We start from the raw sequence: 142917 nt of genomic DNA on the forward strand, positions 1-142917 counted from the left end.
CCCGGTCTCGCTGTCCCCCCGCTCTCTGTGTCCCCCTGGTCCCGCTGTCCGCCCGCACTCTGCCCCGGTCTCGCTGTCCCCGGTCCCGCTGTCACCCTGCTCTCCGTGTCCCTGGTCCCGCTGTCCCCTCGGTCTCTGTCCCCCCGGTACCGGTGTCCCCCCGTTTCTGTGTCCCCGTCCCGCCCGGCCCCGCCGGGGCCTCCCTGCTGCCTGCGGCGCCCCCTGGCGGCGGCCGCGCCTCCCTCAGCGCCATCCTCCCGCTCTGCCCTATTGTTCTCCCGCCTGTCGCTCGCTCCCTCCCTGCGCCGGGGCTCGCGTCCTCCCTGCGCTCTCCTCCATCCCTCCCTCCATCCCTTCCTCCTCCTTCTCGCCGCCGCTCCCGCCCCGCTCCCCGGAGCTGATGTCACGCACCCGCTGAAGGCGCGGGCGATCATGGCTGCTGCGGCCGCGGCCGTGCCGCCGGCCTCCAGCTAATGCCCGCGATGGAGCCGGCCAGCCTGCTGCGGTTCCTGCGGAAGCTCAAGGAGGTTTTCGATGTGTGCGATGAGGATGCGGACGGCTTCATTCGCGTGGAGCACTTCGTGGCCCTGGGGCTGCAGTTCGGCCAGGGGGATGAGGTGAGTGCGGCGACTCCCGGCCCCCGCGCAACTTTCACCTGCTGTGTGTGGCCAGACCCCGCCCGGGCCGCCCGTCACCCGCCTGCCCTCACCGCGCTCCCCGTCCCTTTGGGAGCCCCAGGTTCGTGCCTCGGGGCAGCCCGGTCCCGGTCCCGCTCCTTTCGGGGTGCCTCGGGCTCCCTCCGTTCCTCGGGGGTGCCAGAGCCTCCCCTTGGCGGCCTGGAGCCCTCAGGGCCATCAGCCGCCTTCCTCCCTTCCCGTGGAGCCCTCCCCGAAACCAGCCCGACCCCCCCTTTCCCCAGGAGCATCCCCCATCCCTCGGGGCAGCCTTGGACCCCTCGCGTACAGGGGCCGGTCGCGGCTCCTTTCGAGGGCTGTTTTTATTCCGGGTTTTGTCCGTCCTGGCTGGGCTGAGCTCGGTGGGGCACTGGGAGCGGAGCCGGTGCGGTGCCGGCAGTGTCTGGGTAGTCAGGGAAGCACCTGTGCAGGAACCCCAAACCGCCCGGGCATGGGCTGGGAGCGAGGGCTCCCTGCCTGCCCCAGCCCTTCATCCCTGCCTGCCCTCAGCCCTTCATCCCCGCTCCCTCCAGCCCTTCATCCCTGCTCCCTCCAGCCCTTCTTCCCTGCCTGCCCCCAGCCCTTCATCCCTGCCTGCCCCCAGCCCTTCATCCCTGCCTGTCCCCAGCCCTTCATCCCCGCTCCCTCCAGCCCTTCATCCCTTCATCCCTGCTATCCCCAGCCCTTCTTCCCTGCCTGCCCCAGCCCTTCATCCCCGCTCCCCCCAGCTCTTCATCCCTGCCTGCCCCCAGCCCTTCATCCCAGCCTCCCCAGCCCTTCGGTGACACAGCGTAAATCTGGAGTCGCGCCACCGGTCTCGGCGGAGCGTTGCGTCAGTGGGGCCGGTGTAAATCGTGACATCAGTGGAGATGGGAGTGGGATTCGGGCCAGAGGCAGTGAGGGCAACGCCGTGCGCTGGATGGAAACAGTTCCCTTCAGTGATTCCGTCAAGGGCTGCAGCTCCAGCGAAATGAACCAGCAGGAAACGCTTTCCTAGCAGAGCTCTTGGGATGTTGCACTTTACTGTTCAATTTCATCCTTTTGGGATGTTGCACTTTACTGTTCAATTTCATCCTCTTGGGATGTTGCACTTTCCTGTTCAATTTCATCCTTTTGAGATGTTGCACTTTACTGTTCAATTTCATCCTTTTGGGATGTTACACTTTACTGTTCAATGCTTCACGATGCACCCCAGCAATTTTGGGTGCCCAGGAGGAGGAGTGAAGTTGGGACTATGATGAGGTTCAGAAAACCAGTGTCAAACAACCTTTTAGAGTGCAAAAAATAATGTGAGGAGCTAATAAAACAGTGATTTATAAAGGCATGCCAAAGAGGAAGCAAAGCCAGAGTGAATTCAAGTAATTGTTGGAGCAAATTGCGTATTTCTAGCTTGCCACTTGTAATGGAACACAGCTTGTGAATTAAATCAGGAAATCAGGAGACAGAAGGCTTATTACTTACAGATAGTCACAGGTCTTAAACATTTTCTTAATGAGAAGCTGCAATTTGTGGTTTTAACAAGCAAAATAAGGAGAAATGAGTAATTGTAACATGTTTTATTGATTTTGGGTTTATTTTTCTCTTGTATAATTTTATATAAACTAATAGAAGTATTTTAAAATCCTTTTTGCCAGATAAACTGCATCCAAATTGCTTTTTGCACTACTGTGTTTATTTGGAGGCAGATCAGGGGCTTTCTTGTGCAGCACTGAGGAAGGCTGACAAAAATTCCACTGGCTGTTCTGCAGCAGGATGGCACTGAGGTCACAACAATTCTTTTTGGTTTTAGGAATCTTTCAGGTTGCGAGAGTGGAGTGGGTTCTGTAAGATGCAACAGAGGGTTCAGGTGGTGATCTCATAAGCTCAGAGTGAACTGGAGTTATTAGTAGAAAAATATTAAAATGGAGAGAAAGAGAAAACTGGAAATCCCAGTAAATACAGGGCTAGAAAAGTACCAGTTGTCAGTGATAGTTTCAGGAGGGGCTGCCTTGGTGGCCAGGCACAGGAGAGAGTGCCAGTGCTGAGAAATGCTTGCTTTGTATTTCTTTCAGTTGTAACTGGCAGTGTTTGATAAGATATTTGTGAAACTGGGACAGAGAAGTCTTATCTGTATATCCTATTTCTTTATCTATCAGTGTTATAATATAACTTGTTCTGGTTTACTTCCCTGTCCTGGTGTAGTTGGTGTTGGAAGTCCCTTGACTTCAAAGGAGCAGCTGAGTAAATGGGATTTGTAAATCACCCAAAGAGGTTTGCTACTGAAATACAGAATCAATTTTCCAAGTGCAGATTTACTCCAGAGCAACCACTGTAGGTGAGCAACTCTAGTTTAAAGGCTTGTTAAAAGTGAACTTTTCTTGTGATGAATCACAGTTGATGTTTGGAGATGGTGAGAATCTGCTCTCCCAAGGAACACAGCGCTTTCTACCTTGCAGGAACATCCCATGTTCTGTGTGGAAATGCATCTCATGAAATTAAACTGAGGAGACACTGTTAGGGAGCAGTTCCCTTTAACAAATTAGAACATATTTACTGTCAATGAAAATTAATTGTATTTTTGATTATGCTAAACTTCTTGGGCCTCATCCATCCGGGCTCCCTTTACATTCAAAAGAAATCTTTCCATGAGCATCAGTGAAAGATGGATTTGCCCTCATGTGCAATGAAATACAAACAGAATATTATTTTATTCAAAATAGGGTCTTATTTTGTAGCACTGTGTACTGAGTAATTCTAGTACTTACCAACAGTAGCCTGGGGTCATGTCTATGAAATGAGAGAGTATCTATGAAGGGCACACAGATTTCCATCTCTTCTCTACCTCCTCAGAGCCACCACCATCCAAAGTTTGGAGTCTACACATTCTTAATACTAACTTTAGTGGGGTTTGTAGGGCATTTAGCCTTTTGTGGGTTTTTTTTCTTCTTCTTTCTGTTTTCTTTTTCTTTCTTGTGTGTGGTGTGTAGTCAACATGCTGAATTTTATTATTCCTGAAAGATAACAACTCTCTGAAAACTGCCCCAAGGCAAAATCGTTGCAGCAAGGCAGCAGCTTTCCCTGCAAGCAAAGCACTCCTTACCTGCACAGTCAAAATAATAAACTGTAATGTTTCTGGTTAACTTTTTCTATTTTGTTTTAATGGGCTTTTGAAATCTCTGCTTTTAATAGGTTCTAGCAAGTTTGCTTGCAAGCTTTTACTTTGCCCTGCAAAGCGTGTGATTCAGCTAGAGGAAAAAACGATTTGATGTATTGATTTGGCAGAGCCAGGAACAGAACCAGGTCTCCAAATTCCTGAATTTACAGCAGACCTGACTGGCTGTCGAGCACTGCCTGCATATACACTCAGTTGTGGAACTTGTACTTAGTTGTGCATTCTGGCCTCTGCTGTGGGCATTTAACAGAGTCTCCATCAATCTTTCTCCGTGGACACTGATGAGCAGTTGAACACTCAGGGGCTGTAGCAGGACCAAAGGATGAAATAAATCCCTCAGAGATGCTTCTTTGTCTCCAGGACAACACAAACTCCTGGCTGAGGCTTTTGGTTCCGGGCTTGGGTCTGACTTTCCTCGTGAATGGGGCGTTTGCCGTTTGTGTAGAAATCTGAAGAAAGGCACCAAGGGCTGTTTCCACAGTGACTTGACTGGATGGCATGTGCTCACTAGCTAAAGAAACACTTCACATAACACTGAGAAATGCCAAGAGTCGCTCACCATCTGGTTCCCTTTCACTGGGGAAGAGTTGCAGTACAGCCAAGTGTCTGGGAGCATTGTGAGTGACACATTCAGCAAGCCCCAGTTCTGGCAGGGGATTGTGTGAATGTGGATTTCAGGGTAGTGCCAGTTGATGTTTCATTATGCCAGATTCTGCTTAAACTCCACACTCAGTTTTCAGCAACAAGTGAAGTAAGCTGAGCGTGTTGACAGCTTCTTTCTGAGGCAGGTAAACGCCTTTTGGAGGTGCAAACCATGCAGGTGCTCACACAGTCATCTTTGTCAGGGTGAGATCTGCTCATCGACTTGAGCAGTGTCACAACTGAAAGGGAGCTTCAGCAGCTAATAAAATGTATAGGCCAATATCAATTACTCACATGAGTGGACAGTAATTCACTTAAAGCCAATGGTTTACTAGTGGTATAGAACAGAAATAGCTAAGAATGAGTTCACGTATTTCTTATGAAGAGATGAAAATTTCTGGCCAAAAAAAATGGCAGTAGGAAAATGTTTGTTGCTAATTTCAGTCATCAGCCCCACCCAGTCAGGGCTGAAGTTAAAGGCACCAACCTCAAGTGCTGCCCCAGCAGTGGGTTGTGGCTGTGGCTGAGTTTAATGGCACTCCTGGATCTTCCCTTGCTGTCAGATGTGTCCCAGGAGCTGAGGCTGTGGTACTGCAAACAGCCCTTGTGCTGTACCCACTCCAGAAGCTGCTTCTCCTCTAATTCAGGACTGTGATTTCACTGCCTGGCAATCCAGAGTCTTGCTGAGGAGTCTGGGTGAATTTCAGTAGTGAATTCACTACTCCTGGCTGCAGCTCAGAGTTGCACCCAGAAATTGAAGGAACCAAAGTTCCTGTCAGTGTGCACAATGACAGAATAGCTCATATCTTCTTGGTAACATGAGTCTGCAGCCATGAGAAAAAGAGAAAAAAGAGACTTTGGCACTGAAACATGGAAACAAAAGGGTGTTATCAAGTGATACTGCCATTCTTATAAGGGCATGCTTTTTCTTTGCTTTTCCTGGAAATAATTATTGAAAGAAAAAATAAAATATTTGCCTAGACAGTATCAAGGATACAAAGAGCAGTCCCACGTGACAGTGTTTTCTAGGCAGCAGCAAGGCTGCTATGCATTCAGATTCCTTAAAACTCTATTTGCTAATGACCCAGATGTTAAATGTGATTTACAATGACTGGAAAAAATAGAGTTCTGAAGTGGAACAGTGGGTGCTCAGTTTATGGATTAGTAAAGGTACAGCCACTGTAGCCTCCCTAATTCAGTACGAACTAGCAGTGAATATGTTTAAAATAGCCTTTTGAAAAATGCTGAAACCAAGCATGTATTTCTAAAGAGCTGACATAAAGCAAGCTTGGTATTTAGTGTTAATGAAAGGTTTGCCAAAGCACTGTGGTGGAGAGAGGAGCTGTGGGTTTGCTGTGCACTCATGAGTTTAATTCGTTATGTAATGTTTGCATTTCAAAGGTGAGAGCTCTGAGGGGTACAGCTGAGAATTGATGTATGTACAGCTAGGAATTGATTATTGCTGTGTTTTGCAACACAAGTCAGTGATCTGAAACAGTAAATTCTGAATGCCTGAAGGAAAGGAAATCAATTTTGATAGCAATTCTTGATATTTAAATGAATTAAACTATTAAACTACCACAGTGTTTGCATTTAGCACAGGTACAGTGATATTGTGTTGACATATCATTAAATGCAAAAGTAAAAAATGCATGAATGAAGCATAGAAGACAGTGCAGTGTAGAAAGTAACATATGTAAGTGGTGTGTTAAAACATTTAGCTGCCAGGCAGGGCCATGTATTTTCTATGCAAATTTTTCTTCCTCCATCCTGATTCAGTCCATGCTGTTAAGTTGTAAAATTGGTGTTCTTTGTCTGTGATGTGCCTGCATGTTCTCCAGAAATTTGCTTTTGCAAATCCTATGAAGGATTTTGGATTTCTCACATGTATTGATTTTATTCCTCTAATATGATTAAGCTCTGAAAAGCAAATTAAACAAAATTGCTGGAAGGGAGGGTAAGTCTTGGAGGGAGAAAAAGCCACTGCCATCTAGTATTGGTGGTGGTGATCCCCAACACAGAAATTTTTTTGTTTCTAAATTGCATTGTTACCTGCAATTTAGCACAATTGACTCATGCTCAGCAGCAGTGCTTTTGTAGCAATGAAGTGGAAACAAGTAAAAGGCCTTATAATGTTTAATGTTTTTATTCTCTGTGCAGTTGACATTATAGTTTCCTATTAATTTTATCATATTTCAATGCTGATATTCACAAACATTTTAAAATCCTTGATCTGATTTTTGCATCAGACTGTCTGCTCAGGAGTTCTAGCAGTTCTTAAAATATTCAGGATTTGGGAGCACACGTGATCTCAGACCTAGATCCTGGCACAGGCTGCTGAGTAAACCCATCCCTGAGCGTGGTTAACTCAGTGCAGGCTGTGATTAAGCACATGAATGATAAAAGAGTGTGTCAGACACAATCACTACTACTCCAACATATGGTTTTACAACAGCAGAGTGAGTGTAAACCAAGCACTGTATGATACCCTTTTACTCAAGATACGATTGAAGGGCCTCACTTGGAGAGATTGCAGGTGTTTCTGTAGTTGTGTGTGCTGGTTTCAGGTTTTGTGTGCAGTTAAATCAGAAATAATAGCCGGGCTCCTTCCTAAGCCTTGAATCCGTTTCAGTGCTGAAGGATGTTCAGCCCCAGAATGAGAGACAGGGCTGAACTGTGGGGTCAAAATACAACAGGGGAAACAGGGTCAATGCACAGGGCACAAAATGCAGGCACTGGAAAAATTGCGGTGGATTTTAAAGCTGCTTTGGCAGTTTAGTTTGGGTGAAGCATTATGGTTTTAGGGGGTCAAGTGAAAAGCCTAGAAACAGATGAGAATTTTCTCTGTTAGGATTCCTGAAATTAGAGGGAATGGTACTGGGATGGTGTGTTCTGGAATACAGAGGATATTGGGCTGGTGAAATGAGGGGTGGTTTAGAATGATTACATTTCAGAACTTATATATGTGTTTTTTCAAGTATTCCATAACATCACATATACATCTGCATTGTCAAACTTGGTTTTTTCCCCTTTGGGGGACATTCTGGTGGCTCCATCACCTCCAGATGAGCTGACTCTCCCTGATGGGATCCAGATGGCTTCTGGAACATGGGATATTATTTTCCAGTGGCACTTCTGTTGTTATGATAAAATATCCAAGCAAACATGCAAACAGCTTTGTCCATGTGTTTGCATGGTATTAACAGATTTGAGAAACTATCCTAAAATATTGGTGACTGCTAGTTTGGTAGTAAGTGACTATATGGGCAGTTTTGAGCCTAATATAGGATGTGTATGTTGGGATGTGTTCTAAGGCCACTTTCTCAGTGTTGTAACCTACAGGAGAATTTTCTAGGAGAATTTTGCTGCACACTTTACACAGATTCTTTAACAATTGCTTTATCAGTCTGGCACATTATTTTTGCCTTAAAGAGGTAGGAATGTAATTAACTTCACCTTTTGAGGTTTCTTAAAAGTATGATATCTTGATGGATTTCATTTGAAGCTATCTTTTTATTGACACAATTTAAATTGGAATATTTGGCAAACAAGTGAAAATGCTCCAAAACATAACATTTTGCTCAACACAAAGCATTTTTCTCTTTTCTTCTGAGAAACATGAAAAAGAATAAATGGGTTTGATTTCCTTTGCTTGGTAAGAAAGCTGAAAAATCAATTTTTTACCAAGTTATGTATTGAGCAAGTGCAAAGACTTTGTGGATGTTGGAGGAAGGAAAAATATGTTGTTCAGTTCTCTGCCTAATGGAGTTGTGTTTGTTGCAGTTATCCAGAGCTGTGGGGAAAATAAAGCAGCAGGTAAAGCAAAACCATGAATAATGCCAAGCCATGTAAGAGACTAGACAATGTAATCTGCATGACAAGAAAATCAGTGAGTTCGTGCAGGAAGTAGGAACAGATTTAAAGTGTGGTACAAGAGAATGTAGGATTATGGTCCATTAATGTTTGCTTGGCTATGATTCATTTATTGCAGCCAGATATGGGGGAAACTTGTGAATTTTAGCCTCCAGCCTGAAGAGTGAATTGTGTCTTTCATTCCTCAGTTCTCTCTGGGATTGCTTGAAAATAAAGAATTGAGGAGTGCTTTGGGACACATCTTCAAAGGAGCTTTGATAATGTCAGTTTTGCTTTTCCTGCTGAGCAATTACAAGGCCTGGAAGTTTCCACTGAGGAAAACTGCATCTTGCCTCCTCACCTGGGAATTGATGCTCTTTGCCAAACACAAACTGCTCTGCACGCTCGGCTGCATTTCCCTGGGATGTGCTGTGATATTTGCTTCCAATCAGACAGTCAAATGTGGCTTCTTTAGAGAGAGAGTGAGTGAAATTGGTTTGGGCAGTCTGCTGTGGACAGCTGTCATTTGGGAAGGTCTAAATTTGAAGGTCAGTGCATCTGTAACTGCCAGTGTGGCTTTGGGGGTGGCAGATTATGATCTTCATCAATAATCTACCACCTCTCCTGTGTCCTGTAGTCACCTTGACTGGTGACACTGCTGGTGCTGGAGAGGATTTCTGGACATCTTTCAGCAGGATTGCAAGCTTGGGCCCTAACCAAGCTCACAATGTCTTTCCAATGGGTGAAAAGACAATTTGCTATGTACAGGGAATTTGGCACAGGTCAAGTTACTGTTGTTGTGTAAATGCTGGCAGATGCAGATCATTTGTTTCTTGATTTAGATAGTCACCCAGATAACCTCTGGGAAAGGTCAAATATTCCCAAATTTCTTGCATTTTGCCAAAGGTTGTGGCACAGATTGCTTTTTTCTGTGTGTGTAAGCCCATGTGATTTCTCTTACTATATTTTTCTTGTACTCTTGGCCTCACTACTGCCAACTGCACTTCTTTTCTGAGAAATAACTTTTTTCCCCTGTGGCATTCTAAATATGTTTTCAGAAGCCTGACAACCCTGGTGTGTGGCAGCATCCTCATGGTACTCCTGCCTTGTTCTCCCTGAGTGGGTGGTGGGGGCTGGTGATGCTCTGTATCAGGGATTTCTTTGGGGTGGGCACTGAATATTCGGTGCATTGGCACAGCAGGGCCAAACTGCTGCTCTAGTCTGCTGCCTGGGGCCACAGAATGGTTGGAGGAGGAGGAGGAGGGCACCAGGCAGCAGGGAAATTCAATGCAGGAGGATGGATGGTGCCTCAAGGGAGGCATCATGAACAGACTGCAATCCCCACCGTCACTCTGCAGCATCACAGCCCTGCTGGGCACTGCTTCTGCTGGAGACTCTCTAAAGCAATGTGTGATGTTCTGGCCTCACTGTGTTATTCTCTGGATTTATTCCTTCCATCTTCAGGGACAGCCTCAGTTCTGGACTCACCATGGCTTTTTGGTGGGTGCTCCTGTTTGAGTGAGGGTCATTGTTAAGCTCTGGTTGTGTTACAGCAAAATGGCTCCTGTTTGGAAGGGAAGGGAGCTTTGGAGGGATTGGTCTAAGTGGTCATAAACACAAATGATTTACACAACACTTCAGGTGAAAAGCTTGCTTGATTGAGTTGGTGGCATAATGTGGCTATAAATTACCTTTGGGTTTATTGCAGTTGGCTGCTGCAGCAGGTGTTTAACAATACATTCTGTTTGGTGGCACTGCTCCCAGTTCAGTGCCTGACACTGCTTGCATTTTGTAGATGTTGCACTATTCTGTAGAGCTGCTTCCCTGTGTTTGTGGCACAGGGTGAAGAGAGTAGGAGAATAGACTCCTCCCATGGCAGGAAATTGCTGATGTCTCTATTTTAGGGAAGAAGTGTAAAGAGGCACATTTGAAATACCTTTTACAGGGGGAAGGGTTGCCATGGATAACAGCTGTGAAACATTAACATCACACCACAGCTGCCACCCCCTGCCCTGTTTGACTGTGTTCTGGAAGGACCATGAGCATCAGATTTGTCCTCCAGACCTCTGGATGGCAGAGGATGGCTGAAGAGACACAGACAGTTACTCCTGTTGGCTTCCAGAGGTGTTTCCTGAGCCCACGGGGACACCAGGCTGAGCTCCCTCTGCAGAGCAAAGCTGCAGAATTGGCCTTTGGGAGCGGGGATTTTGGATAAAGAGGCGTGTCCTCAGTCCTTTGAAGTGCCAGTGAAGTGGAACCTCGCTGAGCTGGTACCTGCCTTCCCTTTTCACACTGTGTAACTGCCTTACAGCTCCCAGTGCCTTAGAAGGTTCATTCATTGAATAACACGTGTGCCAGTCACAGAAGGTACTTCTTTAATTAACCAAATACTATTTCGACTTTAATTTCTCTTCTTTTTCCCCTGTGTTCTCTCTCCCACTCTTGCTGCTGATAGAAACATTCCCATTTTACAATCAGTCTTTTAGTCATCACTCCTGCTTAGCTTTGGTGAACCTGCTGTCTGTAGCCCTGTGCCACCATCAGCTCCACCCTGTGGTTTCCCTAAATCTGCTGGACAGAAGGATCTCCTTGGGAAGGGGGAAGGAGGATGTTCCCTTCTAAAGGATTGCAAACTTATGGTCAGCAGTGAATGAATGCAAAGGAAATAAGTGGTGAAGTGCACCCTGTGAAACAGGGAGTCACTGTTTGAGGGAGTACCTGTGTGTATCTTAATCCCCACAAGCAGGAATTGATTTCTAGGAGTAAACTGCCAGCCTGCAATGGAAATGGATTTTAAGACCCAAAGCATGTGTTCAGTGCACACTGTAATTAGATTGTGATTGCAATTTCAGCACAGCACTGAACTTCAACCTTTTAAAAACTCCATCTTTCTTCAGAAGCTTATGGGGTTATCTATGATATCAGCAATGGACTCAAGGAATATCACAGCTATCAAATGGGGAGGAAAGGAGAGGCTGTCAAAAGATTAAATTTTGACAGCATTTTAAATGTTACCCCTTACACTGTATTTAATGATTCTCTAGTTCTTCTAAAAATCAGTGGCTCTAAAATACTCCAGTCATTTTTGAAAATGTGATTTTATTTCCCCAAGTACAACACAGACTTAGTGAAATTTTGCTTTGGCCCTAGGAAAAGACTCAGGAGGTGCTAGACACAATAACTCATTGCTCTCCACAGAGCAATTTTCCCCTCTGTCAGAACTGGCTGCTGTGCTTTCTGTTATTAATGAGGGAGTTACAGTTCTCTTTAGGAGAGGTTTCCATGTTATCTGCTGCTTGGCACTTCAGAGACTCTTACTAAAGAGCTGATGTGATTCCCATGAAGATTTTGTGCACTCTCTGTTAAATGGGTCACTCCATGCCAGATAACATGAGCAGTGTCTGCACCACTTCTTGGGACCAGCAAGGAAAGCAGCTCAGTACAGGCTGTGTCTCAGCACTGCTTGAAAGGAAAACCCCCCATGATTTTAAAATATTCATCTTTGCTCAACTAATAGGACCAAAATAAAATAATAAAATAAATTGGGTTTTTTTGGTGCCAGATTAATAGATTTAGGTCACAGACTGTAAATGAGTGTGACTCAGCTGTGTGAATAAATCAGTTCACTTGATTGTGGGATGAATTTACACTTTCAAAGCTTTTAATAGGTAATGAATATTCAGGGTCTACCACATGGTAGGAGATCTGAAAAAAAAGGCTTAGGTTCCAGCAGGCCTGGCTCTCAGTGAGCCAGTGTTACAAAAAGAGTGTCTTGGGGTGGCAGAGAGAGAGCAGTGCTGCTCTCATCCCTGCTTTTTTTCCTCTTTGCTGTTGCTGATAGGAATGCGACAGTGTGATACACCAAATGTGCAACTGGTGGCTTCAGAAGACAGGTGTGACCATGCTGTATTGATGCTCAGAGCTTGTTGTTCTGTTCTCACCGTTTGTGGACATCAGATGGAGCTGAACGGGTGTTGCTGGGGGTCTGAGATCTCCCGGTAGCTGCAGAGCCCTCGGGGCAGTTGCTCACCCCAGCCCTGCAGGCAGGGAGGCAGCGCCAGGCTCTGTTTTAGTTTGCGGTAAAAGGGTCAGATCTGAGCAGTTACAGGAGGTGTTTGATGGAGCATTTACCAAGTTCATGCTGAAGAAGGTGGCTCCCCTGGGTTCTTAGGAACCAACACGAGGTTTGAGGTGGTAAATCCTGTTTCAGTGAGAGTCATGGCTTTGATTTGCACTGCAGAGCCCGTGCTTATGTAGGAACAGACAAGAAATGCATGACTTTCCTGGGCCCTCTTGAGAAACTCAGCATCCTGTAATAACTCCTGTTTTCTTAGTTTTTTAAATACTATTCACAAGAGTGGTGGGGAAGGGAAATAAAGCTGCTGGTGCAAAGTTACCCAAGTTAAGAATAGCCTACAACATGACTATCAAGTGTTTTATGTTCGATATTTTTGCTTGCAGTAGAGATTTCTTGCCAGAGCTCTCTGTGGAATTAGTTTGAAAATCTGAGTTCGAGGTAGCTGGATAAGAAAAAAGGATTTGGCAGTTCTGTGGAAATCTTTAATCAAAAAGGGTCCATCCAGCACCTCAGCAAAGTTCTCCTGGGCACAGCCTTTCAGTGCTTTGCATGTGCCAAGACTGAATCACAGCTGATGACGAAGCAGGAGAGGTGACAGGGCTGATCTGGAACGTGTCTGTGTAGGTGTGGTGTGTGTCAGCCTGCACAGGAACTTGGTGTGTGGACAGCCCTGGGGATGGCCAACACCTCCTGAAGTGGGGAAAAAGGAGGAACACGTTTCTTACCAACGCTGAGCTTATGATCCATGTACTGGTATTTCACTGAAATTACAGCATGCAGTTCCAGAGCTTGTGATGCTGACAAGCTTGATAAACTTCTTGAAAACAAGCTTGAAAAACAGAGAACGTTTTTCATATAGGTGCTCTCCATCTATACTTTGTAATTGTATCTGACCTTTTAAAATAACCCAGGTGCAGAAAACGTGCTGGAATACATCACACCTAAGGTGATCTTCAAATACACTTCCTGGCTTCCAGAGAGCCCTGCTGTTTGCAGTGAAGAGCAATCAGGTTAGTCAGAATAACTCAGAAACAGGAAATTATATGCAGGAAAATCTCCAGGTGTGCAGATTGTGTGCACTACCTGTGTAGCAAAGTCTGCATCCTGGGTAAGCTGTGCATTGGGAACAGAAGGATTTGTGCCAGTCCATGAAGCCGATTTACAGTAGGAGGATTAACAATAAATAAACAGGTTCCTCTTCACTAGGGAAGGTCTGTCAACACATTGTGACAGTTTGGTGCATTAGTCAGCACAGCAGACATCATGTGAAAGTGTCACATCTGTCAGGAAATTGGCCAAATCACTCATAATTCTCAGGACTCTTGTTCTCTCTAAATGGCTTTTTCCTTATATTAATTTTCCCCATCCCATCTTCTTCCTAAATCAAAGGTGGGGTATTGTCAGAAGCTACCACCTGAAATGTGGTATCTCACTTTCTCCTGGTGTAAAAAGACTGAATGTGCATTGATGAAGTTGACAAAAGTCGCTTTTCCATTTCACTCTCTGCCATCAGTGTTCATGCCCAGAGCTTGACCAAGTGCCTGGAAAACAATCTGTAAAGTTAAAGATGCTGTGGTCATCTGCCCCAGTCTTGTGGAGCTCCTCTGGCTTTAGGAGGGTTCCCTGTGTCCACAGAGGGTGGCCAGAGCAGAGAGGAATCTGTTTGTCACAAATACCTTGAAGAGAATGGGAAGAGGATCAGCTGCGCATTTAGAAGAGCATCCATTACCCAGGACCATGGTGGTTAGGACAGAGCTAAAAATAGATGCAAGGAAAATGAAAAAGTGTCAGAATCATTGAGACAGAGTGGAAGAGAATAAGGTGCAGCTCCTGGTGCCTGTTCAGTGTGTTTAGATTGTGCTTGGATTTTAAAATTATGGGACAGACTCAGCAAACAATCAGTCCTGGCACTTTCAAATCAACTAAAGGGCACTCAGCAGAAATGTTAATGGATGAGCTGTAGTGAATGCAGAAGGGAGAAGGATGGAAATAGTCTCAAAGGGTATCAGCAGATTTCTCTGCATTGCTAAATGCAAAAGGTTAAAGAGCAGTGGCTGAACACTGTGACCACTACACTTGCTGTACATCCTTCTGCAGTGTTTACTTTTTCTTCCCAGTGACAGCTCTGATCTGGAACCTCTGCTGACTGCTCAAAGACACATCTTGTTCTTGCTCAGGAAGAACAAAAACTTACACCTAGCTCAAGTCTGCATCTTTACAGACAGGGTTGCTGTGTCTGTGGCAGGGAAGGAAGGTACAGTTCTGATTGTATGCAAGATTCATAATTTTGCCTGAACTGGGCTTAGCCAAACCTGGACCTTTGAATTAAAAGTTTTCAATGCAAGCAGAACAGTTGTTTAAGTGTTTTCCATGTCTTTGTCCTTGTGGTAAGATTGATCTTTTCAAACAGAAACAAAGGTGTTTCATCCTAAACTGACTATCTTTGGTCTTTGCTGCTGGAAACCCCAGAAGTCTCATACTCTGTTTTTACTGGCATGAAAGAAATAACAAGAGGGAGAACCTGTGTGTCCTCTGTCGCTCTTAAAAACACTGGAACACGAACAAAGGAAAATAGAGTCTTTAGTGACCTAGTGGAAAACCACCTAGAAAAAACCAAGAATTACTTCTTTCCTGTTAATAGATGAGTGAAATCTCTTTAGGAATTTTATTCCTTTGATTGAAGGACATTTCAAGGGTCTAACTCTGTTCTCCATTCCTTCAGCATTGATGTAACTGAGCATTAATCAAATGCTGATTGATGGAACAGACCTGTAATGGTTCTCCTCCAGAAAGAGCAGCTGTTCCAGTCTATACTTTAAACTCAGGAGCCCAATTCCCAAAGCAGTTGAGCAGCATTTATACAGAAGAAACAAGGAAGTTATTAATAAATGCTATTTTAATATTTATAGGTCTCAGTCTTGCTTCTTAGAGATGTGGTATGAACAGTTGTTGTGGAAAAACTGCCCAATCTCTCTTCCTCTGCCCAGTCTCTCTGCCTGACCAGGATTTTCCCTATTTTTGTGCACAGGATGCAGTCACAGGGGTAGATCCCTGACTGCAGGAGTCCTTTACCATCCAGCTCCAGCCCCACAGCCCTGCACAAAGCTGTGTCTGTGTCAGTCATCCTTTGGAGACCTGCAGTGATCCCTTTTGGTCACATCCTGGCCTGCCTCCTCCCTAACTGGGAGCTTTCCTCCACTCACACTCTGGCTTTTCTGGCTGCACATGAAAACAGCAGCTCCTGGGAATTTCCTCCCAGCTGTGGGCAGAGTGGCTCCTGCCATTGTTTGTGATCTGCACCCCTTGCTGCTGCCCAGGTGGGGAGGCTGATGGACTCCCATCACTCCTGACAGACCTTTCCCATGCACATTGCAGCTCCCTGGCTGCTCAGGGGCTTCTAGGCTTGAATATTATGGTGTGTTCTCAGCCCTGCAGTGGGGACTGGGGTGCTGGTGGGATCAGCTCTTGTGGTGGATGGGCAGGAGCAGAAACATCTCAATAAGGGACAGAGGCAGGCAGGTGTTCAGTGCTCGCTCAGTATTCAGCCTGCATCAGCAATCCAGTGCTTTAGAAATACACAGCACTTTCAAAGCTCTATTTGTAAGATTTTTCCACTTCTGAGAGTAAATACTTTAGATTAGTTCCATGATTTTAGTGTCACTGATCCCTGTTTGTGATTGACTTCAGCAGCTCATCCTTAAAGTGTTTTCCCTCATTCCAAATCTTTATTGGTGAGTTATTTGCACAGGGTTTGCTGCTGCCTTTTTTCTGCTGTTGGAATTTGAGCTCACTGGCTGTGTGCTGGATGGTGATTTCTTTGGCATATTTTCTTTTCTTCTTTTGGCAGGTCCTAAGTTTATTCCATTATCTTTATGAAGTGAACAACGCCAAGCAGAATTTCCAGTGACTTTCACTTTTATTTAATTAATGCTTTATCTTGACATTGTCTAGTGTGTAAATCTTGCCCTTTTGAAGACCAGGAGCAGTTGATGTGTGGTGGTTTTGGCCCTGGCTGCAGACACCTCTCTGCTCAGCAATTGGTGTGTGACACAAGCTCATTTCTGGGGTGGGCAGGTGGAACCACTGTTGTAGTTTACTGAGAGTATCTGATAAAGTGTTCTGTTCAATAGTAATGGAGAATGTGATGTTTTATTGCTGCCACATGACAGCATGTGCATATTCACACACATCCAGCACTCTGAATCCTCCATTCTCCTCGGTTTCTTGCACTGCACCCCTCATTACTTGCTCTAAACAGGCCACGGGTTTGCAATATCCTGTGCCTCTGCTTCCCTCTCTTAATTCCAAAAGCTGTAAAGGACAAAATCCACACATATGAGCTCAGTGCTGAGCCCAAATTCAGGGCTTGCACTGGGCAGCCCAGACACTGCCTATGGATGTTGGTCTAATGTTTTGGATAAATATGGAGCATTAATCTGCCATGCAGTGTGATACTCTGGAGAGCACTAAGTGACATCTAAGCCCAAGGGGACTTTTTAGGAGCCCATGAAATGACAGCATAGATCTGATCAGCTGCAGCAGCAGAGCTTGTGTTTGTTATATCAAATAAGCCAAATTATGCTCATTGTACATTGTAGTGAGGTGAGGTTAATTGAAATTCTGTCATGCCAGCATGTCTGACTGCAGGATTCCAAGCTTTTCTGTGTGCTTGAAAGTGTTTCTTGTTGTGAATGGGATGCTGCAGTGCTGTGAGTCTGACTGGACCAGGCACACATTGGATGTGGGAGAAGCAGTTCACCTGCCAGGCTTGGGCTGCAGTGTGTGCAAATGATATCCACAGAGCAGGACACAGAGCTGCAGCACCAACCACAGTCTGAGGCTGTGGGAAAACAACTGATTTTCCATCCAAATCAATGACAGTTCAGTGAAGGACTGATAGTTAAAATGGCTGGGGCCATTTCCAGGCTTGAACTGAGAGCAGAGTTTTGTCCTGTGTTTGCTGGGAGAAAGAGGAGCCTCCAAACCCTCTCACTCATGCAGTGCCCTTGCTAGAGCAGAACAAGTTAATTGTACATCTGACACAGCAGGAGCTTACTGGGTGTCTTTCAGATGAGTTGACAACTGATAATTATATGAGAGCTACAGGCTGTCTGTCCTCTCTTCCTTTCACTGGGGGATAGCAGCACAAGGAATGCAAGAAAACCTTTGATTATAGGGAAGGAAGTAGGATTTGTTCTTGTTGTTGCTTGCTCGTGTCATCTCCAGCCAATCTTAAATCTCACAGCTGGGATAGCTGCACAGTGTTGGGCGTGTTGCTGTTGTGTTTCAGATCTGACTCTAGTGGGTGGCTGGGAAAGATCTGCACATCCAGGCAGACTTCTGTCTCTGGTTTTAGCTCCCAGGACACACTTCCAGTTTGCAAGAGCAGAATTTGGGATGCAGCACATCCCAAATGTGCCATCTTTAGTGGGATCTCATGCCTGATCTCCTGCTCTCACCATATCTGGCAATCTCTCAGCAGTAACCCAAAGTCAATGTCAGGGATAAAATTAAAGTTGTTGAAAGTGTTAGATGAAATCTGTTATGTCTCCTTGCAATTGTTCCCAGGTACTGCATAAGCTTAGCTCTGTGACTGAATGAAATGGGCTGTGTGTGCTGGGACATTGACCTGCATAAACAATTACAGCTCTTTCACTGCTTTTCCCAGCACCAGCTATGCAGCCCCAGTTGTGCAAGAATTGGAACATGCTGTGGTCAAATGAAAATGGGATTGGGAAGAGGGGAAGAACAATATTTCTTGCAGCTTGCCATAGACTTGTGATGGGATGCTGTGACTCAAATCTGAGCCCTGGAATAGTCCTGCAGAGGAGGAAACCTTACATACAAGAACAGGATTTTGGATTGGCTTGGTCTGTTCTGGGGAACCAGAGGATTTTTGAGTTTAATTGTTCCAATTTTACAGCTCATATAAGAGAGCTGAAACCACCCAGGCTGGGGATTAAATCCCTGTTACTGAATTAGAGCTCTGTGTGTTTGATTTAGCATTAGGGTGATGTCCTACATCAGTTCACTGACAACTAAATTTTGTCTTACATCAGAGCTCTCTTTTAGCTGATTTGAGAATTTGACAATTTCTGGCTTATCCTCAGACTTTAAAAATCCCTTCTTGCATGCCTTATGTATGTATTTGGGCCATGTTTAGATTCCAGAAATGGTGTGCCACTGGGATATTAGGGAGTGCAGGGCTGCTCACAGAGCAGGACTGGAACCAGGTGTTCCTTGGGCACTGGGAGCTGCTGCCCAATCTGTCTGCCATGCCAAAGAAACATTTTCCTCCTCATGTTCCTGTCCCTCTCCCTGCACTGGTTGTTTTTAGAGTCTCTCCACCTCTGCATGTCAGTGTGGAGCTGTGTTGCAGTAGATGAGAGCAGAGGCCAAGTAGGTTCAAGCCAGCTGGGCTTGGTGTTTCTAATGGTTTTTATATATTATATAACACTGGGTGTATACATGGTTTTTATATAGATGTTTGCATCTTTTCACATGTCCATGCTCTATGCCAGCTCCCCACTGGAGCATAGGGAGCCTGAGGTAGAATAACATTCTATTTTTCAGTAATGAGATTCCTTCATGTAAGACTTATTTCAAGAAGAAATCTATGGATACAGAAGCATTCTCTTGGCCTCTTAAAGTTCTTGGAGTGCTGTAATTGCCACAAGTACTTGCTTTAATGTATACAAAGCTGTGTATGCACACAGCTTTGGGGTCATTGCTGTGTGTCTCAGTGTGTACTCACTGTCACTGTTCTGGGCTTTGGGAGTGGACACAAAAAGGAACTGATGACCTGTCCATGTCCAAAACACTGAATCTCTGGCTAAGTTGGTGATTTAACCCAGGTCTGCTCAAAGCTGAGCTACTCTTTCAAGAGCTGAGACTTATTTTGTATGGAAGGTGGTGCTGGGGTGAGTTTTGCATACCATCCAGCAGAGAATTAGCCTTACTAATTACTTGCCCTCCTTCCTTAATTGAGTATTTACTTAATATCCGACCTCTTTTAACATACTCAAACAGTCTGAAATGGTTTTCCCAAGGAATTCAGTCTTCAGCTCTTTATTCAGGCAGAATTATTTTATACCAGTTATGCTCATTCTGGAGCAGGGCCAGCAGCTCCTGCCCAGGCTAAACCATGGTCTTTCACACAAGGCACAGGTTTTTTTCATATTTGCCATTAGATGCTTTAAAAGCACTTGGAAGTTTGCTTTCAGTGAGGACAAGAGCAGAATCCAGGAAAAAGATAAAAAATCTGTTTCTGTAAAAGATGGAGGTTGGTTGTAAGTTCAGCAGGGACTAGAGAAAACCACGTAAAAGCTGTGTAGAAAACACTTCTTGTCTGGAGATATTTTTCCAGTGCATATCTGGAGATATTATTCCAGGCTGAATAATCTTGGAGCACTCTGCTGCATGGACACTTGCTTGGTGCAGAGTGCAGATGAGATCTGACTGCACTTTGTGTCACTGTGGCTTTTAGAACAGGAAATCCCTCTCCTCTTCCCACTTTTATTTTCCATCCATTTGCTCTTAAAGCTTCAGAGTCTCACCTTCTCTCCAGAGGCAGCTTTGTGACATTAGGGCTTGAGTCATGCTTGCCTCTGGTGTGAGAAGGTGCTGGTGTTTGGAGGATAAAGAAGGAGGACCCTGGGGCAGTAAATGCCTCAGCTGTGCTTGCAGACTTCCACAGCTGAGCAGTCAGTGGATGTAGCTTAAAGTACCAAGGAAGTACCAAGAAAAATAGTGATTTTTTTGAGAATAGCATTGTATTACATTCTTCTTTGAGCAGATAATTTATTCAGGGGGTGACAGATTGTCTTGTCTGTCTGAGACACTAGCCTGCAACCCAGATTTAGCTGTGGTTTCCACAGATTCCCTTTGCTGTCAATATGCAGTGTATCCAAGCATAAAATGAGCCATCAGACCACAGCTCAGGTTCTGTCTAAAGTTTGAATGGCCAGGGTGAGAAACCTTGAAAAGCTGTTGGCTGCACCTGATTCACAGGTCCTCTTAAAGGCTTTATTTCAGCACTGAGTGTTAGCACTGAGTTTATATCTTTATTAAATGTTCAGCAGGATATTAATAGCCTGCATAGCAAGTGTCTTTTGGAGCAAGTGGAGGGTTTGAATTTTCCTGTTTGAATCAGCCAAGAAGTTGATCCTGGAGTACAAGCACAGGAAAATGCTTCAGAACCAGATGAGAAAGGCTAGAGATAACTCTGAAAGATCAAGAATGAAAAACTTACTTAGAGATGTAGTGCAGAAAGGAAATGTCCTAGAGAAAGAGTATTCCATGTTATATGGAAAGTTTTTTCCTCTGCCAAGAGAAACAACAGAAAATGGTGAACAGAGAAAAGATTTTCCAGGAGTCTGACACTTGCAATTTGCAGCTTTTCCCTGATACACATCTGACAGAGCTCCAAAAAGCTGCTGATCTCTGTCAAATCCCAGGGTAAGTCTCACTTCTCCTCTGAGTGCTGCTGCTTGTGAGAAGTTTGGCCAGGGCTGAGAAGGCCTTGCAGTAATTGTCTTCTGCTCAGTGCCAGTTCTGCACCCTGACCAGGAGGAGTTGGGGTCAGTGGAAAGGATGCTGTGCACCTCTCTGAGCTTTGGCCCCACCCCACAGCTGGCTCAGGGTTACACCTGTGGTACAGGGATCTGTCCTGGCTGTTGGCCTCTCTTCATGTCCCAGGGCTGTCCCTGGAACATGTCCTGTCTGCTGTGGAACCCCTCAGCCAGGTGGGCAAGGCTCGCTGGGGATCTCAGCCCACAGGAGGTTTGGCCTCCTGACGCCCAAACACCCAAACACCGCTGAGGTGGGCAGCACCTGCTTTGTTACAGCAGTGCCAACCTCCCCAGTGAGCTCCTGTGCAGCTTTAGGCTGAGCTCTGTTGCTGGAAGGCTCTGAAGGCATTAGAGTAAACTCTGCAGCTTCCCCTGAGCTCAGCACTTGCTGTTCATCTTCCCAAGCCCTTTGTACACCCACATTCCATAAAATTGACAGCAACAAGGACAGAAACATCACCTCCTGATATTTCATCCCTTTGTATGAGTGTTGCCTTCTGTTTCCTTGGCAGACTGACCTCTGGCTGGAGCTGATGCTGCCATTCCCTGGTGCACCATTCAATGGGCACTATGCTCTTAGATTCTTTTGTTTAATTATTATTATTTATTCATTTTCATCCCAGACAAAGCATGCACAGCCTTTATAAGGCCTTGCCATTGTTATCTGCAAGTGCAGCAGTAATTCAGTTATTGTACCTTTCCCTAATTCTCACCAGTGCAGCAGCATAAATACACAGCGAGCGGAGAGACACATGGTGAGAGCCAGAAGCAATTTAGCCACAAGAGTTTATCATCAAGAGGCAAAGCACCCTGGAGCAGGGAAATTGCCTCCTTTGCCAGCTGATGGCCTGACTGTTGGTCAAATACATGATGCCCTTTTTTTTTTCTGACAAAATATTCCTTTTCGTGGAGCCTTGGTGCTTTCCCTGATCCCACTGCTGGATGCAGACTACATGAAAGAGCTGTTCTGTGCTGTTCAGAGAGACATGGAGCCTCCCTGCAGGCTCCATTCAATAAGAGACCAAGGGTATCTTCACAGAGCCCTGTTGGGCAGGCTCGTGTTTGGTCTTGAGAGGCATTTGCAAGGCTGGTGGTCCCTGGTGGTCTTGAAAGGGGCCACCTATTCCTATTTCCTATTACAGTGAAGAGAAAAACCATTTTGTAAACTGTGGGCAAGAAGTAATGTATTCTGTTCTGTGGCTCTTCAGCACATCAAAGTCTGCAAAGCAATGGAAGTGATGAATTCCTGTGATGAGTTCCCCACATGAGACGTGTGGAAAGTCACTCTTTGTATGCAAGTTTGGAATAAGAGCTGTACCAGCATTTCTGAACTGTATCATGATAGACAGCCCAAACCCAAGAGTGCACTGGCCAAAACCCCACAGCTGCTGAGACCAGCAGGGGTATAGGTTCAAAGCTCTTCTTGTTTGTAATCCTCAAGGCTTCACATTTGCACTGATCTGGCCTAATGAGGCTTTACAGACCTGGCTATGAAGAGATTTGTTCTGGACCAGTGAAGGTGGAGGATGTGCTGTGCTACAGGGAGTCCTTACTGCTGGACCTTTTCTGAGTTATAGTGGCTGCTGGGAAGTGACATCCACCTGGATAAAGTCAGTCTTGGTCTGAGATGAATCTGATTTGAGTCCACATCATAATGATGCCTTCCAGCATCTCTGAAATAAGGGGTAAGTGTTGTTTGCCAAGGTTTAGAAATTTATTGCAAAAGCACTTTTTAGAGTTAAAAATCTCCCAGTGGTTTTGGTGATTTACAGATTTTATGGCCATTAAGTTCTTCTAGCATGACTTTCATTGTATAATACATACAAGTGGTTCCTGTGTCAGGTTCTTGCTTCTGGCTTTGCTCAAGGTCAGGTTTAGAGTGGTGCTAAGGGAATTGTTTCCCCCTCCTGTCTATTCCCCTGCCTTGTGAGCCCTGTCCTGTGAGCTTTTGATGATGTGATGGTTCTTTGGCTGCCTCACTACCTCAATACCCACCTCACTGCCTCTCTATCTGGGCAGGGCTTGGTCGTTTAATAAAACTGCATCGACCTTTATTTGTGAGAAATGTGAATGCACACCTGGAAGGAGCAGCAAGGACAAGCTGCCATCAGGTGTAACATTTCTCTGTAACTCAGCTTAGGTGTGTGCATTGGAATGGCAATTGCCCTGTTCCAGGTCACATTCATCCAGGTGGCTCCCAGAGCGTGACAAAGCATCTTCAGGACCACTTCCACCTTCTCCATCCTTGGCAGGCTGTGCAGGCACACAGGGACCTGCAGGGAGCTGTCCAGCTCAGGGGGACATGGTGCCACCCAGGCAGGACATTGTGTTTGTCTCTGGTCCATCCCAGAGTCGCTGCTGGCAGGGTGCCCATCTCACAATAGCTGTAACCTTGCCCACGAGGTTGTTAGTCCTAATTGTACAGGAAGTGCATGGATCCTGTCCAAACCAGGAGGATTAAGAGGTATGGGAGCTGCTGGCTCTTCAGGGTGTGGTTTGCAGTGGGGAAGGAACATCTCTGCTCTCCCTAAACAGTGCCTGTTTGTTTTTACACTGAAAGGTTGGTTGGTTTTGCTTTCCAAGCAATTCATTTTCACTCTCTGTGACCCTGTGGTGACATGTTGTCATAATAACTACAGGGAACTTACATTCACTGCAAAAATCAAAATGACAATTTTTTTGGTCAGGCTGTTTGGTTTGATTTTAATGTGGGAAAAAATGAATTCACATACTGATACACAGAGCATCAACAGATATCAAAAATAAATTAGCATATACCACTGGGAGATGATAAATATACACATGTTGACAGAGAGGGCAAGCTACATCCCTACTAAAAGGCAGTTGGGAAAGGCAGCTGTAGAAATGAGCAAGATCAAAACAGTAACTTCTTAAAAGGCTTTAGAAGGAAGCAATTTCACAGAACAGGAACAGCCCTGTGGTCCTCTGTGCTGTACATACAGGCATGAACAGTCCAGTCCCACACACCTGGACAGAAATGCCTCTCCAGTGACTCTTATCGTGAGTGACAGCTGGATGGGAACAGTGACCTGCTTACCTGAGCCTGAGAGATGTGATTTTCCAGCTGATGGAAGTCACCACATCATTACCTAAATCTCTTTTTCAAAATCTGCCTTTTCCTACTTAGTCCCCAGGCCCAGCACACTTTGCAGTCCATCTGTTTCTGGATAAGAAGAGAAGGTGAAATCACATGTCAGTTGAGAAAATTACCTTTGTGCCAGATACTATCTTTCCAATAGTGTGTGCAGTGAGCCAGGAATGCTGGGTCCAGTCCCTCATGGAGCTTCTTACAATACCAGGACTAATTGATAGCAGATTCATTGGGCACACTGCTGAAACACAAAAGTACAGTCCCATTGTAGCTGTTCACTTTCATCTCTTTTTGGGATTTTTCTATTGCATTTTGGATCTTTCTTCCATTCAGCCTTGTAACCATTTAGAGGTACTAATGTTGACCAGGCTGTGATGGTTAATGAGGATGCTCAGTGCAGGCACTCCTGTAACGTGAGGCACCCTTGTTCAGCTTCTAGGGCTGTAAGGAGCATTCCTTTTCTGTGCATTCAGGCTTTGTATTTCTGACCCTTTCCACACAAAAATGCTGGCTGATTATCATTCCCTCTAATGGCTTTCCCCGGTGTAGATCAAAGAGCAGCGTGGATTTCTTTGTGTGATTTTATACAAAGTTTGCTCCGCTGCAGTTGCAGTGACACATTTCTGTACGGGGGGATCGCTCATGGCAGGGGAACTGAGGGCTGTGCTGGCTCCTGGGCTGTGGCATTGCCGGAGCTGGCAGCTGCAGCAAGGCACGGGGGAAATCAGAGAAGATTAACAGGGTGAGAGTGCCCTGCTCAGGGCTCTGGCTGCCTGTGGGAGGGAGGCAGGAAGGGCTCCCTGCTCCCCTCAGCCCCTCGGTAGTTTTGCTGTTGGTTGGGGGGGTTCCTTGTTACCCCCTGTCACCACTGACAGCCCAGACTGTGCTCATCCCTGCTTATCCTGCTTCCCTGGGATTAACGTCACAGGAGTCAGCTGCTGCTCAAACCTGTCACCCTCATTCCAACTTGGTAATTATCCCACCCTAATGAGTGGCACTTACTGCTCATTTCCTTCTCTGGTCCTTGGGGAAGGAGAGAAGGATGTTATCTCCCAGCCACACTTTTCTAAAGGTTAAGATCTTTCCCTTCAGCTAAGTGGAATATTGTTCCTTTAATCATACCTTTCTGCCTGATGTTTGTCATCTTAACTAATGTGTGTCTCCCTGAGCTGGATTCATCCCATCCTCATTCCTCCCATACTCGTTTTTGTGTCAAAGCATTAATTTGCCATGAAATTTCTTTCATTCAGTTTAATTTCAGGACTGCTGCTCAGGCTTTTTCATTTGAGATCAGATCTCAAGGCCTGCATTTTGTACTCTATATCTGTGAGCATGCCAAAAGCCAGCCACATTCCCTTTAAACAGTTCAAAACTCATTTCAGGAGACCAGGCTGAGACACCTGAGGATGCCCAAATTTTGCTGCTCTGGGCAGGCCTCTGGCTGGCTTCAGATCAAAATCTGAATTCTTTTAGAAAGTAGATGTGTGTGAAGCATAGCTCTGTGTGCTGGCTGTATATTGTTGGGTTAGCTTTGTATGTTAAGGGGAGAATATAACTATAAAGCACACAGTCGAGAGAAGTGTCTGTCTGAAGTGTAACACTTGCTTTGTAACTTTGGGGTTAGAAATCAGCCTTGTGAGGATTTGCTGACAAAACTGGGTGATACAATATCTTGTGAGTGCTGTTGCACTTAGCCGTGTTCTTGACCTGGGAATGAGAGACGAACGAGTGAAGTGCCATCGCAGGGCTGGCACAAAAGTGCCTTGTTCTGATTTGTGTCAGCCTTGCAGTCTGGAGCCTGCAAATCTGCCTGGATTTCAGCACTGGCTTTTGGCTCTGGTTGGGTGAATTTTCTGAAGCTCCTGTTTGACTCTGAACGTTGTGTATCCCTGATGTCTGAACTGCTCCCTGTAACCCACCTTCCTCTCTTGCTCTGCTCTCCCACCCTCTCCAGCTCCTTCCTGCTGGCCTTTGGTATTTCGTTTGTTCTTTGCAAACCATAACACCTCAATTAAAATGCAGATGTGTCAGCAAGGAAGGCACCAAGAAAGTGTTTTCTGGCACTACGGCCCCCACCTCTCTCCCCAGTTTTACTACAAAACGCGATCATTATTCTGAGAGTAGATCCTGCTTGGCTGATGTCTCACAACTGAAAGCCATGAAAAACATTATTCTGTGTAAATTCCATTTATGTACTGATGAGAACGATCACACACACTACAAGCTGCAGAGAGGAAGAATATTTTCACTGAAAATCAATCCATGCTGCAGCACTTGTAGATAAGCCCTGATGATATGGAAACATTTCCCTGCTGCTTGTTTAAAGGAAAATATGCTGCACCCACATGACCAATTGCCTCATGTATCTCTTGTGATCTGACTATTTTCTGCTGTATTTGACTTATGCTAATGAGGACGATGATGGGCTGTGCCTCTTTCAGCTTGTCACAGCTTTTGCCAGCAGCCTTGTTTTCCTTGGCTCCAATTCTGATAGCTGTGGAGGAGAAGGTGTTAATGTAGCTCTGCTTATTTTAGCAAGTGAGTGAATCAGTGGTTTTAGGAAAACAGTTCAACGCATTAACCCTTTGTTTCCAGAACAACACAAAAAAATCACTGTAGAATGAGCAGATGGCTTGGCATATTTTTAGCCTTGCTCTCTGTTCCCATGGTATTCCAGACTGTGTGGGATTCCCCATAGACTGTTGTAAGATTGGTGGGCCCAGCCAAGTGTCTTGTTTTGCAACACAGCATCAGAGGGAAGGAGGGAAATGGAATCCTGTTTAAATAACTAAATGAAAGGTTCTCAGTTCTCACATATCCATAGATCGTGGGAGAGACTGGAGAGAGAGGTTGGTCTTATGATTCTGGCACTTGCTCATTGTCAGCTGCTGCATTGCATAAAGAGGGATGAAATAAACGTGAATTACTCTTCTAGAGCTGTTGTGTATATAAACAATTGATATATCCAGAGGTATAGATTGGCAGAGGACAAGCTCACCAGGATTTTGCTGGTTTCTGGTTTGAAGATAAAATGGGGGAGGGTAATTTTTATAGCTGTAAACTGTCTCTTCGGGATGTGTACTCTGAGGAAATTCTGAAACTTCTTAATTCGAGGCAATGATCCTTTCTCAAGTGAGGTCAGATTCAGAGTTATTCACATGCACTCTGTTTCAAACTTCATTGGTGATTCTTTGTGGTTGTAAAACGTTTTGTTGTGTAAGTAGAGAGGTTAACCAGGAAGGTATATGGTGTGAGAGAAGGGGTTCCTTAAGACTAATGACTTTTGGATCTCAGCTGTGGTTAGACATGCTAACTGTAAGGATGATACCTAGAAAATTGGGGTATGTATGGCAAGAATTGTATTTGTTGTTATCCCAAATTAGGTTTGTGTCATCGTGTGTTAAAGACTGCAAGTCATTTCTCATTCTGGAACAGAAATCAGAGCATCAATTTTCCTAACACTGCCTGTATTTCTGTTATACACAAACATTTATTGAGGTTCATGGAGTATTATGTTCTCTTCATAGCTCACTTGCATATTAGAATGTTTTGAACAAGTCCATCCCTAATGTGTTCCCTCAGCAGTACTGTGTGGCTACTTTTGTCCCATCAGAAGATAATAAAATGCTATTAACACAACAAAATGCTGAAAATGAGATGATGGCAAGGGTCTGCCCAGTGGGGCAGAATTGCAGCAGGGCAGTTTAGAAATACCTGTGTGTTGTGTCAGATCACCAGCCTGCCTGGTGTTCCATTGTGCAGTCCAGCAGGTGCATTCAGAGATGACAGACACCAGCCCCTGAGCAAGAGAGACAGGGTGAGAAACCCCACAAGCTGCAGCATGGCCCAGCTCCAGGCAGCTTCCACTGCAGCATCACTGCCTTTATGGGGCACCCTGAGTGTGGGGTCAGTATTGCCATCAGCACTCTAAAGAAGGGGAAACCAAGGCAGATGGAATACTTTGCTGGTAACATCAAACATCATGCTACTGGGAGACTTGCTGCTCTGCCCCCTGTGCCACAGCCCCATGGGCACTGGGTGCCAGCCCCATGGGCACTGAATACCAGCCCCACGGGCACTGGATTCACCCATGGGCCTGTGCCAGCCCATGGCGCTGAGCATCCATACCAGCAGGATTCCAGCCCCATGGGCACTGGATGCCATCCATTACCCGTGGCATGGGTGCCAGCCCATGCACTGGATCAGCCATGGCACTGATGCCTCCATTCCCACGGGCACTGGGTGCCAGCCCCATGGGCACTGGGTGCAGTGTCCTTCCCCGCAACAGGGATCTCCCAGTCAGGATAACCCCTCCTGCCCTGGGGGCTGTGATGTGGGTCCTACAGCTCCTCCAGAAGGTGAGAGGAGGCTGTTGGTGCCCTGCTCTGCTCCCTGTCGCCATGTGCAGTGCTGGGCAGGCTGGAGCTGTGTCCCTGCCCTGGGGAAGGGCAGCAGCTGCCCTGCCCTGTGTGCTGCAGCCACTCCCGCCTCAGCAGCTCTGCTGTGCTCACCATCTGTCACCCACCTGAGCCAGGGTGCTTCTTGCACAGAGCATTCCTAACACATCAGCCCTGGAAGCGTCCTTTGCCTCTGAATGCACTCAGCCACCTGCAGTGCTTCTGGAGCCACCTCTTGCTTTCTGTGCCTTTGTGACTCACATTTCACATCCTCCTCATGGTGGATGTTTTCTCCATCTGGATAACTGCTGGATATTTTTCTCCCCTTGGACTCAGGTCATATTTGAAAGAAGATGCAATTCCATGTGTTGTGCTAAACCCAGGGAAGACGAGTGAATGGACTCCCTTGGATTTGATTAGGCTTTTTGCATTGCAGCCATTAGTAAATGATGGATTTGACAGATTTAAGAATTTGCTCAAAGCGTAGGCCAAGATTACTCAACAGATTTGCTTATGTCATTTAGGACACAGTCCCAAGATCTGCCTTCCAGCTGGTAAATTGGGTGTGCACAGTTAAAGCAGAAACTGAAACAATTCTTTCTATTTACAGACAGCTCACAGAGAAGCCAACTTTCAGGCTTGAAGCGCGCAGATAAAGGGGCAATGAGTGATGCTTGAAATCAAAATTCAAAGCAAATTCAAAGCCATTGTTTCCAGCAGTGATGTATGTCCCTGCATGCTTTGGGATCAGACAGCAGCTGATGGAAATTCATGATGCTGTTTGCAGTGGTATGAATTATTTACAATGCACAGTCTGCCAGGACTGAGTGGGCTGGCACTTTGTTGGACTCATGACTCTGAAATGCTGTGCCTCCACTCCTTCCATGTGTGACTGGGAGCTGTAGGGTCAGGCTCAGGGACAGCATCAGCTCATCTCCTGTGACATCCTGAAATGGTGACAGCTCAGATTGTAACCCATTATTCTGGCCTAGGTAAATTTTCTAGGTGTGTCTCACCTTCTCAAAAGGCCTCAGATGAGGGACTCCAGTTGCTTTTTATGGTTCCAGACCCTTCCTAATTTATAGTTCTGGTGGGTAAACAATGGTGCTGATAAAACAAGTGTGCTTTGCTTTTAATTGAAGTCTGGTCAGTTTTATTTTGCAGATAATGGCTCTTTATGTCTTCCCTCTGCTACAATCTTTTTGAACCTGCTTGTAGTTCCCTGCTTGCAGAAATCTTTATACCTAGTAACAAATCATCACTTGATCTCCCTTTTGCCAAATTAAACAGAAGAAAACTCTCTGGTTTTGGTTGCATGAGGTGTTTTAATTGTATGTCAGTTCTCTGCAACACATCTGTGTATTCAGCATCTCATATGACAGTGGGTACCACAATTGTGTGCTAGTTTCTCCAATGCAATGTAAAATAATTTCCCTCTTCTTGTGTTGCTTCCCTGAAATGCCACAATATCAGAGAGAAATCTCATTGCTTTCCCCTCCATCTATAAATCCCATCTCATCCAAGACAGCCCTTCTGACTGAAGAGCTCCAACATGAGGTACCACATCAGTGCCAAGAACACCTGAACCAGGGGCAGGTGAAAAGGACAGGGGTGACTCTCACACACAGGGTGATCTCATTGCCCAGCCCTGCAGCCAGAGCACAATTCCAACTGTCCAGGTGTAAATTCACTCCCTTTCCAACATGGGAAAGGCCAATCTGTTGAAACCAGGGCAAGTGCAGTTCTGCTTCTCCTTTTATAAATCATGTGGGAAGCTCTCTAATTCCACCCTGCGGCATTTACATGTTTAATCTCCTTTTGCCGTTTTTTTGAGGTTTCTCACAAATGCCTCTGCCTCGGGAGATGCTGCCCAAATGTCACTGCCACAGCACAGCCTGACCTTTTCCTGCAAGTGCTTGTGTTGCCTTTGTCACAGCTCCCAGGTGCTCCCTGCTCGCACTTCAGGGTGAGACGTGCTCGCAGACTCCTGCAGTATGAAGGCAAATTACTGAGACAAGTTGTTTATTTCAAATGGCATCTTCTGGCTGTGTTTTGGATCCTGCTGCAAGATTTCTGTGGACAGAGCTGGTGTGGGGTCCCTCTGAACTCAATTACTTCTAAATCTTACAAGTATTTTTTGTGTTAACAAAATCTCTTCCTTTTTGAAGAAAATTTAGTGAGGTCAATAGAGGTCTGAGTTTCTTCTTGCCTGCAAATGGAAGCAGCATTCAGTTCCAGACAGAAAATCTTTGCTGGAAAAAGTACGGATGCTGTCTTGGCAGCTTCAGCACAAGAGCTGGCCAGGGCTCTGGAGAGGGTTCCTTGGCTGTTCAGTGCAGGTGCCCCTGTATTGAGCTTACTTGCAAGAAAATATCAGTTTCAATAAATAATCAGTTTCTTCTGAGGTCTGTCAGTAATTTGTTCTGTTTTCTCCCCTTCCTCCACTCCCTCTGCTATAAACCTCCTTTCCATTCTGCTTCCTCAAGTGTTCCCAGCCTCTTTTTGTGTGTCAGAAAGCAGCACAGGGCAAGCACCCCCTTGCAGGGCAGCCAGGATGGCTGGGACACCCCAGGGACAGGAGGCAGCCCCTTGTTTGAGGTGAGCAGTTGTTACAGTGAAGAAATGTGTTTGCATTGAAAGGGTAATCAGCCATTCATCCAGGCCAGTTAAACAATAGGGACAGAGGTTTGCCTTTCTCCAGTTGTTTCCCAAAGAAAAATGATTTATTTCTTCTCTCTTATGTCTTCTCTCTGACTATTGGATGTCTGCTGAAGAGTTCATTAGAGACACCCTTGCAGCTGCCAAAAGAACCAGCTGGATTATTGAGCCTGCAGCTCATTTTTCCTGCCTTTGTTCACTTCCTACAGTGAAGTACGAGTTTGCAATCCTTGTTTGTGCTGTCTGTCCCACATGGTGGGGGACTGCTCTGTGCAGAGAGTGTCTGTCCCCAGCCCAGGACACTGCCCCATCTCACTGTGATGACTTCTGATGCTAAACTCTGGAGCACACCTGCTCCCTGTGCTGCCTGTAGGTCCCTCAACAATCACACACTCATTTCACACTGAATTTTGGCAGCAGTTGGGTTTGTGGTCCTGTGTCCATGGCAGAGCCCAGGGATGTGGGGCCCAGGAGTCTGAGTGTGCCCATCCTGCGTGTCCCACCTGTGCACACCTGGGCTGTGCCCCCTGTCCCATCCCAAGGACAGAGCTGCTGCCCCTCGTTCCCTGCCAGGGGCTGGGCACTCCCCCAGTCCCAGGGGGTTGCTGATTGCAAAAAAGGCTTCAGTGTCACCCAGCCTGCCAGGTAGGCTGACAAATCCATGAGGTTCCCAAGGCAATGAATAAATAAAACAACTTTTGAATCACTGTGGGGAGCCAATCCTTTCTGAGAAGGAGGAAAGGACTTTATTTCTTTACAAAGTGAAGCAGATGGGTTGTTTATGCAGTGTGGACACCAGAGGAGATTTAGGGGTAGCTGTAGTTTATTTGGCCACAGATTGAAATTTAACTTAAAGCAATGCCTTCAGGAATTAATGAGGAAGAGCTTCTTGCCTTATTCCAGAAAGCTATTGGTAAAAAAGCATGATCAAGTGCCCTGCAGGCTCTTGAAAACTGTGTGCAAATATGCAGGGATTTATGTACCAAATGTGTGTGTACATTAATGCACAAACCCTGTGCAAGTATCCACCCAAGCACAGTCCCTGGTGATCAAAATCCTTTTATCCCCTGACCTGCAATGGGAGCTGTGTTTATTCCTGGCTGAAGATGTGAGCACTGCTGGCATCAATTCCATCAGGCTGTTCTGTAAATTCTTCATCATCTCCTGCACTGATGTCAGTTATTTGCATTGTAACATCCAACTGAAAACCTGCAAATTAGATTTAGGGGAAACTGGACACTGAAGCACTTTGCTCAGGTGATAATTTCATTTACTCTTAAGACATTGCTTAGACCTAAATGTGAACATATCCTCTGTTCCTCCATAATACACACTCCCAGGCATATAACATCTCATTTAATTTGATTTTAAAAGTGTAATTTTAAATGTCTGAGCAGCTGGTGGACAAAAATTATTGGATCAACTTTGAGAAATAAACTTAAATTGCCAGATTCACTGGGAGCACCCAGTGACACCACTTGTTATAGCACAATATTAAATAGACTTGAGGCTTCTCAACTGGCTGCAGGAATCTGTGCATTAAAATTTAAAACACAATTGTTGTTTGTGAAGGTGACCCGGATAACACCAACCCGGATTTTCCATATCAAGCATGTCTCTACTTAATTGGTTTCAGTCAGGATTTTCAGCTAGTCTGGGGTGCATTAACCACACACTGCTGTTTCTGGTGAAGCAGCTTTTTTTTTTTGGAAACACAGATGTGTGTTCTGGTGCTCTAAATTAGTGGGGTTACAGTAATTCCCTGTGATGCCAGGGTGGAAATTTGATCATGAGTCACACCATAGTCGACATTTGGGCTCTGTTGCCCAGCTGGCAGGACTGGAGCTCTGGAAGCCTTCTACAATATGGAAGTTTTCAGAAAATGTCTAACTAGTCATGGGTTCTGAACTCATCATATACCTCCTTACTTGCCCTGCCTATACAAGCTGATTTTTTATTTTCCCTAGGAAAATGAGAGGGGAAAGGATTTAATTTAAGGATCAAATTTTGCCTTTCTCATTCGATATAGAATTTTGCAAATGAGTAAAATTTTTTTCATTTTTTTCAACCAGATTTGCATGTTCTAAACGAGCCCTTTGGCTTATCATGGCAGTTATTGGTACAGAGGGAATTTATAGGCCCTGAGAAGTGCCTGTAAGAAGAAGTGTCATGCGCACACACGAGTGAATTATCTGCAGGGCTTTGGGAAGCTGCTGGGGTTTTGCTAGCACGTGGGAAAAAGCCACACCAGAAAATTGAGAAACTAGGTCATGTGGATTCATTTGCTGCGTCTTTGCAGCTGGGCTTTTGTTGCTGCTCAGGCTGACACATCTGAGCTCACACAGTGCTGCAGCAGGATTCTGTCCCTGCTGTCCCTGCACTCAGCTTGTTCAAACCCCTCGGTGTCTGGGGGCCCAGCCAAGGGCAGGGCTGTGTGGAGCTGCCTGTGAGCTCTCAGGAGCAGTGAGGGGCTGCTCTGCCTCGCTGAGGGTCCCTGCAAGGCGCTGCAGGGAAGGCTCTGGCACACAAGGGGATGTACACGAGCTCCAGCAGAGTGGCTGTCAGAAAGAGCAGCCAGCTGTGGGTCCAGGTGTGCACTCACCTCCCTGGACTGGTCTGCTTCTCGCTTTATTCTTCTTTGGCTACTTGTTCCTCCCTTCCTTTTTTTTTCCTAGATAGCACAAGAGCCTCTCCATTCTAGGCTGCTTTTCTTCCTCTATCCCAAAACCTTCCTGAAAAATTTGCCAGACCATTTTTGGGGCAAGTACTAATTTGGTGACTGTGTTTAAATTCAGTATATTCTCATTCTATTTGTGAATAATGATCAGAGAGACTAAACTGTGAAGCTGAGATTATGAGGAGTAAATACATTGTTTTTTTGCACAGGGTACTGTGACAGTGTTCACAGGGGCCTTAGGATGAGGGAAGAGACGAGGATCTGACTCCATGTTTCAGAAGGCTTGATTTATTATTTTATGATATATATTATATTAAAACTGTACTAAAAGAATAGAAGAAAGGATTTCATCAGAAGGCTGGCTAAGAATAGAAAAAGAAAGAATTATAACAAAGGTTTCTGTCTCGGACAGAGAGTCTGAGCCATCTGGACTATGATTGGGCATTAATTAGAAACAACCAACATGGACCAATCCCAGATCCACCTGTTGCATTCTACAGCAGCAGATAATCATTGTTTACATTTTGTTCCTGAGGCCTGTCAGCTTCTCAGGAGAAAAAAAATCCTAAGGAAAGGGTTTTTCACCAAATGTGTCTGTGACAGTGTACTAGACACAACCATTCTCTCATCGCATGAGTATATTTTCATACTGTTAATTTTCCTATACAAAAATGATATTCTCTGCTGTGTCAAGGAAGTTTGGTTTCATTCCAAGTGCCCAATGGGTTTTCTCTCCTATAATCCAGATTATTTAGGAAATGAGACTGCTATGGGCTGTGCACATCTTGGTCTGTCCTTTCTCCTTCCCTGAGAACTTGTGATAGAGGGGTGGAGAACCACCAAGGTTTTAAGTTCCTCTGAGCTGAATGCATGGCAAGAGCTGCCAGAGAAGATTCTGTCAGCACCCTGCTCTATGGTAAGAGGATAAGTCACAATTCTCCCCTTATTAAGCTCTTGAGATCCCCATAGGACAGGATTGATGTGTCCCAGCTGAAGAAGTTTTTGTCAGAGCACATGCCTTGGTCAGCACCAAGGTCACACAAGGCATGATTTCTCCTTGCAGAACCATTTATTGGGTGGTTCAAGTGAACAGTGTGAGTGTTCTTCAACTTGTAGTCGTCTGTAGAAGATACAGACTGTATCAGAGCAACAGACTATACACCAGACTCAACACATATTTTATCATCTTTTATTTTAGGTGGAAAAACTGGCAAAGTACTTGGACCCGAATGATTTGGGAAGAATCAATTTTAAGGACTTCTGTCACGGAGTTTTTGCAATCAAAGGTATGTGCATATTTCTTTAAAATAATCTTGTTCAGTTCCCCTAATGTTTCTCTGGTTGCAGAAAATGTAATGATCAAAGACATCCTCTCTTTTAACTCTGGTTATTTGTAGTGACAGTAGAGCAGCTCTGGGAACAGAGCCAGGATATTTTTCCTTTTTTTGCATCTCATCATGCATTAATGGTGAGCAATGCTAGAGTTCCTGCATCCATAGGTGCTTGGACATTGGTTTACTGCTAGTTTTTATCAGAATAAAAGTGTTGTGGTTTAAAGACAAATACAGCAGAATAAAGAGTAGCTTTGTGGTTAACAGACAGAGCCCAGGTTTGATACTTCCAGATTCTGATCTGGTTCTGCCACTGATTTACCTCAGGGAGTTAGGGAGCCCTTGGGCTTTCATTTCTCTACTAGGAGAATGTTAAATTCCTCTTGAGGCATCTGAAAGGTATAATTAATCCATGTTGTTAGGATACTTAGGGTCATGTATTGGAAGGAAATAAGTTAATTACAGGTTGGTGATGCAAACCCTGAAGATTAACATCAGGTGGTTCCAACCACCTCCTTTCCAAGGAAACAGTCCTTGACATTGTTATGCTTTAGAGCTGAGCCTAAAGGCAAAAAAACCAGTGAGGAGGGACTTCAGCTGATTTGCTGCTGATTGCTTTTCTAACTTCCCATAGTGAAATAATCCATCTTTTCTGGACACGTGGTGTGTCCTTTCTAAAGTGTTGGAGGGATGTCACAGGCCAGAGGCTTCACTTGGGGACAGGGTGAATGTCCCAGTGATGGTGCTGTGGTTCCAGGAGGAGCCTCTGGAGAGTCTGCTATGATGAGATTATTATGAAGCTATAACGATGCAAAAACATAAAACCACAGTACTTTTAATTAAAGTTTGTGGCAGCCAAAGACAGTGTATAATTAGGTAAAATTACAGTGAGAAGCTGCTCTCATCAATATTTTTGGAGACATCATCCAAGGTGACACTGATGTGTTTGAAGAGAAGGCAATTAAAAGCCCAGGAGGAAAGTTATTCCATTTGTGCCCAGACCCTAAAGTCTCTGCTTGGGGTTTTCCTTGAGCAGAAAATGCTGTAGCAAACTGAGTTCTAGTTTAAGACACAAGCTCTGTAAATCATCTGGTGTCTTCTGTAATTCACAGTCTAAAGATTGCACGAAATATGATCAGGAAGGGATAGAAATGACCCAGAACATCTCTTCTGTGGTCATTGTGCCCTTGTCCACGTACCTGCAGTGATGGAGTGGGCAGCTGCATCTCCTTTACTGTGGAGACAGTGAGAGAATATTGAGTCATCAGTCAGGAGGCCTTGGGGTTTTCATCCTGCTCACCTTGTGGGAACTAATTCCTGTGTTCATATCCTAAGGTTTAATCCTGCAAAGATGTGACAGGACAAACTGGTGAACCTTGCACTCCAAGTTTGAGAGCAGCTCAAGGCCCAGGTGTGGAGCATGCAGGGTCCAGACCGTTGTGTGATGGTTGTTAGGATGTAGCTGTGAACAGAGGCAGAGAAATCACCCAGTTCTGCAGCATCACCTAGAGCTCCCTTAGCACATCATTAGCATTTCAACACTTCCACAGACTCACTGCTAAGTGTTTATCATCCAAGCAGCAGCTGTATCTATTTCTGATAAGACACTGTGCTGCATGTTTTCACAGCATCTCTTTAGAAAAACTGCTTCTATTGCTCACCTCACAGCATGGAAATTTTATTCATCTTTGGCTACCTGCCATATTTTCCTTAAAAATTAAATTGGTTTTGTTGAAGTTCAGAAAGGGCATGTCTGCCTTTCAGAATGGAAAGCCTCCACCATGTTGTTTTAGTGCAGCCACATCCCAAGGGGAGTAGCAGGCTTATTATCAAACAAAAGCAATTTGTCTTGGCAGCAACAGATTATAAATATGATTCTTTGACATCTCAGCCTATTACAATTGCTTGGGGCAGTCAGATTAATAGAGCAAAATGAGATGCTACTATAAATCCACTGGGGTTTTAGTAATAGAGTATGAAGTTATGCTATTCTTAGCTATGCAAGCCAAATGTTTAAATTCAAGCTTTACAGTCCTAATGCCTGACTATATTTCTTATTTATGAGATTTCAAATTAATTTGTCTTAAAGATGCCTGCCTTTACAGTATGGTGATGAAATTGTTTGCTGCACAGAGGTGGTATAGTGTGAAGGTTTTTTGGTGGTTCAGTGCCTTGAATTTATTTAAATCATGAGGTTTCAGACATCTAAGAGCAACAGGTTCAAATCAGAACCAACATCAAATCAGAGTTGACCTCTGATGATGTTGGTTTGAGCATTTCATATCCAGGGTTGGATTTCTATGAAAAGCTAAATACTGGAATTTGAAAAAATCCCAAACATCTAAGTGTTTAATGCTCTGTAACAGGTTGATAAACTCCTGCCCCTGGATCTAAACTCTGCAGCTTGGCCTCTCTCCTCCATAAACCAGGGCATTGTTTACTCTTGCATGGTACACATGAGAAGTGTTGTGTTCCTCTACAAATGGACATCAAGCCTTGTTTCCTCCTGGAGCTGCATAAACCTCATGAGATATGGGTACCTGTGGAAAACAGTTCATTTCCTGCAGCTGCTGAGCAGCAGGAGCTGTGGGTAAGGATGAGCTCTCTCACTGCCAGTGGGACCTTGGGAAGTGGTGGAGGAGATTTGTATAAGTGAGGTGAGCATGCTGGAGGTGCTGCAGGAGCTCCTTCCCCTGTGTCTGGGGTGGAACACTGGGCAGGTGTGGTGCTTGCTATTTATGGAGAGCTTTGCTTTGTCTGCTGGTCTTTTGTGGATTAAAGGACTTTGCCTCAGCATCTGTGCTGAGTCCCTGCTGTCCAGGCTGCTTTCCCCATGCAATTAGGCTTTGCCAGAGCCAGGGATAGGCTTGCCATCAAATTTAAGCTTTGCAGCAATTTCATTGGAATGCCAGAGTATGAAGATTTTACTTGTGCTCAAGCTGCCCTCTCTGTCTGCTGCCTGCAGGGCTTTAATAACTGTCTGCCTGTAGAGCAATTGCCATGAAATAACACCTGTGGCCTCTTACCTAAGTGCTTTGTGGCACTGCTCACAGACACTGAGAGCAGCCAGAATATCTCTCAAAGGCTGAATTCCCATTAATTTCAGCAGGGTCAGCATGAGAACCATTACTGTTTGCTCAGCAGAGCCAATGAGTGTTTTTGCTGCTCTGAATTTATATTGTACTGATCCAGTAAATATTTTCTGCCACTTGTAATACTTAAAGGCTTGAGTGGAGCTGTTAATTCCCTGTCTCTGCAGGCTGGTGGGTTCCACAGTCAGATATGTTTGCAGGACCAGGCTCTGAGTCCGACCTGTTCCTTGTATTCTAAGATTCCTATTTTCTTTCCATTCTCTTTACTTTGATATTCTGCTTAAAAGTACCCAAACCCTGACAAATAAAGGGGGAGCTCCCCCTACTGCCCTCGGTGTTGCAGCTCACAGTGATAAGAGGCTACTGTATGAACACAGATAAATACAGAATTAAAATACAAAGGCAGATGTGTTCTGACTTTATAGCTTATTTTAGCCATGAAAACAGTGCTGACTGCTGTGCACTGTTTGGAGGGTCATGGCTTTTTATAACAGGAGAGACTGAGCCATGTCAGCACAGAGCATCTCTGCATTTCTGAATCTCTGTGCTTTAGCAGAATCACTGTTTTTTCATGATTTCATACAGCCTGTTGTCTCCTGGAGCAAGGGAGTCTTTCCTTCATGTTGTAGAAGTTTTAAGGACATTTTAGTTATGCTTGGTTATGGAATTTGAAAATGGAGAATTGTAGGATCTCCTTTATATTCATTAACAGTATGGAAGAGGCACAGCTGTGAATTTATACACTTCCCCACCTGCAGCAATAGCAACCTTTGAATCTTCAAAATAGTAACACAGACCATTATGTGCCTTCAAAAATCCATCTCTGTGCTTCCCTAGATCCTGAGGCATCTCATTACTGCAGTGGTTGGAAAGCTTCTAGAAGCAAGTTTATATATAAGCACCTAAAAGTTAAAAAGTAGATATGTTTCTCTGTGAGTTCCTAGCACTTTTTAATGAAAATTCCAAAAATAAAAATTTACCCAACGTTTCAAAGAAATGTTCCAAAAGGGATATTGGCTATTCTGCTAGCTCAGACTGTGACAGGTTATTTGGACTGTGAAATAATACAAAAATAATAGAGTATGAAATTTGATGGTGTTTTTTCAAAACAAAGTTTTCTAAAGTAGAATATTTGTGGCCTTCTGCTTCACTGGAGATTATTTTTTTCTTAATAGCTTTTATAGTTCCATTCAGATGCTCCAAGCCAACATATTTCTCACAAAACCAGTGCCAAGTTTTGGCCATCTCCTTCAACTAATTATAAAATCTAATTTCCAGTCCCATAGCTGAGAAGAGTGTTGTGCCAGCTGTGCCCTGGAGATCCAGCATGAACTAAGAGATGGGTGTGTTGCAGTCATGTAAAAGGGAGTTTATTTGTCTATAATATCTAGGACCAGGACAGCTGCACCAGCATGGGAATTCCAGTGAAGCACATCAGAAAACCCCAAAGTCTACATGAACCCATTTAGGTTTGCAGCTGTAGATCTCAAACTTCAATGAGGCTGTAGCTGGAGCTGATCTGATGGATCTCTCTGTTCTGGTAAGAATAATTTACTGACAGGGGTGGTGCTTGGGATGCTCCAGGGACAGGGACTGTCAGTGAGTGTGAAGAGCTGAGCTCTCCTGGAATTAATTACTTAGAGCTGCTCAATGGACTGAAATTGGCTGCTCCTGAAAGTACTTGAGAGTTTTCTAAGACTTCACTGAATTTTACTAAATACACTCTGAAACCATAAATGAGTCTAATACACCAGTAAAGATCCAAGGGCAGATAAAGTAAAAAGCTCTTGCTGCTAGGAAAAATGCCAGAAACCAACTACATTCAATTAGGTAACCAGATTTGATTTCCTATAGCATTAAAATTGCTTAATTGCCTGTGAAAATTGTCTGATGTGTTATGGGTTAAATCTCCTTCTTGGAGCATTTGCAGGAAACAGCTTTGCTAAAATTGAGTTTATATGTGGCCAGAATGTCTGTTTGCAAATTGAATTTTTGTTAGGGTGGGAAAACCATTTTTAAATAAAACTGATTGTAAATTCTTAAAATTATCTCATAAGGGATATCATGTCTAGCACCCGAGTGAACTGAAAAAGTTAAAGGTTGATGTCTTCCACTTCAGTGTCTCGTAAATTACTTTCATCCTCTTTACTTAGCATTAGAGATGACCCTGTTCTGGCCAAGTGAATTGTGTTTGCTTTTGCATTTGTAGTATTAGGATAAATATTTTTAACTCAGATAATTTTGTCAGACCAGGCTAGAGAGTGACTCAGTGCTTTGTTAAACTAGAACTCGTACACATCCACATTTCAAAGTCTGTGCTGGCTCATCAGGTGTTTCTAGCCAGGAAAGAAATTTCAGCAGCTTCTGGCCACTCTCATTTTGTGATCTGATTGTTTTTTAGTCCTTTCTCCAGCCACAAGCTGGCTGCCATCTGTGTCACAGTGATTTACTCTGAGCACAGCCTTCGCTCTGTGTCTCCATAAAGGGCAGCCCTCAGTGGAGCTGCAGCAGGGGCTGCACAAGGACCTGGAGCTGTTCCTGCCTTGCTCTTTCCTCTCTCTGCTTCCTCGCTGTTATTGCAGTGCAGATAGATCTTCTTGCCAAGTGCTGCCCAGAAATGTAGATGAAATTTTCCCAACTGCAGCAAAGGAGAAAGAACATTGAGCACATTAATATCTTATGATACAGGTAGACATCCAAATGAAATATCTCTAATCAGCCATGTAAGTGGTTTTCAGTTCTACCTTTTCCAGGAAAATGAATTTATGGCAATAATAGGACATCTCTAGTGCAAGAGGCCCTTAAAGTAGCCAGGAATTATTCCTTTGCTTCATTGCAATTGGATATTTTTGGACAGATTCTAGCCTTGGGTGCACACTGTTGCACAGCTTGAAATATCCACCATGGCAGTTCTGCAGACCTCAGTGCATGGGGTGCTGCTCAGGAGTGGTTCTGCTAGCAAAGAACAAATCTTTGTCCAGTACCTTCCTATTTCCATATTGAGATTTGCCAGAGCAAACCTTGATTTGTTGTTGTTTACTGTCTGGCCTGTGACACACTAATTTAGCTCCCTGCACTTCCCAGGATGTGTTCTAATAAGAACATGTCCTAGGTAATGAGAGCACACGTGGCACAGCATTGGAGACACTCCAGTGTTCTCTCTTTATGTTACACCATTGTGTAACCCTCCTGGAGTACCTGAAAAATTCAAATTATATTTAGAGGAGGGGAGCAAAAGGTGAGATTGTATTGGCACTGTTGCAGAAAAACACTGAATAAGAAAGCTGATTCATCACCTGACTGTGCATCCCCTTCCTGGTGAGAAGGGGTGAAAGGAGGACCAAGGAAAAGATCTTCAGCATCCATCCTCCAGAGTGAAGAGGTTACAATTTGTGTCCTCACAGGGAAGAGGAGAACAGAGAATTTATTCTTAAAACTCAGTTTTTAACAGGGATAAAAAAAGTGGCACAATCTTGAGACTCTTGAAACCATTGGATATTTTTTCATTGATTTGCTGGATGTTGGAATAGGTTCCGATGTCTGCAAGGTAGTGGTGGTGTGGTTTAGTAATCTCAGAGGAAAGTGATCTCTCAGCATTTCCTTCTCTTCTTCCCTTTTTAATGGAATATAATCACATGCAGATCTCCCAGGAGGATGAGGAGAGCCAGGCTGTGGGGCCAGCCTGCACGCAGAGCAGGGCACAGGGGATCCTGCCTGCTGCACACCCAGACTCCTCCCCACTGAACCTCACCCTGGCAGAAGGAGACTGGCTCAGCTGAACTTACACCCTGAATCTGCAGCCCCAATGGAAACTTGGCCTGTGACTACAGTAAAGCAAGATTTGGCTTTGTTTGCCATTTTAAGCTATGGAGTTTGGTAATTGTATTGGATCAAATGGCTGCTGATGTTGTGGAAATGGGTTTGGTGCTTGGCCAGGCTCTGTAGAAGCCTGGGTCGGGTGCTCTGGTGAAGTGGTGAGGGCTGCACTGAGTCAGTTGGATGCAAAGGAGGCAGTGCTTTTCTCCCCAGTGTTTTTATTGAATAAATGACAGGCCAAGACCTGTCATGAAGTGACATCCCCTAATGGACAAGGGAAACGAAAGAATGTGATCAGGAGTAATCTTAGATAAGAAATGAATGGCAAAGAGGGGACACAGAAGACTCCACATTTCAGACCCTGGAGATCTGGGAGCTGTTTGTGACTCTAGCTCTAACAGACCAGTCTGGCTGGCCTTTTGAAAGGAGACAAGGTGGAAACATTTCTCACACCCTTGTTTTGGGCAGTTAAATCCTTATTTGAAGACCCACAACTTTTGTGACTTTTCCCCACTAAAAAAAAAAGAAAATTGGGAGAGCACTGTTGTTAGCCAACTCTATTAGGAAAGTAAAGCTTGGAATTATGGTGTAAACTATTGTTGTTGAGAAATTTTAGAACATTGTAAACATTATGTGTTCATTACACTAACCTGCATCCATTACTGTGTAGCAATTGATATTTATTTTCCTTTTAGCTGGAGGTAATTCACTTTAAGGAGTGGTTGCTCCACCTCATGCAGAGACCTTTTAGCAAAGCAGTTCATACATGTGATGAGTCTCACAGTGGGTGCTGGCACAAGGCAGTTTGATGAGCAATAAGCTTTAGTTGTTAATGTCAAAAGGTAGAAAAAATAAATTGAATTTTCCTATGTGAGAGGACTAGTAAATAACCTTGGGCAAGCATAGAGCACTTTAAGCTAAAACCAAGAGGAAGAAAAGGATTATGGCTGGGTGGGAAATGTGACAGTTACAGGTAGGGCAAGTTATATAGAAAGATGCTCTCTCCAGGCAAACAAGTTTAACATCTTTCCTCTGTAAAACAGTAGATTATGTTTTTGATTGTTAATCCCAGATAAACTCCTCTTTGGGAAGTGACCCTACCACACATTCTTGGCCACTCACTTCTCCAGCAAAATGAGTATTTAACAGCCTCATTTATCCTCATTTATCTGCTCAGTACAACCTGAGACTCTCACTTTGCTGCCGAAGCTGAAAAAGGAAAGAAAGGTGTTTCTGCCTTTGTCCATGTGACATTTCTGAAGTCCTAGTGATGTCTCCATGCAGCAGGTGCTGCCTTGACATTGTGCTGTCCCTGACTGCCCACGCGTACCTGTGGGTGGCAGACAGGGACAGCACAGTGATCCATCCCCCTGTTAGGCTTCTCCATCTGGTCATTTTTCCTGGTTTCTAAAGTACTCCTTTCCTTTGCAAGGGACTCCTCTCCATAACCACAACATGTCTTCACCCCTACAGATGTTATTCCTTCATGTAAAACCAGGAGAGAAGGTCAGCTAATGGTATAAACCTGTTCAGTTCACACTTCCTTCCATCCCCGTTTCCTCTGGCTCACCTGCTTTGGGATCCATGTGTAATGTCAAATATATTGCATTAGTGCTGGGATGGAAGGGAGGAATAACTGTTGGGCAATGGCAGCTTTCAAGTAGGATAGTGCACAACAATGCTGAGAAGGTTTCACACAGTCTGGGCCCAAGGCTGTGAGCTGGGTGCTCTGAAATAACCTGGCCTGACATTACTGCCTTCTGCAGCTCACCCTGCCAAGTGCAGTCACTGGTAATTAATGAGGAACGAGGCATCTGGTGATTTCAGTGTTTCTATATTTGTCTCGGGTTGTCAGATGAGAGAAAGACCAAGGGAAACACAGATATTGATTTTTCCAGCTCTTAATGTGGTTGTTTAACAAAAGCAAACACACAAGCTTCAAGTCTCTGGTTGCAGTGCATAGATATTTGCTTGTGAAACACTCTGTGACAGAAGTTTTTTTTTGAAGGGGAATTTGTGACACTTAGGCATTGTCACTTTGTCATTTTGACCAGGGAAAATTAGTAGCAGCTCCACCTGACAATGATGTGCAGTAGTTGGTAGCTCATGCCAAGCTGCAAATGCAGTGTTTGACTCCAGGGTTTGGTTAGAGGTGGGTTGGTGCCCTACGGGGTATTTCACCAAGCCAAGCCATGCTCAGCTTTCAGTTTCATTGCAGGCTAGTGTATCCATGCTGAGATAATTGCACTTTCCAAGTTCCACATGTTGAATGTGTGCTGGGCAGAACTCTGAAGGCAGAGTTGTGTTACATCTATCTAAATAAATCCCAAAGCTGCCTTCCAAGGTTTTTAGATTGGCTAGAAACCAGTGTTTCTTCCTCCATTGTCCATGTAATGGAAGATAAGCTCTTGGCCTGACCATTTCCTCTTGTTTCTCTTTGCCAGGCTGTGAAGAGTTACTAAAAGATGTCCTGTCTCCTGAAAACTCAGAGCCCCAGCACTACCAGCCACAATATGTTGATTACTATTACCAGGTAAGAGAAGCACTGTTCCTGTCTCATGTTAGTGGGCTGAGGAAGCCTCTGGAGTGATGTGTAGTTGGATCATTGCAAATGTTGTTGTTTTGCTTGGCCTATTGACTCTTCCTCCCTAGGTGCATGGCTGTCAGCAAGCCATCCATCCTGTTTAATTGCATTTAACACGGGTTAACTGGTGGGAAAGTATTTAGCATTTAGGTGATGCTCCTCTTACAAGCCTCAGTGTTCACCTAGCTGTGAAGGGAGATCATGTACAAGCTCGCTGGCACCTCACAAGTGGAAAACACTGGTTTGTATCTAATTTAATCAGTCAAACTTTGTAGGTGAACAAGTCCTTAGGGACCTTCTGCAGATAATAAACAGGGCCTCAGCAGCTGTTGGACAGCAGAAACAATACACCATTGGAAATCTTTGCTAGTATTTTGGCTGGTGGGTGTAGCATATTTTTAAACCATTAAAGGTCCTCATTTGTATCCTGAATTTGTCAGTGTCTGTGCAGTCTAAGAAGTAGAGCACTGCTAAGTTCTTCTTTTAGCATCTCTTTGTCCCTTCTTCACTTTTGTTTTAATCACCTCCACCCATGTAAAGATTAAAGATGCAGTTGGCATCGTGCATTCATAGAAGGATTACGTGTTAGTGGTTCTAGAGACTGTAAATGATACAGAAATCAACAGGAAAAGCATTTTACCTTCACAGGTAGTGAAGTGTGAGGACAATTCTCATGTGTTGAGGAAGGATGTGATAAGTGTGCTAGTGAGCTGCAGTTGGTTTCACTGTCCAAAAAATACAGAGACATTTCCTGCACCTCAGTGCCCATCACCACTCTGCTTGTTTCTGAGCCCCTGGTTTTTGTACCTGATGACACAGATACCCACCATGCTGTTGCTTGGTTACCTTAATAGATGCCATAAACCAAACTCCTTGGTTTGCAGTAGCTGGTAGAGGCTGTAAAATGCAAACAGGCTCTGCACAGTCAATGTTCCCCTGTTGCTATGCAGATGTGTCAGGCTGGTTCTGACACTCTTACAATGCAGGTGACAGTTGGGTCTGTATTTCTTAGAGATTTCACATCTGCTGTCATGCCAAGATGTGCTGGGGAGAGCTCTTGAAGACAAACTGCAGAACTCTGCAAACTGCAGCTCTTCTGCCATTCATCCTCCAGGAGAACCTGAGGGTTGGAATTGCAGTTGCTAATCCTGGTAACAGCTGCTGAGTTTCCCATTTGAGTGCTGGATTTGTGCTTCTGGAGAGGGAGGGGGCAGAGGGTGACCCTCCCTGTTCAGGAAGAGCTGGTCTGACCCTGCTGTGCTGGAAGCCCTGCTGGTCACTCCTGATGTCCACCAGCCCCCTGGATGGTCCCTGCAGGGGATGGCACTGCTGCAGTGGGGTCCTGCAGCGGTGTTTGTCCACTTTAATAGAGCCAGTGTGGGATTTGTGCAGCCTGGGGGCAGAACCAGCTCCTTCCACACCTGCCAGGCCAGGTGAGCTGTCGTGGTGGGGCAGAACAGGGAATGGTGTGCACTGCTGTACATCCCACACTTATCCCACAGCTCTTCTGCCCCGCTGCTCTCCGGAGGGGCTGGTTCCACCTCCCATCTCCAGGTGCAGTTTGGAAAGTGTTCGCTAGATGTCAGCTAAGGACTGGGAAAGGGCGTGAGCAGCCTCTGCTCCCGCCCCGAGGATCCTCTGCTGTGGCCGGAACTTGGAATTTTCCGGCTGATGAAGCAGAGGAGAACTGAGGGTCAGGTGGATTTGAGGTTGTCACCGTTCATGGCGTTTGTTCTCCGTTCCCAAAGAAGAACATATGACAAACACATACACTGTCCTTGCATCTCCCAGACCTTAATGAGTGTGAATTCCTGGTGCTGTAATCAAGTTTGTGGGCAGCTCCCATCGGCACAAATGGTAGTTGCCTGTCTAATCTGATTTTCAGCCCAGTATGCCCTATGCATGTCTCTCTAATTCTCAGGTGCACTCAAATTCCCAGGCAGCAGAAGGACACAACTGCTCTGATGGTACAAATAGATACTTTAAAAGGAAATGCATCTTTTTTATTCCACCCAAGGGGCTGTGCTTACACAAAGGCAGGTGATGAGCTGGTTCATTGTTATGCTGTCTCTGCATTGATGACTTGAGAGGAAGTTTCCCCTGTCCTCTGCTTTCACTTTTGCTTCCCCTCCCCAGAGCCCCCTCCCTGCATTGTAGCTTTCTGAAGCCCAAAGGCAGCAAACTGAAGAGGTAAAGGTAATTCCAAGAGGTGAGATGAAGTGGCAGGGGCCACTGTGAAGTGCTGAACTGGTCCAGCAGTTTGCATATGTTGAGTCAAATGGGGAAGAAGAAACTGCCAAGCCTCCAGCCCTTAATTAAAATCAACTGAGTGCAATTAATTTAAAGGATACATAAAACCTCTTGATACCAGGAGCTCGGGGCATTTCATTCGACATTTTTTAAATGGTCTGATTTTACTTTTTGTTTTTTTTCAGTGTAAACAAAGAGCAAAAGCCAACAAGCTTTTAATGTCTGAAAACTTTGTCAAAAAAAAAATAACGGCAGGGAAAAAAACCCTATTGTGTATGCAATTCAAAATGTAAGGGCCATTCCATGGAAGGTTCTCAATGGCCTGTATTGAGAGGCTGTGTGAGTGATATCACAGGCAAATGGAGAGCTCTGCCTTTGAGCTCAAGGCTGTTAAGGTGTGATGCAGAACATAAAGAGTGTAACTTTTATGGGTTACTACAGGATGTCCCACTGACTTCCATCTGCATTGATTCAGGCTGCAGACTGTTTTCTCTTTGGACCTGAAGCAGCTGGTCCAAAGAAGCCTAGGAGGATGGGATTGCAGTTAGGAGATGGCAGTTCTAGAGCCCTTCAGCTTTGGGACATAGAAATAAACCTTTTCTGTCTGTCTGTGAGTTGAGTCTGTTGATTTGGTTAAAGTCTGAATTGTGCTCCATTTGAGGCACTGCTTCAGTCAAGTGCTGTTCATTAGTATAATTTCTGTCTCTCACAGCCTTTAGAGAGGTAATAGAAATACTCAGAATTTGCCAGAAGCCAATTTGTCAATCCCAAATTCCTTTCCCAGTGTTTGCTGCTATGGCCTCAACTCTTGTTTTGGCTTCAGTTTGAAGGGAGACAAAAGTCTCCCTAGTCCAGTTTGCTTTGTGGCAGGCATCTAGTAGCACTTCAGAGCCCTTGGATAGCCTTTTGGAGATGGTAACCAACACAGGGTCCACAGCTGAAGCTTGTGTGTGAAAAGGCAGGCCCAGATTGAGGCAGCTCAAACAAAGCAGAGTGCCTGTGTCTCGAATTTCCAACTGGCTGGCTCGGAGCCTTCCCGGGCACGCAGCCAGCTGGAGCACTGGCCACAGGACTCACAGGGAGCTGGGCTGGCTGCATCTGCAGCTGCCTGGCCAAGGTTTGCACTGCAGGCCCTGGGAAGCACTGGTGTGGCTCTAGGTGCTCTTCTGTCTGAGCACCCAAGTTTGGGGAAATGGGAATCAGAACAGGAGCTCCTTTGGCAGCTCTTCACCTGGTGGATTTTGGCTGTTCAGATTTGAAGGGAGCCTGAATTGAGACCACTTCAACAGGTGACAGAAGAGGGGGATTGAGTGACAGATCTTGGAGCCTCTCACATCAGCTAGGAGGGCACTTGTGAGTGTTCCTTGTGAAGGGACAGGCTGTTTTCCCATGTCAGTTGTTGCCTTTTCATCTGGAATCGATGGCCAGAAGCCACATGTGCAAACCCAGTGGAAGAGCATGTTGAAAGGAACAATGATGGCAGGGTTCTTGTTTCAATCAAAGCTGTTTCTTATTAACTGGTGCTGTATTGAATTGCCACGTATCTTTTTTTTCCGTTCCCATCTGTAAATAAGAGTGAGTTTGTCTCTTCCCAAAGTACAGGATGATCACTGCATATCAAAGAATGAGCTGTCTTTTCAGTCCTCTGTGTGTTCCCCTGCCTGCCAAGTGATTAATTACACTGTATGAACAGCAGAAAAATTGTTGAAACATGACAAATAAATTGTGTTTGCCTCTGGGATGGAGCTGGGACTGCTGGCTGATCTGCTGCTTTGAAAATATTTTCAGTAGCAATTAGGAGTCCCTCACCAGCTTGTGAAAAAAGTTTTTTCCCTACTAGCTGCTTGAGAATATCTCCAGACACCTGTGTCAGAGCAGAGGAAACCTTCTGCACTATGAAGACATTGTGATACAAATGGGTTTTTCACTAGGCTGTGGAAGGAGGTAGCAGGAGAGCCTGAAACCAGAATATTTTGAATTTTAATCTCGTATATTCTGTGTTTAGAAGCAATGACTCCACCATTGGAGAGAATAACTGACCTCATTTGTTAGAAGATTTTTCTTGATAGTGTTTTTCCTGACATTAAACATAGGTGTTTCCAATCTTAATGTGAAATCCATCTTTCCTTGCACCTTCTGTGGCAGCAATAATGGAGACACTCCTATCTTAACAAAAAAGCACACAAGGGTTAAGGTGGAAATGCCTTTTCAACCAATGGCCAAGAGGAGAAGCCAGTCAGTGTGGTAAGGACAAGCAGTATTAAACACATCAAACTGAAGCTTTTTCCCCTGTTTCTTATCATCCTCCAGTTTTCTGCAGCACCCACACGCTCTCTGCTCTCAGTCCCTGTTGGCTCTCATCGTGTTTTGAGCCCTGCAGATGCTCAGTGTCTGTGTGTGAGGATTCCCCTCCCTGTGCTCGGCACCTGGGCTGTTTCTGCCCCCCTGTATCACACTGTGCATGTCTGCAATTGCTCCCCTTGCCAAGCTGCTGGGGGGCTCCTGTGTCCTGCTGCCCCGTGGGACCTGGCACATCCAGAGTCTCTGTTGGATCCAGGGCCCTAAATCTGCCAGGTTCTCCTTCCCCTCAGCTCCTGCTGCATCCCCTGAGAAATAAATACGTTCAGCATCTCCAGAGATGGCCTCAGGACTGATCCCAGCCCCTGCTGAAATTGGTAGAAACACTTCCTAGCCCCTGGCAGGTGTTGGATCAACCTCTGGGGTTGTTCCCAAGGTCGTTGTCTGAATCCTTGCTGGAGGGGTGAGGTGGGAGAAAAGCTTGCTAAAGTACAGCCATGCACTTACAGAGAGAAAGAAGTGCCTGTTCCTAGGCAGGATTTGACACAAACACTGTGCACTGTCTGCACCAGTGAGAAGTTTATTGTAACCTCTACAGGCAGTACTCTCAGCAATTCATTTTTCCTATTTTTTTCCGAGCATCAAAAAGCAACATTAACTACAACTGCTGAGAAACCCCAGTGAGCAATTACCCAGAGCAATGAAGAGCATGGTGTGCCACCATTTGGAATTCATTTACATGGAAATTGCCTGCTTTCACCTGGTGATATTCTGAATTTTATTTTTTAGGTTTGTGCATACATGCAAAAATAACTGTCCTTGGTCAAAACACCTGCATAAAAATAACCTGCCTCTGTGGCTGCTCAAGCTGATTCTGAAGTGTTGCCCTGAAGAGCTGCTGTACTGAGAATGAGCAGTTCTGCACTTGGGGCAAGGCAGGCACCTTTCAACAAAATAAATGCCAACTCCTCCAAACACAGCCATAAAAGAGATTGAAGATTATTTTCTTTTTTTAAAACTAGCTTGAATTTTTGATTTGGTGGAACATCACACACTGACATTTTTAAAGGGGAAATTACTTCGCCCCTGACTCATTTTTGCTCCGTTGTGGTATAAAATAACTCAAAAGAAATAACACGCTCTGGTCTGGTCAAAAATAATTCTTCTCTTTCTCAAAATGTGTTTTGGGTTTTCTTTAGGGAGAAATCTGAGTTTTTGACTTTCTCATCCTGGACTGGGTCAACAAAATACTCTGGGATCTTAGAGCCTGTAGGCTGGAGAAATCTTTTCCCGTGCAGTTCTTGGCACAACACCCCAAATGCAGCCCCATGTGTGAGGCCAGCAGGGCTGGGGGTGACCTGCAGAGAAGGCACAGCGCTCAGAATGGGGAGTCTCAGTGCAAAGTGGTGATTCAGGGAGGGCCCTGTGAGATTCCAACATCTGGGCTGAATTTCTGACAGTGCTTTTGTACAAATTCTGCCCCTTAGCTGGTTTAAATTTTAAGCACCTGCTCTTGCAGGTGAGCCACTGTAATAGAAGCATAAATCAGTGAGGGGCCAAAGATTGTTTGCTTCCCCACAGGGTTGTGTCTGAGTTAAAATTTGCTGTTTCTTAGGGCTAAATTTGGCTGGGTGGTTTGAGACAGGGGGAAGTGTGACTGCCTGGTGCAGACGTCACAGCTGTGACTCGGCTCCAACTGAGCATCCTTCCAGGCATCCAGAGCAAAGTCATTTTGTACACTTATTGTTATCTATAGATCTTTTTTTTCCTTTTTTTTTTTTATTATTTATTTTCTGTGGCCCAGGTAGGGTTTTGTGTAGCATTCACAGCTTTACCATTTTGAAGCCTGTCACCCCTCTCTTTGGCAGAACCACTTAATAGACATTTTCTGTCTCAACCTGAATTTTCTTTCTGAGTCATTATCTTCAACCTTTTAATCTGCTGATTTTCTGACAGAGCACAGTTTTGGGGGTGTTTTTTCTGAATTTGTCAGTTGCCATGGCAAAATATTCCTCCCATCCTTGGATAAACCAATTTAGGCTGTGTCATAGTCTTTAGGTAGAAGCTGTGAAATGACTGAAAGCTAAAAGTTGGTGTCTTTTATTGAGGAGGTCTCATCCCTATTGATTTAGTCCTTCAGGTGAGTATGGCTTTGTGGTTTAGTGCCTTTTGCCTTTTGTTTGATGTACTGAAAATGTATCCACTTCAATTTGTGGTGTGTCCTGAGTACAGCATTTCTTAGCAACAAAAGCAAAGAAATATTATGGCAGCACTTGCCTTGCTTTGTGTTCCTGTGAAAGAAATGCAACTGCTCGGTCAGAGCGTGGTGAGCAACTCCTGACTGATACACAAATACAAAATATCTGTAATAAAAGTAGCTCTATGAGGGCAGGGCATACAGCATTCACTGACTTTCTTGACACTTGCTTGACAAGGAAACCTTTGTGCTCCACTCCATAAATTGACACTGGTTCTTTCTTACTTGTTTGGTTTTTTTTTTAAATTTCTTATTCTACTTTGTATCATTTCTCCTTGCTGCTTGGGGAAATCTCTGCTTCATTTATGGAAGATTGTGAGACAATGCACAGTTGTCTTTCTTCTTGGAATATTTACGGTGATAAGGCTGTGAAATTGAAGTATAGGGGGGTTTTTTTAGTAAATAACATTGATTTAAATTGGTTGGTCTATTTTTTTATTTGTTTGTGGGTTTGATTGTTGGTTTTTTTCAGAACAAGAAATTTCTATGTAAATGTGTAAAAGCTGGTTGATAAAACCAAGCTGGTTAATGAAACCAAGATTCCAGGTTACTATGAAACTGTAAAGAGAAAGTCAACCACAGAGGGATGTTCTAGCTGATAAAACCAGCAAAATCCCTCATTGCACAAGCAAACAAAAAGGATCTGACTGCTTCTTTTCTGCCTTTGAACTTCTCTGACAAACCTGAGAGCAGTGTTGTTTTTTGAAGGTGGCTTCTTTCATTTTTCAAAACAATAGCTGCACATACTGCTAAAAACTTTCCCACTAAAATAAAAACATTCTTCCATAGGTGAAATGTTACAGGAGACCTTTCTGTCACACAGCTGTTCCTTGCTGAGACAGTGTTTCAGGGTTCATTATTCCAGTAGCCTCAAGAATTGCCACCAAAGTGACCCAGACAGTTCATGAATTGCCCAATTCCTTTCCCTGTTAGGAAAGCTCCAGGACACCTTTCCCACGTCCTTTGTCTCTCACGTCTGTCCCAGCTCTTGCCACATCCAAATTCCCCACAAGAGCTCGTGGTCTGTGTCCTGCTCTCTCAGGTGTCCCTCGGCTCTCCTGGCCTGGCTGTGACCGGGCCCTGCTGTGGGACTCTGCCACAGCAAAGTGTCACACAAGTGCCACCATGGCAATGCCCTGCATCAGAGGCAGCAGAACTGCTTAAAATTAAACCAGTACTCAGCTGGGCTGATAGAGCTAAAATGAGATCTTGATTTATCCTGTCTGTTTTTAGAAACTGGAGAAGAATCAAAAGGTGATTTTTTATTAAATTTTTCCTTTTTTTTTACATGCTGCAGTGTAGAATGCCTTTGTCTGGGTGGAGGCAGGCTTTGCCAGCACTGTCACACATCTGGGCTCAGAGAAGCAATTTGTAACTGAACAGGAAGAAAAAGTAGGCCAGCCTGCAAGAGAGTATCTAGGAATTACTCCTGAGGGATTTGTGCTACACTGCCTCCAGCAGCTGAAATAACAGCATGAAATTGCGATTAAAAATTAAGAAGAGATATGGGCTATTTGACCTTCTTTCAGTCAGGGACACAGAGGCCCTGCTAGGATGGGGATGCACAGAAATGCAGCTTCTGTTGAGCAATTATGTGCCAGCAAGAGGCTGCTGAGGTTCATCCTAAGCTCCATGGAACAGGGAGATCATTTCTTTCCTTGCAGAACCTAAACTAGTTTCAGCACTGGTTAAAGTGGAGAGAAACTGTCCTTGCTCCAACAGCTACAGATGAGAAATAGGAAAGGAACTGTCAATTGTTACATTTTCTGAGTTTACAGAAATCTAGGATCTTAGGCAGGATTAATTAGGCCCCTGAGAGGCTGTGTTAATTAGGATTTAATTTGCCAAACTTGCTCTTTGGCTCACCTTTTTACCCAGGCTGTTGGTGTGAATGCCCAGCTGACTCCAGCATCAGCTGGGAGCAGACCATGAGGCAGAGCAGCCTGCTGGGGTGCATGTGTACCCTGATCCCAGGCTTGTTTTGGAACTCAGTTATGATAAGCTGCTGGGACGTGTAAGTTGGAATAATAACAATAATCTAACCAAGGCAGTGTTGACACAGAGCTGACGCAAATGCTGATGAGCATTTTGGGCTGACAGTGTGAATCTGGTGGCTCAGTCTGAACCACTAGGGCTAGGAAGGGTTTGGAAAGGGAATGCACAAAGCAGAAAAGGCATATCAAAAGGGATGATTCCTTGGAGCTTGTGCCAGCCTGTGTAAATAAGCCTGTGATAACAAAATGTTTGACTTTGCAAGAGGTTTTGATTTGTCCTGAGCTGTGGAGCCTGAGAGTCGGTGAGGAGACAGCCCTGGTGTGAATCCTGCTCCTTTGTTACCTCTGGGCATCAGTCTCTGTCACTCCACATGCTGTTTGGGTAAGAGGCTTTCTCAGTGTGTGTTTGTGCAATGCCACCAGAGCCAAGCAGGATAATGACTGGAGGAGAGAAAGTTTGCAGGCTCTGCACCCTTTGATAGGTACTGCAAATACATAAATATGGTATAAATCCATCACAGAGTTTTGGCTACCATTTGTATAGAATAATGCAATACTTAGGTAAACTGTCTTTCCCATGGTAGAAATTTATTCATAGCATTCTAACAAAGCCTGACCTCATTTAAAATGGGGGGAACTTCTCAACTGACTTGACTGTGCTGCCACCTTCTTCAGCTGACAGAGAGGATGTTTGTCTTGTTTTGGTGACACAATAACAGACAGAACCTTGGGTATTTTTGTGTGTTCTCCACAAGAAGTTTCCTATATCTGTAACTGTTCTGCATTTATTACTGCCATATGCACGTTGAAAAAATTATTGGTGTTTGTTGCTTCAGTGAGTTCTTAATCATTGTGTCCTTGAAGGCTGATGCCATTGGGGAACATTCTGTGGGTAACAGGGGCATGTGTCTTTCATCAGAAGACGGACATATGGTTACAGTGCCCCAAGGCACAATCATGGGAAGGTCTAGTGCATGCAAGGTGGGAACCTGTCCAGAATGGAGAGGAGTATGGAAGAGCCATGAAGAACTGTTTGTCAGATTCTTAGATGCTAAAAATCAATTTAAGAACATAAGAGAAACAAGTTTGTGATCCTTCTGAGCTGGTTGGGAGTTTTTTTCCCACCTTGTAAGCTTTGGAGACTGCTACAGTAGGAGCTTTACCCATATATATCCCTCCTTCCAACTCTTACAGCTTCACCTTTGGCAGGGATCTCTTTGGGTTTTCAGAGTTTCAGAATTTAAAATGGCTTGTCACTCCTCAGAATATTTCACAGACTAGTTATTATTGTGAAAAAGTGAGGAGACCTGAATAATGAATGAAGTCAGTATTTCACTGCACCTCTGAGATCTGGTTTTTATGGAAATCAGCACTGCAGAGTATTTTATGAGGCTAATAGATAAATATTGCCTTTCACAGATATTTGTTTTCCTCTGAACTGTTCAGCACGAGGATCAACAACCATCCCACAATGAATCACACTTTGCAGGGTTATCTGCTGTGGGAGCTGCCACAGGTTTGTCACCTGGGAAGCTGTTAGTCAAGTGGCAGAGTAAACCATCAGCTTTCTCCTTCCACTGTGTTTTGAAACTGCACTTAAATGTTTCTGTTTGTCTCACTGCCAAGCAATGGTGAGATATTATGGGGAATTATAAAAGGGAGTTTTGTGCAGTAAATTCAGAGTTCAGCTGTTCTCTAGTACAATTCCTTGCCTGTAAAGGAACTCTGAGGAAGCCTTCTCAGATTACTGCACCCTGACAAAACACTGCCATCAGGAGACATCCTGTGTCATGGTGTGGTTCTCATATCAAAGGGAAGGAGTTTGTGCTCAGATACTGCAGAAGGTGCCCTGCCAAGAGTGACTGATACCCTGCTGGTTTACAAAGAACAGTTTTAGCAGTGAAATGTACTGAGTAACACAGTCCCATGTGCTTTGTGAGACAAGGTCCTGGGGCTGGGGAGTGTCCTGAAGCACTTTCTCTGCAGCTATTGAAGGTCATTTATTTTCCCCCATAAACAAAATCCTCAGATGCTTCCTGACTTAGAGCCAGGGCATTACTTGCTGTACTGTGGAGGGACATGCTTTTCCTCCAGCTTGTGTGCAGTCTTACTAGATCAAAAACCTTCACAGGAAGAGACAGACTCTCTTGATTGTATTTTTATAGTGCCTGTCTTGTGTTCCTTTGCCTCTCTCCTGGGAGGACAGAATCACTTCATTTTAGAAGGAAGACATTGGAAAGGGAAGAAAGCAGCTCTAGTAGGAGTATTTCATATTTACTGAGTGAAGTGGTCATATTTAGTGTGACTTAGATACTTGCATTGTGCATGGACTCACCTTCCTATGCAAGGTCTTCTTTCCTGTGGGGGAACTGATACCCAAGAGAGGAAGGACTCTCCTGGAGAAGCTCCCAGGAGTTCAGACTGGGTAAGGACATCCCCTCTCACCTCTGTTAGCGTGGCTCCCTGGGGCTGGTATGGCAGGTCTGCCTGGGGAGGCACCATGTCCTGCTTCTAGGAGGCTGGGGCTGCCCTGGGTTTGGGGCTGTCCTGGGTCTGGGGCTGCCCTGGAGTTTGGGGCTGCCCTGGGGTTTGGGGCTGCCCTGGGTTTGGGGCTGCCCTGGGGTTTGGGGCTGCCCTGGGTTTGGGGCTGCCCTGGGGTTGGGTGCTGGGGCTGGGCTGCCCTGGGTTTGGGGCTGCCTGCCCTGGGCTTCCTGGAGCCCTGGGCTGTCTGCTTGAGGCCTCTCTGCTGCCTGGGGTGGGGCTTGCCCTGGTGCTGGGGCTCCTGCCTCTTCGGGGCTCGGCTTGCCTTCTGCTGGTTATGGGGCTGCCCTGGGGTGTCTGGGGCTGCCCTGGGGGCTGGGGCTGCCCTGGGGCTGGGGCTGCCCTGGGGTTTGGGGCTGCCTGGGTTTGGGGCTGCCCTGGGGGCTTGCCCTGGGGTTTGGGGCTGCCCTGGGGTTTGGGGCTGTCCTGGGTTTGGGGCTGCCCTGGGTTTAGGGCTGTCCTGGAGGTTGGGGCTGCCTGGGGTTTGGGGCTGCCTGGGTTTAGGGCTGTCCTGGAGGTTGGGGCTGCCCTGGGGTTTGGGGCTGCCCTGGGTTTGGGGCTGCCCTGGGTTTGGGGCTGCCCTGGGGTCTGGGGCTGTCCTGGGGTCTGGGGCTGCCCTGGGGTTTGGGGCTGCCCTGGGGTTTGGGGCTGCCCTGGGTTTGGGGCTGCCCTGGGGTTTGGGGCTACTCTGGGGTTTGGGGCTGCCCTGGGGGCTGGGGCTGTCCTGGGTTCGGGGCTGCCCTGGGGGCTGGGGCTGCCCTGGGTTTGGGGCTGCCCTGGGTTTGGGGCTGTCCTGGGTTTGGGGCTGCCCTGGGGGCTGGGGCTGCCCTGGCACCTCTGACACTTCCATGAGAGCCCCTGGGTAATAGAACCACGTGAAGCACACACCTTCCTGCTTCCCCAGGCACTTCACATCTGTAACTGCTTCTTGGGTGACTCAGGGGCTCTCAGAGTTTCCCCTGTGCTGACAGCTCACTGCCTCTATTCTCATGGCATCCCAACACTTCCATTCTGAACATGGTTAATTAGAAGGGAGAGGTGAGTGTCAAGGGCAGGGATCAGTGTTTAAGAGTAGTTCAGTGTTTTAATTTGAGCAGATTATGGAAGTAGAATGTGAAAGGTAACTAGAGGTATTTTGCTCCCTGCTGAAATGGTAAAGAAAGGTCATACTTAGCACAGGGAGGGCCCCTTCCATGACCTGTTCTTTACAGCACATGGGGCACTGCAGGCCCTTGGCTGGACTCAGCCCACAGCCATGGGGTGTCTTGGTTTTCAGTGGATGATTCCAGTCTGCACTGTAGGTCATGGTGCTGGGTGGGAATCTTCTTCATTAGCTTCACTTCCCTCTAATATTGTACATTCAAAGTATCTGTGCAGCACCAGGCATTGACAATACTGCTGATTACTTCACATCACTGTTTAATTAGGATGAAAGACACGGAATGAGCAAGCGGAGATTTTACACTTGGGAAAGAAATTGATTTATGGAACAATCAGACAGTGAGCTCTAGCAGACTTTTTTAAAAGTCACTTTGGGGTTGATTTAAATCAGGGAATTTGTACAAAATTATTCTTCTCAGCCTGTGATTGCAGAGACCTAATAATGGGGCAGAAGTGGATCCTCTGCTGCATTCTGTGCTGTACCTCAGGGGTGAGGAGCTCAGGCCTGGACTTAGCAATGCCTCAGTTGGACCCATTGAAAAGCCTTACCTGGGCCATACCTGTTCAGTCACAGAGCTCTGCTCTTGCTATAGCAAGGAATTTCTGTCCTTTGGTCAGTGTAGAATCACCTGGGAATTAAAACTGATCTAATCTAAAGGCAGCTGGGGGATGTACCTAGGTGCTGCCCTTCCTCATACCTTGTATAAATGCAAATATCACCCAAAGGTGCAATCAGTCTGAAAGGTCTGGATAGTGTTAATATTGCCACAGCCTTGCCCACACTCGTGAGCTTTGTTGGGCAGCTGTACCTTTCTGCTGAAGCTGGGAGTTTTCCCTGAGGCATCCTGAAATAAATGTTGTATGAATTGAAGGTGTCTTGCCTCCTACAGCAGATCTGCACCTGCTGTTCCTGCTCCAGGCTCAGCCCAGCACACCCAGTCTGGCATCATCACACCCTGCTCTTGCCAGGCTGCCATGTGAGGCCTTTGCTGTCTGACACCAAATGTGTCCCAGCTCCTGCTCACAGTGGGGCTGAGCAGGGGTTATGTTTTCCCTGGGATGTCTGTGTTTGTCAAGGAAACTTCACTCTGCTGGTATTTATAGTCTTGGTGCCTGTGAAGGGACCATAACAGAAACAAAAGGCTGTTCTGTCATTCTCTCAGGCTGCTGCAGCACTTGTTGCCCCAGAGTTCCTGTAGGTTTGGCTGAGCTATAGCTGAGTTGTTTTTTCTTCCAATTTCTGTAGCTAGAAAGGGGAGTATATCTGTGACCAGGGCAGAGAAGTTGATACAGATGCTTAGCTAATGAACATTTGTCAGCCAAAAAAATTAATTCTACCTTCACTGTTAATGAAAGGTGTATTTGTAGTGACTCTAGTGCTAAACACAGGACCAGGAGAGAAAACAGCTGAATTCATTTTCTTATTACTGCAAACCTCCTGTGATTTTTGGGAAGGGCAGCTGAACCGTGCCCTCCATATAGCATGCTGCCCTCCTTATCAGTAAAATAAGGATAAAACTGTAGGTTCTGACTGTCTGGATGGCAAGCTGGCTGGCAGGGCACATTCACACTGTTGTTGTAGTTCTCAGCTGTACTGAGCAGAGAAGCCCTCTCCTCTCATCTCTTGTCCAGCTCCAGAAAACTGCCATGGAATTAACATGAGCTGTCCCAAGTCTGGGAACAGCAGCCACAACCCCCAGCAAACAGCCCCAAAAGGGCTTGACAGTTAAATAATTGCCTCTGCTGCCTGGCTTTTAAGAAATTAAGTGAAACTTAAATGGGAGTTCTGCAAAGTTTGATAGTCCTTCCACTTTGGCAGTCCTTCCACTGCCATCATTCATGGTGGGTGTTCAAGCTTCCAGTCTAATGGGGATTTGTGACGAGGCATCAACTCAGGAAAAGTGTCAACAGCACCACAGGTCAGACAAGGACATATTATTATGCACCTTTGAAAACACAGCCAGACTTCACATCTCAGCCCAGCATGCAGCAATCATTAGTCACCCTGCATAATCCCCTTGACCTATTTTTTTTTTCCTTTCACAGTGGTCACATTTGAAAATATTGTCTAGAGCTGGTTGGGCCCACACAAGGTTGTTAATTGGGGCTGTCTAGCTGAGGGGTGACACAGAGGCCAAGTTCAGCACAGTGTGCTCAGCACCCTGGTGTGATGCTGAGGGCTCCCAGGGAGGGAGGTGGTGGCTGGGAGGCCTGGTGTCACCAGTGTGCACAGGGACTTTATTCCTGATGCTTCTGAAGGGGCTGGTTCTGAAGCACCTTGGTGCTTTGGTTTATCTGGAATTAAGGATTTGCCAGGAGCTGTCCCAGCAGGAGAGTTGGAATGTGAGAAGTGCTAATGACATTCACTTACAGGAACAATGGAGCAGCCAGGAAAAGCTGCCCACACACCTCCATCCCAGAGAGCTGGGTGGGCATGGCCTTAGTCATTGGGGGATTTTAAAGGGGTTGCCATCCTTGTTTCCCCTGAAGGCTGGTGCCAAAGCTGAGGGAAGCAGCACAATTCCCAGTGCACTGGGGCTATCACTCATTACCATCTCTGAGCAGCTGCTTTCCCTTATCCTGCAGAGACAACTGTGGGGTGGCCCTACATGGGTGGAGAGATGTGGAAATGATCTGCAGGCTTGGTACAGAGGCTTGTAACTACAGAGAGATTTATTCCACATCCCATATATCAGTTAAATTCCTGTAGGCTGAGGCCAGAGTTATGTAGATGAAGGAATTAGCATAAAAACTATTTACAATACTTATTCCATTATTATACTATCAAAGTGCTTCACAGGCTCTAATAAATTCCTGTTGCAGCTTCTCTGGGAGCTAGAAAATTGTTATTCATCCAAGTCTGAAGATAAATTGAGCTGTTCAGGGATAAGGCCCCGGTTGGTGGCAGAGTCAGATTGGTTTCCAGATAAGCCAGGAGCCTGCATAGCACTGAGGTCACAGGACATGTCCATCATCGAGTGAGAACAGGTACCTGGGGCTCAGCTGGTGCCCTGTCTGCTTTTCTATCTGAGCATCTATAACAGCAGTGCTTCTGTGCATGTAGGTGGAATTTAATACCAAATTTCAAGGGCTAATAATTTTCCAGAGTGCCTTTCCTTGTCCCTCTGTCTGCAGAGCCTGCCCAAATGAAAGGCAGAGCAAAGCAGGGCTCCTTTGCCTCAGCCAGGGAAAGGATCAAAGCCCAGGATGGTGCTGAAGGCACAAGCCTGTCTTGCTTACCTGCACTGGTTTATGAAGCTGCTGGTCCAGGGAGATTGGTAGGTGTCAAATCTGCTTTACAACACTGCACAAGGGTGGCATTATAAGTTTGCTGCACCCTTGTACAAAAGGCATGTTCGGCTGATTAGGTCAGGCTGTGATGTGCTAGAAGCAGCCACTTTTGGAAATCTTGCTTCTCCCTATCACATCAGCCTTTCCCTGGTGTCTCAGGAGCCACAGATGAGTGTGAGCATCCTCCAGTCCCTACAGGCATTTGTAAAATTTACAAGGCTGAAAAAAATTTGCAGTGCTAAAATTTGGAGCTGATGGTCTTGAAGCTTGGTGCCCACACTGCCAAACAGAGGTGGTCAGAAATTGCTTCTCTCCTGCTGGAAGGCTGCACTTGATGTCAGGAGTGGTGCATTGAGTGCATTTGAGGTATGGTGCAGGTGTCTTTGTGAAGCTGTTTCCTTGTCTGATTTTGATCTACCATGACAGGACAGAGCTGTGTCAGTCTGTCCTGATTATTCCTACCTTCATGAAAACCCTGGGTGCTGAGTGCTACTGCCTGTGCTCTTGTGCTGTTCATTCAGGGATTTAGGGCAGGAGTGCTTCATGTTGCCATCATCATCTTGTAAGGAGCAAGGAACAAATGCACTGCATTCCCTAGATCCAGGATAATCATATCTGACAGCATACTAATTAATCATCTCACAATCAGGTAATTCTTTCCCATGTAGCTGTCTAATTACTGTTTAGTAGCCCAGAATTCATTGTGCAAATAACTCAAATTTTCAAGCAGGGGTTTCAAGGAGGAGCACAGTGGGCCATGACTCCTGGTGTAACTCCTCCATCTTCTTTGAATTACTCTTGGGATAAATTTGTTGTGTCAAATCTTTTAGTCTACTGAACCACAGAGCAGCCCTAATTGTTACCATATTGGCCACAAGGAAAGAGTGTGCCCAGCTCCACTGCTCAGTGCAATGGGCTGAGCTGCTGATAATGTGCTCACAGTACATCCATATGTTGGCTCCCCAGGAGCTCTTCCTAACCTAGCAGATTATAAGATAATGAGCTTGAGCCATACTTTGGGGATCAATATACAGGATGCTCTTAAAAGATGGGGTTGTATATTAGAGTGTGCTGAATGTCACCATGGTAGAGATTTACTTGTAAACCAGGGAAGACAGCAAAGATAAAAATTACAATTAACATGTATGGCTTGAAATTGCTTTCTGTCTTTGCCTCCAGGTCATTCCCTTCTGGTTTAGTTGGGTTTCCCAGTGTTTGTGATGTGTCCTGACTCTGTGTGTGCATGCATGAATCCAAATTCTATCCAGGCAAAAATTTAGACTCATTCAAAACTTTTAACCACACTTGGAAGAGCAGCAGAAACTTTACAATATTAATCTTTTGTGTGTCATAAAAGAGCTTTTTTATGGGTTTCATTAAAGCAAGACAGACCTTCATCCGTGGGACTTTACCAGTGCAAAAATGATTTCATACTTCAGCACTATTCCCATATGTGAAAGAAATCAGTGAAAGCTGATACAAGGCAGTTTCCCAATTGCAGAGCTGCCTCTTGGGCTGGAAACATTATTTAGGTGTGTGTGATTTGGGTTGTTGCTAGCTATATCCCATAATATCTGTGTCAACACTATAAAACTAATCCCTAAGACATCAGTGTCCAGCTTGAACAGCATATGTACACCTACCTTATGTTGGCTGTGGACCCACTGATAATTTAATATCTCCCATTTTTTCAAAGCTCTGTGACCCCAACAAAGAGGTGACTTCATGTCCTGGTGTCAGGTTTACCCCAGACATATTGCAGCAATTTTCTCATGTTTTTATTGCTCAGTTGTACTCAACTGTCTCTGTATTTGCTGCATGATTACGCCTTCAATGTCCAGATCATCAGACCTTTGCCCAAACCAGCCTGAGAATGGCCTTGCAAACATTCTGAGGAGCTGGAGTGTGTTTGATTTTCCTTGGCTTATTTGCTTTCCATTATGTGTCTTCATGGTGATAAAAACTGCTGCTGCCAACCTCAGGAGTGCTCCAGCTCTGCTGTGTGGAGCACACAAAAGGAGGAATGATGTGCAGGCTGTGCTCCCAAAAACTGCCTGGTGGAGCTTCTCCCCAGAGGAGCCAAGAGGAGGGAAATGTCGACCACATAAATAGCAGGGGCTCTCCAAGAACGTGTGCTGAAATAAAAGCAGCTAAAAATAGTCTGTAGGACTAAATGTGAATCATCTGGAGAGCAACTCGCAAAATTTTCTGCAGGAAAATCCTGAAAGGAGGAAGCCATGCTTTCAGAAGCAATCATGCAAGCTGGAAACAAATAAAGTCTTCCTATGAAAAATAAAGGCTTCCTATGAAAAACTGCAACTTCCAACATGTGCTCTTGGAGACAGCTCACACCCTGCCCTGGGTCTGCCTTCTCCATTTGTGCTGGGGCTCAGTCTCATTCTTACTGGGACAGGTTTTGGTTGAGTCTCCCAAGGACTGGGATTTTTATTTTCCCAGATTTTGATCCTTAAGAACTGGAACTCCAGCAAGTGGAATCAGGCTTTGTTACAACAGCCAGTCCACAGAATTTCTCTCTCCTCCAGGCAGTTTGCAGGTGCCAGAACCATGGGAAGATGGTAAAACTTTTTAAAAAATAATGGGTTTGGTTGCACCTCTTCTTCCAGTGCAAATGCTTATCCCCACTGGCTTCCCTCAGCCATTCATTTGTCGCTCTTTGCCAGTTCTAATCTGCTGGGCTTTACCAGAGCTATTTCCAATGCAATGCCTTTAATCCCAAATTGAAAAGTCTTTGTGCGCTGGGGCCTCGGTGTCGTGTGGTGAATATCTTAGATGCAGAGAGGGAGCAAGGTGGCTTCTTAGTTGCCACTAGTTAACACAACCCATTGTGGCTGATTTAATTGCCATTTATCCGTGTCTCTGTGTGCCCTGCTCGGAACTGGAAATAAGGCAGAGGATAAATAGCCATAAATAGCCGTGGTTCACTGTGGCACCAGGGGAAAGCTGAGCCATAGAGCAGCCCTGGTGTGCTCTGACGGGCATTGAGGAGCGGCTGAAGCCTTTCTGCAGGACAATGCTGGGCCACAAAAGCAGCATTGGGGCCTGCAGCATTGGGGCCTGCAGCATTGGGGCCAGCAGCATTGGGGCCAGCAGCATTGGGGCCAGCAGCATTGGGGCCAGCAGCATTGGGGCCAGCAGCATTGGGGCCTGCAGCATTGGGGCCAGCAGCATTGGGGCCAGCAGCATTAGGGCCTGCAGCATTGGGGCCAGCAGCACTGGGGCCGGCAGCATTGGGGCCTGCAGCATTGGGGCCAGCAGCATTGGGGCCAGCAGCATTGGGGCCAGCAGCATTGGGGCCTGCAGCATTAGGGCCAGCAGCAGTGGGGCCAGCAGCATTAGGGCCGGCAGCATTGGGCCCTGCAGCAGGGCAGGAAAAGCTGATTGCAAAGGGATCCCCAGCAGAGCCCCTGGGACAGGACAGAGCTGCCATGGGCACGCTGCTGTGCCAGGAGCGGGCACTGAGCTGGCACAGGGCAGTGCAGGAGCCCTGGACACACAGACACTGCACCTGTTAAAAACCAGAGCAGACCCCCGGTACTAAAGTGATTTTAGTATTTTTTATAAGAAAAAGAAAGGCCCAAAGCAAGGGGGCCCGGGCTGAGCAGGAGTGCTCCTGTTGAGGATGCTGCAGCGCCGGCACTGGGGCTGCTCAGCAGTGATGTAGCTATGTCCCAGATGGAGCAGCACAAATTCAGTGGGTCAGAAGCCCCTTTTTATCCTGTTTTTTGTCCCTTTGAATCGGTTTCTTTTTGGGTCCTTCATTTTATGAAGGTTTAAGGCTCTTGATTGGCCCATTACAGTTCTGTCCAGGCTGGCTTGTTTTGCTTGGTTCACTTTACTGAGAGTACCTTTTACAATATAATAACCAAACTAACACTTCATGCCTAACGATCTATCAACTATTTTACAACAGTTTCTAACCCATTTTTAACACACCCGCACCTCTGCTCCACCAGCTGGGTGTGTTTCTTCTCTGTGTGTCTTGCAACTTCTGGTTTTGCATTGGCATTTCTGGCTGAGATGATGGATGTGGCAAATTCAATGGTAAAGCTGTTTCCTCTCAGAGTTGAAATGTCCATAAAACACTGATTTTGACAACATTTTGGCTCGGGAAAAAAGAAAATTATTTGTGAATATCAGAGTTTCTCATTTTGATGTCTTTCAAGAGTAGAAGCTTCAGTTTTTCATTTTAACTTGATTTTTATTTGTTTAATCCTTAAGAACACTTCAAGAAACTGATTGGCACTAGTCTTTACAAAATTCTTCTAGTGAGAACTTACACGTTTTCCTTTAATTCTTTTCAGGAGTATCAAAATTTCTCTTTCAGAATCCCTATTTTCAGCCTGAGGCTTGTGAAAGACAGGGCAGCTACCCAGCAAAGCAATCTAGGAATATAATGGGAACGATATTTCATGAGAAATTGTTCTTTTCCATTCAGGAGAAGAATGACTAATGTGTAGTGCTTTTCTACTAGCTGTTAACAATGCATTTCGTTTTTCCTGACGTGTTTAGAAGAATGCGACAAGAGCCCCGAGGCATCTTCTAACAAAGAAACGTCTCACTTGGCGTTTTTACAGCGAGCTGAGGCTTTTCTGGGTTACACACGTCAAAGTGAAGTGGTGGGTGTACCTTCCATTACCCACCAGAAAGGAAACAGAAGGAAATAGTCTGATAAAGCCATAGGTTTATTAAGCAAATATTCCTATGTAAGGTCAAGACATTGCTGCCTGCTGAATTTATTCCAGACTTCAGGCCTGCTTTTTAAAAAGCTTTAAGTGTGAACAGATAAGGAGTTAATTTACCTTTTCAGAATTAGACCTTCTTAGGCCTTCTGAAAAATTCATGGAAATTGTGAATGGGAGAGATACATTTTTAAACATGCTTGGTTTATTTAAGTGCAATGTTTGCCAGTCTTTGCTGTGATGTGTGGAGCCCTCCCCTCTCAGTTCTTATCCCAGGACATCCTAACTGCTGGAAAACTGTCTTCACCCTCTGCCCTGAACCCTTGGCTCTGTATTTGTAAATGTTGCAGACATCAGGCCCAGCTGTGCAGTGGTGTGACCTAGAAACAGAGCCTTGCCTGCCTGAGAGGGATGTGCCCTCAGCATGTGTGTGCAGAGAGCAGGAGCTGTCCCAGGTGCCTCGCTGCCCGGGGTGTCCAGGAGTGGCTCCATTAACAGAGGATCATCCTTTTGGCAGAACTGCTCACGCTTCATCTCTTTGGGGCTGAGTGATGAAGCTGGTTGGAGGCAGAGCACTCCAGGGCTCAGTGTAAATGCAGTGCCAGGAGCTGGCAGAAGAGCAGTTCATTCTTCCTCCAGAATGTGTCTGGGAGTACAGCGAAGTGTAAAAACTCAGATGCAGAACCAGAGTTACCTTCCCGTGGTACTTTCTTGACCTCATTGTCTCCTTTTGCTTCCCATTCTCCTTTTCAACCCTATTATTTGAAGTCAGGAACTGAGGCCCTTCTGGGAGGGGACATTTAACCGATTTATTCCAGCCATACTACACGTGGTCTTGTACAAGGAGTTCATTTTAAGTTATTTACACACCTGTAATGGTAACTGGAGGAGGAAAGCAGAGGATTAAAGTATATCCTCCCTGAAAATTTAAATATTGGGAATATTTGATCCTTTCCACTTTGAGCAACCCCTAACAGCAAAATTCACCATTCAAAAATTTCCATTGTTGCAGAAATCTGAATTATAGATGTTGGTCTAGTTTATGATTAAATTATAGAAAAGGGCAAGAAGTGTGTTTTCCATACCATTAAAATTTGAAAGATACTGAAAAATGTTGCCTACCCTAACTCAAGAAGTAATTTTCAGACCTGTTTGTGAGCAATAGGGAAAAAAGGAAAAAAAACATGTCAGATCAGTCATACTGATAATTTTAAAATGCTTTGATCTGGCTTCCATAATGTAAACATTCTTATTGTAGTTGACTCACCTGTAGAAACACATATTAATGTTGAACAAGGAAGCTGGAATGCATTTAGGATCAGCTGTAACACTGGAAATGGGATTTTAAATGTCTATTCACCTCTTCTGGTTTTGCACAGGCTTCCATGAGTCTGTGAAGCTTTTCCATCTTAGCCACCACTAAGATACAGAATAGCCATTAACACAATTAGCACATTATGAAGGGACAACAAATTCAAAAGGATGAGAGCCCAGAATACTCCTGTAACTCTCTGGGTATTACAAATCACCTGTAATACTGATTTGAGAGGTAGCAGAGGGGTCAAATTTTTTTCAGATAGACAAGTTTGGCTTCTGCTGCACTTGAGACTTCTGTCTTCCTCTTATCTGACTATTTCTTGCTCTCTGAAACTTCACACATCTTGTATTTTGGACTGTGATATCTTTGAGAAAAACCTTGGCACCACGAGAGCTGAGTGTCCAGGACCTGTTGCCATAATGCAAAAGTTTATTGTGTGTTGTTGCAGCAGTTGATTTTATGAATTCCATGTTTCCATCAAGACTCATTTACCAGCAGATCATGACATTTTGGCATAGCAGATTTTTACAGTTGTTCAGAAATAGCTGATTCAACCGCAGATTTTAGCATCAAACCTGGGGGCAGACTTCAATCCTGCCATTGTTTCCGAGATCTAGGAGCAGCTCAAAGCAGGGGGGTGAGGCAGAAAGTTTATTTATTTAAAGAAAATTAACATAGTTTTTAACATCGGTTACAAATCCGGATAGAAAATGTTTCGCTAATAAACAATATTTCAGACTGATGAGAGCACTTAATGGAAGTTTATCTCTACCTGAGTTAAAGCTGAGTTCCCAGCCCTGTGTGATGCCGTGCTGAAAGGAGCATTTGATTGGGAGTGCCTTGGTCTGGGAGCTTTGGAGTCTGCCCCGGGAGCCTTGGCAACGATACACGGGAGAGAGAGCCCGCAGCCAGCCCGGCACAGAGCGTGTCCCAGCTCTGCCTTCACAAGGCAGGAGGGAAACTTTGCTGCTGCCGAGAGAGGCTTCAGACACACTGCAGTTCCCGTAGAGACTTTCACAGTCACTCTCAGTAAGTACGATTTTAAATTAAGGAATGGTTTTTTTCCCTCTGAAGTTATCTTTGTTAAGCGTGCTGTAGTTCAGGGATAAAAATCAGGCTAAAACGCACAGTTAAAATATACAGCAGCCTCCTTTCAATTAGTGTGAGGCTGCTTTAACCAGCCATTCACTGAGTGCTGTGGGACTGAAGGAGCCGAGTCTTAGAAAACCTTAGAGGCTGGGAAAGCAGAGCCTGACCCTTCCCCTTTGTCAGGCTGTTGTTTTCAGGGGGAGCCCGCGGCATTGTGTGTGCAGTGGTACCGACAGCAGAGCAGGGACAGCCCCGGGCTCTGCTCATCTCCCCCTGCACGGCTGATGCAACAGGAGCCGTTCCGTCCTTGGGCACTGCAGGCAGGGACTGTGATGAGACTTGAAGAGAAAAACTGAGCTGAGCTGTTCCCTGGTTTCTAAGGTGTCTGTTTTCTTAGGCAGAACTGGAATGTACTTGAGATTTTGTTCTCTCCAAGCTTTTCTGCTTTCTGAAATGTTTGTGTTTGCTTTGAGTACAAAGTGATTGTGGAAAACCTGGAGATTTATTCCAAATCAGAGGAGAGGATATGATTGTGGTTGTATGGCTGGTTTAGGACTGGGGTGTCTGCATCCATCTGCAGCCTCTGTCACAGTGTGGCCTCAGGGAAGGAGCTGCTCTCCCTGAGCAGAGTGAGCCCACACAGAGCCTTTCTCCTGGCATGTGATGTCCCTGCGTGGGCTGCACTGGCGTGGGTGGGCATGACTGCTGCTGGTGCTCATGGCAACCTCCCTGTGCCTGTGATGCAAACAGCAGTGGCTGCAGGGATGTCTGCGCTCCTGTTGAAGCATTTTGGGCACAGCTGTGCACAGACAGTGGCACATCCTGTGAAGTTGCACATTCCCATGAGGTACATGTAGGGTAGAGCTGTGGCACTCACAGCACAGCGCAGGGCTGGGCTGGCCCAGCTCCCTGCAGTGGTACCTGTGTTGCTCTGGGGAAAGGCCAGGGCACTGGCACAGCTCCTCCTGTGCAGTTCCCTCACAGCTCAGCTGCCTGAAGCTGGATCCTCAGGAGCACGGCTCCCATCAGGGCTGGGTGCTAACTCAGGCTGCTGCCAGGAGCTGAGTGTGTCTGCTTGTCCTTCAGCCAGGGACAGGGACCCTCTGTGCCCCCCACCCCAAACAGCAGCACTTTGCAGCAGCCCCTGGTGTGGGGATGAAGCAGAACAGAGTGCAGTGAGTGAAGGACTCAGGCCTGATCCTTTGGGAACAGTGAACACTGCAGTGAGAGGAAGGGGAGTCACGACTCGATTTATCGATGCTTTTTGATCAGGCAGTTGTACAAATGTTTTCTGTGGGGGGGACTGAGTTTAAAGGAACTTAGTTCAAAGACTTCACACATCTGATGCTCAGGCCAAATCCCTGTAGCTTTGGTTCCCTGCTGGAATGAGTGTGCAGTTCAAGTGCAGGCTGTCATACTTGACTGGCAGCCAGATGAGGCTGCTGCACCTCATCAGCTCTCCTTGGCCCAGACTGCTCACAGCAGGGTCTGTGGGAAGCCAGCTGTGACAGAGCCAAGGACCTCTCGGGCTGAGAGGTGACAAGGATTTGGCTGGCCCTGCTCTTGTACACTTCCAGTAGCACATGGGAGATAACCAGAACCTTGCCATTTAAATCAGCAATGCTCACTGAAGTCAGCACTGGGACTGTGCACCCTAATTAACAAGCTGGCCTGTCATTTCTTCAGAAAGAATCTGACAGCCCTGCTGAGTGAAAGGTGTGTCCTGTGCTCCCTTGGTGGTTGGGGTGGTGTGTGGGGAGCTCCTTGGGGGTAGTCTGCTGTTGATTAGATGGTTTGGGATTTCCTCTTGCCTTGGAAAAGGCCAAGCACTCCACAGCAGTGTCCATATGGACAGTTCTGATTACTCCCCTGCAGCCTCATGTGATGGCCTCAAGGGTTTAGTGCAGCTTTGGCTGAGCCTGTTCCTGCAGAAAACTCCTTCATGTCACCCAAGTAACCTGTGCCCATGAACTGTGCTCTGTCTGGCTCAGGGGTGCAATTTTGCTTCTGCCATGGCTGATGGGGAATTATTGTGGGAAAGATGCAGAATAGATCACATCCTTATCATGTTGTGGCCCAGTTCACTGTAATACTTGTTCCCTACTATGCTGCTTAGGGATTCGTAACCCTTTTTTCCCCTTGGAGAAAAATGTGGTATTTTCATAGGAGAAACCATCATGGATGTTACTTAATTCCAGATCCCAACACATTGTGGTGTTTCCTGTCTGTTTCCCTCGTTCATCTCAGTGTATAAAATGTGCTCCATGAGGAGACTTTCCATGAGCGAGGAGCAAGTCTCTTTCATCTGTGCCTCCCTCCTCCCTCATGGAGTGTTTGTGTGTGTTAAATAAAGCGTCAGGCTTGGTCAGCTCCAGCTTGGACTCATCTCCTGAGTATTAAGGACTCTCTGTCTCTCTCACTTTAATCTTCCCCCTGCTTTCTTTCTGTTCCTTCCTCTATTTTTCAGCAACAGTGCCACCTAATTAGGTCATGGATTGTTTCATACTCAGAACCTTTCAGGAGGTTTTCCAGTAGCTGTGAGTTTTGTTATTCAAGGCACTGGTTCTGCTTGCCCAGCTTTCCTGCTTTGTGCCTCTGTTAGCTGTTCCTAACACTGAAATATTTCTCATTCACATGGCTGCAGCAGTAAAAGCCTTGTTAGTTCCATAACAAGCTGCTACTGACTCCTCAGGGAACTCCCCAAGAAACACTTTACTCTGAGATCAGTCTGCTTTTCCGCATTCCCTACTGTTTTATTAATAAGGATATTTTCCTGAGAAGGAGATTCTCACATGAAGCTGCCTGCAGCTTCAGTGGCTGCTCCTCCCTGGAGCCCAGATGATGCCTCCTGCTTGCTCAGGATGTCAGGATCCCCATCAGGGAACAACACCCACACTGCTGCTTTCAGGGCAAGCAGGGGTCAGCAGCCTGTCGAACATCCCTGGGAGTGTGGCCTTAACTCGTGTGTGTGAAACACACCTGATCCAAGGTGGGGCTGGCCCCAAATTTTCTTGTATCCAGATTCAAGGACTCATTTACCATGAGTCATTACTCATTTTTACCTCAAAAACAAAGTTCAGTTAAGCTTGAAGGAGTAATTCCAAAGGATGTGCTGGATGTGATGGTCAGAGGGGCAGAATTGGATTTTTTATATCTGTAACCAAAATCTAGGAAACACTCGATACATCCAAATCAATCTGCAGCCAGAAGTCTGTGACAGAATGAGCTGGGACTAGATGCAGCCCTTATAAGTGGTATTTGTAGCAGATTGCTACCTCCTTCCTCAAAACAAAATACCATTTTTCTCCTGTTCTCTAATCCTAGCTTTTAAAGCTTTTTTTTATGGTCCTAAATTATGGTTGTGAATTATGGTATCCCCAAATATTCTTAATAGCTGTATTAATACACAGAAAAAAAACCAAACGAACCCAACCCAAACAGATGAAAGAAGGGCTGATACTTCAGAAGGATTGAAAAGATTTCTGCTTTTCTTCTGAGTTAATTGAGAGCAAAGGCTGTTGCCCCTTTACTGCACAAATTTCAATTAGGCTGACAGCAGAGCTGGTCACAGAAGGCTGAATCTGGCCTGTAACAATTTGTCAAGGAAAATCTTTCCTGTTTCAATCATTGAACCTTATTAAATCAATTTCATACAATGTTTTAGTCATTGCCTTTCATTCATGCCCAACTAAAGCTTTTTTATAGCAAGCAGTGACAGCAAAGTTTGCATGCAAGCAATAACAAGACTGGCTTTGCCTGGTCACGTGTGGCATAAGAGACTGTCCAGAAATTTTCATCCTCTTGTCTGCTGGGTGAAAAGAGGGGCAGGAGGTGCTTCCAGCTCCTTCTCCAAGCAAGGTGCCAGTGCATCCAGGTGAGATGGGGTGCCCAAGTTTTTAACCTAAGTATTTCACTCAGGATGTTTTGTAACACTTTTCAAAGTGAAGATCACATATGGCTGTGGAGGGACCACCTTGGCTGGCTTTTTTCCTGTGACATTTTTTGACGTTGCTTGCTAAATGTGGCTTAGCAAAAGAGTGGAGAGTGATGAAAGATGGGAGTTGGACAAGAAAACTACATAAAAAGTAAAGGAAGTAAAATTGGAGGACAGCTTTTGGGGCAGGTAGGATCTGAGCACCAGGTCTGAGCACCACTCCTGTCTCCAGAAATCTCATAAGGTAGGTTATTCAGAAAACTTTCTGGACTAGTAGATAACATCTCTTTTGCAGTGCATTTCTGCTCAATTTGTATCCACGGTTTGTTGTGTCACCTCTGATTTCTTTTGAGATTCACTTCTCATTCCTTAATCACGTCAAGCACTTAAACCCAGTGGGAATTTGGAGTAAGTCAAGAGTTTTGAGCTGAGCCTCTCCTGCTGTCTGAAGCTGAAATGAGCCAGCCTCAAGAGCTCCTTGAGAGATCCTCTGTGAGCAGGATGTCCTGTCAGGTTTACATCGAAATTACAACTGCCTTGATAATTTTATTTTTTAACATCTCTGTGTTGAAACACGTGAGAAATCAGGGATGCAGGCTGACCTGGAGGAAAAGGCACGCTGCCAGGGCAGTGGGGCTCAGGTCTTTGCAGAAGGAAGTGTCACATTACCAGCTGATTAAAGGCGTCTGGCAGAGCCTGAAGCACAGAGCACTGAAGCAGTAATCCAATAACTGTCTCGAGAGGAGCCTGTGCAGCCTTTGGGGTGTTCCCAGGTGAGTCCCTGCAGTGTCTGCAGCCTCACAAGACAATCCATGGGTCTTGTGCATTCCTCTGGGGTGGAGAAAGGCATTTGCACTTTGCAGAAGGGGCTGGGGGGAGGATTGCTCACACAGCTCAGGGCTGCTCAGGTGATAGAAAGGCTGATGGCTCTGCCTGGGGTATCTTTAGCTCCAGCCACACAGGCAGCCTAAGGAGCCCAGCAGACTGCAGTGAATTGGTGTTCACAGCTCAACACATGAGATGAGGAGCCAGGCCCCCATGGAGGCTGTGCTCTTCTCACCCTCTCTCCTGGGTGCCTGTGCCCACCTTGTGTGGTGTGGGCTCCTGGAGAGGCTGTGTCACATCCATGTGAATGCCTTGAATACCCTGAGGTTTTGGAGTGGCATTAAATGTGTGTATTCAGGCAGCTGAAGGCAATCTTCAGTCACTCTGGACACCAGGTAGGAGTGACTGGTGGTGCTGATCCATCCCTGGGCTGTCAGTGCTGCCTCTGCCTGCCTGGGGCTGGGCCAGCAGGAAGGAAACAGGGAGCAGACATTCCCCATCAGGGATAGCTGACAGCATGGGGCCTGTGCAGACACTGCAATTATTTCCTTCATTTTCCTTTTTCCCAGTTTTAAGATGTGTGATTGCCATAGGGGGGACCACCTACTGTTATACTGTGATTTGAGAAAGCCTTTGAACTTGTTTCTCTTGAGCTTCGGTCAGCCAGATGAAAACAGAAGCAATTAAAACATGGGAGAAGTGAAAAGACCTGGAAGATGGATCTGGGAGTCTGGTCAGAGCCAGCTCTGCCAAGGGGGTGGAGGAGAAGGAGGGCAGGTTTATCTCTGGGGTGAAGGGCACTTTTACCCCAAGACTTGCAAGAAGCCTTAAACAAGAAGAGAAGAGAAGCAGTTAAAGGGTGAAAAGTGTCTGACCACCTTTCAAGGCACAGCCTCTCTGTCAGATTGCAGTGAAATGGCAGCAGCCACTCTTTGTTTTTGTGCAGGTGTTAGGAAATGACACTGGTGGTATCCCAGCTGTGTTGCCTGGAACTTTTTTCCTTGTTCCATGCCTGCCCTGCAGCACACGACAGCACCTCCCAAAGGCCAGTGAGTGAGAAAAGCTTCCCTGGGCCACCTGGGGAAATGAGTGCAGCTGTTTGTTCACAAAACAGCAGCATTGCAGGTGAGCAGCATTGAGCCACCTGTGCAGGCTCCCCCTGCAATAACCCCAGGTTTTCTCATGTCCTTTCTGATGTTCTCTATATAAAAATGACCCTCTGTTGGAATAAACTTGTGACACGTAGAAACTATTGCAATGATCCCTGAAGAAACCACAAACTCGAGATGTGAGTTTCTGACAGCTTCCAGTTAAACACACAATGGGTCCATTTTACGTCAGCTGGCATTTGTCAAACTTATCACAGTTTATGTTTACCACAGTGTTCTTTGGGGAACCATTAGGACTGTGTGTGTCACCCAGGGAAAGGCCACAGGAATTCAACTCAAAATATTTGCATTGCTTGCAGCCAGGCTTCACAGCATGGCAAGGGTGGTTCACAGTGCTGGATTTTGGAGCTGTTGGTGTGGCTGTGCCCCAGGTATTGAGCTGGGAATTAAAGACACAGCAAGGGCAGAAGGTGACTGGAACTCTCTACATGTGCTGCTGAGGACAGATGGCTCACAGGCACCCCTTCCCTCCTCACTGCTGCTCAGTTTATACTCTGACAAATAACAACAAAAGGACTTTATGAAAGACATTTGCATTTGTGATGTTTATAGTACAGAGCCTGTTCCTCCTACTTAACTGTATCATGAGTTAATCCATTCATTTCAGCTGCCAAGCCTGATGCTGAGTTGATTTACACTGGATAATTCCAGGTTAACTAAGCTACAGTCACTGCGCAATCCCAGTTATAAGAACATTCTTGAGTGCTGGGAGAGAAATAAGAGAAGATGGAAGCTCAGGCACACCTGGCAGGCAGTCAGAGCAGTGTGAGTGTTTGCAGACCTTACTGTGAAACAGGGAGGTGAGGCTGGGATGAGCTCATGATTGTGTGCCTGTGTATTCAGGCTTACAGGTGGGGTTTGTGTGAAGGAAGAAAGTTTGACAAAAAGTGCTGATGAAGACCAGGGTACTGTCCCAGTACAGACTAAAAATACATTGCATTTGTCATTGTGAACATTTGCACTTATTAATAGCCAATATTAAAAAAGCTTTCTGAGTCCATCTGTTAAAGTATCTGGCTCAGGCAATGTATGTTCAGGGTAAGTTTTTGAAAATTCGTGCCTTGGAACAGATTTTTTTGCTGACTTTAAAATGTTAACAGCATTTTTCTGAAATTTGATAAAAATGTTTTACTTACTCAGGCTTATAAATCATGATCAAATTCTCACTGTAGCACCACTGTATTGAACAGTGACTGAGGAGTATTGAGGTCAGAACTAGATATAAGTGATCCAGCCTTACATTGGCATGGTCAGGACTGTAGCCACCCCTTATCAAGGACTTGGATAAAATAGAGAGATCATGCACAAGGTGAATGATTAATGATGCTGGTTTTGGGTAGCCACTTAAGACAGGATAGCACATGGATCCAAGATTTATGTGCTGGGAAATCTGTAAGGAAAAAGGCCCTTACATTTTCCAGCCTGATACAGGACATCACCACTGTGGGATATAAATCTAGAAGATATAAACAATTATCTCTATGTGAGTGCTGGCTCAGTGTGGAAAAGAAGGGGCTGAACAATTCCACACTGAGCCAGAGGGAATCTCTTCATGTGACCCCTCCAGTCCCTTGCAGGGGGACTTTGGCCTGGAGGAGCCTCGTGTGGTGCTCAAGCTGCCATCCCTCGTGTTGTTCCAGGCAGCAAGAGCATTTCAGGGTGAGCATCCCTTATCAGGGCTCCCATGCTAGTGACTGGTTTGTCCTGGTGACTGACAGCTGTGATAATGAGGTTATTGTGAGGAGGCAATCAGTGCACAGAAATGTTTTTATGTCTTATGGTCTGGGATCTTGAGGGTTTTGTGCCCTGAGAGGCTCCAGCTGGCTGGGCCAGAGCAAAGGGCAGAACATGGAATGACTGTACAAGAAAAGTCCCTGTTGCTTTCTCATCTGCATTAGGGGTTCGTTTGTCAAAGTCATTGTAGGACTGTTTGCTGTAGTGTCAAGACAGAGTTTTCTAAGCATTGTTATGTAAAAAAGTATATTTTCCTTTGAAGTAAAAATACCTGGGGAGCAAGGCAAGTCCATTAGTCCCTATGAACAACTGGTGGTTCACAGATGCTCCATTTCTAGGTAAATCCCCTCTGCTGCTCATTCTCTCAATGCTCACTGAACTCTGTTGACTTAACTCCAGGTTTTTACACAGCTGGCTTATCTCTGTACAGTGCTGTGCCCCTGGGAGCCTCAGATCTGGGTCTTGGCTTAGACCAGAACAAAATGCTGAGGGATCTGACTGGATCTGGCTGGGCAAGGGTGGTGTGGAGGAAGAGGGTGTTATTCTGGTTGCAAGGTTTGATAAAAATTTAACTTTTCTCTTTTATTCTGTGTTTTTGTCTCACTGGAGTTGTGGAAGCTTTTTCCAAAGCACCACTTCCACCATGAAAAAATCTTGTTTCCTTTCTCTCTCCCCACTGAACTTCTGCCTATTATGTATCTCTGAGTTGCAAAAAAGAGCCTCAAACCTGCAGTGGCCACAACAGCTCCTGTCTCTCAGGGACAAGATTAAAATCCACCAAAATGAGATGTCATGGAAAGCATTGGGTTGCCATTCTCTGGTGCCACAGAAAATTGACTTCCTGTCTCTTGCTGCAGTGCAGAGCCCATGGAAGTACCTGGATTTCAGTGTGAATGGAGATGGGTGGTGAATAGGAGCCACAAATCACAGAGGTAAAGGAATGTGCTAGGGATGGCCCAGGTTGGAAATGGGATGATTTTGATGTCTGTACTGAGTTGTGAAGGCTAGAATTCATGTTCCAGATGATAAGACTGTCCCTGTGTGACTTTTAAATTAGAATCTGTGTGTCTCTTACTGACATTGGACTTCCCTTAGTAATATCCAACCATGCCTCTGCAATGCTTTGTAGGCAATATTTATAGGAAGTAGTGGGGGTTTTCCATCTGTACCTTAATATTTTAGTGGTTGCTATTTTTTAGCCATATCCAAGAGTGAGAATTCTGTTTGTGGATGGAACTGGTGATTGAGCCCATTCCTGACATTCTGCATGATCCAAGATCCTAAACACAAAAGTAATCCTGAACCAGGCGTGTATGAATTTGCTGCAGCTGCAACTCGGACTGCAATGATTTTATGAACATTTGTTACTGAAACAGGTTTAGCCTGACAGTCCAGCTCCCTGCTCACACTGGGGCAGTGTCTCTCCTTCAGAGGGAACTGGAAACATCTGGTTCCTCATTTGATGAAGCAAAGAGCCAAAAGTGAAAGAAAAGGGGTGCAGCAGCCAAGTGTCGCTAAAGTGCAGAGCCACAGGAGCAGAGCAGTTCGTGTCCCTCCTGTACCCATGGAGACCCCGGGCCTGCAGGGGCTGGGGCTGTGACACTGCTGTCACCACGTGGCCACAGGTGACAGGAGGATGAAGCTCAGCTGGCAGGGAGGGCCCTGCGGGGGTCACAGGTCACAGTGAGACAGCAGAGCCACGCCATGACCTGGTGGGAATGGCCAAACACAGCAAACCGCTCAACCTTCTCACCCCTCTGACAAACAGCTCTCCACTCTGCCTGGATGGAGAGGCCACAGCTGTCAGTGCCAGGGGCTGAGCCAAGGCCACCTCGTGCCCATGAGTGTTTTTTCCCTGGTGACACTGGTGTCCTGGTGGCACTGGGATAGATGACCAGCTGCTTCAGGAGTCCCATTGCTAGGTGTGTGCTACATGAAGATGGCACTGGATTGATAAGACAGAAAAGATGAATGGTCTCAGATGCAATTTTCCAAACAAATAAACTTTGATCTGCAATGTAATTTAGATTATCTAAATCCGACACAGTCTGGGGCCTGAGATGCATCAGGATTCTCAACTAAAAAGCATTTCCTGTGGCACAGTTTGGTGTCTTTCAGGCATAGCAAATGAAAAATGTTTTCTTGTAACTTCCATGTCCCTCTTCTCCCCAGGTTTTGTTGTCTTTCCTAACCTTATTCATCTGCTAAAAAACAGGGCTGGAGACAGGAGCTTGTATTGGGCAGACCTGTGAGCACTTGTGAGGCCTTCTGTGAAAGAGATCATGAGGAGAAGCAGAAACTAATGTCTATGTTGCATTAAAAGTCAACATTTTGACAGGGAAGTTTTCTTTTGAGATAGAAAACTGTCCATTTGAGGGCAGAAAAGGAAGGATCAAACATCCAGCAAGCTGTGATCTATCATCATATGGTGCATGGTCAAGTTATCAGTCTAAACACTGTCCTGGTTTGCAAATCTCCATAAGCACAGATGTGCTTTGGGCACAGTGGGCTCATTGTCCCAAGAAAAATTGAAGGGAGCTCTTGAATGATGTCTTATTATAGAAATGTTGCTGCTAAAAGCAAATTCTCCCAGAGAGTAAGTGCAGATTGTTTCTGTTATTGATTGCCACGGTCTCTGCTTCATTGAGACCACATGGCCCACTTTGTTTTTGTAGCTGTCTTTTATTAAAACTGACAAAGAGGTATCAGCATTTAAAAAGATGAGTCTTGAGAGTCCCCTGGGCGGCATTTTCATGCTGTAAAGTGATACTGGCACATTTGATCCACAGATGCTTTTAACACAGTGATAAAACAAAACCTTTCCTTCCCAGGGTGGTCTTCTACCCTACAAAGCTTTCTGGTTTTTCCATGCTCAATGGGCCAAGAAGTGGACAGAACCTGCAATTCCTCCTATCTTAAACTGTGCTCTCAGGATCTGGTCCTGTGTTCTGAGCTGCTGAGGACATCCCTATGTGTTTGTTCTTAAATATACTCTGCTGCTTCATCAAAGGCTCATAATGCATTTTACACTCACATGGGTTATCTGTACTGGTTTTCAATATTCCTGAGAGTGGTCAGAAAGTTTTCATCCTTCCTGGTAACCAACATTTACAGTTCCTAATCCTCTCCTGTTCTTGTATCTGACTTTCTAAGAAGCCAGTCAGAGTTTTATTTGAACACACAAACCTTGTTTGTTTTCATTTTTTTGGCAGTATATTTGAAGGTATCTAAAAAAATTTAGATCTGAGACATTTCATACTAGGACCTATCATGAGTGGAAATGTTTGACCTCAATCTGTCTGTGCAGCAGCTCCTGATCTGTAAAATGGGAATACCATCTTCTCTCATTTTGAAGAGACTTTATGAAGATGAATTAATCGTTGCAGAGCACTCAGATGTCAGAGTGATGAACACCACAGAAAAGCTTAGGGGGAAATAAATAGTTCTGTCTGCAGAGCAGGCTGTTAGTAGTAGCCATAAATAAGACATGAAGCTGCACTTTGATCAAGAGACTAAAGCAGATATTGAATAGTTGCTGATAAGCCAAGCACCAGCCAGTCAGGGTCCTGAACACGTCCAGACCAGTGGGAAGTGTGTGTAATTGTGTGATTAAAGAGATGTGGTAATGCAAAGGAGCAATAGGACCAAAGTGAAGTTGCACCCATGAGCTCAGTGCAGGTTTGTTCTTGCTTTTGGATGTTCTGTTCTGCAGCCTTGCTGTGTGCCATGAGAGAAATACTAGCCCCTGGTGAGCATGAATTATTCTTCTCCTGGCCAACTGATTCATTTTCTTTTCCTTTCCTCTGCTAACCAGTTGTGTTACACAGAGAAGGGACTAAATGCATAAAAACATGTTGTGAAAATATGCTCAGAGCTGAAACTCCCAAAAAGTTCTTCTGGCAGCAGCCTGTCTTCTACAGACCATGCAAAGCATAATCCAGCAGATTCATGTGTGTGAAGGGCTGTCAGAGCCCCCTGCTCCATCTGCAGCCCCAGGCTCACCTGAGCCCTGGCCAGTTGCTTGCTTGGCTAGGAAAAAAGCACTGAAGCCTCCTCTCCCTTCAGCCACAGTGGAGACAGGTGAGTTAATGTGATTCCATCTTTCTGGTGCAATATGGAGCCGCTTGCCTCCACCTTGGTTTAAGCTCTGAGGTGGCTGAGGGATGCTCACACTTCCCTTTCCTTTCTATGCTCTTGGCAGCAAAGTGAGTGTGTCCATGGCCTCCCAGAGTCCTCCCAGCCCATTTCTAAAGGACAGGCTACGTATTTTTCACTTGAATTTGCTCATGTAAGCTGTTTTGTTTTGGTTTTTTTATTACTGATCATTTTGACAAAGGTTAAATAGAATAGATTTTGTGTCTGGCATATTTTTGTAATGCTTTTGACAAAGGTTCTTTAATCATGGATTCACAGCTACAGCTCTGAGATGCCTTCAGAGCTTGACATGAAAAACCTAATGGTACAGTTGCAGTGATGAAGGGGATGTGTATCCTGAGCTATCATCTGGCCTTTGCACTCACAGCTCTTGACTACTTGTCCCTCATGAGGGGTTTTGGAGAGGAACACAGGAAATCCCTCTGAACGCCTCATTAAGCAGCCAAAGTGTAACCTACTGATGGCACAGAGGTTACAAGTAGCTCATCTCTGGAGAGAGCAGAGGGTGAGTCTCCTGAAATGTCCTCATGCTGTAATTGCATGTCCCAGACTCGGGCCCAAGTTCATTCCAGGCCCAAGGAATGGATGCTCGTGGCCCTCAGCCTGTCCTGCCTTCGGTGCTCTCACCCTGCACAGAGAGGAGCCCTGAGCTCAGGCAGAGCTGTTTGATGTGCCTGCCTCTTCCTGGGGGCAGGACACGAGCAAGATCTCTGCTCTGAGGGTCAGGGGAGAGCAGACCCCTGTGGTGTAGGGTCTCAATTGCTGCTTCCTTAATTACTAAAATAAGCCTCTCTGCAGGCACTTGGGGTTTTCTTTTTTTGGGAGTGGGAGCAGGGGTTGAGCTATGCCTGCTGCACCCAGAGCAGTGTTCCCCTGCAGCTGTAGTTTGGAGCTGACCTCCTTACCCTGTTCAGGGATGAAGGGATGGGGAGGGCAGGGAAGGGAAGAAACTGCAGAAAGTTCTGGAAAGGCTCTGCCAGCTGTAAATGCAGCCTGTTTCTGCCTCCTCTGCAGTCTTCAGCTCCCCTGCTCTGCACTCGTCCTGTGTTCATCCTATCTCAGCCTCCTCCTGACTTCCCCTTAAATCATGAGAACAAGTTGTAGTGGGGAGCAAGTTCATTCTGTCCCCTTTTCCCTAGCTCAAATGTCTTTGCCTGTTGTGATTGCAAGGTCTTTGGGGCAGGGACTGTATGCTCCCTCTGTTTTGGCAGAAACTGCCTTAATTAGGGACTGTTCTTGGTTTGTTCTGTCATAATAAAAGGGATTCATAATAATACTGCAGGAACTCATGCCAGTCTTACTGCATTTCCTTCAAAGGAAGCACTCCAAAATAAGATGAGAGTGGATGAGATGAAGATCAGACCAGCTGTAATTACAAGTCTGAGATATCTCATTTTGGAGCAGAGCAGTTACACACTGTAGTAACTTGGCCAGCTCTTATTGTAGGGAAAAAAACTACACAAAAGGTATTTTTACATAAGTCTCTGTAAAATAGCCACCAATATTCATCAGAGAGAGCATGATTAAAGGCTTTTGAAACATGATTGGAGTTGCCAGTTTTCATGAGATAATTAAGATGCAGGTTTGGTGTATATATATTCTGGTGATCTCATTACCTTCATTATTAATTAGTCTCTGTTCTTCACATTTCAGCTCCAGTTTCTTGTCATTAGGGTGACTCGCCTGTGAGCGATGCCTTAGTGAGATGCAGAGGAAGGATTCTGCCTCTGGAACAGCAGAGGAGGTGCCAGCCTTTGTTCAGAACTGCTCCAGAGGAGCTGCAGTGCTTTGTACCAGATCAGCAGGTTTCCCTGCCATCAGCCCTTTCAGTGATGTGCCCTGCTCGGTGTTTCCTGGCCAGGAGCCCCTGGTTTCACCAGGCACTCTGGGTGCTACTGGAAATCGTAGAATCATAGAATGGTTTGGGGTGGAAGGGACCTTAAAGATCATCTCATTCCAGCTCCCTGCCATGCCTCACCACCTGCAAAGGGAAGGGGACAGCAGTGATTTTGGTTTAGGCACTCAGTGATATATTTAGCCATCTTCTTCTAATCATCAAAATAACCAATATTTTCCTCAGATTTTCTCTGGCCTGCTTCTGCAAGCCCCATTTTCAGGATGCATAGTGTTGATTTGGGAGATCTGTGGGATCTGGCTGTGCCAAGCATCCTTTTGCCAATCTCTTTCCTTTCCTGTGGTAATGAGGATAAAATTTACTCTCCATTGACAGCTACTTGTCACTGTGCTCAAACCCTGGCCAGGTTTGCACAGGTACTTTGCAGGTACCCTTAATACAAGTGGCATATGGAGGGTGGGACTTAGGAAAAAAGATGAATTAAGGTGGAACCTGAGTGTGAAGGGATGCCCTGGGTGCAGCAATTATGGCACTGGATGAATGCAGGCATTGAAGGGCTTTCCTCTGAAAGGCAGCTGGTCTGCTGCTGATGGGGGCACAAATCCTGTGCTCAGGAGGGTCTCAGTGTGCAGAGCCTGCTCGTGACACCACACACAAAGCCTGGAGCATATTTCAGTGTCTGTGGTCATCTGAGCAGTCACTAACCTGCACAAATTCCTCAGCTGCCTGAAATCATGACAGGAGAATAGGCTCCAGTCTCAGATGGCAGAAATGCATCACGCGAGCTCTCCTTCCGCGGCGCTGACTCAGTTGAGCTGCAGCTGCACCGAGAGGAAGCTGCTGTCCCAGCAGACGTGCAGACACCCTTCCTCTGCACCCCTGCTGCTCTTGGGCATGGAGCACCTAAAGGCCTGTGTCACTGCCAAAATTAATCCTCATTCCTTCACGAGAAGCCAGTGATGGTCACCTGCCCAACTCAGCCATGACAGCGTGCTCTGCTTTTCCCTTTGTAGGAAACAAATCTTAAATCATATTAAACAGAAAATTATCACTTTACCATGAAATGTGTAAAAATAAGGTTTTTGTCTCAATGGAGATCAAAGGAGCTTATAACAATCTCTACTTAATCAGGCTTAGCTTTAATGAAGTGAGAAATGAACCTGCATTATAGCTAGGGTTATTACTTAATAAAGATTTTATACAGTCGCTCCTTAATGAGGAGTGATTGTCTAAAGTCCATACATTATGAGAAATGCATCTATCAATGAGAGATTTGTGCCTTCTCAATTATTACTGTGCAATAAATATCAAAGCCCTGGGTAGCAAACTGAGTGGGGTGTTCAGCAGGTGTACCACACAGCTGTGCATATGTTCTTAACATTTCTATTACAATATTCATTCTAACTATTGCTGCTTTATCTGTTTAATGCTTATTTTAGTTTTTCTCATCACAAGCTGTTGAAATTAGATCTGTGTTGGGTAATGGTTCAGTAATTGTCAGGTTTCATAATGTCCATAGTAGTGCCTGATCTGTGTAACAATACAAACACTTCTGACTTGCATCTTTCAGGCAATAATTACAAAATGTACCATGCAGGTAATTATTTCATGTGTGATTGTTGTGTATTCTGCACTGAGCCCTTGACGTACAACTGTCTCTCTCAAACTGAATACTGAAAGGAAAAGCAGATTTTAGAAGTGTCCTATTTAAAAAGCAGTGAAGTTGTCTGTCCCTAAATCTGTCTTGCAGAAATTGCTTTGCCATTCATTCAGAACAATGAATAGGAGGATGTTGGGGAGGGATTTTTGATTCCTGTTGCACCGTTCATGATCAGCTTCTGTTCATGATCAGCTTCTGTTCATGATCAGCTTCTCAGCTCCCCGGGAGAGCCCCTGAACAGGAGGGGTCTGGGGTCCCCCTGCCCCTCAGGGAGCGCAGGGTCTGCGGTGTCCCCGTGTGCAGGGACCTGCCCGAGTCCCCGTGCCCTGCGAGTCCCAGGGCCCTCCTGGCACACATGGGGACGGCAGTCTGTGCCGGCTGAAGCTGCACTTGGCTTTCATCTGTTGCTCTCACGCTTTGTCTCACTAAACCTCAGGCATCCCCCGCACCTTCCAAAACTTCTGTGCTCAGCAGAGATGGAATTCTTTTCATTTTCTTTCAATGAACTGCAAAAAGGGTCAAGTTCAGTGAATTGCTTTAAGCATTGCATATATATAAGAATTGGGGCTGATTAATTTCTTTCTCTTTTCCTTTTTGAACAGCAGTGTTTTACACTTAGGAGTCACTGGCTGTGATGAAAATGAGGGCAGGTTCAGGGAATACATGGGCCATGAGATGTTGCACTGGTAGATGGGTTTGTGTCTGCTTGCTTTGCTCTGTTTTCTGAGAATTTCCTTATCCCTTGCTTCAAGTAACGTTTGGGCCTCTCTGGAAAATGTCTTTGGACACAATAAAGTCCAAAATATTTTAGAAGTATAAAGTACTTAAATGATCTTTCAGTGATTTACATTTACAGCATCTTTGTAACTCCATGTACAAGCACTGTTTCAGAAGTACACCCCAAAGAGCTTTGTCCCTTCTGAAATACCTGGAGGTGACATTAAAGACAGGCTTTGGAATATGACCAGGTCGAATGGCAGAGTAATGGCTTTTCTTTTCCTTTTCTGAGACTTTCAGTGCCATTGCAGTTGGAAGGGAGGTGTTTGTTTGCTGGCTGAATCTGCAGGATGGTGTTTCCCTCCATGTGTGACACAGCAGTGACAACTGTGACAGTCAATAAGGGCAGGGTTTGGCTCCCAGATAGAAATTTTGTGGAAAAATGTTTTTTTTTGTATTCCCCTTTCTGCCTTGTAGTCTAATGCTGCAAAGCCATGGAAACAGATTTTCTTTATTCTTTTCTTTTCTTTTTTCTTTTCTTTTCTTTTCTTTTCTTTTCTTTTCTTTTCTTTTCTTTTCTTTTCTTTTCTTTTCTTTTCTTTTCTTTTCTTTTCTTTTCTTTTCTTTTCTTTTCTTTTCTTTTTTCTTTTTCCTTTATTAGCACGGACAGCACAGTAAACAGCTTTTACTGAGGTGTTGCGAAAAAGGAAGTTACTCAACTTCCAAGAAGTAAAGTGAATATAAAATAACAAAGTCAGTGTGACTGTTCTCAGCCTTTTTGTTTTGCTTCTCATTATCTTGTAACTAAAGGGATTAAAATCAAGGACAAAACAGACATCACTTCCTAACAGGATCTGCTTTGCTTTGAGCACACTGAGGGTGCTTTAGGCTGTCCCATCGCAGGGAGGCCGTACATGTGCTCAGTTGTGACTCTGTTGTAGGAATGGGGGTACACGGGGCAGGTGAGGCTGTCCCCTGTGAACCCTGATGTCCCCAGAGATGGTTCCTGCCTGGGGAGCTGACAGCCCTCAGCGCCGCTTCACTTATGAAGTATCAGAAATCCAAAATCAGTCAGTAAAAATTCTTCTCTTCCATCTCAGATGTGTTCCTGCACACTCACCACCTGCAGGAAGATTGTCAATAACGCTGGGCTGGGGAGGCCCTGTACACCCTGGCCTTGAACACTGATGGATGGGGCATCCACAGCTTCTCTGGGCAAGCTGTGCCATTTGCACACACATATAATTATATAAAAACATATAAATTACATCTAAATATGTAAATATAGAAATAATAAACATGTAATTACATCAATTTTATTAGATATGTTATACAAAGTTATATAATATATCATTATATAATATAGAGAGAATTAATCGGGTTCTAATCGGGTTTTAAGCCACATTTCATTCCTCAGGAACCCTCCGCATCTTCCCCTCTCACCAGCAATTGCGCATAATTTTAATTACAGATCATTTTGAGCAACACCGCATTATTTTTGAGCAAAACCGAGTGACTACGACTGAACCCAGGAGCGGGGTCGGGCGCGCGTCACTCACACCCACCGGAGCCCAACAGCGACAGCCCGTGTGGCGGGGCCCTTCCCGCCGCTGCCCGCCCGCCCACGGCCGGACCCGCGGTGGCGGTGGCGGCTCCCGGGTCCCCGAGGCCCGGCCCGGCCCCTCCGCGTCGCCCGGCAACGGCGGGGCGGGGAGGCTCCGAGTGCCGCCCGCCCTCTCTGCGGGCGGGGACGGGGCGTGGGGACGGCGGCGACCTCCCGGCGCCGAGCCAGGTACGGGCAGCCCGGCAGGAGGAGGAGGAGAAGGCGGGAAGCGGCCGTGGCTCCCGCGGGGTGAGGAGGAAGTTTGCACCGGGGTTCTGGGGGTTTTCCAGCCGCAGCTCCGGCGCGGGCTCTCGCTCTGCCCCTGCGGGGAACCCGCGCCGGGGCTGCGGCGTGAGGGAAGGGGGATCCGTGAGGGAAGGGGGATCCGTGAGGCCCCTCTGCTCCGGTGGGGATCCACAAGCGAGGGGGGAAAGCATCGCTGGGGGTTTTGGTGCGGTATCGGCGTTTTCGTGAAATGCATGAAATTGCAGGTGGAGCGAAACCTGCTGGGTTTTTTTCCTGTTTGCCGAAGGAGGGGATTTTCGCTCCGGAGTTGTGTGTGCTGGAAGGTTGGGCTCGCTATGGAAGTGAGCGGGTCCTGGAGATGTTGTTACACGGGAAAATCTCAAAGCGTCTGTGTCTCAGCAGCTGTGTGGGGTGAAATGGGGGTGTAGGGGAAGAAGCAGATGTCTCCCTCATAGCTGAGCCTCTTACAGCTCCCAGCTCTGTAACCTGGAGGTGCCCAAATACCTGGGATTTAAACCTTTAAAAGGGGAAGAGGAGGAAAACCGAGTACTTTTTAAGGATGAATGCAAGCAGGGGGCTTGCTCTGTAATTATTTTCTGTGGCGCTGGCAATGTGCTTGGATTGCCATTACTTATTGTTGAATGTTTTTAATACCCAAATGTGGTTCTGAATGCATTTGCTGGCTCCGGGATGCTAGTGACATAGGCACAAAAATATGATTTGTGGTTGGTGTGTGGCTGTCACGACAGCCTGTGCTGGAGCTACAGATGCTGCCTGGTGTGGCCCTGGTGTGGGACCGTGCCCCGGTGCAGGTGGCTGAGGCGGTTCTGCCCCCCATGGCTGTGTCAGATGTGTTTGGCAGCATTTGAAAGCAGCTCACAGCAGAGATCTTGTAGATGTGAGCAGTTCCTGGCCTGGAGTTCGTCGTGTCCCTGAAATGGAGAAGGGCAATTGTGCTTTTCTGTTAGGCAGAAGTGACGTGTGATTAGAGATCCCAGGGCAGGCAGGCGCCCTCATTGCTGGGTGCTGTGCTGATTTTGAGGTGGAATTTTAATGTTGCAGCTTCGGTAGGAGCAATATTTTCATTGCATGTGGCAGATTTTTAAGGTTGGTGGCTTTGGGGGCAGAGAGAATTATTTATTCTCATGGTATTCGGCTGATTTATCTACTGTGGGTAAGGAGGAGGCACAGATGGGAGAAAACTTCTGAAATGGGGTCAGAATAGACTTCCTAAATGTGAACTCAGTGGTACCTGTATCCAGTATATTATATTATTACCTATATACCAGTATAATTTGTGATTATTTTGATCCTTTTGCTATATTATCATAACTACTTCTGTTGAAAATAGTTTTATTCCATTCAAATTGCACGTGAATGGGGGGATTGCTCCAGTGATGGGACTGGATTGCCCTTTCCCAACATAAGTGTTTTTTCTGCCTGTGTTCCCTCCAATTTTTGGGGGAGGTGGGGAATGACTTGGTGTCACCACCAAATATGTGCAGTAGTGTGGAATATTCTTACAAGTGGGCACAGAAGGAGGGTGGAATTTCTATTGGCTGTTTGTTTGCCCAAACTGAGAGGAGCGTGAGCTGTACCCAACAAGATGTGGCAGCCTCCAAGCAGTTTCAAAACCATTTGTAATGGGTTTCTTTTAAGTTTGTTATTTGAAGAATTACTGCACACAGCAGCAAGTCTCCCAGCAGCCACCTGATGTGCAGATGTTTCTCAGCTGTGGTTGTCCTGACAGGGCTCCTACCACCAGGGTAGCTGGGGAATCTTTGCCATGTGCAAAACAAAACTCTTCCCATGCCAGAATAGCTGGGGTAATGGAAATGCTTTGCTCCAGTTATTGATTAACCAGTGCTGCTACATTTGTCAAGCATAGCTTGATCTTAACTTTTTCTTTAAAATAGTGTCCTAGTGAAACACTTTAAGTTAAACTATTTAATAGTTTATTAATTTTATAAATTTATAAAACTACAATAACTATTAATAAACTATAAATAGTTTATTAATTTTAATAGTTTATGAATTTATTAAATATTTAATAACTAGATTATTAAACTAATCATAGGTTGTTTCTGAATTGACCATGATCCAAATATCAATATCTTCAAACGCTCACCATGTTTATGTAGTTGACCCTTAAAATTCTGAAATGCAACATAATAATGTCACTCCTTTTGTACTTTCTTCAGTTATTTAGGTTGATTACCAAACACAGGACAGGCTCTGTAAGTGCTTCCTGACAGCACAGAGCAGTGCTTTGGGCACTGTGTTGCAGCTAATACTGAATACTGCTGGTTAGTAGTAGGGGGTCTCTGCATATGACTCTGCTTTGAATTGTGTTTTCAGTGTGCAGCCTAATCTTATAAAGGATTTCTTCTTGGTTCCCATCTGCTGTGTCTGTGCAGGTTCAAAGGTATCTCCTGCCTATGTGTATTTACTGTGTAAATCAAAACAACAGCTTATTGACCAAGCTAGGGCCTATGATCAGTGGGTCCTTAGTGTGTGTTTGTCATGTCTGCAGATCGATGATGTGTGTGGCAGCCCTTCTGCAATGAAGTGCTTTAACTTCACTGTAGAAACTGAAAAAAGGGGGAAAAAACCCTGGAAAACAAGCACTTTTTCACTGAAAAAAAGAGCAGGTATGTGAGAGACTTTGTTTAAAAATAAATAAAATGTCTTATATAAATAGATGGGGAGACTAAATATTTTTTTCAAATTCAGCACTTGTAATCTTTGCTGGGTAAAGGCTGCAATTCCAGTTATTCCTGCAGCAGAAATGCCTTAACCTGTGGTTTGCCCAGCCACCAGCTGAAGAGCAGCCCAAGTCCTGCAGCTCCTTTCTTCTCCTAATGAGGAGCTCTTCAGAGCTACTTCAGGATTTCTTAAACATGAAGTAAATTACCTTTTAGGCTTGTCTACATTCAGAGTGACCAATGAGCTCTGGGAAGTGTTTCTGTATAAACTACAGCAAAGCCACATCCTTAATGCTTTCCCTCTGCTTGCCAACATAAACTGCTCCTCATCAGGCATGGCTGGACTTCTTTCTGTGGTGGAGAAACTCGAGATGTTTCTTTACCTCTTGGGGTCTGAAATTGCTCCCATTCCCCGAGCATCCCTCCCTGCTGGAGGCTGCAGTGTAATCTAACCCGGCTGGGTGGCAAGACAGAAGTATGAGTTGTGGGACAAAAATCTTGTTTTTTCCTTTGCTTTTCTTTAAATGGCTTCATTTCCTTGTGTTTGCTGGAGACCAGACTTGCAGTAGTATAGAAAATAAATGCAAAAATTATAGTTTCCAAATTCCTTGGGGGAAGGGAGTTTGACCAGTGTTCCTGTGAATAATTAGCTTAGACACAAGCAGAACTGTTCCTGCCTGGGACAGCTTCTCCCTGTTCTTCACACTGTTTGTGCCTAATGGTGCTGTGGAGGTGCCAGGAGGTGCTTCCTCCTCCTCCTCCTCACCCAGGGGCTGGGGCAGCACTAGGTCAGCTCAGGGAGCTCTTCCCCATGTGCCTGCAGCACCCGCAGGCAGGTGTGATGCAAGGGTTTGTTATTTATCGAGGCCCCGCAGGGTGACCTTGAGGCTGCTGAAGGAAAACACATTGGGTGTGAGCTCAGCTGTCCCCGAGCAGCCACCAGCACTGGCAAAGAGCATCTTGTAACTTGGAGCTGGTTAACTGGGGGTGCGGGCTGAGCAGTGAGTGCTGAGCTGTGCCTCAGGCATGTGGACATGTTTTTGAAAGCAGCCTCCAGCTCTTTGTCAGCAGAGGTGTTCTCTGGTACCATTGCTTCAAAGTAACGTAATCTGACCATTCCTGTGACCCTTGGGTCTAAGACTGGTCTGTACTGGGGGGTCTTTGGGTGCCTTTGACCATGAGCTGCAGCTCTGTGTTTGCTGTGTGAGCAATGCTCTGACATCTGGCCAGGGCACAGTTTTGCCACCAAGCGTTGCTGCCCAAGGAATGGTGAATGCTCTGCCCCCAGTGTGCCAGAGCTGCCCTCGTGCCCTGCTGGCAGGGCTGAGCCACAGAGCCAGGCAGCAAACCCTGCTGAGAGTTTGACATTTTCTGTCCTCCCTCCCTGATACTGCCGTTGTGACTTTAAAAATAGAATGAGATTGTCTCATCTCAAGGCAAAGGCTTCTCAAGAGGGTTCATTATGTCACATGTATTATCTGCTCTGCAGATCTTTTTAGGCAAATATGAGTTGGGTTTTTTTTTAAGTTGTACACCAGCTTTTATAAACCAATGTCTGCAGCACTCCCACACGCAGCAGGAAGGTGATGCTGAGCTGCCCACAGCTCGTTTTACATACAGCTGAGCAGGGTGCCCTGTCCAGGAGGAGGGGTGGCAGGGGGTGCCTGCTGTGGGCTGTCCCAGCAGTTCACTCTGTGGGAAGGGCCGTGTTCCCTCTCTGAGGAGCTCTGGCAGCTTGTACAGTCACGAGCATTTCACTCTAGAAATGTTACCAGAGACTTTTCAGATAGTTAGGTCTTGTTTCTGCTCTTACTGGAGTGGGCAGTGGAAACTTGGAAGTTTCCTGTGTCATGTTTGTGGTGTGTCAGCTTGTTGCCACTTCACACCTTTTCTAGATATGTGAAAGAAAAAGGAAACTGTTGCAGTTCAGAGGTAAAAGTGCCTTAGGCAGTGATGGAACAAAGTGCCAAACGATGTGGTGGGTTTAGATCTGAATTCTGCTTGATGTGCTGGCCCTGTCCATGCTGAAGGTAGTGCACTCTTGTTCCTAACGCTGCAAATGAGGATGTTTTTTTCATCTGCAAAGGGATTCTCCTTGCTTTGATGACCCTCCAGTGATGGCTGATGAGTGTATGATAGTCCAGTAGTGGGGAGCAGCCCAGGGAGTGATGGGACACAACTTCAAAGTAAAAGGAAGAGCTTTTTATTTTTTTTTACTTTCTTCAGAGGATCAAATTAGCAGTCTGCTAAAGCTTTTTAATGCTAAAACTTCCAGAGCATAAACAATGACCTGTGAAAAGGAGTGCTTGGATCTGGACCCTGCATATGATGAAGTCTGGCATCTCCATTATGGCCAATTAAAGTGACAGCAGAGTGTAAACACTCCTGACTCCTCCTGGCTGCACATGGCCTTTCTCCTCTGCTTGGAAGAGGCACGATGTCACTTTGAACTTGCCAGCCAGGGCACAGAGCAGCCTTTCAGAACCTCTGTGCCCTCTCCTCGGGTGGTTCAGCAGGAGCAGCCCAGAAGCTGAAGCTTGGTCTTCCAGTCAGAACCTGCTGTCCTTGAACTGCACAATTGTAGGAGAGACAGAGGTTTTATCCTGCAGGGGAGGGAGGCTGGCAGTGCACTGCAGCACGGGCCTGCCTTCTCTCTGGGGACTCTTCACTGCCTTTCCAGGATACTGTCCAGCACTCAGTCCAAGATCTGGATTTTAGGAATAATCTTGCCCCTAGAAGTTCCTTCCAATACTCACAACGATGTGTGAAGCTTTGCCTTAAACAGAGCTTCAAATATTAGATTTGAGTAAGTAAACAATCACAGGAAGCCGTTGTGTTGACCAAACTAACTTTTGGCCCTAAATAACTTCATACTTGAACAGCTTAGTAGAATATTAGTGCTCTGCATGCTGATCTTGAACTCGAAGAGATTTTATATTCCCAGTTATATGGGGAGACTGGGTGCTCTTCCGTGTTCTGCAGCAGGAGATGGAAGTGGTTTGTGTGACTTCCTCCCCTTCCTCCCTCCCCCATCAGCCTACCTGTGAGCAGCCTGCCCTCCCCTGTGCACAGGCACAGCAACCTGGGTGAGAGAGAGAAAGAAGTGGGCGAGAGCCAGATGTGGGCAGGAGGGAGCCAGCCGTGGGTGGGAGCTCACTCACGTCATGGACACGGAGACACACGGGTGGTCTCACTTAGTGCTCCTACGTTTTCCTCTTCTGTCTCTCCTGTTCCCGTCAGATCAAAGGGTAGATCAGCACCTCCCCACCTCTGCCTGACAACTGAAAAGGAAAGGAAATGCGCTGGGGAAAACCTGTGCTTTAAAAAGTGTAGCCCACTTGGTGTAAATATGCAAATGTTTGTAGAGGAGTGGCTGTTTCTACAACACATTAGGGAGAAATGCTTCACACCCTTCTTTGTCAGTCAGTAATTAAGAGAATACTTGCCTTCCAATGCAGTGGCTGCTTAAATAAAGATGAGAGAGCCTGGATTTTCTCTTATGATGGAGTGCAACAGTAAGTAACTTTCATCTGAGACCAAGCCTGGCACACCTCCACATGGCACCTCTTCCAGTTGTGGTGAGGTGACTTTTCCTGTGCTTTTGTTGGGAAGAAAGTGGCTGGGGAAGGTGGAGAGGCTCAGGCTTGTATCCCACAGCAGGTTCAGCTTGTCAGAGGCATGATCCTGGTGAAGGAGGGCCATGGCCCATCTGCATGTGGCATTTCTTGTTTCTGGTTGTGTGTGATGGGTCCAGCTCTTCCTAATCAGATTGCAGAGTGGTGGGATACTTGGATCCTCTTTTCTTCCCTGTTTCCTCTGGCATACTGTGAGGCTGTCTAAATGTCAGGGGTGCTGGTGATTTGGCTGTGATGGGAGTGAATTTTAACGAGGCTTGCTCTTCAGCATGAATGTATTGATGTAGGCATGTCATGTAGCCTGTCTGTCAGCCAAGTTTCTAGCTTTCAGCTGCTTTATATGCCTATTTTGGAGATTGCTTCCAACCTGGGAAAGCCCAGTCAGGTCACTGCAGGGCAAGGCAGAGCTGTATTCCCATACCCACCTAATGCTGACACTGCTTTCCTGCCCCACGAGGATCAGAAGGAATCCATGGGAATCGCTGTCTTCTGGCTCCTGCTTCTGTTTGGGGTGGCTGTCGCAAAGGCAGGCTGGGCTTACTCATCTGCCTTCAATGCAGCCACACAAAGCCTCTTTCGAGGAAGGGAATTCATTAGTTTCTGTGAAGTGGCCTGGGATCTGTGGGCAGCAGGTGCTCCTATAGAGCAAACTGTTGCTGAATATTCAACAGTTGCTATACAAGCGTCTGGCCGGCTGCCTGTGAAGCACTTGGACTTATCTTGAGCATCCGATTGGATAAAGTGCAAACCACTTAGGGCTTTAAAGATACCCGCAGCTATGTTGTCTTGGTGGTGTTTTAACTTTCGGGGTTGGGTTTTCTTTTTATGAGAATCTTCCAAGATCATAAGCAGCAGCTTTATCTCTTTTGACTCAGCCAACAAAGAAGGGAGCTGCCTAGGAGAATGACAACGCCGGTGATTCATATTCAAGTCGTCAGAACCTCATTCTCTTGGCTGGTTTCTGTTAATGACATGTGCACTGGAAACAAATGACTCAGGCCAGAAGTGTCTATTCATCTTTAAACTTCTTAAACTCTCCTTAATCTCAAGTTAGCTCTCTTGAGGCTACCTGAATAACACTTGTTCTTGCCAACCTCTAATTTGGTACATGAAATACTGTAGATATCTAAACTATGAAGGAATAATCTGAGAGGCTAATGTGTGCAATCAGCCTTTTTTTTTTCACTTTAATTTCCTTAGGTGTGGTTTGTTAGCAGCTTGTGCTAGGTGTCATCATTGGAAGTATAGTTCTGTGAGAAACCATGATCACTGAACAATTACAGCTTCAAATAACTCACAGCTTTACTCAGGAAGGTGTGGATGCCTGTATATTGTTTACCAGCAACATGGCCTGATTCTGTTGTCTTGTAATAGCTTACTTAAACCTGTGTAAGTTGTTTTAAAGATGCTTTGTCTGTGTTCTCCTACTGCTTATTTATGCCACAGAAGGAAAAGTTTTAATTCAATGTGTGACTGTGACAGTTGCACTGGAGGCTGGTTTCACCCAGGGAGCTGAAGGGACACCAGAGTGGTGTTGCCTGTTTCTGTGCTTTACAGGATCTGCACGAGGGGTCCCCATGTGCCAGGAATGTTGTATTTCCAGGGGGCAGGGATTCCACACCCCTGAGCTCGCAAAGCTCAGTGGCACAGCCTGTGGTTCTGCCCGCAGGGAGCAGACTGGAGCTCGGTGGGCTGATCCTGGCTGCTGTGCATCGCCTGGAATTGTGTTAGCACCCATTGGAGGTGGACCTTGAGCACCTAAAAGCGAGAACTGACAGCTACTGGAGCTGAGCCCAGCTCCTGGCAGGGTCATTCGTGGTGCTGCTGGCTTTGGAAGGGCTGAGGTCTTCAGTGAGTGATTTTGCTGCCGGGTGCCCAGGGGGCAGCTGAGATGTGCTTCCTAAGCATCCACTTGGTTTGCATCGGGCACTGGGGTCGGGCCAGGTGTGTGAAGAGGGGCCGTGGCAACCTGGGATGTGGCGTCCACTCTCCCTCTGAGGGGGAGCTCCTCCAAGGAGCTGGGCTGGGCCCTGTTCTCCATTTATCCAGTCCCCATCAGTCCCTGAGCTCCCCCTGCTCGAGGGTGGGATCAGCAGAAGGGAGGACCTGCTTCCAGAAGGGGCTCCATGTCTGGCAGTGAGGCATTTCAGAGGCTGTAAAGCAGGTGTCGAGCTTATGATGGACCATCGCCTCCTCCAAAACCTCATTTCGTTTATTCTTCCTTTTTCTTTCTCTTTTTTATATATAGACATACATATACATACATTTTTATTTTTTTTCCTTTCCCAGAAGGCTTTAAAGTGCAGGAATAGAGGAGTTACACTTTGGAAAAGAATCCCTGGCACTGAGCAGGCTGGGGACAGTGAGTGTGTCCTGCAGGTGTAGATCAGCTCTCCCATACAGGTAAAGCTGTGAAGGTTGCCAGAATGGGACAGAGAGGAGAAGTGAGCCCTCAGCCCATAGAGATGATGCTGCACATTTAATTGCTAATGGACTCTTCAGAGAGCACCTCAGCTGCTATTATTAGAACAAGCAAATGTGTGGTGTTACCTACAGGGAGCAGAAAGGGAGTCTTTCGTGATCTTCTTGACCTTTACTTTCTTGTGTTAATTTGTTTAATACCGGGGAGATTTTCCTGCTGTAAAAACTTGCTTAAGCAGGGACTTCTCCAAGATCTCTGAAAATGACATGCTTATTGGGAGCTTCAGGGATGCACTGTGTATTGCTTGCCCCTCTCTTTCCCTCCTGGACCAGACTTTTACCAGCTGGTGCAATTCCATAATTGCAGTCAGGCTTTATTGCATTAAACTTGCTAAGAAAATAATGTCTGTGCTGTGGAGCTCAGTGTGGGGGAGGAAACTTTGGGAAAATGTTAGATAAATAAACACTCCTGGGTACTTCTGAAACATTGTAATTGCTCTTTGCAATCTTTGCTTTTCAACACCTACTAAAAGGACTTAGTGCTTGTGCTGTTTGGAGCTCCCAAGGTAATTTGCAAAGAGCAGCAGTGGCGTTGTCCCTGCTGGCTTTGGGAGGGTGCAGGTCAGGTGTGCTGGAGAACCCGGGGCTAAGGCAGGGCAGGCTCCAGGGCTGGTGTCTGACCTGGCAGACCCAGACTGGCTGGGGCTCAGAGCTGTGAATCTGATTGCACGAGGAGTGTGGCTGCAATGAGTACGGCGTGGTATGGACCAGGATAAATCCTTTGGGACACCTCTTGAAGCAATACCTCAGGAAAGTTTCAGGCACAATAAAGCTGACACAGAAAAGTGGGAGAAGGCTTTTTGAATAGTGCCAGGTGTTTCACTGACATTGCTTGTTAGTCTGGAAGGCTTGTTGAAAGCTCAGCTAGAAAAGCATCCAGGTGTCTGCTCTGAGACTGTACCTGGAGTTTCAAACACAGCAGGCAGTGCTGTCCTTTTCCCTGCTGGGTTATTCATTAGTTAATGAGATTTGAGCAGGTGGGGTTGTTTGGAATTTCTTCAGCCTCCATATGCTGGGAGATTTCAGAGTTATATAAATTGGTATTTCAGGAAAAAGGTGGTTGGTGAGACCTGCATTTCTAACAGGAGTTTCTGCAAATCTTGAAAAGCTGCAGCTGCTACCTGACTCTTTTCCTATTGAAGTAGAAAAGACAATTGGTGTCATCATCACAGAGCATCACTGTTCTGCAAAAGTGGATTTGAGCCTCCTTGGCTCCAGCAGAAGAGTGTCCAGAGGCTGAGGGGGTGGGCTTGGAGCTGAGTGGTGCCACTGGGCCAGTGTCAGACGTGCTCACCAGCAGGGCAGGGGTGCTGGTGGTGGTGCCAGTGCCTTGGGATTCCTGGGTGGGAGGGCAGTTGTGCCTAAACACGAGGTACATCCATGAATGAAATGCTCCATTCCTTGTGCCAATGAACTCAGCTCTGAAAGCTTCCCTTGCTAGCAGTAGCTCAATGGTCAGGCTGCCTGTGGAGCTTCCAGATGAGCTTTGGAATAGAGCTCTGAGTCAGGACTTGCTCTGCAGCTCTGAGTTGTGTCATGCTGGATGGGAATTGTCAAAGCTGCATTGTGTGACTGCTTACCAAAGGATAGAGTAAAATCTCAGCCTTTATTTTTTCAATTAAGAATTTTTATTTGTGCCTCAGGGACAAGCAAATAGAACCCAGCTTGTCTTGGCTATTCTTAGTATTCGTGGGGCAGGAAGGGGAGGGAGAGGGCAAACAGCAAGAGCAAGGAGCTGCAGTAATGAGAATGATGTCTTATTTTAGTTGATGCTTAATCAAGACGTGTGGCTCCAGGAAGCAGGAAGAGATGATTTTGCCCTTTTTTCCTGCTCTCATATATCTTTGATTATCACCCAGACTTACCCTAAACAATTTAATGCCTGCCAATTCTTCTTTCATCTTACAAATTTTTGTCCATCCTCAAAGACAGGGTAAACTGTTGGGCTTATCTGATTTGCTTTTGTTTAATCTGTTATATTAATCAGAGGACTAACTCTTGGTGACTAATATATTACCATCTCTCAAAAAATGCCTAATTTTGTTATAAAACTTTGAGGATATTTATTACTTCAAGTACACTTTATTACATATTATTTAATGTAGTGAATTAGGGTAAGATTGACTGGGTGTTGTGTCCTTCTCTCCTGTGAAGTCAGAGGCAGTACATGAGCCCCTCTGGAAGGTACAGGCTACTTTATTGGCTTGCAGGAGCTGGCTTTGTAAAGCAGGTCAGCTTTTTGTTTCATGGCTTTTATTCAGTATGGCTCTTGCTTACCAGGGCATAGAGAGTGCCTTGTTGCTTCTCCTGTGTGTGCTGCACTGCCTTCAGGGTTGATCTGCACTGACTCCCCATTTTCCTTGTGCCAGGGCACTGAAATCCAGGACTGTGCCTACCTGGACAGCGAGAGCACGTCCAGCGAGCCGGAGCTGTTTGCGGATGAGGAGGGGATGACTCTGGCGCAGCAGGAGGTGCACCATGAGTCTGACATGGACAGCGCCATCGAGAGCGCCCAGAGCTCCGAGGCCTCGGACGTGTGTCGCAGCGAGGACAAGGACAGCGTGCTCGGCGGCCTCTTCCTGCCCGGGGACAAGTGAGTGGGGCCAGGGAGCAAGGAGCCTTCGTGTGCCTAATCCCTCCTGGGGGAGGCTGAGGATGGCTGATGGATTTAGAAACTTAACATTCATTTATGACATAAGGGGGATGGAGGTCCAGGTCCTCTAAGTGGCTTAGTCTCGGTCCTGGCTCCTTCTGGCACGTTCTGTGAGCACTCACAGGACTTGCATGTTGTGTGTTGAAGTGAAAGCATTGGGTCTCTCCAGAACAGATCACTGCAATAACATCCCCCAAAACATAGATTCTTCTCTGCTGCCATAAGCTTTATATGCTGGAATTAAAACAATACTTCTTCCTACAAAGCAGTTCAGTATGGGGAATACTGCTGCAGTCTTTTGTACATCTAGTTGTGTGCCTGATGTTGTGGGCTCTGCTGATTTGCTTTGCAATTTCGTGTAGCGAGTTAATTCTTTGTGTTTCTAATTTTCCATAACCTTTCTTGTGCAACAGTAAATTGTGTTTAACACGGGGTGTCCTGGCATGTGTGTGTAACCATAGTTTGCTGTTAACACCAGTGTCTCTGTAACCCTAACTTGACTCTTCCCAGGTGTGCACCTGGGAGTGCTGGTTAAAGATGGTTGTGGGGAAAAACAACCTAATTTGGCTTAATCCTGCTTTGAACTGAATTAATGCAGTCACTACCAGACAGAGCTCAGCTGGGCTTGCTTTGTAAGCCTCTGCCTTGTCTTCCCTATTTTTGGCCTGTCATCTTGATTTGTGCCTCTTGAGCTTTGTTCGTTGCTAAGGCAGCCTTTCTTCTCTCTCCTGGGCCTCCTCGGGTGCTCCCTGTGCTGCCTCATTGCTGCCCTCCTCCTGAATTTCTCAGCTGGCTGAGTTTTGGCCTTCTCCCATCCTGCCCAAGCAACCTCAGAGACTTTATCAAGATAATTACAGTTTCCATCAGCTCTTTATCAAGCTTGTCTCCTCTGCTTGCCATTCCCAGTTCTCCAAAGCCCCATCCTTGTGGTGACTGACTTTTTCCAGTGCTGTATTTAAAATGTTTTTCTTCCCAGCTGTGCCAGTCAGGCTCTTGTGAAGGAGGTGGGCCAGGCATTGTGCCTCCTGTACCCTCCTTCTAGGCCAGGCAGGAGCTACCAAGAGCTGCTGTGCTCTGATAGACCTTGATTTATCCTCTGAGACCTCCTCAGCTTTGGCAAATCTGTTGGGGAGAAAAAAGCATGAGAAGCTTCATGCTTTTGTGTTAAAAGAGGCAATAGAGCTATTTACTTTGGGCAATGGAGAGATTTACTTTGCTGCTTGCTGAAGAAGCAGGTGGGTTGTTATCAGGTGTATCAGGCCTCTGAAATCTTGCTCTGAAGAACAGATTTCCTTTGAAAACAAACCAAAAAAGCACAAAACACTTGAAAGTTCCCTTCAGAAAGTGTTAGAATGAGGAAAATCTGTCACTATTAGCCAGCTCCTTTGCAAATGACTGTGTGATTCCTAGGCCTCTGATCTTGGTGGAAGTGTTACAAGGAGCTTCTTCCCAAACTCACTTGGTGTAACTGCAGTTGAGATGCAAGCAGCAGTAGGATTGTAGGATCTCCCAAAAACTTACCAATACTCAGTATGTCCATGGCACACTTTATGAATAAATGTTAGTGTGATATGTTGGGCTTCTCACTAATCCCTCAGCCAAGGAGCCTTGTTAGATAAGTTTCATCTATTTCTTGTGTGAGTATTCCTGTCTTTATCCTTCAGTAGTGTGCCTGGCTTGACTTGCCCTAATTTCTGTTAATGTGAGTTAGATAAATGAGTTGCAGGTTATAAATGGATCTCATCAAAACAGGAGAAACAAAAGAGCATACATCTGAAATGTTGGCAGGCTTCCTCTTCTACTAATTGCTTTTGGAGGGAAGGGATATGCAAATGATGCTTGCAGCATCCACCAAAGGAACACTGGTGCATCTCTTGTTTACAGCTCACAAGTGGAGTATTACAGGAAGAGGATTCTCCCTGTAGAGAGGCTGAGAGGCTCAAGGTAGACTCAGAAGAAATTTTGGAGGAAATATTGTTGAGCTGCTGGAGAATAATGTCAGCTGGGAGTTGCTGTCCCAGGGCTCAGCTGATGGAGCTGGAGATACAAGCACTGTGCACTGAAGCAGAGGGAGAGAAAATCTTAACCTGATCTGCATAAAGTGCCAACAAATTCCATTGGTGCTTGGTCTGTACTGCAGAGAGAGAGCAGTTGGGCTGTGCCAGGGCCTCACAATTGAAGCATCTATTTCAGGTCTTCCAGGTGTATTTTCTGTAGGAAGAAGTTTGTAAGAACTTTTTTGTGACTTTACTGGCTTGTCTGTTTGACTGCCTCACCAAGGTGGGAGCTGAGTAAACCTGTGTAAAACACCTGCACTCTGCAGATGCACTGCACAGGGCAGTCTGGAGTCTGGGCAGGTGAACCCTGTGCACCCTCTGCAGCCACCTTGCTCTGTTTTATTAGATTTGATGTGCTCAAAACTGCTCTGCCAGCTGCTTTCCTGTGGTGCCTGACTCTGCTGATCTGTTTACCTATGTGCTCTCTTTCTCTGAAGTCACAGGGTCCTGCCACTCCCTGCCCATTTAACATCATTTCAGGTACTTTTCTGGTAGTTAGACAGCCTTTTCTCGTGTTCCATATATCCTCTGCAAGACAGAATTTGTCCTGATGGAAGGAGGGGAGGAACCCAGCCTCCATGAGTCACATCAGGAGCTTTAGTGACTCTGGTAAGGGGTGAGCAGAGGTTTCTTTCTGACCACACAGAGGAGAGTGGCTGAAATTCCTGTGGTGTGGGAGAGGGTGTATCTGGATTACCGGGAAACTCTCTGTGGAATAGAATGACAGCCTCTGTCTTATACATGTTCCTCTCACTATCCCATGCATTTCAGAGCTGTCTGCATGGTTCCTGCATTCAGAGCAGAAATCCCCATGTGGTCTTCACATGGAAGTGGTGGCTGAGGATCATCAAAGTGTGCTCTTTAAAGCAAAATGGTTTGTGTTGATCCAAACTTGTCACACAGGGACCTTGTTCATAGATTCTCATGCTCTTGTCTCTCAAGGCACTGTGTCAGCTGCACATCAGGTACATTGAGCACTTCAGGGCTTTAACACAAAGGTGGGTTACAGCTTCAAAGAGGGGACAGCCTGTGAAGGTGGAGGTTCCATATGAGGTGAGGTGCTATCAAAGTCGGCCTTCGAGATGTTTTGACCTCTTGTTTCAGGTCAAGTCCTCACAACCCTTCTGCAGCATCTGACCTCTCCACTTATTCCACCGCCTCCCTGATCAGTAATGAAGAGCAGTTTGAAGACTATGGGGAAGGAGATGATGTGGATTTTACTCCCAGTAGCCCATGTCCTGATGATGAGACCAGAACCAACGCCTACTCTGACCTTGGCTCATCTGTCTCTTCCAGGTTGCTCCTTATTCATTAACAAACAATTTTTCATTTTTATTCTTCTCTGACCATAGCAGAGTTTACACTGGTTAGGTAGACTCGCTTTAAAAGCAGAATATTATGAGGCATTTCCTGCCTTTTAATTGACAGACTGCATGTAATAATAAGTGCGATAGCAAGTATGTTGTTTCTGATAACCTCTGTTGGGTTCTGTTGAAATAACTGGGCTATTTCACTTGTAGAGATTTCTTTCTATTGCAGACAATAATTCCACAGTTCAGGGCTAGTACTGGAAGGGATTTGCTGCAAAGGAAACCAACTTCACATTATGTACCCACCCTGGTATAGTGAAGACTTACAAGAGAGCTGTTTCTGTTCAGCATTCTGATACTACAAATCCTTAGCACTAATCTGTGAGGGGAACTGCTGCAATATGTTCAGGGGGTTATTTGAAACAAGCATCCTACTGACTTGGAATGTCTTGGGAAACATAAGCAAGGAGCTGCTGTCTGTTAGGAGCTACAAATCCACAGCAGTGCCCTTGCCTCCTGCATGTATCCTCAGTCTCTGCAGCTCTTACCTCTTGTGGCCAAGGCAGGTCCAGACTGTACAGTCCTTCCCCCAGGCAAGGGAATGGGTGAACAGGGTTGGGAAGAGCTGAGCAGGAAGATTCTCTAGGATTTGTCTGCTTGGATCAATAGCACACAGAGGTCTTGTCTTCATTGCTGACACAGGACAAGCTCACTGCATGCTTCTGTTCTGCATGCAGCCCCCCCGTGCTCCCTGTGTTTGCAGCACTTCTGCAATCCTGCCTGGCCACGTCTCTCATGCATGCAGAGCCAGACCCCTCCCCACTGCCCCTTCATGGTGATGGCTCGTGTCTCACATCCCCTCTTTCCTCAGGTTTAAGCAGCACTTTCCATTCTCATTCCTGGGGCTCAGTGCACATCATGCCATGATTGCTGTCTTTTATTTGAGTTTATTTTCTCTTTATCATGCCAAGAGGTACTGTTATCTCCTCTGTCGACCTGGGTCCACTTCTCCCTTCCTCCTCATCCCAGGGTTCCTGTCATCCTACCATCTGAGGGGGTTCATGTGACTTCCTACCAGACCACTCTCTTCTTCATATTCCTGCCTTTCTCTTGGAGAGAAGACTCTTCAGGTTGCATGCCAGGCTCTAGTGGGAAGATGGGCAAGATGTTAGGGGGACATTGCTGAGGTTGAATGTACTCATGTAGCTGCCTTTGCTATGTGCATCACAGTGGACCACATGTACCTTTTGCTGTTCTTTTGGTCACCCAAACTGATTCTTTCTACTGCCCCCCAGAAATATCCACATCCTCTGGAAGGCCTCAGCTCAGACAGGTGGACTTGCCCTAAGAGTAGCACTGGCCCTCATCAGCTCTGACATAGATGAGCTGTGGTTAGAGATGTTCTTCAAGTCCCTCATCTGTGATTCTGACACACAGTCACGAGGAAAACCTGTTGTGGGTTGGTTACTACAGCCAGTAACATCTCTCCTTTCCTGCAAACAGTGCTGGCCAAACCCCCCGAAAAATGAGGCATGTTTATAACAGCGAGTTACTGGATGTTTACTGCTCACAGTGCTGCAAAAAGATAAATCTCCTCAACGATTTGGAAGCCAGGCTGAAAAACTTGAAAGCAAACAGGTAAGCAGCCTATTGCACTGCTTTTGGCAATGCCCCCTTAACATGGGAATGGCTAATAGCAGGAGGAGAGGGAGAGCAAGCCTCTCCCTTCTGTATCCCATTCCTTCTTACAAAACAGTAAGAAATTTAGACTTGGATATGTAGCCCAAACCAAAATGCTGTTCTTCATCAGCTCTTAAATATTTTTTTCTGATTTAAGGTGCAGACATCATTGCTAAACTCAAATATTTTAACCAATGAGCTCTTTGATTGCAGAGTGAGAGTGATATTTCAAGGAATTTTTCCCAGGAAGTGGGATCTGCTGTGCTGCTTAGTGCAGATCTACAGTTAGCTCCTGCTTTCTCCAGGTGGGAAGGAGGGATCTCCAGATCCTTGGCTAATGCACATAACCTTACATACACCTCTCCTAAAGCTACTGGTCAGCAGAGGTACTTGGCTTCTCTGGGATTTTTTTAATGATGTCAACAATACTTGAAAAAATGATAAATCCTGTGGCAGAAGATACTTTTGGAGTTCTTTGCAATTTCAGCCTTTTCCTTATGTTTCTCTCTCTGCCACTCAATCACTCCTTAGCTGTGCTGAGCACTTAGAAAGTGCTTCTAACAATCACCTAGAGTTTTTGAAGGGAATTGTTTGGTGGGATTTTAGCTCCCCCTAGAACTGGATGTGAGTCCTGCCTGTCAGTGTAATCCCTGGGACACAGCGCTGCCCTGCTGCTCCTCCCTGTGCACAGCAGTGTGGAACCTGCCCTGAACGATGTCCTGCCCTGGCAAGGCTCTGCCAACATCCACACCACGAGCAGCCAGGGCTTTGGGGATTTTCTGAGGGAGGCTGGATATGCCTGACCAAGAGCTGTGTCTGTGCACACAGAGATGTGACATCCTCTTACCAAGAGATGCAGCAGGATATTTTTGATCTGGTTCCAGTGCTGTCTGCAGCAAAGGGTCTTCATTTAGATAGCAGCAGTCTCTGGCTGCACGAGGGAACTGTAACAATGGAAAGACCTCAGTTCCTGTGCTGAACTGGGAAGCATTATGGGGAAGGATAAACTAACTGTTCGTAAAATCATCTAAAAACTGGAAATCCAGAATAAATGTCCATCACTAACTTGGCGTCCCTTTGTGGTGTTTCTAATGTTAGTTTCGCTCAGATTTACACTGACAAATCTCTGCTACATGTAACAGTATCTGCAAATTGACTTATTAATGATCACAGTAATTTGTGGCTTCACTCATCTTTGTGTTCTTAGTAATTGCAGCTTTTGATTCAGTTGTTAAAGAATATTGTTCACAGAATCATCTTTTGAGTAGGCTAAAAATGTCCATTATATTTCATTGTGCAATTGAAATTGAAGCAAGTAACTGTTTAATTTCTATATCATTCCTTCTGTATCCATGTAGCCCTAACAGGAAAATATCAAGCACAGCTTTTGGAAGGTAAGAGTCTTCAAGTTTTGTATGAATATTTATGGAATCAGCCATAACAATTCCATAAGTGGGAGTGGAAGACAGAAGTAGGAATAATTTTAGAAAAATAAAAATGTACCAAAATAGGTTTTTAAGGGAAGGGGCCTGTGTTTGGGTATGAATGTTGCCCCTGTTCCTCTTGGAGCAGGCCCCTGAACTGGAAACAGCTCTGTTAAAAATATAGATAGTTTTTGCTTCCTTGTCTGCCAAATGTATTCCTTTGTACTGCTATTTTATCAGTCCAGCTACTGCTTATTTAACCCTCATAATGTGAGCCTTGCTGCTGTTGCCAAAATGTGAAGGAAAGCAAGAGCACCCCTTTAAAAAGGACATACAGAATTGTCATCTTCCTTTGACTGAGTGAACCAGCCCTGGTCTGAGGAGGGCTGTAAGGTTCAAGGACATTTTAGATAGTCTCCAGTGTTACATGTTCTGACACTATTCTGCAGTGGGAACTGCTTGATATTTCTTTTTTTCTGTTTTTTTTTTTAAGTTCTTACAGTATAAAATTTTCTAGCTTAACTGTACCAACCAATGTGCAGTGGTGACCTTATTTTAAATTTGTAATAAGGCAAATACAACTCAGTGCATAGTGTGAATAAGACTTAAGTATTTTTAAAACTATGTTAATGCTAGTGGCAGATCCTATCAAAAGCAACAAAGAACTCACTCCATAGAACTAATGTCATTGACTGTGCTCAGTGTGACTTCATTTAGCTCCCAGTCTCTTGTAAGGCTTGGGCTTAAGCAGTTGTAATTGTAACTGAAATGATTGCACAGATTTTACCATGGATGTTCAAAGTCTGAAGCCAGACTCTTTGTCCTCCCTCCTCATCAAGCAAAGTAATGATCCTTCTGATCTTTCAGACAACTCTTCCACAACAGTAACTTCAGCAGCAGTAATGGCAGCACAGAAGACTTGTTCAGAGACAGTATAGACTCCTGTGATAATGATATCACTGAAAAGGTGAGAATCTGTGCCCTGTGAGTAATGTACCCAGCCAAATCCTGCTGGAGCCCGGCATCAGGGGATCAAGATCTTGCTCAGAATTACCCATGATCTGAAGTAGTTTATTTCAAAATGTCCTTGATGTTCCATTACTATTACAACTTTTCAGGCTTAATGCAAGAACTGAGCAAGCACAGCTCTAGGCATTGTGTTAGGACTTCGTTATGGTGTATTTGCAGTGATCACCCTCAAGGAACATGCAGGGTCTGGAGAACTCAGAATTGTGGGGCTTAATTTTGCTGCTGGCTTTGCAGAGAAATATATCCCCTTTTAAAATGGTAGAGTAGCTAAATGCCAGTTAGAACAGTGAGGGAGTGTTTGAAGAGAGACTCAAACTGAGTCTGTTCTGCTTGTCCTTCCAGGTCACCTACCTAGAGAAGAAGGTGACAGAACTGGAGAACGATAGCCTGACAAATGGTGACCTGAAGAGCAAACTGAAACAAGAGAACACCCAGCTGGTTCACAGGTAACAAAGCACAGAGCCAGATCTCCTCACCAGCACAGCTGTGGGGAAGGAAATTTCTACCTCTAGAGTATGACCAAGTCTTCTTCCTTAATGCTGACAGATGAAATAAGGCTTCATCTGAGAAGTCCAGGTGGAATAGGGGCTGCCTTGCTGAATTTTCAGCAAGAAGAGGCCTGCAGGCAAGTGTTTTTGACAGAGATGTTACTGACTTGTGCAGAGAAAATGCTTCTGCTCTAAGAGAGTTTACCCCTGGTGGTTGGGGTTTTTTCCTGGCTTGTAGCAAGAGCAGAAGGCTGGGTCTTAGTCCCAGCTTTATGAGACTGAAAGAATACTAGATGAACTGATACTACTTAATTCTATGTTTATTAGTAAATAGAGATACTGGGAGATGTTAAATGCCAAAATAGATGGTGAATTAGAATGAAACAAAGGAGTAGGCAGAAAAGAGAGAGGCAATGAATTTGCTTCTGAAGCTGTTACTGAAATGAGATCTGATTTCCTTAGAGTTCATGAACTAGAGGAATTATTGAAAGACCAAGAAACATCAGCAGAACAGACTCTGGAAGAAGAGATAAAGAGACACAGAGAAGCTTACAGCAAGTATGAAAAAGAGAAAGGCACTGAAATTGAACTGCTAAATACAAGGTAACAAACATCTTGGTGCTGCCTTGAACAGGGAGAAAGGGCCTCTTTTCTTCGTTTTTACTTTGCTTGTAAATGTAGGCTGTTCACCAGCAGCAGTGCACAGATGGTGGCAGGTTGGCAGCTCTGTAGAGTAGCTCTGCAGTCACATGTCTAATGCCCAAAAGCTTGGAGGATGCTTTACATTAATGCTTTAATCCACGTGGCCCATGTAGACAGCTTAACTGGATATTTGGCACACATTCAAGGAGGGAATTGTGACCAGTTCTAGCAACTGTTTGTGCCTGTGTTTGTTTTTTTCCAACTTATGTTTTTTCAGCTACCTGTTGTTAGGAGCACAAGAACCTGAGGGTCAGGGTAGTATTTTGGGCCTTAGAACTGAACAAGCAAAAATGCATGTTAAAAAGTGCTATGGTTAGAATGATTTTCTCTATTTGGTCTTTCTATCAAGTTCAAGTGAGATGGCTTTTTAGAGCACGCTATTGTGCATGTCTGTGTTCTTGAAAAGAGGTATTTGCTGTAAGACTTTTTTATTAATGCAGGGTTCAGCAACTGGAAGAAGAAAATGGTGATCTGAAAAGCACTGTCACACGGCTGAAATCCCAAACAGAGAGATTGGATGAGGTAACAAAACTCCTGAGTCCTTGAGCAACTTAACAGCAGTTTATGTAAGAGCAAACTCTTACAGTGCTTGGCCCAGCTTCTTAAATTTTCCTCCCATAAACCAGATTATTGATGGAATTGGAACATTGGTCACCTTTAGGGGCAGGAAGGTCCTGAGACACAAGGCAGTCTATGGCCAGCTGTGTCTGTAGGTTCCTGTTGTGAAGCTGAGCTGTGTCCTGCTCTTGCCCCCTGTTGTGAAGTTCCCTGTTGGTTCCAGGAGAGGCAGCGCATGTCAGACAGGCTGGAGGACACGAGTCTGCGGCTGAAGGATGAGATGGATTTGTACAAGAGGATGATGGACAAGCTGAGGCAGAACAGGCTGGAATTCAACAAGGAGAGGGAAGCCACACAGGAGGTAAGTGTGAAGAGGAATGTCAGACCAGGCAGTCTCATATCACCTGCATGGAAGCCCTGGGGAGAAGGAACGGGCAGGATGAGCACTGAGAGCACCATATCCACTGAAGCTATTGCTGGAGTGTGTTTCTGTGGGAAAGGTGCCCACAGAGCAATGAATGCTGCAAGAATACTTAAAAAGTGCCAATCCCTGACCCAAAGGGCTTACAGCTCTTGGAGAACTGTGTGCCCTAACATTTCCCTCTGTTTGCAAGGGAAATTATGCATGAAGCTTAGGAATCACAGCCATTGCCAGCTCTGGGGCCGTTTAGGGGACCTGTGCTTGCAAAGGAAGAGGAAGAGGCTGTGTTGTAGGGCTGGCCTCAGGCAGGCTCAGGAGTGCTTTTGCTGGAGTGCAGAGGGGGCTGTTTGCAGGGAGAGCTGCCCAGACAGGGCCTGTTTGCTGCCCACAGCTCATCGAAGACCTGCGGAAGGAGCTGGAGCACCTGCAGCTGTACAAGCTGGAATGTGAACGTCCTGGACGTGGCAGAAGCTCTTCCTCCAGCCTGAGTGAATTCAATGCCAAAACCAGAGAGGTGGAAATGGAGCATGAAATAAAACGGCTGAAGCAGGTGAGCAGGGAAGGGCCTCTCAATCCACATCAAACGTACAGGAATACCTTGAAAAATGCAAACCCAAACACTCTGCCTTCAGATTTTGTCCCCTCCTTTCTCACACAAGCACAAGGGCCTCATTGCATCTGTGCAGGAGTTCTTGCACTGGTGATGTAAATTGTGCCCCAGGATAACTCAGGCAGGGAGGCCTTGTCACTGGAGGTAAGAGTGGCTGTCAGCTGCAGCCTCACTGTATGTCATCCAAGCTACCTGTGATGTTAAAATATTTTTTAAATGAAACCTTGTAAGAAGAACTTAAAAAACAATGTCTTTTCATCCTTAAATAGGAGAATCAGAAACTTCGTGACCAAAATGATGATCTGAATGGACAGATTCTCAGCCTCAGTCTTTATGAAGCTAAAAACCTCTTTGCAACACAAACCAAGGCCCAGTCACTGGCTGCTGAAATCGATTCTGCATCGAGAGATGAGGTAATGCGCTTTTCTAATCAGGTACTACTTCCAAGAATATGCAATTTTCAATGTAATTAACTGTCAAGGTGGAACTCTCTGAAGCTGACAAATGAACGACAGAAAATTCTGCTTTGCTAGGAGTTCAAGGGTGTTAGAAAATTGCCTTAAATCTAACACTGTTTTGGTATCCTTATATTATAACTCTCCCATTTTTCTCTCAAAAAAATTGAATTATTAGGATCTCAATGAACTGTTTTGCAGTTCTAACATTTTGTATCTTGCAGAGTAATGTGAGAGCATGACATTAATTTCATACAAAAATGGCCATTGCTAGTTACTTTAATTTTTACTTTCTGTTCCAGATTTAGTTCATGTTACTTCACTAACGAGCTCTTACTTATATATTTGAGCCATATATTCCTGTAGCAGAGCTGAATTCTTGGAGAAAGTAACTTCTGTGCAAATAATAACTTGGTATTGCTTTGAAAGATATTCTGGGGAACCTGTTTGTATGTGGGCTGAGTCCAGCTGGTGTAGCTTCCTCTGAGCTCCAGGACAGATTGTGAGATCAGGCCAATGGATACATGAGAGCTCCCAGGGAAGAAGACAGGGTAGTGGTGAAGGAGATTAAAGGAATTGTTTGTCCTTGATGCTTTATCTCTTCCAGACAGAACTTCCCATTTCTTCATCAAGAAAAGTTGTGAGACAGAAAAGTCCTTTTTACCCAGTCTGTACTGGACTGACCTGTCAGCCTTAGCTCCTGGGCAGGCCCTTGAAGTGAAAGCCCTTGAATTATGTATTTGAGAACTTAATTTTGTGCTGAACCAGAGCACTGTGAAGAAAGGCTGTTTGCTTGTAAAGCTCTAATTAGGTAAAAGCAAACTGGCTTTTGGTATTGTCAAGAAAAATCTGACTTTGTCCCTTTCAATCTCGTGGCTCTGGCTCATGTGAGGAGTATCCAGCACTCCCCCTTTAAAGGAGGAAGGTGCCTGAAAGCTGTGGCCCAGACTCAGCAAAACCTCACAGACCTGCACAAACTGTTCCCATTGTGCCATTTTTCCTGTATGAGCAGAACAAAGGTAACAATCTGCAGATTCAGGGTGGGACTTCTGTGAAGTCTTATGAAAATGGACAGGCAAATAACATGAGCTTTAGGAGGATCTGGGGCTCTGGCAAGCCTTGGCAGCTTTTTCAGTTTGGCATTAAACATTCAGAGATGAAAAGCAAAGCAGTCTTCATCTTTAGAGAGGTTGAGGGGCCTTTTACAGCCAAAAATCTGGTGAAACACATGTATTTAATACAGAACATTGAGTAGCAAGTGGATTGTTCTTGTGGAGTATGTAGTGGTTGTTTTGGGGATTTTTTTGAGAGAGAGTATGCACATCTCTCAAAAAAATCCAGAGGAATTCTCAAAGAAGCACATGTTTTTCCTGGTGCAAAACACTGACATATTTGTTTGGTTCAGCAGCCTTTCATGCAAACACGTTTAGATTTCAGTAGTAATGAAAAAATTGAGTATCATGAATCTCTTGCTCTGAGATGAAGCAGTTGATCCATGGTATGGATGCAGGATGGATTGGCTTGTTAGATGGGGAACTTGTTTCAAATGACCTGCCAGAAGATCCCTGAGATGACTCTTCACCACTTTCTTTGATAGCAAAGATTTGTAGCATACAGAATTGTTTCTAGTACAGATACAGGGAGGAGCTGGAGTTAGAAAACCTGTCACAAAAGGAATTGGTGGTCTTGAGCAGGCACTGGTCTCTCACCTGTCTCAATTTCAGGCTGTTACATAAACTACTGAGAATATTTCAGGAGTAACTTGGAAATGTTGTGTTTTAGCTCATGGAAGCCCTCAAAGAACAGGAGGAGATAAATTACAGATTGCGACAGTATATGGACAAGATAATTTTGGCAATCCTGGACCACAATCCATCTATCTTGGAAATAAAGAATTGAAGAGAATATGAGAAGGAAAAGCAGCAACTGCCTGATATTTCTGCACATGCCACTGGATCTGAGCAGCACTCTGATACTGTAAATGAACCTATAAATGATATAATACACACTAGGTGTGAGTGTGGGTGCGCGGGTGTGTTTCTATGATGTTTGGTACACTGTTATTTGTCATTGAATTGGCTTGGTTAGACTTTTTCCATGCACTTTCAATACCTGTGATGAGATGGATACTGTATATTAATGTCATAACAATATAACTGGATCATGTTGTTTTAGATACTGGACAAAATGACTCTACCTCTAGTTGTAAAGGTAAAAATAGACAATGGAAACATATGGATGTGGCCCTAACTTTAGGAGCAAGAATTTTTTTCTTTGTTCTTCCAGGAATTTGGGTACCACAAACCAATTGACATACCCAGGTTCAGTTCCTGACTGGTGCTGACTGTAGTTTCCTATTTGATTTAGTTTTAGTACTTAAACCACACATCAGATTAAAAAAAAAAAAAAAAAAAAAACCACAAAAACAAAAAACCACCAAAACCACACAAAATTTGGGAAAATACACAAAGTAAATGGGAAGGAAGGGAAGATACTGCAGAATTTTTGCTGGTTATGAAAAATCACCATCCATTTGTTTGCCACTGTCAGCACAAAGTGTTTTTCATGTAAGATCACTTTGGAGCCTGCTTTTGGATGCTCTGAGCCTGCTCTCTAGTGTGTGTGCATGTGTGTTTTTTATGTCAGGGTCCCTGTAGCATTGAGGCAAAGAGGTTTCAAATCTGTTCCCCTATTTTCAGGGGTATATTATGGGCCATTAAAATGAATTCTGGGATTCTGCCCCTTCCCCTCACCCTGATTTTAAAGATTTCACTGAAGGAACACATTCCAATTCTTACCAAAAAAAACCCAAACAGAACAACAAAATATTTGCATGAAATATCTCACCTTAGAGGGAGGAGGAGGACCAGCCCTGCACATGATGTGCTGAGTTGCTTTCCCACCCCAGACAGCTGCACTCCTCTGGGAATGGCATTTCTGGGCAGGCTGTGCAGACAACGGCTGGTTCCTGGCACAGCAGTGGAGGACAGTCTGGGACAGAGTGGCTTCTACCTACAGGACAGGCAAAAGGAAAAGAGCTGCATCTTGCAGGAGCTGCCAGCCCAGACTGAGCTCACACGTGCATATCTAAAGCTCTGAGTAGGGAGCACATCCCAGTTTAGATGAGCAGTTGTGCAGGTGCTGAACTTTAGGTGAGTGCTGCATCTGCTCATGGACGTCAGTGGGACAGAACATTAAGCTTTAAAGTTGAGTGTTTGCTTAAATGCTGCCTTAAATAGGGATGACTTCAACATGTGCCTGTGTTCTCTAGAGCTGGATCTATACTGTAGGGCTAGGACATTTTTAATTAATAATGTAGCTTATATAAGGAGCTTATGGAATTGTTTGGGTAGTTGAATGCTAAAAACAAATTTTATTCCATGCACTTTTTTTTTAAAGTAAAACTTTCACACTTTTGATTCACACCAACTGGCACAGAAAAATCAGCCAGAGTATTTGGCTTTCCCCAGTGCATAGAGATGTTTCCTCTATTAAATACACTCCCCAGGAGAATGTTACAGTAGCAATGACTGTGCTTTTCTGTGTATTTCTTGCTGTTGGCAGTGTCTTGCCCCTAGTATTCTCTTGATGTATCTTGGTGTGTATATGTGATGCATTTTTCCTGAATTTGAATACATAAAACTGTATTCAGTTAGGGATGTAAATATATATAATTTTTTTTCTGCAATCTCTGTGCTCTTGCCTTCAGTGATGTGTTACTGGAGTGATGGGAAGCAGGGGACGTGCTGAAATCAGGCTTTCTTGAAGGCAAGAAAATAAAAACAGTTTGTTTCTATGTATCTGCATAGGCAGGTGTAAAGTAATGGAAAGAGAGAGGAGCCAGAGGAATGACTGAGACACAACAGCCCAGTGCACACAGGTCTGCAGTGCTCTGGGAGAAATGGGACAGTCTGCTTCAGTCTGTCATGTCACAGGGCTGGCTTCCTGAGGCTCCGGGGCAAACTGGAGGAAAGGATTTAAAGACCACTCCTTTGCCACCTGGGAATGGTGTAAGATGTAACACTGCAGCAGCTTCTGTTTGTTTAGAAGTAGGTAGAACCCCATGGAAACCCCACAGATCCACCTTTCCCACCTGCTGCTTCTTCTGGATGTGCCACCCAGAAGGTGGGAGAGAAGCAGTTCAGCCAGCTCGGTGCTTCCTGCCTGCAGAACTCCTCACCTGCACTGTGGTGATGGCATTTCCCTCTGCCTGGTGCTGTTTGTGGGAAGTGCCAGAGCCTTCACTCTTTGTAGGCCACAGAGAACTCTTGCACAGTGTCAGGGGGCTGTTGCAAACCTGCTGTGACCAGCAGGGCTGGGTGACACAGCAGCCCTGCTTCTGGAGCTGTGTTGCACTGCTGTGCTGCTCTCATGCAGAGCATTTCAGTTAGAGTGAAGCTCTTGCAGCTTAGGCTGGTGACTGAATGTTTCCCCCTAATTATTTTTAGGTAATCTGGACTCTGCTTCAAAATTTCAGTGATCTAAAGCCCAGTCCCATTAGGGTGGAAGTGTTGAGGACTGTTGCACTGAAAGCAAAGCCTGTGGACTTGAACAGAAGACATTATATTATAGTGAGAGCCAAGTTTTTGTGCAGATAATTATATGTAGGAGGTGAACAGTCACTAGTAGTGACATGTAGTCACTAAATCTGGCTGATATCCCAAAAGGAATGCTCTAGCCAAGGGTACTCAGCAGTGGAAATTTCTTAAATCTTGCAGGACTTCTTGTTCAGCTCTGTACCCAGCTGTGTAAGTATTTAGAAACTCTTCCTTGCTCCAGTGTTTGCATTTGAAGAGATGTCTTACCACCATGTTGGTGGTGTTTGTAGCTGTGTTTTATTGTGTAAAGGAGGTATCCTTCTGCTCCTGTGGGGCCCTTGGTGTGGTACTGCCATCTGTTACTGTGCAAATCATATCCAGATACTTACCATGTTTGACAAATAATGTGAGTTGGAGGTGGGAGAGGCATTTCACTGGCAGATATATTTTCCTCTAAGGTATCCACCTCTAAAAATACTAATTACTAAAAATACTAATTAGCAACTGCATTCTTAGACTGAGTAACTACAGATATTAGAGCAACTCATCTTGCAGCTCAAGCCCTGGAGAACCCTTTTATCCCAGAAAAGAAGTCACTGTGTTTTATGACAGGCAGGTAATTTGGTAATAAAGGATCACTTGGTGGCTCACTGGGGCAGGGAGGGGAGTGATCTGATAGCAGTGTTGCAGAGAGTGCATGTTCTGATCAAGTGGCAGACAGACACTGGCAGAACAGACAGGAGATGTTGCAAATGGGGAGACACTGACTCTGCTGTCTGTTCTCTGATAAATTTCTTATTTCTTTGCTGTGGACATCCTTTGTATTCTCAGGCTGGCCAGGCAAGTACAGCCTGCCTCTGTCAGTGCTGCTGTTGGTGGAACAAGGGCCTCCATTCCCTGGGTAAATCACTTGAGACACAGAAATGGGGTATCATGTCTCTAGCAATACACAGATGCAGTAAACACTCCTGTGTCAAACCCATGGTTCTCTTTAACCCTTGGGGGCGCAAACACAATCCCAGGTACTTTACCTTGACCTTAGATTCTGAAAAGCTAAATGATATTCTGGTCAAACCTGTTGCAAACCACTACAGGTATTTCTGGACAGTGGAAAATAAGACTGGCTTTTGGCTAGAAGCTGCCCTTGGTCAAGCTAATCCCACACAAGGTACTGCAGAAAAATTACCTCTTTCAAAACTTGCACTTAAGGAGTACCAGAAATGCAGTCTCTCAAGATTTTTCTGGTATTGGCTGCTTCCCTCCAGACTATGGTCTTCAACTGCTGCCTAGTTCTGATTTCAGAATGATGCTGATTCAAAACTGCTTTGACATCAAAAGAAGATTTTTCAGCTTTTTGAATAGCTTCTATTTAAGACTGAAGCTGTAAAGAATTTTTATTGAAGTGCAACATTGATGAATTGTAACTATCCCATCTATTTTTAAGGAATTTTAAATATGCAAATATGTAGGAAGTTTCAAAGAAACCCAGCATCCAAAGAACTTTTGTTGCCAACTTTCCTTTCACGGTCTTTGGGAAAAATTCAGATATTTCTCAGCCAGCTCTGTAGGGAGTTGAACACAGCATTATTAATTCTCAAAGATGTGTATCAACAAATATTTTGCTGTCTGAGTGCAGCAATGCTCCATTTACTGTGGTGGAACTGCATTGCTCTCCAGAGAGGATCTAGGGCAGTATTTAGGCTCCCTAATCTGGTTTGTAAATGAGGGCTTGGAAGCTGATATATAAACACACATTGTGGGCTGCTACACGAGGCACTGCTCACTGGTCTGTGCATCACAGTGCCCGTGACATGTGACGAGTCTAAGAACTAGAATTTACAAATAAAAGAATGCTTTTTTTACATTCTTTAATGGCAGTGAATATGCAGTGGTTTTCTCTTAAAACAAATACTGTATGGTGTGGTCTGAGGGATTTTTTTCCAAGGAAGGAAGGAAGTAGCAGCTGATCAAACACTTGCCAAATCAGTGGCTTGGCTTATACTGATTTAAGTGAAAACTTGACTCAGACTTTAACTGAGCAGCTCCTGGTGAAAGCAGCAATGCTCATATTCTTGTCAAGTCATTTGTTACTCAAGAAACATTGTCAAGAAGTCACAACTGGTTGGTTTTAAAGGACATAGTACCACAGTTCTGACATTTTGTTCCTTTGCATCTCAGTATTTTTGAATTCATTCAAAACATCGATCCTAGGAGCAGTTTGCTGTTAAATAATGCATGGGTTTCTAGTTAATGAGACTCTGCATGTAGCTTTAGAGTTTGATGAAGGTTGCAGTCAGTGCTGGGTTTGAATCCTGTCATTCTGCATAATGCACTGGGAGTTGGTCTGATGTGCAAGAGTTGTTTCTTTCTGGGACTCTTCCTCAGCATTCTGTTGAATTTACATTCTTGGTCTTGTCCCCAGCCACCATCAGGTGTCTGTGTGCCTTGGGGCAGCGCTTGGAGCAGATGGGAGGGACAAATTCAATATTCTTGGCTTTAGTGTGACTTAAGCTACCAAGGCAAGAATTTCAGTCCTGTGTTGGTACCAGACCAGTCCTGTCCTTGCCTTTTTTTGTGGTTGTGAAAACTGGTTGTGTCCCATGTACATGACAAAACTGTAGCTGGTTCTCATGGTATACAGGCAGGTGGGGTGAGTAAAGCTGAAGGTGATCCAGGTGAGGGATCCCTGGGCTGTCCAGGTTCTGTGCAGGTGTCCCACTGCACACTCTGGAGGCTCAGGCCTGCAGCTCAGCGTGGCCAGCACGGCACAGAGTGACAGCAGCAGCCCCTGAGGATCTCAGGCAGAATCTGCAGCAGGGCCACGCTACCCGAGTTTGCCACAGTGTGGAGCCAGCTGCCAGGGCTCTGCTGCTCTCTGCTCCCGGCCCTCAGCCTGCTGGCTTCAGTCTGCAGCTTCTGTTCAACTGCAAAGTAGTACTGATAGAGAGATTTGGTCTTACTTGACTTTAAACCTAATGACAACATTAACAAACTCGGGCTTCTGCAGTGTAATTTGGACAGCTAGCCCTGGAATGGAGGTGCTGTGAGTGACACCTGAGCTGTCAGCTTTGCTGTCACTGCTCTGGGCACAGTGACACCCTGCACGCCCCTCAGAGCCGCTGTGCCCCCTGAGGGGTGGCAGGTGACTGTTCTGGGGGACACATCTGTGCAGGGGTCAGGGGCTGCAGGCACTCCTCCTCCCAGTGATGAACTCACACTGCCCAGCATCAGCCCTGATTTATTTACCACCTTATCCATAGCTAAATTACTCTGCCTTTGCAGAAAGGACATCAGAAGGAGAACCAAGAATTTAGTATCCTGTGAACACTTCAGTACACTACAGGGCAGTAAATGTTGCACTGATATATATTTAAATGCTGAGACATTTTCAGAATTACTGTAAAATCAGTTGTGAGAGCCATTTGTTTTTCTCTGTTGCACAGACTAGTCACTTTTTTTGCATGGTTACATATTTTAGTACTTGTGCCTTTTACTTCTCTGTTGTGAGGATACATTTTATTTTCACATTTTATCATTTGGTTTTGGACACTTTTTATATACACTTCTTTAATCATCTGGTTTCTTGTAATGTACATGTGTATATATAAAATAGATCAGATTTGTATTCATGTGCCTCTGAGATGTAAAAAATATTCATTTTGTACAGGTTTTTTTAGAAGCACTAGGTCATGGTCTAAAATACGTAGCAAATGAAATTTAACATAATTAGCAGTTCTTTGTCTTCTTTTAGGAATGTTGTGTCAGATGGTTGGTCTCTTGTAAGGCAATGTCACACACACTGCAGATTTATTGTTTTAGTATTGTTTTGAGACCAATTCTATCCACTTGTTGGCTTAAGTTAATTCAAAATAATAAAACACTTAATTAAATGTTACAGTCCTGACTTGGTGATTATAGTTTTTATTTCCATTAAAGCAAATTTGCTTCCTTTTATACTTGAAATGGGCACCAGACCAAAACCTCATTTGAACACATTGCCCATTTCAGGTTAACTTCCATTCTGGGATTATTTTTGTGGGATCAGGCAAGTGATTTACTTTGACCATTGAAATGGAAAAAGAAATAGCATTACCAATTGATAGACTCTCCATCTTAGAGTGCCTAAAATCTTTTCGTTTCCTTGTCTTCCCTGCCTGGCTTCTGTGGCAGCGTTTCCTAAGGACAGACCCTGGGTCTGCATTCCTCTTGCAGATGTGAGAGATTGGGTGTCTTGCTCTTCACATTTTGGCAGATGCTGAACAAACTCCTTCCCTTGGGGTTTGTAGCACAGCACTCTCCCACAGCATTTGGGAAGCTGTGTAGATGCATTGTGAGCTGGACATCTGTAACTGGCAGCGAGGGCCCTGGTCCTAGAAGTGCCCTTCCCTCCCTCCAACCTCTTCTCGAGCTGGTGGTTTTGTTTCTGGAGTGTTGACCCTGCTCGTCTGGTGAGATCCTCAAATTGTTCCCCCTCTCACACCTTGTTGTTTATCAATATCCCACTCACCAGCCCCCAGACAGTGAGACAATAAACTGTGGTAAGTCTCGAGGAAAAAATCATCAATATCCCCTAAATCTTTCAAAAAACCAAGTTTTTATCTATGAAAGAATATGTTCCATTCTCACAGAGCAGAATTTTTTTTACTGAATTGGACACCCATTTCACAGAAAAAAAAGCTGCCTTAGAAGTAAGGAGGTGGTTTTATTTTTTATTTTGAAGGCTGCTTGGTATGAAAATGAGCAAAGTTCACTTGCTCCATTGTTATTGAAGAAAAGCAGCCAGCTAAAGTGGCAAATGACTATTTTTAATCTCATTCTGTAATTTATAACATCAGTGAAGTGATGTCAGTACTGTTGCAATGTGCCATTACACTATTTTCTCTGTATTTTCTTGAAATACTTTTTGGGGACAATAAAGCTGTCCTTGCTGATGTGGATCCTTCAGGTAGCTGTAATGTACAATCAGATATGTAAATAAATTATTTGCTTTCCCCGCATGACTAAAGCATTGTCTGTGGTGGGTGACTGATTCAGTGTCCCTCCTTACCTTCCTCACTGGTCCACCTTTATTTCAGTTCTTCATTTAAAGGATTGCCCAGTTCTGTTCTCACCTGCCCAAGCACCAGCTTCATTCACTTTGCATAAGTTACACAGATGGCACCAGGGAAGATGTTTGCTCAGTACATGCCTTACCTGACATCCACAGTTGTGTTAAATTTCCAAGCCCAAGCTTCACAGGACCAGCCCATTAATGTCTCCACCAACAGCCCTGCCCTTCTCTATTGATGGAACTCCAGCTGGGAGCTGTTTGTTTTTTGGCTCCAGCTTTTTTATGTAACTTAAGTACAATTATTTACTGACCCACGTAGCACGTGCTGTGGCTCATTCCCTGAGGAGCACTGAGCTGTTTGTGGGGAGGGCACAGCCTGGAGCTGTGTCCTGGGGGATCCGGGCCTGGGGCAGTGTGAGCTGGCTGGCATGGCCAGCAGTGCCCACCCCAGGGCATGTGCTGAGGGGACTTTCACACCTCAGCCGAAGGCAGCAGCTTCCCCCGAGAGTCTGAGGGAAAACTCTGCCATGGGTGGGAGAGTCCTGAGGGAAAACTCTGCTATGGGTAGGAGAGTCCTGAGGGAAAACTCTGCCATGGGCGGGAGAGTCCTGAGGGAAAGCTCTGCCATGGCCGGGAGAGTCCTGAGGGAAAGCTCTGCCATGGGCATCCCCTGGCGAGGCCTGGGCTCCTGGGAGGGCCATCCTGGCAGCAGCACCGCAGGCTTTGTCCCTTTGTGAGGGACCAGGACAGTGCTGGGACACCTCTGGCCGTGACTGGGAGTCAGGACCTGTCCCAGGTGCCAGCTGTGTAGACCAGGGGGGACCCTGAGCCTGATGTGGGCTCGGGCCAGGACTCTCCACGTCCCAAGCTGGCGGAACAGGCTCTGCGTGAGGTGCGATGGTGGAGGACACACCCAGGGCCTGCTTGACCCACACTCTGAGGTAATTTTTTCTTTTAATCTCTGGTTTGAGCCACCAGACCTGTTGGCTTCTTCTCTGGGTTTTATTTAAACTGCTGGAGTCAAAAGAATGACAAGTGAGGAGCAGCTTAGGTTCCAGGCTGCTTTTTGCAAGATCTGTGTGGAGGGAGGGGAGTGCGCCATGGGCCGATCCCTGTGGGCAGCCAGTCCTGAGCTGGTGTCTGTGGGCACATTGCCCAACAGAGGGTCCAGTGCTCTGGGAAAGTGCTGCTGACAGAGGGGCAGACACTGTCAGGCCAGAGAAATGCTGGATGCTCCTTACTTGGGAAAAATGGAGCCTTTTGTTATGTGCTGAGGACACCCCAGGGTGAGGTGTCCTCTCAGGGAGCCCAGTGCAGTTCCCTGCCCTGTCCCAGCTGCCCAGCAGCATCTCAGGTGAAACCACCAGGGTTGGCCTGGGAATGTCAGCAAAGCCCACCCTGACACAGCCACGGGGTGCAGGTGGGTAGGGATGTGTTTCCACAGGGGTTTGGTGGGTTTGAAGTTTGACTCCTGAGAAGCTGCTGCTCCCACCCCCAGCCTGCACCTTCAGCGTCACCTCCTGTCCTTGGACTAACAAAATGTGACCACTTTGCACCTGTGTGAAAGATAGTGAAGGGAGCCAGGGAACCAAGCCTATGGCATGTTATTTAAAATACAAAGCAGAGTTTAGGGTGGTAAGATCTCTGCCTCCAGTTGGGCTTGGAGCAAGGCAGAAGAGGAAAGGGAATTTTGAAGACTTCACTAGTCAGTTCAAGCCTTGCAGGGCAAATTTGTTCCTTTCAAAAATATTTTGATGGTCTTCAAGTAATTATACTATGCCAAACAGCTTTCATTTGACTGACTGACAATAGTCTCTAAATGTGGTATATGTCTTTTAGAGTATCATCCCATGAGACTGTGAGGTAGCTTTTCTCACAGTGGGCACAGATATTTGGGGAACGAGAGCAAAGACACTGTATGAATAATCCATGGAGCAATGTACCCATGTGTTAACTTCCCTGTTCCCAGATTCCTCCCAGCAATTAGATGTTGGATATTCAGATTTATAACAGGCTCAAAGAAAACTCCCTACTGTGTATGCTAAACCACTTCACCAGAGAGATAGGGAGCAGTTTTGTTCCCAAATCTCAGCAGCTCATTCTAATGTGCTGTACTACTGACCTACTTGCACAGCAGTTACTTGCTGGTACATGAGAAAGACACAGTGGGAAAACAAATCACGTGTTACTCTGGGGGCAGGAATCATCCCCACCACATAGCACAAAGTCTGTAATAGTTTCTAGCAAGTTGTGCTGTTCCCACTGGGCTGGTGGGACACAGGACCCTTCGGTCATTTTACAATCAGGAATAAAAGCTCAGAACTCCTGGGAGGTGATTGTTGCCTTGCTCTGATCATCTGGGGGGGAAAAGTGGGTTTCGAGGCTAACTGGGGTGGTAGCAGAGTAGGAAAGAAATTGTAAGAGAATTGGGGAGTGACGAGGAGGACTTACACAAATGAAATACATCTCATGAGAGCATGAAGGGAGTACATCAGGCAGCTCCTGTAGTCTGGCAGCAGCCTCTGATCTGCTCAGGTTGTCTTGGCTGACATGTTTTCTTCAGCATAGCAGTCTCAAGGCCCTGACTTTGATGTTTTCCCTTGCTCCGTTCACTGTTCCTGATGGCCCATGTTTCAATGTTGTCCTGAATCTCTGATGGCAGCCTGGGACCTGGGGTGTGTCATGCCACCCTAAATGCCTTGTGTGACACGTGCAGTGCAGGAGGGACTCTCATGGCTTGTGTAACTCAGGGTGAAATTCGTCCTGAGAGCCAACTGCTTTTTGAATGCATGTGACCAGTAAATTGAAGACTGCCCCAGATGTATAACTATAACTATTTGGGTTATTGGTGATTTTTAAATGACTTTGCAATGATCATATGTCAGCATGTCCTCTGGCATGGTGCCTAAATCTGAATTTCCATCACACTGGGATCTTTGTGCCTTAGCAGATGAGGATGCAGTTTGTATTTTGACGTGATAGTGTGTAACAGGGGCTATGACTCAAGTACAAACCATTGCTGAAAAGACAGAGGAGTTGGGCTGTGGCACCAACAGAGGTAATGGAACTCAGCTGCTGAAAGGCTGTGCTTGTCCCTCCCTGCTGTCCTGGAGAAAATTGCTGGCTGTATTTTGTGCAGCACTGTCTCTCTTGGCCACCCTGTGGCTTCTCTTAACGTGCTCAGGCCTTTATTTAAAACCTGAGCAGTCACTGGGCAGAGCTGCTGTCAGTCCTTTAGGAGCCCTCTGGTCAGCCTGAGCTCTTGTCCCACCTGAGAGAGCAATAACCCTGCCCAGGCCTGTCCCTGAGCTCTGGCTGGGCACAGCAGGGAATGGGGCATGCCCTGAAGAACATTTCATTCTAGGAAATCCTGTGTAAATGTGGATTAAAGGTGCAGCCCCTTCTCAGTGGCCCCATTGCAGGGAGCAGCAGGGCCGGGCCATGGGAGCAGCAGAAAACAGCCGGGCTCTTCCCATCACCCTGCCAGGGCACAGGAGGGAGCAGGAGCCTTGCCAGGGCTGCCCTGTGCTCAGGGATGTTTCACTGCCCTGCCAGGGCTGCCCTGTGCTCAGGGATGTTTCACTGCCCTGAAATGCAAAGTCCAGGGCCAGAGGGTGCAAAACATCTGCAAGTTCTGCAACCCCAGCGGCTCTGCCATCCTGCTGTTTTCAGGATCTGAATGTCGCTGGGATCCTGACTTCCCAAATGACTGTACCCTCAAAAAGTAAACCTTACTTTTTTTGGATAGGCTTGTTGTGGTATTTATTTGAAGACCTAAAAATGGGACCCCCAGGAAAGCAACTGTTTCTCTTTGGAATGAGTTGATCAGGCCTTACGGGTTTGGTTTATTCAAGCAAGGAGCACATTGTGAATGCAGGTTGCATCCCTGTAATAAAGGTTGTGTAACTCAGATCTGATTCAGCAGAGAGTGGGGCCTGGTTACAAATTCATAAAGTAAAAAAGTGATTCTACTATGTCAGATTGGTTCTAACTGTGCCTGGGTTTTTTTGCTTTTTGTTTGTTTGGTTTGGTGTGTAGTTTTCAGGAGGAGCATGTAAGCCAAAAAAATACCAGATTACTTTCTGCTGCCCAACATTGGTTCAAAACTAGAAAACAGGATGAAAAATTTCAATTCAATGCTAAATAATAGTCCAAAACCACAACTTTCAAATTCTTCCCTCCTGCCCTACAGCTAGTGGTGATAAAAATGAGAGCTGATTCATTTCTTGGGTTTTAACCAAGTGTTAGCCATAAGACTAAATATTTGGTAGCTGGAAACCCAAAGGAGGAAATACTAATAATCCAGTATTGTATTTATGATTTATGCTATTATGATTTGACTATGTAAACAGAACATAATGGGTTTGAAGTAAAATGTGAAAATTCAGTTTGAATATCAGGAAACATAGACTGCCCGATAGTGTCCCAAGGGAAGGGGTGGAAACGCCGCTGTTTGGCTCTGGGGAGGCGGCGGCAGTGCCGGAACGGAGCCGGGACAGTCCCCGCCGTGCCCGGGCAGCTGTGTCCCACCGGGCCGGTGCCGGCTCCTGCCCCGGGGACCCTCCCGGCCCCGAACCGGGAGCAGGTGCCGGAGCTGTGTGCGAGCTTGGCAGGGTTTTCCTCGTTCCGAACAGCGGCTGTTTGTTTCCCGAGGCAGCTCGGTGATTTCGCAGCGATGCTCCGCGTTCCTCTGCCGTGAGAAACACCGCGAGGAAGGAAAGCAAAGCGTCACCGGGGATTCCGCGGTGTCGGAGCAGCGGCGCTCGGGGACACCGGGAACACGGCGGGGGTGGCGGCAGCGGGAAGGGCTTTCCGAGGAGCGCCGCGGCAGCGACACGGGGCAGGGGGTGCCGAGCTCGGCAGGCGGGGCAGGGCCCGCCCGCGCTCCCGTTCCCGGCGCTCCGCCCCGCGGCCGCACGTGCCCGCGGGAGCCCCCGCACGGCGCGGCCGCCCCGCCCCGGTCCCACCGCCCCGGGCCGCCCTCCCGGCCCGTCCCGTCCCCTCCCGTCCTGTCCCGGCCCGGCCGCGCCGCTCGCTCCCTTCCACTGGCGGCGCGCGGGTGCAGCCAGCCCGTCGGGCGCGGTGGCCAAGTGGTAAGGCGTCGGTCTCGTAAACCGAAGATCGCGGGTTCGAACCCCGTCCGTGCCTGCCGAGGCAGCGCGGTGCGCTGGCAGCCCCGCCGCGGGGAGGCCGCGGACGCCGCCTCGTTTGCGGCTCATTTTTGCTGTCAGTGTCGGTGATCGGGCCCCGGAGCCCTGCGAGGAAGCTGCGGATCACGGGGAAAGTTCCACCGTGCGGCCGGCCGGGTGTCCCCGAGCCCCGCGTGTCTGTGCCGCAGAACAGGTCGGGGGCCCATGGGTGGTACCGGGAAGCCCATGGGGGAGCATTGCCCGGAGCCCCGGTGTCACCCCCAGCACCCCAGATCTTTGCACACACTTCTCGGCGTTTTCCTCAGGACCTGTGTCCTGAGCTGGGTGAATCACAGCTAAAACAAAGCCGATGTTTGCGCTGTGATGCTGCAGGGCAGGTGTTAGGTGCGCTCAGTGTGAGGAATCCTCCTGCTGGCGCTTTCTCCGTACGTGCTGGGTTTGATGTACCTCCCACAGACAGACAGGCCGAATCTTGGAATAAGCAAGCGCTTAGTGCAGTTAAAATCATGCGAGTGGTAAGGCTGGACAAGTCCTGTAAGATCATCGAGTCCAGTCATTAACCCAGCACTGCCACGTTCACCCCTAAACCGTGTCCTCAACTGCCGCATCCACATCTTTTAACCCTTTCAGAGATGGCGATTTTACCACTTCTCAGGCAGCATGTTTTAATGTCTGACCACCCTTTCCATGAGATTGTACCATTTATACCAGAATTTACCCTAATTGCTTGGTTCCTGATCAGTCTGTGCAAAGCATGACACATGCAAGAGCATTTCTGCTGCCTCTGTATAACATCACTTTGGTTATTGCTGCTTTCAGAGAGCTTGAAATATGTCAGGAGTGGAGTCATTGTATTGCAAAATCAGCAATAGCCAGATATCTGGGCAGAGCAGAGGAGCCTCTTCGAAACAATTGCTGCTTCTTTTGATGCTTAAGAAAAAGCTGGTTTTGCTGTTTTCTGTGCCACCCTTGGCCAGGACCTGCCAGGCAGGAGGCTGTCTGCCTTTCTCAGCAGGGACTGGAAGTGTGTGTGCACGAGGTGTTTGGGGAGGTCTGGACAAAATGGTTGTGCAGGATGTTATTAGCAAGCCACAAAACAAGCTGTAGTATGTTTTTATATAAAAGCAGGAAATGCAGTTTAGAACTTGTTTAGAAAAATGCAGACACTATTTTACTTGCAAAATAGAGCGCTGTCAAATCCCATCACCTTTGTTGAAGGCTTTTGAGGATGAAGTTCCAGCTTTGAAACACCCTCTTTTGATTTATTTTTTTCCCCTACATCATTTCACAGCGGAATGTCAAACCAAAATGTTGCTACTGGTTCAAAAGCCATCTTGCTGCTTTTGCAGGGATTTTCAGAATTCTGTGGGTTTGTTTCTGGTCGAAACCAGTTGTGAAACTGAGGTTCTCCCTGGAGCAGGTTTCCCATCCTGTAAACTCGAGCAGCCAGGTCCTGCCCAAACGTGTGCCACGAACCCAGGACTGTGAACCAGGTATTTTAATAAAGCTCTGGCATGGCTGTTCTCTGTGGCCATAACACATCCAGGCAGCTCACCAGTTGCTTAACTTCAGTCTCTGCAGAACTGGAATATTCCCTTCTGGCTCCCAGGTGTCTGTGGGGAAGGTCCTGCCCAGGCTCCTGCTGAATTCCCAGGGAGAGGCCCACGGGAAAGCCTTGGCCCAGGATTGCTGTTGTGCATCTTCACTTCTGGAACACCACCACGATGGGATCCTTTCTGTTCAGGGACAGGCAGCTCTGTGAGGGCCATCCTGCCCTTGTTGTTGTCTCCAGGGCAGGGTTGTGCTGGGCAGGTCACGTGTTTGCTCACCTCCCAAATTCCCACCCCCTCTTCTTGCTCACTCAGGCAATAAATTTGATTTTGGCTTTAATTAGTAGCTAAAGTCCTGAAGTGCCAGCCAATGAACTTTAATCAAGGCATTTATGATCTGATCATAGCTGTGCTGGGGATGGCTTTGACTTAGGGTTTTTTGGTGGGTTGAGGAAAGAGTTGTTTATTTTGGACACAAGTCCTGACTGAAAACATAAAATTTTTTAGGTGGCCCTTTTGAGTTGCTTTAAAATCTTTGAATTTTTTTCCCCAGAAAATACTGAGCTGCCTTTCTATGAATATAACACCTCTATGAAATGAGGAGCTATTAAATGAGGATTAAAATGAGGCCCCTCTTAATTACCTAATAAAACCATATTACAATTAAAGTACTTAAAAGATGTGTTACTGCTGGAAATCTTGGCCACATTTAAAAACAGAATTCCCTGTCCTCTCTTGCTTGACAAACCAGTTATTCAGAATCCAGACATTTTCCTGACTGCTTTAAAATAAGTATAAAAATTAATCAATTTTAACAGTATTTCTTGTAAACTTTCAATTTTAGCAGTATTTCTGAGTTATGTGTGTTTAAGAGGATGACAGAAAATGTTTGCTTTTAAAAGGTAAGATGTGAATAGGCACTGAAAATAATGGGGTTTGTTTGGATTATATGAACATTTTTAGCGCTTTGCAACTCTCCTGAGTGCCTGTTGCATCCTCCCTTGGGTCAAACTTCAGCAAGCAAAGAGCAGAGTGTTGGGAACACGGCAGGAGCTGTGTCTGGGTCAGAAATAGCACTGAGATCATTGGAAAGCCTTGCTCGGACCTTGCTGATGGAGCCAGGCAGGGGGATTGGCCCAAAAGCTGGGCAGATCTGCCTCTCCCATTAATGATGTGTTGGATTGATTTCCCACCTCTCTGCTTTTTGGGTTATCCTTCCATGGGATGGCTGGCACCTTAAAAAAAAAAAAAACAGGGTGGAGGGAGAAGAGAGAGGGAAAAAAGCCCAGGCACCCAAGGCCTGAAACCTCGACCTTGGAAAGAAAAGGGCAGTGCTGGGTTGTGCAAACAGAGCGTGGTGTGCCAGGGGTGAGCAGGCTGAGCCAGCTGGGCCATGGGCCTGGCTCAGCTGCTCTCCCATTGTGGGGGGCTGTCCCTGCAGCCCAGACCCCTCTTTGTAAGAACAGCACAGCCAGGCTGGGAGGGGGCTCCATGGGCTCAGTCCAACACCCCAACAGCATTTCCTGCAGGCTGGACAACTAAACATACACAGGGTTTTATAAAGCTGCCAGCGCCAGTGAGACCACCCCAAACTGGGCAGGAAGCAGTGAGCTCAGAGGAGGCACAGAACAGTATTTGCAGCATTGTCTGAGTCCCAAATACATGGCAGAGTAAATTAACCCATGAGTAAATAAACCCCAAACTGTGGAAATCTTCACATGGCTACAGGAATGTGATTCTCATTTCTATTATGCCTGGAATTTAATGGACTGCTGAAGTTTGACCAAAAGGCATTTCTTGTGTCAAAATGAAAAATTACAGATCAAAAGGGTGACTTTGCAGACAAACATATCGATCTAAAGCCTGGGTGACACAGACTTCCTGGAAGAGAGCCCAGAAGCATGTCTGTGTTTAAAGTCAAATGGCTGTAGCCTTTTACCACTGATGAATAAAAAATGTTTTTGTCTGCATGCTGAAAGCTCCAGCAGAAACAGAAATTACTCGATTTGTTCTGCCAGAGGAGCAGGTACGTGTACGTGAATAGTAATCCTTTGAATGCTGCAGAATTCAGTAATTTTAAAAATGACAGTGAGACAGGAAATAAGAAATATTTTTCCCCTTGAAAACTCTGTTTATGTCACTGTAGGAAAGACAGAGTGAGAATCCTTATTCTGTGTTCAAGGGACAGAGCTACTGGTGTCCTCTTCTCCAGAAGAAGAAGCTGGGAAGCTCCCCTGTGAGGAACCCAGTTGTACTTTTGCTTTACTATAGGAGTAGCAGCTCTTACACAGGTCCCCAAGGTTGCTATTGCCATCTGTAATTAGATATTAATGGCCAGGTCAGGGTGTTCCTACCTGAGCAGGAAGGTTGGAGGGCCCAGCACAGCAATGCTGCTGCTCCTCTGGGAGCCAGGGGTGCCAGTGGCAATGAAGCTGCAGGATTTGGTGAATGAGCTCCGAGGGCACCCACGAGAGGGAGTGGGAATCCTCACTGCCATGCTGGTGTAGGGCAGAGCAGCACTCAGCTTCCCCAGAGAACCTGTGGAACAGATTTTAGATTAAAAAAGGTGGTGCTGAATGGCAGCTACTGCTTCTGGGGAACCCAGAAAATGCCAGCTGACACTCCAGGCAGTGTGTCTGAAATGACCTGCAATTATGCAGGGAAGGAGGAGCAAGATGTTTGGTTGGGAGATTACTAATCCCTTCTTTGCAGCCTGTTTAACCTCAGCAGCACAGGGCCTGCTGCTCACAGAAGCCCTGCTCTTCTCCCTGACTCCCTCTCAGGTACTTTCTTATGTTCCTGGCTGTAAAATATATGAAAACAAATTAGAAAGAGTATCAGAGCCTAGGCCTGCAAGGTTTGTGTGCAGGGTTCTCTTTATCTGTGTACACTTTTGCCTATACCAATGAATGAAGTTCACTGCAGTGAGCAAGCTGTTGCAGGATGAAGAGCAGTAACATGAGCATAGCTTTTATTGTGATGATCTTTCTGTTAATTGGGAAAAAAAATCTATTTGAGCTGATGAAATGATATGTTTGTAAATGCAGTGCCATGGGAGCAGAGTCAGGTGTTGGATTAATATAGCAATAGGACAAGAGGAAATGGCCTCAAGTTGCACCAGGGAGGGCTTAGGTTGGATAGTAGGAAAAATTTCTTCACCCAAAGGATGCCAAGCCTTGGTAAGAGCTGCCCAGGGAAATGGTTGAGTCACCCTCCCTGAAGGGATTTAAAAGATGTGTTGCTTAGGGACATGGCTTAGTGGGGGACTTAACAGTGCTGGGTCAATGTTGGACTCTGAAAGGTCTTTTCCAACCTAAGCAATTCTCTGAATCTCATGGAGAGGAATTGCCTTTGCACTCTGCACAGTGCAGCTGCACAGGCCTGGTGATTACAGTGACAAAGCCAGGCTCAGAGGCCAGCCTGGGATATCAGGTCAGTGCAAAAGCTTCAGCAACAAACAGGATGAGACAAAGGGCACACACTGAAGCACAGGAGGTTCCATTCCAAATTAAGGAAAGACTTTTCCAGGTGAGCAGGACTGATGTTGGAACAGGTTGTGCAGTCTCCATCCTTGGAGAAATTCAAAAGCCATCCAGACACAGCCCTGGGCAGCCTTCTCCAGGTGACCCTGCTTGAGCAGGAGGTGGGACCAGGTGACCTCAGAGGTTCAGCTTCAGCTATTCTGTAAAACTCCTTTGCCTCTAAAGTTTTACTGTTTGTTGTGTCTGGAGGACATGGGGCCAAACCATCCCCTGAGCTGGGAGCAGTGGCTGCCTCAGAGGTGCTCCTGGGGCTCTGCCTTGCCAGCTCATTTGTGGCAGTGGTGCTCCAAACTTGTGCTGAGTAGGTACAATCACCCAAGTTAAAGAATTTAAACTGTATATGAATTCAAGGCAAGGACAGCCTAATATAGAATGTAATGTTTACTGTCTTTGAAGAAGCTGTAATAAACTTGGATGGGAAGCTTAAGCAAGAGATGGAGCAATCAGCTGGCCTTGCAAGTATGTCAGAGGGTCCTTGGGAGGCTGAATCTTGTCTGTGTCATTGCTGGGCATTGTGGCCATCAATTGAACCCAGATGGTGACAAGAGTTCAGTGGTGTGCAGTTTGCACTGTCACAGCCTTACTGGGACTGTGAGGATTATGTATCTGGATTGGAGGAATCCCTGTTACTAATTTCACAGGCATTATACCCAAGTTTGAGCACAGATTTCATCACAGGAAAAGGAAAGTGGGAGGTATGTGATGCTTTACTGGTGAATCTGGGTTTGAAGCCTCATTTCTTATGTCCAGAGTATAGACAGGAGGACTCATACTGTGGCAGCATCTTTAATTTTAGGGAAGCATCCAGTGATCACTGTCCCCTCTCAGCAGTCACTGCAGTGCCTCAGTGCCTGTGCAAGACCTGCACAGTGAGAAATGAGCTCCAAGCCTGAGCCTGGTCCCTTTGAGACTTGCTTGGGCCGAATTCCTGACTCCTGTCCTTTCATCACTCTGGGCCCAACTGAAAGAGTACTTGTGAGCTACCAAATATAGAATGTGCACAGCCTATTTCACAACTGGAACTTGCAAATGCTGGAGTGGATTTCATGGACTGAAGCCCCCCAGGGAGGGAGCATTACAGTAAATAATGTTAGTGCATTTGTTTAATCCCTGGGGATTGTGGAACGTAGGATTAAAGTGGGCTAAGGGGATTTCCCCATTGACAGCTGCTCCACAGTGCACAAACACACACATACCCAATTTTTTTTTTTTATGTAACTTGTTCAGGCCCAAAGAATTTAAACTGCATATGGTGCTGACTGTTATTTCCACATCTGGTTACACATATCTGTCTCCCCCAGTAATTGTCTTTAATAGACACAATTGGGGATGAGGTAGTTGTCCTAAGAAGAGACAGAGCTCTGTGTTTGAACAGGAAACCATTATTTCTGAGCTTAATCAGAGCTCATTAGTTCTGTGATTTTCTCCTTTCTCCAATATATGCACACACGCTTTAAATATGAAGGCCCAATTTTTGGTAGGACATTCCTCTTGTAGGGATGACTTCCCAGAGGTTCTTTGGACAGGCAGAGCCTTGGCCAGTGAGCATGTCTGGGCAGTGGCTGGGGGCTGCAGCTCACTGGTGTTACATGGGTGAATCACCAGGCTCTAGGAAGGATCACAGAGGAGGGACTGCAGTTTCCTGTGCATCCTGAATGGGCCTGGCTGCTCGGTGCTCCTGCACAGGTACATGGGATCAGGCCAGCTCCTTGCAGTACATTGTATTTGCACATTTCTGAACTTTTAATCACAAACTTGCTATTCCTACTGTTCTGGCTAAAAAAAACCCCAAACAAACAAACAAACAAACAAACAAAAAAGGTGGGGAGAGGGAGAGATCTGACCCTTGCCTCTGGCATGGACTCACATTCGTGGGTGAAGACCAGAATTTCATCCTGTGCTATCAGTGGATTTCAAATGTTCCTATTGTTACACTGTGCTCAAGTTTAACATCTTTGACAATCCACTCTCTTTCTCAACAAGGTCAGATGCCAAAATACCAAGCTGTTGGCTACAAGCCGTTCTTGCTCACATGCTGCTTAGTACCACACTGAGGAGTTAACAGATCAGTGGATCTACTGGCAGAGAAAGGTACTGCATAGGCACAGGCAGGATTGAGAAAGACAGACTCAGATTAATGCATGTTTTCATTCAACTGGACCAAGCACCATGCACAGGGTCCATGTCCCACTCAGCAGCAGGCAGGGCACTCTCCCATCCACAGAAGATCCCTCCTAACTTTGGAAGTTTCACACCTGGCTTCCACTTTGTGAACACCTTTTAAGAAGCTACTCCATCTGGTTTGTGGCTCTTGTGAAAATGTTTTTTTTTTCCAAGAGGGCTATTTTCAGAAGTGACAGAATATATTGTTCTATAGTTATGGTTCTGGGCTATTGCTGGTCAAACCTTATTAATATATTAACCTTTTGCCTGCCAAACAGCTTGAAAGAAACTGGTTATTTTTATTTTTATAATTGTGTAAGTTGTGGTGCTTTATAACTCGATATGCTTCTGATTACATCTAAACTCTATGCAGACCTAATCCTCCTCCCAGCTCCCATCCAGGCAGGGGTGTGCTCATGCATTCCCTGTGCATGGATTCTGCACACCATGAAGGGCAGCCAGCAGGAACTTGTGAGAGGAGATGAAGTCCTAAGACCCGACCTTCTCAGGTATGGAAGTACCTCCTGCCAAGAGGAGACTTGCCTGAAATGTGCCTTTTCCTGTGACTGCCACAGGGCTGCCAGGGCCACCAGTGGAAGGGGGAATGGGCTGCCAGCAGCTGAGCACGTCCCATGGGATCAGGCTCCCTGCAAAGGAGCTCCTGCTGGGCAAAAGTGTTGTGTGAAAGTCTCGCTCTGCTCTCATGAAAATTAAGTGGTGCTTCACATCAGTACTAGTGGGGCCAGGTCAAGACAAGAGGTGACATGTTTTGAGGCTGCTGAAAATAGCAAATTAAGCAGTTGGTCAGGACATCAGAGAAGCAATGTGCCATCAGGTTAATTAGGGAGGAACTCCATTCCCTGGCTCATGCTCTTCCTTCCATACGCATAGGTACATTTTTTTGCTGTGATTTTGTTGTTCTCAGAATTATTCTGTGGTGTTTCAAGCAGCTTACATGATTGAGACCAAGAAAAAAAAATTAAAAAAAATTTAAAACGAGAGTGAAGTGGGCAGATGTAACTTGCATCCTGTAAGAGCAGCAATCTCTTATTTCCTAAAAGCTGACAAGGCCTTTTCTTGTTCAACCCAAGGGATTTCTACAGCATCTATTCCCTTCACCAGAGAAAAGGTTAGTGTCTTTTACACCTTTTTGGGAAGTCTTAATTTCTACTGTACTCTGTAGGCATCATCTCTGCAGAACCCTTCCAGATGGTCAAGAAATTCTTTCTTTTTCTACCTTCTGCCAGAATGTCTCATTTTCAAAAGGCTCACAGAGCTCTGTCCCTCTTCCAACCTTTTCGCCCATGGCCCATGATTCACTTTGCATTCTACTATCAGTTTTAAACAACATGTTCTTTGGCTCTACATATTCATCAGGCCTCCAGCCAAGGAACAAGTTCTTCTGTGTAGAGGATGGTTTCACAGTGTTGACCGAGAGCAGTTCTGTGGCAGATCAGCTCAAGTTCTCTCTCTGGCATTCTGTCCACACAGGCCAGGTAGAGTCACTTGCCACATCCATAACGAAGCATACACAGGGCTGCCTTGTCTTCAGTATAGATACAGGAAAAAATGTGGTGTAGATGACAGAGAGGTGCATTGGGTGCTCAACCCAAAGATTTAAAAGATGAGGCCTCTGGCTGTTAGCTTTGATTTTTTTACGCATGAACACAAAATTATCACATGCATGAAGGCACAATAATGTCATGCATGAGTACACAATTATTTAATGCATGAGCACACGATTATTTAGTGCATGAACACACAATTACCTCATGCATGAGCACACAATTACGTCACATGTAACACACAATTATGTCACACGTGAGCACACAATTACATAATTCATGAGCACACAAGTCACCCAAAAGAAGCCAAAACCTTTTCAGGTCCATGTGGCATTTTCTTAAAACATATTTACAACTGAATGTAGTGTAAAGAAACTACACAATTTATCAGGGTACAGCTATGCTTTGTGGACAGATTTTCTTGGTCGTAGAGATGTACTCACCCAGTTTTACTGGAGATGTAAATGAAAAGATTTGGCACACATGGAAGGGCAGAGGATGTCCTCAGACATACCTGTGATATACACAAGGTGTCCATGCCCACTCCAAGGTGTGCAGGGGAAGGCTGGACATATAGGGAGCAGTGCAGGGAACAGTGCAGGGAGACATGTGGGGAGATACCCATAGAGCACTGCAGGGAGATGTACGGGGAGATGTGCAGGGAGCAGTGTAGGGAGATGCTGGCTGGGGGCGGCCTCGGTGCGTGCGGGGTGCGGAGCGGGTGACGCCGCCGGGCGATGCCGGGGTGGCCGCAGGGTTTGTCTACAAGCTCTGTCGGCGGGGTCTGTCCGTAGGATCTGTCCGCGGAGTCTGTCCACAAGGTCTGTCCTCGCGTCTGTCCGCAGGGTCTGTCCGCAGGGTTTGTCCCCCCGGGCCCGGCTCGACCCTGGCCCCGCTCGGCGCAGCGCCGGGAGCGGCCGGCAGGGGGCGCGCCGCCCCCTCGGTGCGCGGGGCCGCGGGGCTGCCCCGGCGGGAGGAGCGCGGGGAAGGGCGGGCGCGGCCGGGGCTGCGCGGGGCGCGGCGGCCGCTCCGGAGCGCGGAGCCGCCGCCTGTCCCGTGCGGGGCCGGCCGTGCCGGCGCGGTGTGGCGGAGGGCAGCGGGTGGGGAGGGCAGCCCGGGAGAGCCGCCGAAGCCGCCGGGCCGGGCTGCGGCGGGAGCTGCCCGGCGCAGGGGTGGGGACTGGCCGCTTCCTTAAACGGCGCGGGACCGGCGGAGCGAGCCCGCACCGCCCCGGTGCGCCGGGCCGCGCCGACCCTCCCGGGACGCGGCCGCAACACGTGGAGCGAACTTTTGAGGGACGCGTGTCTGCGCCGGACGGGAGCCCCGCCGCCCGGGACCGCAACGCTGCACGGAGCAGCTCGTCTCTCTCCGGTTTGATGGCTTTGGGTGTTGGATTTTGGCTTTTTTTTTTCTTCTGCTTTTGGGTGGTTTTGGTATTTTTCCCCTCTTTCCCCTACTTCTCTGGTGCTCTTGTGTCGGGACACTTCAATCTCGCTGGGGCAAACGCCGCGTTTGAAAAGCCAAGAGAAATGTTGCAACGTCCCTTGTGGCAACGCATTTTATTTATTTATTTTTATTTTTCGCCTTTTGCAAGGGCAAAGAGGAAGGGTAGGAGAAAACCCACCGTGATCAATAGTGGCTTAAATACCCATCTGCGAGCCCCTGGGCTGCGGGAGGCAGGAGAAGGGAGCGGGGCCGCCGCCGCTCCCCGCTCGGCTGTAGCTCAGCCCGAGCCCTTCCCGTGCGGATTCCCGAGGACCTGCGGCTCTGGGCGGGGAGGCGGCGGCGGGGCCCACGAGCCCCTTTTCCGTGCCCCCCTATTCAGAGCAGGTAACGGAGGGCGCTCGGGATTTTCTGTCCGTTTGGTGTTTTCGCTCCCGCCTCTCCGCGCACGAAGTTCCCGCAGGAGCGGGAGCGGGATCAGCGGTGCCGAGTCACGATGGGCGTCGGGGCCCGGCCCGAGGTGCGGCACCGGCTCCGGGAGCCGGGATCGGGATTGCTCTCAAGTTCGGGGAGGGGCGGCGCGGATCGCTGCCTTCCTCGGCCGGGGGATGATCCCGCTCCGCCGGGGTCCCCGGTGGCCTCGGGGCGGGGGCTCTGCGCTGGCGGCGAGCACCGGCCAGAAAAAGGGGTTCAGTTAAAGATAGCGGTGAGTAGTGGTCGCCTGCGCCTGATGGGCGAGCTGAGGGCTGGGTCTTTGCGGGCGAGATGAGAGGTTCGTGTCTTCAACTGGCCTACAAAGTCCCAGTTCTCGGCTCCCGGGACCTGCCGGGCGCGCAGCGGGCGAAGACGGAGCGCGGCGGCGCCGCTGGCGCTGCCCGGGGCCGCTCGGGCGGGACGCGGGGCCCGGCCCGGGTGGGTCGCTCCGGGGCTCGGCGGGCGCTGCTCGGGCGGCCCTCGGGGACCGCGGCTCGCCCGGCGCTGGTGCCGGCGGGTGCCCGGCTCGCCGCGGGGAGAGGACGGAGCTGGTTCTCCGCGAACCGTAAGTGCATTTTGTATTCTTCTGCCTCGGAAAGGGCCTCAAACGTGCGCGTCCTACCGGTGCTGGCGGCCATCCCCGCGGCTTCGCGGCGGTCCGGACCGGCTGTGCCCGGCCCTGCCTTGGCGGAGCGAGCGCTCGATTTCGCTCCCGCAGGACCATGTGCATCCTTCCCTCCGCTTTCGCTTTCTAAAAACACATCTGTTTTCTTTTTTTTTTTTTTCTTTTTGTTTAGTTTTTTTTTTTTTTTAGTGAATCTAGTCACATCCATACAGAGCAGCCAGGCTACCCGAAATTCTCTTACTCACCTAAGCGTTTTTACCACCCAGCATTCCGGAGTTCCTTATTATTTGTCGGATTTCGATTCGGCACACTGCACGTCTGCAGACACTGGTTTGTGCTCCTTCTTTGGGCACGGTGTATATACAACTCCGGGTGTGTATATTACTCTTGGCTTGTATAGCGTCGTATTTATAACTTCTATGCCCTTCTGTGTTATGTTACATTACATTTTAAGTTCTTAGAACTATTTTCAGGGTCCTCATAATTTTTGATTTATGTAGAGATGTTTTTTACTTCTCTCTTGTAAAAAGTCAATGATATTGACCTCCATTAAAGAAAAAGGCCAAGTGGCAACAGAATTCTCATGGCTAACGTCTATAAAAGCAAATGGAAAATTAAAATCTTCCTGTGTGTTTTTTTGAGCCACTTAGAATTTCATTTTCTCTCTGATGTGGCATTGTAGGAGTCTACATTCTGTATGTGTGTGCACAGACTCACACAACTTTTATGCTCTTTTCCCATGAAATTTTTACGAACAAACTCGGTTTTCAGCACAATATTTTGTAGCTATTGCCCATGAAAAATAAGCGTTGTTTCTTTTGCAGTTGGGAGAAATTTACAAATGCTGTTCTAGACCTCTGCATATTTTTTTCTCCTTCAGCCCTTTATATCCAAACACTTGTGTGCAGCACACTAATGTGTATTAATAGCTATTGCTGTGACACAGCTCCTGACACAGGTCAGGACATACAGACCTTGATCAGAATTTTCTCCTCTGTGTGGTCCCTCAGGTGCTTCTTTTGACTTGGGGGACCCTGGATGCAGTCAGGTCTTACTTGGGCCTGTTCCCTTCATGAACCTTTCTGGTTGGGAGCTTTCTTTGAAACCAAAATTTCAAGGAAAACTTTTTGCACATTTCTTTTCCCTATATGCCTGTTTTTCCAAAGAACCCAGTCTAGTGGCCACAAAAAGGAAAAGTACCTGAAAGTAAGGAGTAAAAGCAAAGATTCTGTTACCCGTTTAGGAGAGAATCCCTTGGAGCCCGCTCTGCCGGCCCGTTTGCAGCCCTATTCCCCCTGCAGATCTGTGGCCCTTAACAAAATGAATCTGCAGTGAAATCACAGAAATCTGATTCTAATCATCCGCCTGGAACAAGCCGGCGCTACAAGAGGACGAGCATAGTGTAAAAATACTCGAGGCACGCGGAGCCGGATCATTAACATTAAAACCCGATGGTGTGAAAGGGGGACGGGTGCAGATTCCTGAGCCTCCTCAGCCCACTCCTTCCAACTTGTGCAACTTGTTAGGCATCTCTGGCAAGCAGCGATTTTTGTGGAGGTTGGTTGTGCTGCTAGTCGGGCTCCTGGACTTGCTGGTGGGCTAAAGTGAAGTTTTCCCTTTCGTACCAGAGTTTCTTAACTGTGCTGTTCTTTGTTAAGAAGGGTAAACAGCTGAGTTTAGCTTTTGTCAGGTTTAACATAATCTGGATTCTTTTTTTTTCCCAGCAACAATTAGTTTCTTCCTGCCTTTAAGTAGCTCTGGCAAGTTTTGTATGCCTGAAACCTATTTTGGAGCACTATACAGCATAATTTGAATTACTACCTTTTCATTTGAGCGTACCAGTCAAGATTCAGTGGAAGCCTGGCTTCTGTAGAAAGTGAGTGCTCAGCATTTTACAGTCACCAAGGCTTGTCAAATGTGTACCTTTGAGCTTCCAACTCCCTAGTCACTTTTAGAGTGTTTTTTTCTTAATGGCATTTGCCAAGGTGAAAGGACACATTTTTTAAGCAATATTCATCTGTTTGCACTAGTGTGGATATAGTTGTCTATAGCTGTGAGAACTCTGCTGACAGACTGGCTGGTACTGGGAATGTGGGTTTTTCTCCATTCATCTGCATTATTAGGATTATTTAGATCGTAGCCACACACACTGCATTGACAGGCACTTTCCAACTTCTGTCTGTGCCCCAAAGAACATACAGTACAATGCAGATGTACTTCTCAGCATCTGGTTTACACTGTGGAGTTTAAACATTCTCTCTGAATTAATGTTCAGGCTGGAAGGGAACATTCCCTCATGCCCCAAGTGACTTTTTGTGGGTCAAATTACCAAGTAAAAATATTTTATTTTTAAATAATATTGCTCTGAAGGCTGGGTTGGGGGTAGACCATGGTTTAGCACTTTCCAAATGCTAAAGAAGATGGTTCAGGCTTCTGCTGCAAGTTGTGGACAAGCTCTTAAATTATTGTTTTAGCTCTGAGGCTTTCATAATGTTCTGTGCTCTCTGGGATGCAGATTCAATTATTCCCCCCTCCCCGGTTAATAATGGGGCTTTGTTTTATTTTCACTTATAAACTTTATGCCTCTCTTGCTAATCTTTCTGTGTGTACAAATATGCTTCCTTTGTCAGTCAGACTTGGCAATACTTGGGCCACACTAAACTAGTTCTGGGCAGTACAGCAAGGCTTTCTATTTATCAGGGCCTTTCCGGGGAAGTTTATTACACTGTAGGGGTGACATTTTCAGCCTTCTGAAAGAGTTGGTAAATATTTGGCAGGTTTTACTCCTTCAGCAAAAAAAAAAAAGGGCCATATTTTATCTGTGATAAGGCCTGAAAGAAAACTATCTAGGCATTAAGGTTTGAGTTGTCAGGCAGAAGGGTGGGGTTCGTGCAGGATATTCTTTGAATTGCCCTGAGTGAAGTCAAATGTTTGCCTGCAATTTAAGAACCACTGTTCCTCTATGTTTGCAAATAGAGACCTTCGAGCCAGGGCTGTATTTTAAGTTGCAGGAGGGCACAGAGCAGAGCAAGCCTGTGATGTCTGGGTTACAGGTATGTGTAATCAGGGACAGGTAGGAGTCAGATCGTGCCTGGGATCTGCTCTGCTGTCCAGTACAGACCTTTCCCAGAATGCTGGACACGCTGTGTTGGAGCCTTGCACCCCTGGAGAGGGCTGAGCCCCAGGAGTGGGCAGGGAGTGTGTGCCCAGCTTGCAGGCGCTTCTCCCTCTGCTCTTGGCTCCATCTGCAGATGGCAAATGCCAAGCTTGGGCTGTGCTCCAGGCCAGCTCCTGCTCCAGGCCAGCTCTTCAGCACTCAGAGGCAAACTGACAGGGAGGGGAATGTGCTGCTCCTTCCCACTGCTGGCCTACTTGAGAAAATCCGTCCAGCTCCTGCTGATTTCATCACTTCCCTTCCTGAGGACCCAAAAGTGCCAGGTCCCAGAGGGGAGGAGAGCCTGAGGAGGCTGCAGGATGGCTGGGGCTGGCCCAAAGGTGGGGACACACCTCTGAGGCTTTGGCTCCCTGCCACAGTCCGAGTGACAGCCCTGTCAAAGGTGAATTGGTGGCACCTGCATGACTTTCCCAAAGCACTTTGCTGTCTCCTTTTGCCAGCGTGATCCTTGCTTGGTGGAGGGGTTTCTCTTGGCCTTGCTTGCTCTGAGGGAGCAAGTGAGAAGAAGGAGGTCTGTGTGATGGTACTGCCAGCAGGGTTACAACTGCTCAGATCCCAAAGAGGGGAGTGTCTGATGGCTGGGGTAGGGAAACCCTTCCTTGCTGAAGGCAGAATACCTCTGTCAGGTCCCACTGCCAGCCTGGGCGCTTGTGTGAACCTTGGTGTGAGCCAGCAGCAGTGTGGAAAAGAAATCATGTGGCTGCAGACTGAAGAAAATGAGCCAGGGTGATGCTGGTCTGGGGACAGCTTCCCCTTCCCAACTCATGGGCTTTGGATTCGTGGCTTATTTCTTTAGCACTGAAGAATCAAAATATTTCCAAGACATTGCTCAGTAGATTTGATTTTGGATAAACTTCCTGAATTTTATTTGGATCTCGGTGGCCTGTCAGTTTATGAGGCTTGGGCTGTTGGGTTTTCCCTTCTATGGCAGCAGGCAATAGGCCTTTGTTCTTTGTGTCCTTTGGGAGAAAGTCCTTCATGATGTCCCTGATGTCCACATGGGTGGATGTTGTGCCCACACTTGCAGGATTTCAGTATTTTCCCAATACAGATTTGTTAGTGACACCATTTATAGGTCCAGGGCAGGAGTTGTGACTCCTAGATCATGCCTGATAGAGCTGTCATTTGTTATTATTATTATTTTAAATACAAAGCATCCCACCTGACCAAGGCTTTGGAGCCCTGCTCAGGCAGTTTCTGTGCAGGACTCAGATGTCAGCCCATGGAGTAATGCCCTCTGCTCCAGGTGGGGTTCTGAGAGCAAACATCCCCTGAACTGCCCAGTCTGCTGAAAGGGCCAGTCCTGGTGGCTGGAGGCAGGGCAGGATCTTTTCCCATCCTTTTGCTGGTGAAATCCCATGAAAGAAAACAGTGGCATTCCAGTTCTTGCAACTGGTTTGAATCTCTATAAATGAACTTCACTTTTTTTTTTTTCTTTTCCCATTCCAAGTATGGAATTTCCTCAAACCATAAAATTTGAAAGCAGATTTGATTCAACAAAATCTCTCTGCATGATAACTTTTGAAGTATGGTGAGGAACTCAATTTAAAACACTTTAATTCAATCAGCAGCCTGTAGGAACTAATTTACAGTGGCCCAAAGGCCTGCTAAAATTAGTCACGGTTTTATGTTTTTGGAAAAAAAACTCTTTAGGGGTGGCTCTGTTGTTACAAAGAACAGGACTTTTGAGTATATGACTGTTGGTAGGGTTAAATTCAAATATGCAAGTGCAGTAGTTTGAGGAATAAATTCCAGAAGCTGTTCAAGGCTCAGCTGCATTACAGAGCAACGATCAGGTTGGGTTAGGCAGAACTGCCACGGACTGAAACATCTGGAATAATATCACATTTCCCCAAAGTGGAATTTTCTTTAAGAGCAGCAGCAATTGCTGATATTTGAGAGGGTGGAGCCAGCAGTAACCTACAAATGGCTGGAAAATGAATTAAGAATTTATAGAGTGAAATATTGAGACTTTGTCAGGAATCATGATTTTGATTAGGATCTCTTGTTTAAAGCATCAGCTAATTCTGAGAACTGGGGCTTTCCAGGCTCTGGGGATTGGTTGGGCAGTTTCTGCCGCAGCCAGAACTCGGCAACTTGGCACTGGGCTTTTCAGTCTTTTGATGAATTCCAGTGAAACAAGTTGTGGCAAACTGATTTGGAGCTTTGGAGCCAGAATATACATGAAAAATCTTGTATGAAATGAGAGATTGTTTCGTAAAGAATTTGAATGTAGTTCAGTTAAAATATGCTGGATTTAAAACTGTAAATTATATTTTGATTTTTTAAAGAAAGATAAAGGTTTCCTCAATTCCTGCATTATGGGTGTAGTTTACTCTTGAAGGATACTATAAAAGACTTGAAGTCTCAGTTGCATATTGAAGTACTTTTTATTAAAAAATCTGCTTTGACTACAGAGATATTTTGTATGATTGTGACTTCATCTGTTAGTTAGGAAGGAAATATTTCTGGAGAAGAAAAACATTTCCATGCAAATAGCAGTTGTAGAGAACAAGAAACAGAAAGGTGCTTAATCACAAGTGAGCTCACCCATTTTAATTTACCTTGGACCATAGCACCAAAAAAAAAGTCATTTGGAAAAAAAAAAAACCTAATCAGGTATTTACAGTATCCATTTTTTCCATCTTGTGGATTATTCAGCACTGCAGTTAATGGTTTACATCAAGCTTTCAGTACATTAAGAATGTGTCCTGCTGTACACACCCCAAAACCAGCCTGAATCCACATTTTGGAAACAACCTAAGTGAAGGGAGGTTTTAAACAATTTCACTGAACAATAAAATTCAACTGAGTAACTTAAGCCGAATTTCTTAAATCTGAGTCAGTAAAGAGCTCCCAAAATGTCATGCACAATAGATTGTAACAAAGGAGCAGAACTTCCCCGAATCTTTGCACAGTGTTTGTTACTGCAACTCAAAGTGCTACTTTGAGATTAGAATTACTTTACTCCAAGTCCCAGCCTAAATTTAGCTCCAGGATTCACATACTGCACTCGCTTCATTGGAAGAGTTTGGTTTTCTTGCAGCATATTTGAGCTAGTTTTGCATCTCCTTGGGGAATAAATTACAGCCTGAATGAGAACATTCACACGTATTTATGGCATTAATGCTCTGTGCACTCGGAGGGGCTGTGTGCAGGCAGCCTTTAAACTAATGCTGCCTCTAGCCCCCTTCCATTTAATTTTTGTATCAATGGCCATCAAGGGCACTGAGAAACAATGAAACATTTTTTCTTCTGACAGTGTTTCTTTGCAAACACAGCAATAAGTTTCTCACTTTAGAATTTCTATCAGAGTGAACTCTTTCCCCCCCACAGCCCAGCCCCACTTAACTGCACTCATATAGCGAGTTGTTTCACATGCCCCAAATAAAAATGCAATAAATCCAGAGTAAGAAAAATGCTTATGAGCCAGTTTAAGGTGTTATGTAATACTAGTTACATAAAGTTTTGGATGTCTTTTTACTTTTATGGTATTATTGCCTTCAAAAAGAACACAAACTGCAATTTAATTTCAAAACATTCGATAGTAGTTTTGTCTAAAATACATAATTTTGGCTTGTAGATGTGGCTACATCACAGAATGAATTTACAGCTCTCCAAAGAAACAGCAGGTGTGCCCAGTGCTAAATAAAACATCTCCTGTAAGCCAGCAGAGATCTCCTGATCTGCACCAGCCCAGGATTTATCCCGTGCTCTAATTTTGGTGACGGGGGATGTTTTCAGACAAACAGTCACGAGCACACTATCATTTTATAGCACTGTGCTCAGAACTGTTGGGAAGTTCTGATACTTTCAAACCTTCTACAACTTTGAAGTATGTTTTCCAAACAGAACTATTCTATAACTGGTCAGCTATCAGTATTACATCAATGCCAAATTACAGTCAGTTGTTTGCAGGCAGCAATCAGGGTTTCAGTGCTTAAAAAGGCATCTAAAGAGGCTGTTGCAAAGCACAGTATGAGCTGTGCTGTAGGGTGGTGTGGATGGGATCATAATCCCTGAAGCTCTGACCTGGTGGGCTGCAAACATGAGGGTTTCTTAAAAAGCTGTGGTCAGGACCTTGTGCTACCTGTGCCCCTCCTGCCTGTGGCCGTGCAGTGCCCAGGAGGTGAAAGGGATGAATCAGTGTCAGGCTGAGCTCTTCCTCTCCTGCCTCCTGTCCCCCGAGTGAATTCACACCCGGAAGGAAACACTTCAGTGCAAGAAATGTAGAACATCCCAATGCAGCCTCCAGAAATAGTCTCCCACCTGAATGATTTCCACAGCAACCAAAGATTTTACTTTTAATGAAATTTGCTATTACTTCACTATTCCAGGCACAGCTTTGAATGTAAGCAGCGCTGCTGAGCTATTACCTGACAGCCAGAAGCCTCTTGTTCATTAAAAGTATTTTTAAAGGGATAGAATTTCCCATTTTGCCAAGCATTTCTTGTGCCCCCTGCAGTACTGGAGGGCAGTCATGAACCTGGACACACACACAGCATTAACTGGTAACATCTCATTCTCACTGAAGTATCTCATTGGAAGCATCTGGCAAAATGAGTCCTCATTCACCCAATATGGAGTTCAGTTGCTTTCATCAGTCTAAACAGTGGGTCCTTGGTCTGGACTTCCCCTCAAGGCAGAGGGGAGGGGGAGATGGCTCCAGGGTCAGGGTGTCTCACTGAGTGAGTTAATACTTGGGGCTGGGAGACAGCTCTTGCCTCACTAATCAGGAAGTTTGTACAATCAGTTTTGAGTCACAGATGTGAAGGCTCCCCAGCCCCTGATGCAAATGGAAAGGTTTTAACCATATATTTCAGTTAACTCTTAGATTTGTTTGATGGCTTTGGTATGAGAGATCTAAAACTTGTAGATGAGAGGCTCACAGGGACTGGTGGTTGGGCACTGAACGCCCGCAGGCTCCAGCACCAGGGTGTGCCTGCAGCACCCAGCTGTTCTCAATGTTGCTGTGACTTTCCTTCAGTGAATTTGGTTTCTTTAACCTACTCCTATGGCTCTGAACTAATAGCAATTTTAAGGACACCTAGCTCAGCTTTATGTTGCCAAATCCTGTCGTGTTTAATTAATATCATTCAGCAAATGAGGGGGGTTGTCCTGTGACTTGCTGCTGTGAGGAGCTTCTGTATATATAGAGTTGGACCCCAAAACCAGTGGGCATTCTCCACAGTAACCAGTGGTTATGAACCTGTGCCTGGAAACCTCCTGCCTTTGAAAAAAACATTTCAGAGTTACGCATAAGAAGTAATGCTGAAATGAGGGAAAAGTCATGTAAATTTCCCCACACATGCAGCACTAAGTCTGTGATCCCTAGGAATGTAAACTTCATTTTCTGTGCAAGATTTTACTGTGTATAGTGCCAAAAAAAAAAAAAAAGCTTAAGCTAACAACAAAAAGCAACATCTTAAGCAGAGAGCAGTATAGTTTAAAAGCTCGAGGTCAATGTATTAGTGCTTCAAGAAGTGTGAGTGCACCTGGGCTTGACCAGCTGTCTCTCTGGGACCTGAGGGGTTTTTTCTCTTCTCTGTTGTGCCCCAGTATCCAAAATAGACACTTTTCATGAATGTGCTGGCAAGGAACAGCATGTGATGGGATTAGTGACGAGGCGAAGCCAAAACACTTATCAATTATTGTATCTGTTTACTTCCTCAAAGAAGGCTCCCTTCAGAGGCACGTGCCTCCTCGCTTGTAACCCAACCCTCTGTGCTTTCCCTCGCTTGTTGAAAATTGATTTGCACATGCTTTGCTCCGGTGGAAGTCTCTTGGCTTGTGCCTGTGAAATGTCCCTGTGTGGGGGTAGCTGGGTGCGGGTGTTCCTGCCCTGGGGACGCTGGCGCTGCCCGCGGGTCACACGCCTGCCTCGAGGAGCGGCTCTGTCCAGCCCAGCCAGGCTCCCCAAGCGCCACTAAAAGGGCACTTGTGTCTTTAAAAATAAAAAAAGTGTGGAGCTTTCAGGTCCCAGTCTTCTCTACTTGCTCCTCC

The 142917-nt window shown here is 45.9% G+C and overlaps 1 protein-coding gene and 1 non-coding gene across 8 annotated transcripts; both read left to right on the top strand.

Moving 5' to 3' along the window:
* Positions 1-230: 230 nt before the first annotated feature.
* RAB11FIP4 (RAB11 family interacting protein 4) lies at positions 231-110038 on the top strand. Of its 7 annotated transcripts, XM_064728863.1 has the most exons (15): positions 231-617; positions 35010-35097; positions 44495-44583; positions 96622-96845; positions 100067-100258; positions 101776-101910; positions 103311-103346; positions 104244-104343; positions 104748-104851; positions 105356-105496; positions 106036-106117; positions 106377-106514; positions 106966-107124; positions 107454-107597; positions 109422-110035. In XM_064728863.1, the coding sequence occupies exons 1-15, from the start codon at positions 474-476 to the stop codon at positions 109536-109538; spliced, it is 1893 nt and encodes a 630-aa protein (XP_064584933.1). In that variant the 5' UTR covers positions 231-473; the 3' UTR covers positions 109539-110035. The 7 variants fall into 7 exon arrangements, with proteins under 7 accessions (XP_064584933.1, XP_064584934.1, XP_064584937.1 ...); XM_064728864.1 differs by lacking the exon at positions 100067-100258 and having other exon boundaries at positions 356-617; positions 109422-109676; XM_064728867.1 differs by lacking the exons at positions 231-617; positions 35010-35097; positions 44495-44583 and adding an exon at positions 67044-67473 and having other exon boundaries at positions 109422-110034.
* Positions 110039-122303: 12265 nt separating this feature from the next.
* Positions 122304-122375, top strand: TRNAT-CGU (transfer RNA threonine (anticodon CGU)). The gene has a single exon. It is a non-coding gene; the product is annotated as a tRNA-Thr (tRNA).
* Positions 122376-142917: the final 20542 nt, after the last annotated feature.

This window comes from Zonotrichia leucophrys, chromosome 18, assembly GCF_028769735.1.
Source record: "Zonotrichia leucophrys gambelii isolate GWCS_2022_RI chromosome 18, RI_Zleu_2.0, whole genome shotgun sequence".
Classification (NCBI taxonomy): domain Eukaryota; kingdom Metazoa; phylum Chordata; class Aves; order Passeriformes; family Passerellidae; genus Zonotrichia; species Zonotrichia leucophrys.

Coding starts and splice junctions, on each gene's coding strand:
- RAB11FIP4 (XM_064728863.1), top strand. CDS start 474: ATGCCCGCGATGGAGCCGGCCAGCCTGCTGCGGTTCCTGCGGAAGCTC. Junction 100,259..101,775: donor GGCTCATCTGTCTCTTCCAG/GTTGCTCCTTAT, acceptor TCCTGCAAACAG/TGCTGGCCAAACCCCCCGAA. Junction 104,852..105,355: donor AACACCCAGCTGGTTCACAG/GTAACAAAGCAC, acceptor TGATTTCCTTAG/AGTTCATGAACTAGAGGAAT.